General features: G+C 48.6%; 1 protein-coding gene across 2 annotated transcripts; it reads right to left on the bottom strand.

The window, feature by feature from the left end:
• Positions 1-7,177: 7,177 nt before the first annotated feature.
• KCNQ3 (potassium voltage-gated channel subfamily Q member 3) lies at positions 7,178-120,910 on the bottom strand. Of its 2 annotated transcripts, XM_077351473.1 has the most exons (16): positions 120,333-120,910; positions 33,280-33,370; positions 32,446-32,572; positions 31,169-31,341; positions 30,106-30,258; positions 29,386-29,496; positions 28,696-28,791; positions 26,116-26,214; positions 24,389-24,408; positions 21,595-21,651; positions 14,316-14,503; positions 13,460-13,562; positions 11,907-12,038; positions 11,401-11,502; positions 9,438-9,522; positions 7,178-7,913 (listed from the first exon to the last, which is right to left on the bottom strand). In XM_077351473.1, exons 1-16 carry the CDS (start codon positions 120,692-120,694, stop codon positions 7,185-7,187), a joined length of 2,628 nt encoding a protein of 875 aa, XP_077207588.1. In that variant the 5' UTR covers positions 120,695-120,910; the 3' UTR covers positions 7,178-7,184. The 2 variants fall into 2 exon arrangements, with proteins under 2 accessions (XP_077207588.1, XP_077207589.1); XM_077351474.1 differs by lacking the exon at positions 21,595-21,651 and having other exon boundaries at positions 120,333-120,909.
• Between the last annotated feature and the right edge of the window lie 1,553 nt (positions 120,911-122,463).

Below are 122,463 nucleotides of genomic sequence, written 5' to 3'. Positions count from 1 at the left end.
AAATTAGTAACTTTTAAGACTGGATGAGGAGGGCATGCCGTGGGCCGGCTGTAGCCCTTGCAGGTATGTCTAAAACCTCCATCCTCAACACATTCTTGCAAGATCGTGGCCCTGATATGAATGGGGTGGATCCTACCACTACTCTACCCCTTTACTGAGCCAAGTTGGATGCCTACCTCCTTTCGCCCACCTTGAGTGGTTGTTCCTCCAACGGAAGAGCCACTCAAGGGCATGCAAGGTTTCTTAGGCTTAAATAGGGGCTCTCCCTACATTGCTTTCCCCATAACCACCCGCTGCTTCTCAGGCCAGCAGAGATGGAGGGAGGGGACTCAACAACATACAAAGTCACTACTGGCCCAAACCTGGAAATGATGTCATCGTCTCTGGGAAATTTCGGACTAATGTTATAATATTGCCTGGATGAAATGACCTCACTTTTTAGCCCACTTCTTCCCACCTAGCTTTCCCTGGAAATTGGTCTTAGTGACCCCAAGCTTGAGGAAGTGTCGGAGGAAGCTTGGATCCACCCTGATCTTATGGAGCTGCCGATGCTGCTATTTCTGATCATGGTCAGCACAAGCCATTTGAGTGGTTGCTTTGGATAGGCACCAGATGGCAGTGGCACAGGAGTTGCCCTCTGGACCCGCACCAGTGTTGGCCATGTCCAAGAAGTGCTCTCTGCAGGGCTGTCATTACCATGGAGTTTCAACCAGTTCCCGACAACACAAGCCAATGCATTGGGCGTAACATACAAGCATTCCTCACCCCACCTACGGGTCTTACTGCCCACCATAGAGCTGCCAGAGATTCCTAGATTTACCCATTGTCACTTCTGGGTAGCTCTAGGAAACCTCAAGAACTCTATGGTCAGAATTTCCTGTAAGTAGACAAGCCCTTATTTTTCTTTTACATTTTCTTCCAAGAAAACCTCTCCTGCTGGTGGCAGGCAATATCGGGTAACCCTAGTCAAAGCCCTAATCCTGCCTGGGTCCAAAGTAAGCATTCGGGACGCTTGTCGTGGAGCCGGGCAACAGCAGATAAAAGTAGCAGCTTTCTTGGAGGGATAAAATACCCATAAGTAGCCATGGTCACAGTCTCAAAGTCTAACATATTTCTCCGGCTGCAGCCACACATTATGGAATAGGGCACCCTGTTGCACTATAGCCAAGCATTCACAACTGGATTATCCCGTGCAGACAAGAGAATCAAGCTCCGAATGGTTGCGATGTGTGTGTGCAGACCCAGAAAGGAGTTTTATTGCCATCGACGGGACTTAGTCCCCTAGTACATTAGCAGAGGCCTTACAGTCCTATCCTCTGTTTGCGCAGGTGGGTTGTCTTTAAGGTGTTCTTGTTAGAACATGGGCTTCATCAGAAGCAGGGGGTTACTGAATTTTGCCGAAAGTGAACCTGTGGGCTAATCTGGAGGGCAAGCGCAAACCACAGTTGGCAGATTTCGATGTGCCATTTAGCTGAAAACGAAGATGTCGTTCGCTGCGAGGGCAAAATAAGGAGCATGAACCAAACCAGTTTCTTTCCCGTAAAGGGAATGTCCGAATTCCCAAGTCAGCTTGGAAAACGCCTTGATGCAGTTCATTTAGACCAGGGGTAGTCAAACTGCGGCCCTCCAGATGTCCATGGACTACAATTACCAGGAGCCCCTGCCAGCGTTTGCTGGCAGGGGCTCCTGGGAATTGTTGTCCATGGACATCTGGAGGGCCGCAGTTTGACTACCCCTGATTTAGATGTTAACGTTGCCTCCTTTCATGTAAGGGATTCCTTCCCCACCCCCTTTGGGGAAAGCCCAAAGTGTTTGCATTAAAGGGGAATGCCCACGTGACATTCGGAGCCTGATCTGTGTTGTACCAGAAGCTTTCCCTTTTAATCAGGACGGAGCAGTCCAACCCAAGATCAGGCCCACCTCTGACCAGGCACAGAGTGGAGGTTGATGGGGGTTTGGCTGTGAGCTCCACATGGATAATAATTATCCGTGCACACTCCAACCCACATTATCCCCCAAACAGTCAAGGTAGTGGAGCAAAGGTCCAAATACTTTAGCAATGGAGCTGTGCTTGCTTTCCCACTGCAGATCAACCCCTTTGCAAAAGACCCTTGCCCCCTTTCGCAAAGGGGTGTGGGCCACTCATCATGAAACGCGCATCTTTTTCAGAAGACACATAAAAAAACGTTAGTGAAGTGCACCCTTTTGGCACTGGGCTAAGTCCTCACACGAATGTTTTGATCACAGCGAACCAGGAAACCCTCCGTTTATGTGGCGAGATTCCCATCCAGTTTCCGGACAACAGAAAGAGTTTAGTTTGGCTGTTTCCGCTCAAACAAGAACACCTTTCACGTCACGGCACGGAATTAATGCCGCTCTTGCAATTGTCCCTGGTTTCTAAAGTGGCAGTGCGGTTTAGCTGATGTGTCACTGTATTTACGACGCTTAGCCCAAGATAGATACTGTTTAAAAGCTCCCCTGGCGTTGGTTCGACTGTTCTTTCAGCAAAGCCAAACTTCATGCCGAGAGCATCAGGGAGGCCATTTTGTTCCGAGAATGGCATCCACAGACCGAGATTTCAAACAGACTCGGTGTGAAAGCCGCACCCGATAAGCCGGCTCTCAGTCAGCGTACGGAATAGTTTGTGTGGTTTTGGTTGTGGACAGAAAACAAACGGAATCACCCTCTTATTGCTGCCTCAAAAGAGAAAAACACCTTTCGTGGTTGGCGTGGGGAAAAGAGAACTGCCTCCTCCTTGTGCTGCCCAAATCTGTTCTTGCATGCGCTGCATGCATCTGCAATTAAAATATCAACCTAGAGCAGGAGGAGTCAAATGCTGGCAGGGGCTCATGGGAATTGTAGTCCATGGACATCTGGAGGACCACAGGTTGACTACCCCTGATCTAGAGCATCTTTTAAATCTGACAATGGTTCTTTTCTGCTTGTTGTTTCGGATGAACAACTAACGAATTCTACATAAAACGGGATTTGGGTGCCACTTGGTCCTTTTCCTATAATGTGTACAGATATTATATATATTCCCATGTACAAGGGAGATAAAGGAGGACATTTGCCCTCTTATCATAGTTACATCAATCCTTTTTTCCCTCTCATTTCTGGTTTTCTTCACAATAATATTATATTCACCCTCATCTGACAAGTTCTTACACTAGCAAAACAGTGTCCCCAAGATAAAAAGCTGAGATGTAACATTCTTTGTCAGCCAAAAAGGAGTCTACAGGCCAAGATCATGGAGCATAACGCCCACAACAGTTCACAGGAGAAACCATCTGATTCAATTTAAATGAGCCATATTTCTAAAAGGTTGGATCCAGTTGGCTTTTGCATGCAAAGCTCACCTAATTCCCCTCCATTCTGCAGCCCCCCTTCCATACGGCTTTGGTCTGTGTAGATCCCACAATCCCCAGCAAAACCTTAATGGGTTGTCCAAAGAGACCCTTTCTCTTTTTTCAGAAAAGCTGTCTGGATCCAACCCAGGATTTGGACTTAACACAGTGGTTTCTTACATCGTGTAACACGACACCCACAATCACAAGGTCAACCAATATCCTATACATACTATAGATATTTTCTTTCCATCTCTTTAATACATGAAACCATTTGCCAAATGCCCTTACGATGTCAGTCACGTCATTCCAGAGGACAGCATGTTGCCAAGAGGGCTAATTCCCAGAATTCTTTGCATGGCCAAACCAAGAACAAGAACAAGAACAAGAACAAGAAGAAGAGTTGGTTCTTATATGCCGCTTTTCCCTACCCGAAGGAGGCTCAAAGCGGCTTACAGTTGCCTTCCCTTTCCTCTCCCCACAACAGACACCCTGTGGGGTGGGTGAGGCTGAGAGAGCCCTGATATCACTGCTCGGTCAGAACAGCTTTATCAGTGCCATGGCGAGCCCAAGGTCACCCAGCTGGTTGCATGTGGGGGAGCGCAGAATCGAACCTGGCATGCCAGATTAGAAGTCCGCACACCTAACCACTACGCCAAACTGGCTCTCCATGATCCATCTCCATCATACAGAACAGGGGGTTGGATCCAACCAGCTTCACTGCGGGTGAAAAAAGAAGGTGGAGTGGTAATGACCAGTAAAATTATTGTGCTTGGGATACTGGGCATCATGGGAGCTGCAAGGACAGAAGCCATATGCGATGGGGGATGTATTAAGGAAGAGAATCGGTTAAGGTTGACCCCAAAAAAGTTGGATCCAATCCAGTGCTCTCCAAACAATCCTAGTGGTCCCAGTGGGAATTTAGGCAAGTCATCTTCAGACAGGTATAGATTCTCCTCTTCTATGCACAATGATTTACACATTCGTAACAGGTGGGCCTTACTCCTCTGCAAGCCTGCACATGACCCCCCAAGCACAGAATAAAGAAACACCAGTGTTATCCCCTCACAACAATCATGTCAAGTGGGTAGCCGTGTTGGTGTGAAGCAGCACAACAAAACAAAATCAGAGTCTAGTGGCGCCTTTAAGACCAACAACGATTTGTTCAAGGGGTGAGCTTTCGAGTGCAAGCACTCAGTTCATAGTCTGAGGAAGAGGGCTTGCACTCGAAAGCTCACCCCTTGAACAAATCTTTGTTGGTCTTAAAGGGGCGACTGGACTCTGATTATTTGTTTTGTTGAACAATCATGTGAGTAAGTCCCGAAAGGTACAGGCCATGGATCTAGAAGGAGGAAGGTTACATGCCTTTCCCTTGAGGATTTCAGAGTGCTTTACAGTCACAAACCCACATGGAGACTCAACGCAATCCTACACGGTGAGGTATAATCAGCCCCATTTTAAAGATGGGGAAACTGAGGCACGGGGAAATTAAGCCATTCATTTCTGCATATCATCCACAGAAAAACTGTCAAAACTGTTTCCTGGGAGATACCGGGGTGGTTAGTCCCTTTGTGCAACGCACAAGTTGAAATCCTGTCGTCCTGGGAACCAAGAACCGAACCACAGCCGTGTGAAGGCGGAACCCCTGCTGTGTTCAACGGCAGTTTAATTTTTAAAATTTTGTGTTTGCAGTAAAAGGAGTCGTCAAAAGTATGGCTCTATTGCAGTTGGCTACTGTTTTCCTGCCCATGCCCTATAATAGCAGGGATCCTCAACCTGTGGTCCTCCAGATGTTCATGGACTACAATTCCCACGAGCCCCTGCCTGCAAATGCTGGCAGGGGCTCCTGGGAACTGTAGTCCATGAACATCTGGAGGACCACAGGTTGAGGATCCCTGCCCTATAGAGATCCCATTGTAAGAACCGAATTGGAAGATGACTAGGCCCAATCCTCAAAATCCATAAACGAGGCTGTTTCGGGAGAATAGCCAAAAAGTTTTAAGAACTGCGGGGCACATAAAAAGGAAGAAATGCCGTAGACTTGGACAGAATGCCCCTCAATGCATGCTTAGTTTGGACAGCAAACAATTGTTCTTAACCACTGATCATGGATAACAGATCTGCCATTGGCCCATCCGTGGCCCTTGTTTCCTGCTGCAGCTGACTGAGCTTCCTGAAATCTTGCTCCTGAGGGCCAGAAGACCCTCAGGAGCGACATAAGGGATAACGTGGGGTCTGCGGGGGGATAGGGGAATCAGTGGAAATCGCCAACCACTTTTTCTGAAGACTGTGGCGGGGTGCATGCCACCATGTGCACGAGAATCCCATTGACATCCATGGACCGTAAGAGCCCAGTTATGTGCTCAAGTATCACAGAATTCCAGACATCCATGGCCAATTCCCATTTTGGGAGGCAGGACATTTCCCGTCACTGGAACAGGGGTTCCTTATTAATCACACGGGAAAGTTGAAGCAGAACACAAAAAATCCGAATGCATTGTAGGCACATGACTGGCGGTTAATCAGCCAGTGGCGGCTCACTGTTGGGAGACAATGATATGTCCCCTAGCACAGGGGTAGTCAACCTGTGGTCCTCCGGATGTCCATGGACTACCATTCCCATGAGCCCCTGCCAACGTTTGCTGGCAGGGGCTCATGGGAATGGTAGTCCATGGACATCTGGAGGACCACAGGTTGACTACCCCTGCCCTAGCATTTGAGGATTCCGGTCTCCGCATCATGCTCGACATAAATTCCCTACATAAAACATAGGCATAAATTGCGTCCAACATCCCTGTTCCCGTAAAGTCTGCATTGTGACTTCAGACGCACGACAGTAGAACTTTGCAATCCAGAGAAGGTTACGGGCACACACAAAAAAATTACTATGTAAATCAATGGAAATGAAATGAGGATCAAAATGCTTCAGACGCAATGAGGTCAGAATGATCCGAGCTCATCTGTGACGGAAGAATTGGCACAATCCAGAGAGTGTCGGGAATATATAAGCCCCATTGAAACACCTAAAAATGCTCAAGTCCTCTTGAATCCATTGGGATTTCAGCACACCCGCATTCTATGGCTTTACACATCTAAGTGACTTCAGGTATCAGAAGGGCACAAGGAACATCCACAATCATAAAACTAATGAAGGTTTAGGTGAAGAGCATTAAGACACATGATTAGAACAGCAAGGGTTGAATGGAGAACCAAGGTTTTAGATCAGGGGTGGGCAAACTGTGGCATTCGCTGGCAGGGGCTCATGGGACTTGTAGTCCATGGACATCTGGAGGGCCACAGTTTGCCCACCCCTGTTTTAGATTATGGGGACGATTTTGTAAACATACATATATATTCTGCAAAGGGCATCTGCTCTGGAAATAAGGTTTTTTTGATTTTTTGCTCTGCTTACAAAAACGTAGCATGTACCACTCATATGTCTTTGTCCGGCATTGACCCAACCGTCGCTTATGCCGAAGAATATCGCTTTAGCTATTGTCAAACCACCAAAGTAATTGTCTGTACCGTTTAATAGTGTAAAGTCATGCAAAACAGTGCTCAGAACTAAGCTGCTTAGTTTTGGCAGCATGAACAAAACCGCGTTTAATCAGCCATATGAAATGGTGCGGAATGACTACCACTAATACCAGCATGCAGTGCAGCCATTGGTGTGTGTGTGTGTGTATGTGTGTATGTGTGTGTTGTTTGATTTTTGAGCTAGGAAGCTTTGGGCATATAGTGAGATATACAAAGTTTATGTTTACATTATGAGAAGAAGCCAGCCAGTGACTCCCCACCCTACCCTACCCCACCCTACCCCACCCCACCCGGAGAATTTTAAACTGGCTTGTTCGAAGGGGTCCATACCGAATCAGAAATCCCATCCCCCGTTGAAGACAGAGGCATAGAGCCACTGGGCGTAAATGGGTCAGTATCGGTGTCCGTTTCTCCCTCTGCTAAATACCTCTTCTCTTTCATCCAACTTGACCCACCATTTGGCCCAAAAGGGAAATCTTCTTTGTCTTGGGAGATGCTAAATCCACTTGGTGAACGTTCAAGTTCCTCATGGTTGACGGAGAGAAGGGACAACGGAGTATCGCTGTCTCTCGTTAGGCTGTGTTTCTGCCTTGAGTAGATCCTCTCTGTGTGGGGACTCCGGAGGTCGCCTGGAGGTGACTGGTAGGAAACGTGACGGTCCATGAAGGTAAGGATAGGCAAAACGGTCGGCCTCTCCGGGTATGAAGTTGAGAAAGGCGTGGCTGGCAATCGGCCAGAGTTTTGACTGGGAAAGGGCAATGAAAGTGGACCACTCCCATGGGTCTGTGTGGAGAAGCCATAAGGAGGAACCTTGTTCACCGGAACTTGGTGGAAACTTGGAGGCAATTCATGAATGGAAGGCTCAGAGTATTTGTAAATGATGGATTTCAGTTCGGAATATCTGTTATCCTCAGCGAGGGATGCAAGATCCTTAGACGGGCACACCTCCGTGACCTGGACTTGGAGCTGCTCTACATGTTGCATGTGCATGTCGACTAAAAAATCCAGTTTCTTTCCCATGTCGTGAACCTGGAGGAGAACGAGCGTCAGAATAAAGAAGGATGAATATTCGGTTTTTCCACCAACGATTTTTCCACCAACGATTCAAAATGTGCTTCTCTGGTAGCATGGAAAAGGGGTAAGGGCTTCCTCTTTCGAATTTCACATTATTATTATTATTATTATTATTATTATTATTATTATTATTATTATTATTATTATTATTATTATTATTATTTCCTGCCACTCCCGAGAGTGGGCTACAAAGTGTTCAATAAACCCCCCAATAAAACCCCATTAAAAACAGGACAAAATCGTAGAACAAACCTGACACATACGTAGCGGAATTCCTCAATCATCCAACCCCCAACAAACCTCTAGTGATTAGTGGGGAAAGGAGCCAAGACGGTAATGGCCTAACTAATGCCTAACGCCAGGAGGAACTCCAAACCAATCTTCCTCACTGCCCTGGTCTCAACCATAGACCTGGCGGAAGAGCTCCATTTTGCAGGCCCTTCAGAAGGCCAAAAGCTCCCACAAGGCCCGCAGCTCTTCCGGGAGCTCCTTCCACCAGGTGGGGGCCAGGACCGAGAAGGCTTCGTCTCTGGTCGAGACCAGGTATGCTTCCCGTAGAGAAGATTCACAATGCAAGCTGGTTGTTTCACCCCTATTTGACCACCTTTTCTGTGGCAAATTTCCACTGCTATGGGCCACAAACTTCTAATAAACACTCAACATGCAACATGCCTTCCTATGGCATTCTTATATCAAGATATTTAAAGATACTTAGATATAAAATAGAAATTTGAATGAATAAGGGATGTCTTTTGAGATGGAGGACAGAAATCAAAATCTATCGCAAATGACTGTGATGAGGCCTGCTCTTTGTGCTTTTATTCTTTTCTTTCTTTTCTATCATACTGTTCTTTCGATTTCTGCCTTTTCTTCTTGGTTGCATTGAAATTATTGATACAAATTTATATCGTAAAAGAAAGTGCGTTATCCAACATGTGCAGATTGAGCCAAGGAGAGACTCGGAGTATCTAGTTGTAAAGGTAAAGGTATCCCCTGTGCAAGCACCGAGTCATGTCTGACCCTTGGGGTGACGCCCTCCAGTGTTTTCATGGCAGACTCAATACGAGGTGGTTTGCCATTCCCTTCCCCAGTCATTACCATTTACCCCCCAGCAAGCTGGGTACTCATTTTACCGACCTCAGAAGGATGGAAGGCTGAGTCAACCTTGAGCCGGCTGCTGGGATCGAACTCCAAGGTCGGTAAAATGAGTACCCAGCTTGCTGGGGGGTAAACGGTAATGACTGGGGAAGGCACTGGCAAACCACCCCGTATTGAGTCTGCCATGAAAACGCTGGAACGTGTCATCCCAAGGTTCAGACATGGCTCGGTGCTTGCACATGGGATACCTTTACCTCTGACTCTGTTTAGGATTGCACTGTAAGCAGCCAATCACAACTGGACCAGATTGTCACTACAAAAACAAAACAAAATTCCAAAGGGGAGGGGAAAAAATTAACACCAAAAGCCGAGGATTTGTACCTGTCTTTCGACTCTGACGAATTTTCCCATCATGCTTTGGTCTTCGGGGTCTACTGTGGATGCTTTGGCTACATACGGCTCATTCCTAAAAGGGAAGAATGGTCCAGTTTAAGTGCATGCAAAACCCTCCCTCTCACCTCACCGTTCACTGAAAGTTCTCTTTTAATGACTCCCCGGTCCCACAATTGGGAAGGCATCTTTCATCTTGACATATTTATGGCCTGACAAAGTTTCTTCGATCCAGAGATGAACCCACACAAAAGATGATGCTATGACCTTTGTTTGTTATTCCTGCCAGGACTGTGTATATGACAAACATCTTCATTGTGCTATTGTCATGCTTTCTCAACCAGGGGTTTCGTGAAACCCTGGGGTTTCTTGAAGGCCCTGGAAGGGTTTCCCAAATGGGTGGATGTTAATTAATTTTTAAATATATTTCAAAATACATATTGGGTGGTATGACCATATATGGTCATGTTGACCCACCCACCCCTCCCACAATGACCAGTGATAGGCTTGAAGGAAGTGGGAAAGAGAGGAGCCCCAGGTGGGCGTGTCCACAGCTCTGCTTCCCAACCATATTCTGCACGATTGCGCCATTTCTGGGGTTTCTCAAAGCCTGAAGAATGTTTCAGGGCTTTCTCAGCAGCAAAAAAAAGCTGAGAAAGGCTGTGCTATGTATTCATTCATGGCTGACCTTCTCCTTGTCTAGGTGGTCTGATTATTTTCATTTCATTATCTGATGAAGTGCGCTGTTCACATGAAAACTCACAACTTGAATAAAACTTTTTGGGCCTTAAAAGTTCCATTGGACTCAAAATTTGTTCTGCAGGTTTGAGATACCTTTTTGGCAAAAGAGCCATGTGATGCTGATATTTGTATGTCTGCCTGGTCCCCACGGTTATTGCCCTTCTGAACCCCCCAATTCAACATCTAAGGCTATTTCATGTCCAACTGAACTGCAAATAGGCCAGCGTCCATCAGTCAGGCCTACCTAATATCTTCCCTCTTTCAAACTGAAAGCCAGATTATTGAAATAAGCCAAAGAATCCTGTAAACCAAATGATTTGTTCAAATAGTAGATGACTCAGGCCTCTAGCTGTGAGGATAGAAAACGTCATCAAGTTAATTTAAGACAACCAGATTACGGTGTCTTTGTAGGGTTTTCAATGCAAGAGAAGCAGTTTGCCAGTCCCTGACTCCATGTACCAACCTTGGATTTCCTTGGTGGTCCCCCATCCATGTACTAACCAGGACTGATCCTGCTTAGCTTCTGAGGCCTGATGAGACTGCGATAACCTAAGCCATCCAGGTCAGGATGGCCAACTTGGACATGTCTCTTGTAATCCATAAGACTGAGCAGTTCAATTGCTCTTGAATACAGAGATGGCAAAGGGGCACGTTCCAACCAAGACCATATATGGAAAACAGGTAAGGGAAGGGCCAAACCATTCTCTCCTTCCCTACTGGAAAAGCAAAGCTTTTCATACGCAAGAGCCAAATCTGCTTCTAAAGCTCTGCACCAAAGAAGTCAGATTCAACCCAACCAAATCAGGGAGGCACTGAACTAGCTATCTGGCTTCCTTTCTGAGCGGTCCAAAGCTCATCAGGATTCTGCACTTAAACAACAGACTTCCTAGCTATTGTGCGTCCGTCTAATGTAACTACTACTCATCATAGTTCTCCATTCAATTGCTGACAGATTATTACCCATAATGCTTTTGAAGACCAAAGAGCATCCTTTTTAGGTGGGGTGTTGTCAGCTTACACGTCCGTTGCCATGCAAGGATTACCAAGTCTCCCAGAGCTGACCCAGCACTGATGTGTTTCCCCCCAGCTAGACAGCAGCAGAATCTCAGAGTCAGTACCTGTTGCCTTCACCTTGTTGGAACTGACTGGGTGAAATAAAAGAACAGAAACTTTGATGGGTGTTACCAATGAACTACAAGCAGGATAACTTCACCTTGGAGACTGTTGCTGCGAAGGGTAAGAGAATGTCCCTCCCTTTTGAGATTTCTTGTGTTTGGGAGTAGATGGTGGTCCAGGAGCAAAAATCATATCTATTCTGAAAGAGAAGAAAATGGACCAGATGAAAGAACCATCATTCATTAGTTCGTTAGTTCGTTAGTTAGCTAGCTAGTTAGCTAGCTAGCTAGCTAGCTAGCTAGTTAGTTCCTTCCTTCCTTCCTTCCTTCCATTCATTCATTCATTCATTCATTCATTCATTCATTCATTCATCACTTTGTTTGTTTGACGGTTCATTGGTTCCTTTGTGAGTTCATTGTTCCTTAGTCTGTTCATTCCATTTATTGCCTGCCCTCACCCCAAGGCCAAATGGATCCAGGAGAATGTTGTAAGTCACTTTGGGTCCCTATGTGGCTTACCAGTGGCCAGATCCAATGCAAGCTAACCTCGTCTGTTTAAAAGCTCAGTGCAATTTTAGTCCACGACATACAGCAAGCCTTTTACCTTGCTTGAAGGTATTTGATTCTGGTGAGCATGTCTAGATGTCCCGCTGAATACTGCTCTATCACATCCTTTACGTCGTAAGGCCTCAAGGTCTCCTTGAATCTCTTCTTGTAGAGGCGGAACTGTAGTATCCTGGGGAAAGAAAACCATGTAGATCATTAGGGATTCCTTGGATGTTCTCGTGAAGAAAAGGGGTTGGATCGGGACTAAATCTTCCAGTGGCAGAATGGAACTCTCCTGCTTCTCTCCCCCCAGTGGTCCCCATCAAAGGATGCTTCCTGGGAGAGAGCAGAACATAAGGAAAGACAATGAGGGCTCCCTGTAGAGGGAACTGTCAACATAGTGTGGACCTGGAGTTGGCAGACATGATCTGGATGGATCCAGACTGAAGACACGGCCGAATACCAAGCAGATATTGGGGGACAGAGTCATGGGGGAGAGCTGTTGACCAACATGGATTTTTCAAAGTTATTTTCCTCCTCTGGACAAAGGAGTGACAGCTTGGGTGACAGATTCCCTGCTGCAGGTGGTAAAATAGCAGCCCTACCTGTATCCAGCCTAATAGCTATAGTAGCCTTTCTCTATTTTTTAATCATTCAGAAACCCCTGAAACATTCCTCAGCCTTTGAGAAGCCACAGAAGCGGGGCAATTGTGCAGAATATGATGGGGAAGCACAGCTATGGACGCACCCATCCAGAACCTCTCCCCTTCTCAACCCCTCCAGGCCCATCATTGGCCAATTTGGGAGGATGGAGCAGGTCGACATGAATATATATGGTCAGACCACCCGATAAATGTTTAACACATTAAAAAATATATATAAAGAATTAACTCCCACCCATTCGAGAAACCTTCCAAGGTTTCCAAGAAAACCCAGGGTTTCACAAAACCCTGGTTGAGAAAGCCTGGTCTACAGTGAAGGGCCAGCAGCAGGTGACCCTCAAGATATTTCCACGCCCTCCTTCCCACCCCTGCTGGCAGCCAAATCCATGGAGGTGGGGAGAAAAAGAAAGATGTGAGGGACAACTTTCCAAGACCATTTAAATATTCAGTGGAAGCTCCTTGGGTGTCCTTGGGCTGGTCACACTTCTCAGGCTAGCTCATACACAGGTTTGTTGGGAGAAGAAACCGGGAAAAGCAAGCCCTCTGCTCTGAGCTCCAGGTCAAAGAGGCTTACAAAGTCTCCAAGCGGCTTACAATTGCCTACCCTTCCACTCCCCACAAAAGATACCCTGTGAGATAGGTGAGACTGAGAGAGTTCTGAGAGAACTGGGACTGGCCCAGGATCACCCAGAAGGCTACATTGCAATTGCCACTCTCCACAACAAACACCTTGTGAGGTAGGCAGGGCTGTGAGAGCTCTGAGAGAACTGTGACTGGTACAAGGTCATCCAGCTGGCTGCATGCGGGTGAACAGGGAATCAAACCCTGTCCTCCAGATTAGACGCTGCCACTCTTAACCACCACACCAAGCTGGCCCTCAGCCGACCTTCCTGAGGGTTGAAGCTCTTTGAAGAAGGCAAACAGAAAGGACGACGTACACAAAATTTACCTGACAGCTCGGATGACCACCTTCAGTGTGGGGATCATGTCTTCTGTGAGGAGTTCATTGCTGTACCCTCTGTCTTCTGCCAGAGGATCCCCAGTTCCAGCATCTAAAAGAGTGGGGGGCAAGCACCCCGAGGTAGAAGTGAACAGAACAAGGTCAATGTGTGCTGAATGCTCTTGATGTTAGATTCAGGAGAGTGTACAGTGAGCATATGGGGGAGATCACACCTACAGGCAGGATAGCTACTTGTCGGAAGTTCTCAAGGATGCCTAGAGGTCTAGGTGGACCCTGGGGGTATGACCCTGAGCCTCTCTTTGGGCCCTCATTGCACACCCCCGGTGCATGATCAAGACTTTATGGCTGATGAGAACTTTGTCACCCAAGCATTCTTCAGTATTGGGGTTCCTGGAGGCAGAGCCTGGAGACCGGAGGGAGGGGCACAGCCAGAAGACATACTTGACTAGACATACTTTCGTTGGCAGGGTGATGTCTCTGCTTTTTAGGATGCTGTCTAGATTTGCCATAGCTTTCCTCCCCAGGAACAAGCGTCTTTTAATTTCTTTGCTGCAGTCCCCATCTGCAGTGATCTTGGAGCCCTGGCTTCTTTACTGCCCCTCAAAGGCCATGAAAATCCTAACATTTAAAATCATAGAATCACAGAATCATAGAGTTGGATGGGGCCATACAGGCCATCTAGTCCAACCCCCTGCTCAACGCAGGTTCAGCCCTAAGCATCCTAAAGCAATCCCAAGCGAACGCATCAGAACTTTTGTTACAGTCAAAACCCATGCAATGCTTCATCTCAACTCTAATCAGTAGGGGGTTCAGGAAAGAGAAAGACAAGCGGGAGATCATTTACCTTCAGAAGTTTGCCAGAATGCGTACGCTTTCATTCGGAACGCCGTACGAAAACGCTCCCTATTATTCAAGGCAACAGTCTTAGATTCTTTAGAAGGGCTTTCTTCAATTGCATCTACATTCAGAGGGGTAAATAGCTTTCCTTTAGTATTGGTACCACGAACCCGATCCAAGAGACCCAGCTTTTGGCTAAAAAAATAAGGAAAAGGGATCATTTTTCCCCCCCTTGCTGAATGCCGACTTACGCCAAGCTGTATTTCAACAGTTCCCCCCCCCACACACACACACACTGATAAAATGATACATCAAGGAGAACACAATAGTCAGCAATATTCCTGAAGCTTCAGGTATCGAGTCCCCTATCCACAGATTGTGGGGAGCTTCAGATTGACCCCAATAAGACATGAAAAGCAAGCCAGGTAACACCAAGCTCAGCTACTGAGCATCCCAGTGATAGCATAGAACCATAGAGTTGGAAGGGGCCATACAGGCCATCTAGTCCAACCCCCTGCTCAGAATCAGAATCACAGAATCATAGAGTTGGAAAGGGCCATGCAGGCCATCTAGTCCAACCCCCTGCTCAGAATCAGAATCACAGAATCATAGAGTTGGAAAGGGCCATGCAGGCCATCTAGTCCAACCCCCTGCTCAACGCAGGATCAGCCCTAAGCATCCTAAAGCATCCAAGAAAAGTGTGTATCCAACCTTTGCTTGAAGACTGCCAGTGAGGGGGAGCTCACCACCTCCTTAGGCAGCCTATTCCACTGCTGAACTACTCTGACTGTGTACATCGTTGTACTTGTAGTTTAAACCCATTACTGCGTGTCCTCTCCTCTGCAGCCAATGGGAACAGCATCCTGTCCTCCTCCAAGTGACAACCGTTCAAATACTTTCAAATAGCAGCACTGATAGCATCAGTGGTGTGAAGGCAGGTCCACCCCATAGTAGGTTATGGTACAGAAGCAAGGTCAACATTCCGTCATGCAGTGGTCCCAAACCCTCCCCTTCTCAGGCTCCACCCTCAAACCTCCAGGAATTCCCCAACTCAGAGTTGGTAATCACAATGAAGAACTACTTTTGGATGACCTGACAGCTTTTGAGAGCAGGGAAAAGTGAAAACAGATAGTTAGGTTTCTTTGTTGACAAATTGGGGGTAGAGAAAGTGGGAAAGGGCCAGGCTTCTGCAACTAGGCTCCCCAAGTATCAAGTCTACAATACTGAGCAAGACGACTGGTCTATTTAGCGGAGTCCGTCCCATTCCGACTGGCTCTCCAGTGCCTTCTTTCCCACACAAGTTACTTGGGATCCTCACACTGGAGATGCCAGAACTGGACATGGGCTCTTCAGTTTGAAAAAGTGTACTCTACTATAGGGATGATGGTCCTCGGGTGGGACCTGAGGATCCCCTGGAAATATAGCTCATCTCCAGACTAAAGAGATCAGTTCCCCGAGAGAAAATGGCTGTTTCATAGAAACACAGAGTTGGAAGGGACCCTAGGAACTCCAGGGTCATCTAGCCCACCCCCCTGCAGAATGCAGGAACTCACAACTAGATGTCCACCCACAGTGCCCCCAATTTCATGCCCAAGTGATCCCACCATCAAAAATCTCCAGAATCCAGCCTGGCCCGGAGGGAATTCAACTACCATCTCACAGTGGCAATTAGCAATTCCCTGGGTATCCAAGGAAGGGCCACAAGATACAAGCACTGGCACATCCCTTCCTGCCCACCCACTCACCATCTGCCTAAGTTCATCAAATTTTGTTTTGGAGGGTAAACTCCTTAAGCATTATACTCCACTGAGGTCCCTCCGTGCCTTAAATCCTCCCCACTCTTGGCTCCGCCCCCAAAGTCTCCTGGTATTTCCCACCCCAGAGCTGGCAACCCTATCTCCTATTCATACTGTTCTCAATTTGTTGTATGTCCAAAAGTATTATGTGTTTCCAATTATTATATGTGCAAAAATGATGACATTGTACCACACCACAAGTTGCAATGTAAACCGCCCTGAGCTGCAGGGGAGGGCAGTATATAAATGTAATAAATAAATGAATAAAACATACATAGATGATGGATAGATCTCCTTTAAGGGGTGGCAAGAAGTGCAAGATTCAATGAAAGCTTCTGCTAGCTAAACCCCAAAACATCATTGGCTGGGCTCCTATTTTGTTAGGGCTTTGAACATGTCTGCTGTGTTGATACTTTTTGTCAGCAATTATGCCCTGGTGTGCAATATCCAACAGGCTTAATGAATCCACAGGTTGCAGCTCAGCCTTGGCTCTTTATAATGTAATTCCAAGCCTCTTCTATCCATTAATTTGGTGGCCCCACACCCTCTGCTGGTGGGAAGGAGGCACTTTCACTAAAATGCTAACTGCTTGTGAGAAATTCAGACCATTTCCGCACATAGAATCAGCCTCTGGACAGCCCCTGATTGCTGGTGGGTTTTAGAGCCCCCGCCACATGATGTCGCCTGCATCCTGTCCAGGGGCTGGCTCACGTTTTGCCCAGATTTGCCTTGGGATGAGGGAAATCACAAAAAATGGATTTGCCACTTTTTATCTCGCATCCCATCGGTGAGCAACCGGGGCAAGCCTGTATGGAGGGGGAAAGGTGTGATCGTCTCTGTAGCATTGTCTTGCCCTCACACCTGTCCTGCCCTCTCCATTTCCTCCTCCGAGTTATTATTTTTTTAATGGTGCAGTCTGTGTTGCAGTGCGATCACAAAACTACATTGTCAAAGGTAAAATAAAATCTTCTGCAAAGTGTCCACGATCTTTTTGGGATGTGGCAGGCAAAACATAGTCCCACATCTGTTTTCTGGAGGTGGGAAATCAACTGGGAAAGAGGGGCAGGTGGGAGATCAAGCAGCCTTCCCCTGATCATCCAGGCGTCCTGAGCACTTTGTTTTTAAACCAACCTTTTACAAAAAAAAAACAACTCTTTGGGCTCCAGTTACCATGTTCAACCTCTCATAATCCAGGCAGGCAAAACACAGTCCTGTTTCTGTTTTCTGGAATTGGGAATGAACTGGGAAAGGGGGGGGGGGGTAATCAAGCAGCCTTCTCCTGATCATCCAGGTGTCCTGAGCACTTTGTTTTTAAGCCAACGGTTTACACAAAATGACTCTTTGAGGCTCCAGTTACCATGTGCAGCATCTCACAAATCCACCCAGACAGAAATGGAGCCCAAAAAAACATGAATCCCAAAAGGGGGAAATACTCTATCATTCTGACATTTCTCCATAGCAATGCAGAAGCATTAATTTTTTAATTAAAAATGTGTCTGTGTTGTGGCATAACTGCATAGCGACACGTAAGTGCCTTTAAAAAATGAATATCGGGGTTTGGGGGAGAAGAAAATTTCAGTCCACGAGAGAACTGCTCCCGTGAGGAGGGCTGCAAACATGAGGTTTACCATCCTGCGCTTGCAAGCAGGAGGACACATGCGTTTTACCCTCCGTACGGAAACGGTCAAAGAAAAGGGGCCGACCGGGACAGAATCCCAAATTGCCATGGGAAAGATAATGAGCATGATGGATCCTTTTGAATGATGCCCCAACCAGACTCTGTACCAGGATTCTTCTAGGTGGGGTGCAAATATCACCCCCCAAATGCAATCAAGCCCACACTGCAGTATGAAGACTCCAAATGTATGGGGGTTCAGGTAGAATTAGCCCCAAAGGCTGTGTAAGAATAGAAACGTGGATTCCCAGAAAAACAGCAACAATTTTAAAAAGTGTGTTCCCCCTCCCCCAGCCCTTTCTCCAATTTAATGGGGGGGGAAATCAACTTTGGGGGGGGGGAACAGTTGGTTCTTTGGGGGGAGAACCAGACTATACAACATGTTCTCTTTGGGGACAAACTATGCAAGCCCATGATTTTGTTCAACAAGTGCCCCCGGAAGATTTTTACATGAAGCTATAGCATTTGGTTATGGTCACCCCGGTAGATACCACAGACGTACACGGGCTTTGCAACGGATATTGTTCCCATGGAACTAACTTTGTCTGCAGCGATTCAGGGTTTGCGTGAAGAAATACTATTGAATCGCTCTTTTACTCAGTAACCAAAAATGCTGCTGGTCCTACAATGCCTGTATTCAGAATTCGGATCATGACGCTGAGGCAGGCAATGGCAAATCACCTCCAAACGTCCCTTGCCTGGCTCCCCACAATTGTAGGATCTCCTGGCTACTCTATACACATGCCATGGGATACATAAATAGAAGAAAAAGAAGAGTTGGTTCTTAGATGCCGCTTTTCTCTACCCGAAGGAGGCTCAAAGCGGCTTACAATCGCCTTCCCTTTCCTCTCTCCACAACAGACACCCTGTGAAGTAGGTGAGGCTGAGAGAGCCCTGATATTACTGAAGAAGAAGAAGAAGAGTTGGTTCTTAGATGCTGCTTTTCTCTACTCAAAGGAGTCTCAAAGCGGCTTACAATCGTCTTTCCTTTCCTCTCCCCACAACAGACACCCTGTGAGGGAGGGGAGGCTGAGAGAGCCCTGATATTACTGCTTGGTCAGAACACTTTTATCAGTGCCATGGCGAGCCCAAGGTCACCCAGCTGGCTGCATATGGGGGAGCGCAGAATCGAACCCGGCATGCCAGATTAGAAGTCCACACTCCTAACCACTACACCAAACTGGCTTTTTAAAAAAAAATAACCATTTGTTGAATGTTTTGCTATGTGAAACCTCCCTGCAAGTACAAAAGCAGCCCAGTCTAAAGTGGGCCAAGACTTCTTTTTTGAAATAGGATACCTGGAGCGGAGCGACCAATGTGCACAAAAGGCCAGACACGGGACTGCCACTTTCAGCAGAAGTCTTGAGCTCAGTCTCTCTTTCTAGTCCCATTCTTAGCCAGGACGTTACCCGCCTATCTCATTTTCTAACACAGGGTCCTCAAGGGCCATTTCTCCACCACGTTTCTGAATATTGCTGAGTTAGCTCAGAGTAAGATACCAAGGGGGTTAGTGGAGATCTCACTTTTGCCCCGAGGGTTCGCACAATTGAGTTGGAAGAAGTTTTCTGAACCATTCATGCAACAGCCAAATGCAAGTCTGCCTCAGCATGCAATCCAGACATTTCCCTCTTTGTGATCTTTGATCCCCAAAATTCATAACCAAATCAGAGATGGGTGTGGGGGAGGGGAGATAAAATAAAACGGCAGCCTTAAGCCGAATGGCAGAGCACAGCATGCCTCCCTCCTGTTTCTAGGCCATCTTGCTTTCAGGGGGGGAGGGCAAGGGGAAGCAATAATCATTGAGCAAAAATATAGCGGCCATATTTGCAGAATTTTTTTTTGGAGGGGGGGGGTTGCAGCCTCCAAACTGGAAACACAAGACAACCATGCTTGCATCTGATTTTTACTACATTAGCGAAACAGATATTTCAACATGGAAGAGATCCGCTCCCAATGAGCTGCCCATTTTTTAAAATGAGGTTGGGATAATCAATATATTTTCTAGCCCTCTGTGGCCCTGGCGCCTGTCTGTTGGAATGAGTTGCTAGTCAAGATCCGGGCCCTTACGGAGCTGTCAAAATTCCACAGGGCCTGTAAAATGGCACTCTTCTGCCAGGCCTATGGTTGAGACTGGGACGATCCAGAAGAACTATGGGCCTCTCTCCTCTCCTCTCCTCTCCCTCTCCCTCTCCCTCTCCCTCTCCTCCCTTCCCTCTCCATGTTTTTCCCTCCCATACAAGGCTCCCTCTCCAGGGGATAGTCTCAGCACCATCAGAACTACTGAACTTGGCTACCGAATAAATTGTATTTTATCATTTTAAAATAGTTTTAAATGTACACTTTTGTAAGGAAACCGCCCTGAGCCCCTCATTGGTGGTCTATAAAATAAATTATAACTAAATAAATACGGATGTCGGACTAATGCAATACTGTATCTACTCTTACCTCATAGACCTAGACTAGCCTGATCATGTCGCATCTTGGGAGCTATGCAGTATCAGGCCTTGTTAGTATTTGGATGGGAGACCACCAAGAAAGCCCAGGGTCACTATGCACAGAAAGGCAATGGCCAACCTTCTCCAAATGTCGCTTGCCTTGAAAACCCTTCAGGGTCACCCTAAGTTGGCTATGACTTGGTCGCACTTTCAACACACACAATGCAATACTCGGGAAACCAGGGCAGTATCTACATCAATCTGTCCCGAAAAGCTCACAACTTGCAATGCAATCCCATATGGGTTTACTCCAGCGTGAGCCCACTGGGCTCAGACTGGCTTGCTCTACACAGGATTGAATGTTGATGTCGGTCTGCGAGTACCACTGCAGAGGGTGAGAAGAATGTTCCACCATTTCCCAAAATCTCTGCAATCAGAAAACAGCCACAGCAAAGCAAAAGGGGTGGGCAGCAGATCTTTCCTCTCCACGGTGCTCCTTTTCAAGGTGTGGGCAGGGGTTCTGTACTTAAAGAAACATATGAAGATAAAATCCTGTCGACTGAAGAGGCACGATCAATGCTCCTGCCTCCGGGTTTCCCACATAATTCCTGGCTTGGGTATCCCAGGGTTCAATTCCAATCAGAGGAAAGTTAGGCCAGGAAAAAGGGAATGGAAAAGAAGAACCAGGGAAAGGAGGGTGGTTGAGGGAGGAGGGTCTAAATGGAAGAGGGACAGCAAAGGTTGGAAGAACTGGGGACCAAGCTGTTGTCCTCTAGGCCAGGGGTAGTCAAACCTGTGGTCCTCCAGATGTTCATGGACTACAATTCCCATGAGCCCCTGCTAGCAAATGTACCAACATCATCACATCGTGCCTTCTGGGGTCTTATGCTCGGGTACAGAAAATAAGCCCACCTTGGTTGTTACACTCAGCACCTTCAAAATGTCCCCCTTCCCCAAACGCGGCAGCCATTCCCCAGTCCTTCAAGAAGGGGAGTGTCTAAAAGGCAATCTCAGGGCGTGCCAAGAAGTTTTGCTTGCAATGTCACCCTCTTGCACTGTCTCAGGGAGGGGTGATACGAGTTCTCCTGTGTCCTTCATAGGCCACCGTACATTATCGGCCCAACAGATCCAAAGCCACCCGATACTGTAGCTGACATCTTGCATTCCCATAGGGAAAAAGATGAATCAATTTCATAGTCAATTGCCCCATTTTATGCTAGACCATTTTTTTTTGCCTTAAGGTTCTTGGGATGTTGGAGGTAGTAGTGGACTACTGTAGTAAAAATTACCAAAATGAAAAAAAAAAGGGGGATAGCTTTGCAGGCAACGGACAGCATGCAGCGTAGAGGAAAGGCTCAGCTGTTACTCAGATGCATGTACCTAAGTTTTCGGGTGACGCTTGATCCAAAGAATGCTTCCCTACTAAACATGACATTACTGCAAATTGGAGAAAAGATGTCAGTGTGAGCGTTTAATGTTCATTTTCCTGGAACAATCCAAAATACCAAAACCGGTGGACAAATGCGCTCCCTTCATCCATTTTCCCGTTCCCCAGAAGAGAAGCAAATTAGACTAACGTTTTTACAGGTCTGCCGTTACTTACACGGCTAGTAACAATCAAGACGAGCAATGACAACTAGTTAAACAAAAGAATGATTCTAAGTATACACACATTAAACAATGTTTGGAAGAGATAGTACATTAGAGCAGCGGGTTCCAAATTGTTTTATTAGGGCTGGGTTAATGGCATCATGGGGCACCTGAAATCGTCAAGCAGTCCTGATGATAACGACAAACCGTTTGTGTCACCATTCATACAGAAGCCTCATCACAAAACAGGAAGAGGAAACAGCTGTCTGGGTCACATGACTGTTGCTAAATACGATGATGTCACTGAGTTGCCCTCAACATGCGGCGACTGGTCACATGACTATGTTGACAGCCCTTCCTGGGATAGTGGATCACGTTCCTGTTCGACCTCTTTTCTGAAATCTTCCCATGGTCTAGTTAGTTGGAAATTAGGATTCCAAAATGACGAGAATTTGAGAAACATGTATTGTGACACTCCTGAACCTTTGCCTGTCATTTCCCCAGAAAGCACTTTCAGGGGGGGGGGACTACTTGGGGGGGTCATAACTTGGACCCCATAAATCAGTTACTTCAGGTATTAGAATAAGTCATCCCCTGCCACAAATGGAAGCTCATCCCCTGCCACAAATTTTGTTAGTCTTTAAGCTGCTCCTGAGCTCTCGTCTAACATCCCCCAGGGTACAAGAGGTCGTGAGTCAAAGCTCTCCTTGTTAGATACCACATGACATCAAAGCACATGGATGAAATGTGCTTGGATTCATGAAAACGTATCCCCTGGAAAATGTTGGTTTTTAAGGTGCTGCCGGGGTCCAGTTTTGCCTTTCAAGAACCTGGTGTCAACCCCCCCCAGAAAAGGACCTCTTTCTCCTACAGTTTTGTAACTTTTCCCCCCTTTCCCCTTCTTCAGTTTAGTTCTTAGAAGGCTGTGGAGAACACAGGCCCAGACAGCTTCTTAAGGCAGCAAACAGGTACGTTTCTGTAACGAGGCTATCATGTCATCCTATTATGTTGAAAGAAGGCATCATATTAATTTGTACTGAATCCACCTCTGGGCAAGAAACACACTATGTACTCGAGTGCATTAATCATCTGGAAAAACCGCAAGGGGATGAGCACACAACAAGCGGACTGACGCTTTCGATTATCTTAAGCAAAGGAAAAAGACCGCCGCTGACAGGTCGTCTGTGGGTTACGTTTAGCATTGTACACATCAGAAGTTACAAAATGATTTACTCCTAGAATCCCTTCTTCTCAGGCTTGGAGACATTTCATGGGAAGAAATTGCCTGCTCTGTGATGAGTCCTCTTTGGAAACTGAAGGGCAAGCTCCACATTGTTAAAGAAAATCAAGAGTGGTGGATGAGAGGTGATTTGTGGAGCTGAAGGACCAAACCACCTTGTAACGGGTGGATTCATGTGCTTTGACAGGCTTGTCTATCGGTTCATGTCTATCATTAGTGCTGTAGCAAAAATGAATAAACTGGGACTTGTATGAAATAAGAATGAAAGAATAACTGAAGAGAGACGACTCTATATAAGTCCAATTTGGATATTTTATATTGCCATATTAGTTTCCCACTGCGTCCGTACTATTGTATATCATTAGTGCTGTGGCATAGAACTTCTTTAAGAAAAGCAGAATATTCGGAGGGAGCGAAACCCTGCACCCTCCTCTTCGTACAACATGGTTTTTCTGCTGCTTTAAGGATTTTCCTCCCAGAATGCCTCTGATACAGGAAGGGAGATTGTCGGGAGGGTGTGACAGAGCCGAGGAGATAAGCCAGGGGAGAGGGCAAGATTTACCGCCCCACATTTGCAGATTTCATTATTTTTAATAGAGCCCTTGACTTGATGTGGAAGGATAGATGGGTTGGCCCTGGTGAGTCCTTGAATGGGAGACCACCAAAAAAAAATCCACAGTTGCTACACAGGAGCCCACTGAACTAGAATGCCTTGGACCAGGGATAGTCAACCTGTGGTCCTCCAGATGTTCATGGACTACAATTCCCATGAGCCCCTGCCAGCAAACGCTGGCAGGGGCTCATGGGAATTGTAGTCCATGAACATCTGGAGGACCACAGGTTGACTACCCCTGCCTTGGACTTCCCAAGAAGAACATTATAGAGGCGACAGAACGTTGCGTGATCATTAAGGCTATTTAATTTCTCTCTGTGAACAATGCCAAAAATCAATTACATCTGTTTGTTTCTTTTTCCTTCCGGGGATGATCCATTTAGGTGTCCTTAGCGCCAGTTAATTCCCTCAAGCCCGCATAAAGAAGGGATGAAACCCTTTACGAATCTCGCAAGATCAGAGGCATCCGCTTGGACTTTGGCTAGCAATACATCATCGGGACACTTCTGGCAGCCAGCGAAATGTTAATCCGTGGTTATTCCATCGAGAGGGCCTCATTTTCCCTCGTTGTTAGAAGACGACACATTAGAAAGGCAGACAAAGACGGCGGCTGAAATAATTAGCCCGTAATTAGTCCACCAGCCAGAGTCTGCGGACTGTATTTGTGTGCCTCGGACTGAACGTGTAACGAATGGCATGACATGAAGCGGATGGGGGTGTTAATTACATACCTGGAACCGTCCACTTGCTCCTTCCTGCATTGGAAAACGGGAAGCGGGAAGAGAGAAAGAAAGCAAGGAGAAAGGGAACATGGGTTATATTCAGCCATTCAGGACAGGCAGTCGTAGAAGAAGAAGAAGAAGAAGAGTTGGTTCTTATATGCCACCTTTCTCTACCAGAAGGAATCTCAAAGCGGCTTCCATTCGCCTTTCCTTTCCTCTCCCCACAACAGACACCCTGTGAGGGAGGGGAGGCTGAGAGAGCCCTGATATTACTGAAGAAGAAGAAGAGTTGGTTCTTATATGCCACCTTTCTCTACCAGAAGGAATCTCAAAGCGGCTTCCATTCGCCTTCCCTTTCCTCTCCCCACAACAGACACCCTGTGGGGTGGGTGAGGCTGAGAGAGCCCTGATACTACTGCTTTTATCAGTGCTGTGGCAAGCCCAAGGTCACCCAGCTGGTTGCATGTGGAGGAGGAGCGGGGAATCAAACCGGGCTCGCCAGATTAGAGGTCCACACTCTAACCATCACACGAAGCTGGGCAACGTTCTTCGGCTGTTCATTTCCTAGCTAAGAAAAGGCCTCCTTTCCCCTTTTAAACCACAACAAAGCTGTCTGATTTGCAAGAGTGAGGTGGCCTCCTCGAGTGGCAAATGGAGGGGATCCAATTAAAGGAAGCCCTTTGTATATTACAAGAGAGAATTGGTACCTAATCGATTGGTGCATTTTTATTTTCCGTCGACAAATATCCGGGAGGAACAATTTGCTTTTCTGCCTGGTGCGTCAAAATGTTTGGGACCAACCTCAGCTGGCTAAAGCTATGCTCCGAATCCAAAGCAGTTTCTGGCAAATTTAACCCTTATGGATTTCTCTTCGGGAAACCAGCAGCAGCCGGATGGCGATGAGCATCCAGAAGAGGAAGAAGCACTTGGGACCTGGAGATCTGGGACAAGACTTGAACACAGTCCTGGAATTCCCTTAATGTCGATTCAAACGTATCATTTGGCCCTAAAGGCAACAACTAGAAAGTGTTTGAACCAAGAGGAAAGGCAGGAGTAGACAGATTAGATAGATAGATAGATAGATAGATAGATAGATAGATAGATAGATAGATAGATAGATAGATAGATAGATAGATAGATAGATAGATAGATAGATAGATAGATAGATAGATAGATAGATAGATAGATAGATAGATAGATAGATAGATAGATAGATAGATAGATAGATAGATAGATAGATAGATAGATAGATAGATAGATAGATAGATAGATAGATAGATAGATAGATAGATAGATACCATATGAATCAATATAGATGGATGGAAGAGTGGGTGGGTGGGTGAATAAAAGGATGCAGGGATGGATGGATGGATGGATGGATGGATGGATATATAGATAGATGATACGGGATTGCATGTATGGAGAAAGAGAGAAGGATGGGTGGGTGAATAAAAATTTGGATCAGGGTACTGGTGCTTCTCTATCTGCCATTGCCCCTATTGGAAATTCAGCTAATTTTAGCCCTAAGACTAATTTCAGTATTGTATATCATGCCTTCTGGCCCCCCCAAGACACACACACAAGATATGAAGCAGCTGTGGGAGGGGATTTGACTAATAGCCCACCCAGCTGCTCCATCCTTTTTTTGACAAAGCTGACTCCTGCTCCTCATGTTCTACTTGGATAAGAGGGAGTGATTGAGCTGTACAAAGTGGGGACTTCTCTGTGCTGGAGACTTGCCTGAAACATGGGAATGATATGATTGATTCATAAAACCTCCAAGTGGCCACGAGGTCCAGCCTGTTAGGATTCGTAGCATAGTACCTCCAGGCAGCCTAAGGAATGGAAGAGAAATGATATCATCAGCGACATTCGTTTGATTTTGCTAGTCTTCCCTAGAAAAGTTCAACAACACATCATGATGCGCAATGTGATTGGACACTGATTTGGGAGGGCCATATCATCAGATCTTGGAATCTAAGCAGGGTCGGTTTGGGTTAGACACTGGATGGGAGCCCACCAAGGAGGTCCATGTCACTTTGGAGAGGCAGGCAATGGCAAATCACCTCTGACTGTCTCTAGTCTTGAAAGCAATATGGTGTCCCCGCCTTGGCATGAATGGCCCAGGCTATCCTGATCTCAGCAGATCTTGAAAGCTAAGCAGGGTTGACCTTGGTTAGGACTTGGATGGGAGACCACTGAGGAAGTCAGAACGACAGATCCATTTATTATGGTCAGCAACCAATATTAAAAAAAACAACAATGCAATTTAAAATTCCAGAATATTTCATAAATTGAGGATGTCTTCGTTGCCACTCAGAAGGAAAGCAATGGCAAACCCCTTAGGATATTCAAGGAAATCAATATCCAAAGGTGGTTTGCCATTGCCTGCCTCTGTGCCATGATCCTGGTATTTGTTGGAGGTCTCCCATCCAAATACAAGCCAGGGCCTACTTAGCTTCCGAGGTAGCCTGATTTTTCTATATGCCTGAAGAAAAGGCTAGCACAATCTCCCGGGGGGGGGGGGGGAGGGAGGGACTGGTGCTAGCAAGGACTGAAAAATTTCTTCTTTTTGACAGGAGATGCTAATGCCAATTAATTAATAGGCCACTTTGCATGTTTCCAGGGATCAGCAGTCCCCAAAAAGAGAGTTGGCGGAGTCGTTTCGGAACATGGCCAGCGGCTGCGGCAATGAAACTCACACCGCTTATTAGAGCTGCAGCAGAAAAGTAGGATTCATATGATTTTCAGCTTAATGGTCTTCATTTGTACATTATTGAAATTTATATTCTGGCAGGGTGGCGAGGGCATCCAGCTAAGACATCAACAGCTAAATAACGTGCAATTTGCTTTCTACGAGGAGGGTTTGCAGGACGAAGGCCGTTTCAACAGATGGCAGGGCAGGAAAAGAGGTGCTGGGGGGGGCAGGCAGAGAGGACAGGGCCCCTGGGCAGGCCCCACCCAAACCTGGCATCAGCCGTGCTTGTGGCAAGACCTTAGACAGGACTGGAGGAGTTTGTAATGTATTATCATGATTCAAAAAGGCCTGGCTCAATCATGAGCTATCCATGGTGCTGACTTCTAGCATCACGAAACTTGTAGCCTGGCTCTGTCAGGAGCTATCCATGGTCCTATCATGATTAATCTTGAAGCCTGGCTCTGTCCATGGTCCTGACTCCTTGCTGACCACCATGGATGCCTACTGTGTTTTGTCTGCAAGCTCCTTCCCCTGGTGTTCCCCTGGTTCAATCCCTGGTATCTCTATTTAAAAGGCTCAGATAGGAGGTGATGGGAATGACCTCAGCCTGAGACCCTGGACAGCTGCTGCCAATCTGAGTAGACAATACTGACCTTGATGGACCAATGACCTGATTTGGTACAAGACAGCTTAATGTATGTTCAAGTGTCTGTGCAATGGGCCAATTGGAGATCTCCGCCTTATTTCTTTCTGGAGCCAATCCTGCACAAATCGTTCCATTGAAAGCAGCAGTGTCTTTAGACACTAAGCACAAGTCTTTAGAAAGAAGTGCTTTTGTCATTAATGCAGAGGGCCCATAGTAGACCTGGCCTCCAGAAGCTGCACTGGTTACCGGTGGATTTTCAGATCAGGTTGGCACTGACCTTTAAAGCCTTAAGAGGCCTGGACCCTGCATATCTGAGGAACCGCCTCTCCCGATATGCTCCCCAGAGAGCCCTGCCTTTGGCTAACACCAATTTGTTGGTCATGCCTGACCTCAAAGACATTTGCCTGGCCTTGCCCAAAGTCAGAGGAATGAGTTACCAGTTGAGATTAATGGTCTTCATTTGTACATTATTGAAATTTATATTCTAAGTTCCACAGGGCCTATAAAATAGCACTTTTCTGCCAGACATCTGGTTGAGGCCAGGCCTGTCTAAAACGATACAGGTCTCCCTCCTTCTCTTTCTCCTCGGCTCCTGCCCCAAGTATCAAGCCATCCATTTTAGACCAGCCTGCATAACTGGCGGTGGGTACTTCAGAGGGTGGGAGGAGGATCGGCTTTAACCATTTTTAAATTGTCTTTTATTGTAAATCGCCCTGAGCCTGCTTGCAGGGAGGGGCAGTATATGAAAGAAATAAACTAATACATTTCATTGCAAATCTGTCTCTTTAGATGCCTTTTATGGTCAACTTCCTTTAAAGGCGGAAGGGTTTTCAGTGTTCCGCTATAGCACTGAATGAACATAGGAACAGCTCCCTTTGGGTTGACCCACTGAGCGGTTCGCTCCCATGGATTTCAAAGCATCATGGATCAAGCGTCTTCCAAACACACCAGGAAGCAGCAGAGAGTCCGAACCTGTATGAGTTCCGCAGCCGGCTTCCGTCTCTTCTCAAAGTGCTTCTGCCGATGTTGTTCTTGCACTTTCAAAGCAAGGCCTGAACCCAAAATGCCCTGGAAGCAAGAAAGAAAAAAGACAAAGAACATCGGGAATATCAAAACAAGATCAAATGCCGGGTGATTTGCGGATAGGTTGCAATTTGAACCAAAGCAAAAGTACTTCCCATCCAGCAGAGATCAGCCTTGTGCCCGGGAGGGTCTAATGAAGTGTTGTTGGCCCTCCAGAAGAATTGGTTGGCCACTGTTTGAGGCAGGATGCTGGACTAGATGGACCCCTGGTCTGATCCAGCAGGGCTCTTCTGATGTTCTTAGGAAGGCCTCGGCCTCTCTGCCCTGTTGTTGGCCCTCCAGAAGAACTGGTTGGCCACTGTGTGAGGCAGGATGCTGGACTAGATGGACCCCTGGTCTGATCCAGCAGGGCTCTTCTGATGTTCTAATGAAGACCTTGGTCTCTATGTCCTGTTATTGGCCCTCTGGAGGAGTTGGTTGGCCACTGTGTGAGTCATCGATGCTGGACTAGATGGACCACTGGTCTGATCCAGCAGGGCTCTTCTGGTATTCTTATGTTCCCTACCCCAAAGCCTCACGTTCCCACTGCACCCCCCTACCACCACCACCAGCCCTCACCGGATCACCAACAGAACTTACGGCTGGGAGAGCAAAAAAGGAAACTCCAATGAGCGAGAAGGTTGCTGCGATCAGGCGTCCTTCCCACGTTTTGGGGGTCTTATCGCCATAGCCGATGGTCGCTAGCGTAATCTGTGGGGGAAACGTTTGGGACAGTCTGTAAAAAGGCAACCCAGATGGGAAATGAGAATGTCTTCTTCTACTGCTGTATTTCCATTCCCAGAGTGCTCATCCTAGTTAGTCAGGCAGCAGGTTGACACAAGGCTATAGGCGGTCACTCAGATGAATGTGATGAACGTAACTTCAAATTCAATACAATGAATGAACCAACTTCCGGTGAAGCTGGTTTCATTGACACATCATCAGCATAAAATATTTACGCTTCATGGGTACAAGTCCATTAAGACCACACACTCTCCCAAACATCCAGCTTTCCAGGCTCTAGCCTAACTGTGGCTCTACAGATGTCCTACAACTCCCACGAGCCCCTGCCAGTATGGCCATCTGGAGAGCCACAGTTTGGCCTCTGCTATTCTAGCCTACTATTCACCACGACTGTCAGAGATTTGGAAGACAAAGTCATAAATCATTCTCAAGGCCGGTATCGGGCTTGCCCGGCCTATCAAAGTCAGTGTAAAGTCTGGATAAGACATGGTGGGCACCGAGGACCAAGGCAAGGGGAGCTATACAGAGAACCATCACCATTTGGACCATCTAGACAAAAGGACTGCAGATACTGACCAATCCCCACCACAGTGCATCAGCATAGGTTTCAAACTCCTTCGTCTCCTTTCCCTCCGGATCTTTCTGAAGCACATCCTTCTCCACCAGGTACACCAGGAACGAGGAGAGGATCAGAGTCAGGAATCCAATGTACCAGGCCGTGATCAGTTCCTACGAAGGAAACAGTCCAGCATGAATGGAGGCAAAGAATCCGGATCGATCTTTAGCAAGGACTTCCAAAACACCAGTAGTCATAGAATCGTAGGATCATAGAATAATAGAGTTGGAAAGTACTTCCTGGGTCATCTAGTCCAACCCCCTGCACTATGCAGGACACTCACAACCCTCTCGCTCATCCACTGTCACCTGCCACTCTCTTGAACCTTCACAGAATCAGCCTCTCTGTCAGATGGCAATCCAGCCTCTGCTTAAAAATCTCCAAAGATTTTTAACCCACCACCTCCCGAGGAAGGCTGTTCCACTGAGAATCATAGAATCATAGAGTTGGAAGGGACCTCCTGGGTCATCTAGTCCAACCCCCTGCACTACGCAGGACACCCCAAAGATGGAGATCAAGAGAAAGTTGAGAGCCAGATCGGACGTTACAACCTGTGGTCCAACTTGAGGCCACCGATGCCATTTGAGAGACCTTTTTGGCCATTGAAAAGAACTCATTTCTTTAAAAAGAAAAAGAGACATCTAAGATTTTCAGGAAGAGCCGAATATCACTTACCTATATTTTTCTACACTGCAGGTAACTTCTACTGAACCCATAAAGTGGCCTGTTATGCAAGCAGACACACTGGGGTATCGAAATAGTTTCAGGTGGGCAATTGTTCTACTTTGCAGTGGAAGATGCCCTTACTGGGAGTCTTCAAGCAGTGGATGGATAAATATTTACCCTGGACGCTTGAGGCTGATCCTGCAGTGAGCAAAGGGTTGGACCGGATGGCCTGGATGGCCCCTTCCCACTCTATGGTTCTATGAATCTATAAATATTTTCCAACTGCAATTGTTGCTTTGTCAACCTTGGCATTTTCCCATAGCCATAGTCTTCCCTGGACACCCCGTTCCCACATACTTTGCTGTGCGCACAGATGGCTGAGCCCAAGAGCTTCCAGGTGCCGCCTCTCCTGTCCATGCGAAGCATCCGAAGAATCTGAAGGAAGCGGAGGCTTCTGAGGGAGGTCGCCAGGACATTGCCTTGGTTCCCGACGGCCACCACCGGCACCGAGGCGATCAGCACGAAGATATCTGTGAAGCACAGAGACGATCACAAAGGTCCTCTGAAAGCTGAATGGTAGTAAGCCCAGGAGGGAGAAGAGCTGGTAGTCCTTTGTGCAGAGCCTGTCCTTACTCGGTTGACCCTATTTCATGGTTTGTTGAAGGGGGAAGGGTCTAGAGCAGCGCCCCCCGGGGTTCTCATGCCTGAAGGTCCCTTTGGAATTCCGGCACAGCACGGCCACTGCAGGCACAAAATGGCAGCCACAAAATGGTTTCTGCAGAAGGAGGAGCCGGCCACAAAATGGTTGCCGCAGCTTACTCCAGTCGAGAAGAAGAGTAGGTTTCTATACCTCACTTTTCCCTATCCAAAGGAGTCTCAAAGCGGCTTACAATCACCTTCTCCCCACAACAGACACCCTGTGAGGGAGGTGAGGCTGAGAGAGCCCTGAGATTACTGCTCAGTCAGAGCAGCTTTATCAGTGCTGTGCAAGCCCAAGGTCACCCAGCTGGTTGCATGTGGGGAAGTGGGGAATCAAACTCAGCTCGCCAGATTAGATGCCATTGCTCTTAACCACGGCAGTGAAGATCCTTGTGCTGTGGGGACAACTGCAGCAAAAGCAACATTAAAAAAAAAATCTGTCCCACTAATTGGCAGGGAGGCAGCATGGTGTGGTGGTTTCAGAATGGCAGCCTCTAATCCAGAGTACCAAGTTTAATTCCCTGCTGTTCCAGCTGCAGCCAGCTGAATGACCTTGGGCCAGTCACAGTTCTCTTAGAGCCCTTCTCTCAGCTTCCTCACAGGATGTCTGCTGTAGGGAGAGGAAGGGTAGCTGATTGTCAGCCGCTTTGAGATGCCTTCGAGTGGAGAAAATCAGGGTATAAACACCAACTCTTCTTCAATCAAACGCCGTAATAGGCAAAAACCCTGCCTGGCCCCGCCCACTTTGAAAAAAACATTGGGTGGGCATCAGGAAAGGTGCTGACTGGTGCCATGGGGCCTGGCTTTATGTATGAAAGTGGTGATATTATGAAAAAGGAACGCAATGACTCCAATTATATCGTTTGTGTGTTCCCCCCATGTCCCCGCCCCCAGTCATGGCCTGGCAGCCCCGCTCTTCAAACGTTTGCGCTTACCCAACATACACAAAGGTTTCCTGGCGAACTTCAGCCTCCCTCTCCATCCTTTGTATCGACAGCAGCAGCCAGCAGCCCAGATCCTCAAGGCGAACTCCGCGCCAAAGATGAAAATGGCAAAGGTTTCCTACACAGGATGGGGAAGCAATTCCTGAAACAAGCGGCCAGCTCTGTACTGACCGTTATCACTTGTTGGCCTGAGATAGTCAGTATGCCTGGACGTTGGGGGAGGGGGTTTACTATATTACTCTTGAGTATGTATAGGTGTTGTGCCCTTGAATGGGATGCCTCTCTTTGCCTTAACCTGGGAGCTGCCCCCTGAACCCTCCTCTCACTTGGTCCTCCCCTTCTCTCCACATGGCCTTCCTCTCCCCCTCTCCTCCATGGCCTTCCATATATTACTCTTAGTTCTATATAGGTGTTGTCTCCTTGAATGGGATGCCTCTCTTTGTCTTAACCTGGGAGCTGCCCTCCGAACCCTCCTCTCACTTGGTCCTCCCCTTCTCTCCACATGGCCTTCCTCTCCCCCTCTCCTCCATGGCCTTCCATATATTACTCTTAGTTCTATATAGGTGTTGTCTCCTTGAATGGGATGCCTCTCTTTGCCTTAACCTGGGAGCTTCCCCCTGAACCTTCCTCTCACTTTGTCCTCCCCTTCACTCCACATGGCCTTCCTTTCCCCCTCGCTTTCCCTGGAGATGCATGTCTCTGCAGGTCGCTCCTGTAGAGTCAAAGCTCTCACCCTCCCATGCACATATGATGCTGGACCAGCTGGACATTACAAGGCAGCTTCACGTGTCCCATGGTTTGAAGAGCCAAGCCTTTTGTACTTACCAACAGTAACAACCAGTTCCCGGATACAGTTTCATAGTCCTTGAACGTTGTCAGGACAGCTAAAATCAAGCATCCCAGGACAATCAGGAACCTAGAATGAGAAGAGGAGGGAAACGGCATCTCAAGAGATGTTCAGGATTCTCCGGATCATTTACTGTAGAGAATGTTTTCAGGGAGCGTAATTGGCAATTAATTTATGATGATGATTAATTAATTAAAGCATTTATACTCTCCCCTTCCTCGCAGTTAAAGGAGGCTTCTAGTGAATATTTTTTTAAAAACATTTCCACACAAGATCAAAATGAACTAACAAACCCCAAATCTCTCCCTCTTCCCCCAGAGAAAACAATGGATCGCTCCCCAAAAGATGCTACAGACTGAAGCATCCCATTGGAACACTCTGTCCAGAAATCGCCTACGGTGAGAACGTATCGCTTCCAGGTGACCAAGCATTGTCGGCTCAGACCGGCAGCAGCTCTTCATTGTTTCAGGAAGAGGCCTTTCACATCCCCTTGCCCTTTCAACGGGAGACAATGGGGATTGAACCTCAGACCTCCAGATGTTCTCCCAGAGCTGTGGCTCTCCCAAGGAGCAGACTTATACAGAATCAGACCATGGGGGTCAACACTGTCTGCTCAGACTGGCAGATGCTCTCCAGGGTCTCAGGGTCTTTCACATCAACCTGTTCTTTTCTCACAAAGTGACCAACCAGTAAAGAGCCCAAAAAAACACAGTAGAAATAGTCATATTAAAATATAGATTATAGAATCATAGCATGGGAATGGGCCATCCAGGCCATCTAGTCCAACCCCCTGCTCAATGCAGGATCAGCCTCAAGCCTCCAGAAGGATCTGTCCAGCTGCTGCCTGAAGATGCCGGTGAGGAGGAGCTCCCCACCTCCCAAGCCAGCCAATTCCACTGCTGAACTACTCTGTGATTTTTTCTTTTTGCTGATATCTAGCCAGTATCATTCTACATGTAGTTTAAACCCATTACTGCGTGTCCTCTCCTCTGCAGCCTGAGAAAACAGCATCCTGCCCTCCTCCAAGTGACAACCTTTCAAATACTTAAAGAGGGCTATCATGTCCCCTCTCAACCTCCTTTTCTCCAGGCTGAACATTCCCAAGTCCCTCAACCTATCTTCATAGGGCTTGGTCCCCAGGCCCTGGACCATCCTCATCGCTCTCCTCTGAGCCCTCTCAATTTTGGCCAAGTCCTTTTTGAAGTGAGGCCTCCAGAACTACACCATTAACAATTGGTTAGGACACCATTCCTCTTCTCAATACATTCCATGGAAATGTTAACTTAACTTGGACACAAACGACCGTTCAAAATTACATCTCATACAGGAAGAATAAAATACCCAACCCCATATGTACAGGAACTCCACCGTAGTTATAAGAACATATCTAAAATGGCCAACACAACATAAATAGAAAAGCTAGATTGTAACTATAAGAGCTACACCCTTCTCTACGAAGGTTATTCAGAAGTAATTTTCGTTTGAAAGTCACTACGCAGCAATACTCTGATTCTGTGCATGAAACTATATTACAGCTATTGTCCAGTAAGTATTTCACCAGTAAGTCCTCTGCGAGTTTTAGGAAAAATTCTAGGGAATTAAAGTACATGAGCAGAGGTATAATTCACCATTTTTTCTCTTCCTCATGTAAAGCACAAGGGAGTGAAATATGGGAACAGAGGCTGTGTCCCAAATGCATAGGGATTTGAAGGAATCTGCCTTAAAGTACCGCGGAAGAGAGGGCATCAAATCTTGCAGAGCCGGGGATTGAACCGGGGACCTTCTGCATGCAAAGAAGAGGCTCTACCACTGAGCCAAGGCCCCTGGAGTCAGGACAGACACACATAATAGGATTTGGAATCCGGGTCAAGCAGCTTTCAAAGCCAGCCTGCCGTATCGCACCAGCAGTGGAATCTCTTCCTCCTCCCACCACCTGACCTGGATTTTTCTGGCTCTTAAGCACCTTACAGAGCCTCGGGATGCACACGCCAGGAGGGAAACAGCAGCATGCCAGCCAAGGCTAGGAAATTAGACAGCGATACGGCAGCCGTGGCAGAGGAAGCTGTCTGACCTGACCACAGGGAGGCAGCAAAACTCCAGTTTAGGGAAGAGAGAAGTAAATTTGGGACTCTGCTCCGAAGGAAGCAGAAATGCAGAAGGAGCAAGAATAGCCGAAATCTCGCAGAAGCGCAAAGGTTCTTCTCTTGTCTCATCCCACCAACTTGCAAAATATTAGATCGGAGGCATTAAAAAGGACTTTCCTTTTTTACAGTTCATTTGATTTTTCTTTTAAGTCAGAAGTTACCCCTGGCAAGCCGTGCGAGGTCTCTCTCAATACCACAGCATCCCTTTTGCATCTGCATTTTTCCACTGCCAAAAAAATCCTTGCTGCTTCTTGTTGATACCCACTGCCTTCCAGGAGAGAAACTGGTTGGCCCCTGTGTGAGACAGGAGGCTGGACTAGATCCAGCAGTGCTCTTATCAGAGAGATTTTGGCTTTTGGTCTCATAGCTGCTATGGGGCCTCTGGTACTGAATTCAATAGAGAGATAGAGCTGCAAGGGACCTTGAGGGTCATCTAGTCCAACCCCCTGCACAACATAGGAAATTCACAACTACCTCCATCCACTACCCAACTGATCCCTCCTGTATGCCCAGAGGAAAACCTTCAGGATCTTTGGACCAATTTCACCTGGAGGGGGGGAGGAATCCTTTCTCCAACTGGCATACGCTGGGCAAGTATGTTAATTATGAGAATCCTGAGCCACAGAAATAAAGAAGAGCTGGGGAAGGGGGTTGTTCCTCACTTTTAACTCTCTGAAGGAGACCCAGAATGGCTTATAACCACCTTCCCTTTTTCTCCCCACATCCTGTGAAGTAGATGGGACTGAGAGAGCTCTGAGAGAACTGTGACTGGCCCAAAGTCACCCAACGGGCTACACATGGAGGAGTGGGGAATCGAACCCAAACTCCAGATAAGAGACTGCTGCGCTGAACCACTACATCAAGCTGGATCCCAAGGCAAACTCTGGGTTCAGAACCCACTGGTCCTTCGCTTCATGGGAACTCTCCACGTTCCGCAGGGCCTGCAAGATGGAGCTCTTCAGCCAGGTCTATGGCTGAGGCTGGGGGCAGGGAGGAAGATCGATGCCCCCCCCCCTCTGGTGTTAAGCAACAACTCGAGTCATCTCAACCTCCTTCCTCCCCACACTAGAGGTAAGGCTGGGTAGGGTGATATTCTGCCAGGTTCTCTTTTCTATTGTGATTTTTATGTCTTCTAGTGTGATTTTGTGTCCTTTTAATGGGGGGGGTTTAATGGGTTTTTATTGGACATCTGTAACCCACCATTAGCCGGCACTGGGACTGGTGGGGAATAAATATTATCATTATCATTATCATTAATATTACTATTAATGTTATATTGATATTAACATATTAATATTAATATCAAAATATCAATATATTTATTGATATTGATATTGATATTGATATCTATATCGATATCAATATATTAATATTAATATCAATATCAAAATATCAAAATATCAAAATATCAAAATATCAAATAATAATAATAATAATAATAATAATAATAATAATAATAATAATAATAAGCTTTCAATTTATTGTCCCCCTCCCCCGAAGGCGGGTTACAACATTTGAATAAAAACTCCAAGCCCCTTAAAACCGACATAAAATCAACAATATAATAATAATAATAATAATAATAATAATAATAATAATAATAATAATAATAATAATAATAATAATAATAATAATAATACTTGGGCACCGGTGCACTGTGCCTTGTACCCATGGTTTTCAAAAATAAAAACCACTTCCGTTTCGTTTGCCGTAAGCCATTCATCAGCATCAGTCAAGAATTCCGGGCACCCGTTCGTAAACAAGCGCTATTTCAGAGGAAGTCAGATGCCGAAGCCTTTGTAGGAGGATATCGGACGTTTCCATGGCTGTTTTGATTATGCCTCTAAAAAGATTTCTCCTCCAATGATTTCCAGCATGACAAACGACCCTTCCCTTCAACTGAAAGGGCCTGTGCGGATATCTCAGACTGTGCCGTCCCTGCTCAGACTTGACATTTTCCAACACGGACAGTTTTATCAAACTTCCAACAGAGAGTTTGATTACAGCACGGCAGGCCGGCTGCTTTATTATGGGGCTGCCCTACGCAGAGACACGCCCTTCGAAGCCCAACGACTTTGATGGACGCAGAAAGGGGTGAACTCTGCTCAGGATGCCATAGTCCATTATGCAGTTTTTCATTTGCATTAGATCAGGTTGGCCGGCTTCAACGGGTGTGGAGAGACACAGAAGGGGTCTCGGGAGGTGGTGGGTTCTCCATCTTTGGAGATTTTTAAGCAGAGGCTGGAGAGCCATCTGACGGAGAGGCTGATTCTGTGGAGGCTCAAGGGGGCTGGCAGGTGACAGTGGATGAGTGATGAATGCCTTGCATAGTGCAGGGGGTTGGACTAGATGACCCAGGAGGTCCCTTCCAACTCTATGATTCTAAGCAGGAATAAAGATAATTGCTTCCCCACAAGTAAAGGAACGTAGCGTCGTTTTCTGGATCCGTTCAGACGTAGCACGAAACAACGGCTTGGTCTTTAAGGTGGTCTGTGACATCACACCCTTCTGACGTCCTGCCCTTCCTCAAGCCCCGCCCTGCTTGGGCTCCGCCTCCATATCCCCAGGAATTGCAACTGGCCATGACTTGCCAGACTGTAGGCAGAAGTACTGCTACTGGAGAGGAGGCTTCAACTGGTGATTCCTGCCAGCAAAACACTGACCTCCTTCTTGCTTGTTTCCACCTGCGTTGCCAACCTCCAGGTAGTAGCTGAAGATCTCCAGGGATTATAACTGACCTCCAGGTAATAAGGATCAGTTGACCCGGAGAAAATGAAAGGTGGACTTTATGGCATTACACCCCATGGAAGTCCCTACTCTCCCCAAATCCCGCCTTCAGGCTTAGCCCCCTCCCATACACACCGGAGCTCCAGGCACAGCCCACCCCTGAGCTGGCAACCCTCATTTCCACAGTTCTATACAATCTGAGAGGATGGGATGAACGCAAATAAAAGAGTTGTTTTTTATACCCCGCTTTTCTCTACCCAAAGGAGTCTCAAAGCAGCTTATAACCGCCTTCCCTTCCTCTCCCCACAACAGACACCTTTTGAGGTAGGTGGGGCTGAGAGAGCTCTGAGGGAACTGCTCTGTGAGAACAGCTCGGAAAGGACCATGACTAGCCCAAGGCCACTCAGCTGGCTGCATGCAGAGGAGTGTGGAATCAAACCCAGTGGTCCATCCAGTCCAACATCATGTCTCATGCAATGGCCAACTGCTTACTCTGGAAGGCCCAGCAATCAGAGCAGGGAGGCCAAGGTGCTGCCGCCTGGCACTGGGACTCAGAGGTTTACTGCTCCTGAATGTGGAGGCTCCCTTGACTCGCTATGGTCACTACCCGCAGATGGACCTCCTCTTCACAAAGGGTTCCTTCCTCATTTTGCTTGTTGAGAAGGTGTGGATTACCGCATTGCTCAGGGCTTCCATATCCAAGATGCTCGGGGAGCATTTGCATTTCTCTATCCTTAAGTTTTTCAAACATCGCATTGGAGAAGCCTTCCAAGCTGGAACATTGAGGTGAGCAATGCACTCTGAATCATCGCCCATCAGGAGGATACAGCTCATGTCCTGTCCTCTTGCCACGCTGTAGAGGGAATGACAATCGCCAGATGGGGTTTGGCTAACCCCCCCCAAAAAATGCTATGGGGGTCTTGAATGCCGCCAAGTTGCAAAGCCCAGAAGGATATCCTCCCCCTGCGAAATGCAAACTATTAGACACGCTCCACAGATATCCTTATTGCTGCTCCTGGTGTTGGGGAAGCCCTTATGAGAATGCGGGTCCTCAGGACAATGGAGAAAAGTGGGGGAGCATTCTCTGCCTTTGCTAAAAGTCTGGACAAGGAAAACGAAGACGACGATGAGAAGGTTTTTGTACCCCCGTTGTCCCCTACCTTAAAGGTATCCCCTGTGCAAGCACCGAGTCATGTCTGACCCTTGGGGTGACGCCCTCTAGCGTTTTCATGGCAGACTCAATGCGGGGTGGTTTGCCAGTGCCTTCCCCAGTCATCACCGTTGGGTAAACAGCAAGCTGGGTATACATTTTACCGACCTCAGAAGGATGGAAGGCTGAGTCAACCCTGAGCCGGCTGCTGGGATCAAACTCCCAGCCTCATGGGCAAAGCTTTCAGACAGCTGCCTTACCACTCTGTACCACAAGAGGCTCTTGTCCCCTACCTTAAGGAGTCTCAAAGTTGTTGACCATTGCCTTTCCCTTTCTCTCCCCGCAACAGGCAACTTGTGAGGCGGGTGGGTCTGAGAAAGGTTGGAGAGAACCATGACTGGCTCCAGGTCACCCAGCAGGTTTCACTGGGTGGAAGACTGACTATGCCCACACCCTGAAGACCGCTCCACTCCACCGATGCGAACAGGCTGGTGATCCCTGGTCCTAAAGAGGTGTGTTTGGCTTAACCAGGGCCTTCTCGGTCATGGCCCCGACCTGGTGGAATGAGCTCCCAGAAGAGCTGAGGGCCCTGGAGGAAATGTTATGGTACTACAGGGTCTGAAAGATGGAGCTCTTCCACCAGGCATTTGGTTGTGGCCGATGCATCTACCAAACATCATTAATAGGGACCCCCCTCTGTACTCTCCAGGGTCTCAGGCAGAGAAAGGTCTTTCACATCACCAGTTTCCTGATCCTTTAACTGGAGGTGACAAAGACTGAATCCAGGATGTGTATGCTAAGGAGACGCTACCACTGAACCAAGGCCCTTCCTCAGAGTCCTGCCCACCCTTGAGTGGGAGAAGCAGGACCTCATGTTGTGGTCTTCCACACCACATCCCACCTGGCCTTTTTAATTGCACAGGCCAGGGATTTAATCTAAGACCTCTGGTGCGCAATGCAGATGCTCTGCCACTGAGTCACAGCCCCACCACAAACCATGGCCCCTTCCTCTTTAGCTTTGACCCTGAAGAATATATCTGAAAGGGGACCCCCGTAAGAACAGGAAGACCAGAGTTTGGAAGGATCCAAATCCCCCTCGGCTAAATGTGCCATGCTGAGTTTCCACAGTGGAGGAGCTTCTGTTTAAATAGTGTCTCAGAAATAGGAAGTTCAAACCGCCGGGCGAGATCTCCCTCCGGAATCTGCTCTTGGCAAAGAAAATGTAAACCGGTAATTACGAGAGCACTTTATCTGTCTTTACCGTCCCCCGAGAGAATCGCTGCGGAGGAAAAATCACGAAGGATGCAATAGCCCCCAGACCAGGGGTGGGTAAACTGTGGCCCTCCAGATGTCCATGCACTACAATTCCCATGAGCCCCTGCCAGCATTGCCCACTCCTGCCCTTGACGTTCCAGGAACCCCCTAGGCCAACCGAGCCCTGTGGGAGTTGAAGCTTTTGGCGGCCTTGGCGTGTTAGAGACCCGCTCAAGGCGAGATCTTCGGGAGAGCCTGTCGACTCTTGAGGAAGGAACAGGATGTTCTGCCGTTGAGACATGACTGTGGGTGTATCTCGGCAGCTCGGTTTTAGCCCAATCTGTCAGGACTGTTTTTTGTTTTGTTTTTTAACTGTAGTTCCTTCCACAGAGAACTTGCTCCTTGGGAGAAAGGAAAATAAACGGTTCCTTTTAAAAACAATCTCTCTGTCTCTGTCTCTCTCTCTCTCTCTCAAGCACATTTTTATCTGAGCCTCCTTTCAAGGTGGTCAGGGCTGCGTACACAATCGTTTTCCTCACAACATCCGTGTGATGTAGTGGCCTGCAGCAGTAATTGGGTGGGAAACCAGCAAGGAAGGCCAGAGTCTGTAGGCAGAGGAAGGCAATGGTAGACCACCTCCACAACTAGTCTTAGAATCATAGAACCATAGAGTGGGAAGGGGCCACAGAGGCCATCTAGTCCCACCCCCTGCTCAATACAGGATCAGCCCAAAGCATCCAGGAGAAGGATCTGTCCAGCTGCTGCTTGAAGAAGGCCAGTGAGGGGGAGCTCCCCACCTACTTAGGAAGCCCATTCCCCTGCTGAACTAGACTCCTAGAATCCTAGAGTGGGAAGGGGCCACACAGGCCATCTAGTCCCACCCTCTGCTCAATGCAGGATCAGCCTAAAGCATCCAGGAGAAGGATCTGTCCAGCTGCTGCTTGAAGACTGCCAGGGAGGGGGAGCTCCCTCCACTGCTTAACTACTCTGACTGTGACAAATTTTAAATATAGTTTTGTGTGATGCGCAATCCAAAAAACCCTGGCTCATTCCCCAGTACTAGCCAGCACTGCCCACCCCAGTTCCAAACAAAGGTGATGCAACCAGCATTCATCGAAGACCATCAAGATCTGAATGCTCACTGTCATTTGAATCACGCGGCCACAAAGTAACTAGAACTTACCACAAACCATGGTTTTGCATAACCTTTGACACTAGTCAATGCCAAGTCTGTGGGTCCGTCATGCTTAGAGCAACATGTTGCTTTTCAGACACATCGGGGGCTTGCGGGAAAGCTTTTGCACCAGTATATCTTAAAGAATTGGTCCTCAGAGTCCCTTGAACGAAGCGCATAGAGACGTCCTTGTGGCATGAACAAACGTCTCATCTGTCTTTTCTGTGAGGTCTCCAGCCCCTGTGCATAAAACAATCGCACTTTCTCCCCCCCCCCCCTCGAGCCAGGGCAAAACACAAAATCCAGCCCTGTGATTCATACCGATTACTCATCCCCATTTCTCCAGGCCAGCGGCTGTGTTGTGATGTCATCCTTTAGAGGGCAGGGAATATGAAATCAGCTTTCTCTTGGCATGACGCGATGGAGGTAGGGGTGTGCAGTCCCCTCCCTCCACCCCGGGTATACCGAACGGAAAAAAATTCGAGTTTCCCAAAAATTCCCCGCGTGATATTGCAGCATTCGGGTCTGGGATTTGAAGAAAATCCCAGACTAGCTCAGGTCCGATAGACCTGAGAAAAAGAGGAAACGGTGGGGGGGTTGTACACCAAAACTATGCTAACTGTTTCCCCTGGGCACAGCTAATCCTGGGCTGACTTATCATGCAGCCCGGTTTTTACCAGGCTGCAAGAGAAGCCAATGTCAAGCAGAGAAAGAGAGGAGCTCTCAGGCACCCTGGCCGATCCTTGGTTGACTTTGCTTGCAGCTCAGTTTAAACCAAGCTTCAAGAGGAGTGAGCCCCAGCTGAGGTGGCACAGAGCGCTCAGTTCCCACTGACCTGACTGACCTGGGGCTGATTCTTCTTGCAGCTCAGTTTAAATCAGGCTTCAGGAGAAGACCGCCTGGTGGGGCCTGTCTTCTGCAGCCTCTTTAAGGTTTAAAGGGACTGCGTAAGCCTGATAAATAGGATGCCAAAATATACCAGTAAAATGCCAACAAAGTCTTCTGCAGCCTCTTTAAAGTTTAAAGGGACTGTAGAAGCCTGATAAATAGGATGCCAAAATATACCGGAAAAATACCAACAAAGTCTTCTGCAGCCCCTTTAAAGTTTAAAGAGACTGTGGAAGCCTGATAAATAGGACGCCAAAATATACCGGAAAAATGTATTTGTGGCTCAGGTAGAACTAAATGCGCACCACAAGGTGAATGGTAATCTTGTAAATGCCCCCTGAGACAAGAAAATCCCAGCCTGAGGAAAGTGCACCTTTTCAGTCCTGACCCTGACCCGGTGGAATGAGCTCCCCGGAAAGAGAAGGGCCCTGACAGAACTTCCTCAGTTCTGCAAGCCTGCAAGACGGAACTCTTCCGCCAGGTCTTAGGCTGAGGCCAGGGCAATTAAGATCTGTGCCCCTCCTTGAGCAAGCCAGGTCATTGGACTACCCCTTGTTGTGTTCCCTGAGGTACTGCTATGAAGCCTGAAGGGTGGGGGACAGTATTAGCTATCGCCGCCAAGAGTGGGATTTTACTGGGCTTTATTATTTTTACAGGGATTTTATTGTAGACCACTCTGTTACTCACCACGGGCCACTGTGTGGGAGTGGCCGGATTCAAGTAAAAATGTAAATATATTAAATAAATAAAATAATAAAATCTGATTTGGATTTAACGGGCTCCTGCTCCATTACCAGAACCATGTTAAGCCCAGTAATCAAGTTCATCATAGAAATGCTTGAACCAGTTGGGCTTCCGCCGGCTGACAAATTGGCAAAAGAAAGTAGATGCTGCTAGTGAGAGGTCCACAGTGGAAGGACTTGCATATGGCTGTGTCCCATTTAGCCCCGATCCTGCATTTTAAGAGCCTCTTGTGGCGCAGAGTGGTAAGGCAGCAGACATGCACTCTGAAAGCTCTGCCCATGAGGCTGGGAGTTCAATCCCAGCAGCCAGCTCAAGCCTTCCATCCTTCCGAGGTCGGTAAAATGAGGACCCAGCTTGCTGGGGGTAAATAGTAATGACTGGGGAAGGCACTGGCAAACCACCCCGTATTGAGTCTGCCAAGAAAACGCTAGAGGGCATCACCCCAAGGGTCAGACATGACTTGGTGCTTGCACAGGGGATACCTTTACTTTTACCTTTTACCTCCATTTTTAAAAAAATCACCAAAAGAGGACTCCACTTTTCAATTCCCCTAAAACTTGACATGAAACTTCCTTGTGCCTTTGAAAAGTCCGTTCAGCCCCAATGTAATGGGATCTGAGTCAATTTTTTTTTTTTAAGGATTGCATTTTCAATTTTGCGAAGGCTCTTTTTCTTTTCTGATGGCTCTTTTTCCATCACAGGCAGGCCTGTCTGAGAACTTTCTGTTTCCTGACCCAAGTGCACTGAATACTAAAGAGATTTCCAAGCTCCCCCACACGCCGTTCTCTCTCTTTTAAATCATTTATTTCGGCTATTTTTCAAGCTGCGCCTTCAAACAAAAGCCAGGTACATGGAGGCCAAAGTTCCAGGTTGGCTCATCTGAAGTTCCAAAGTAGGTCAGCTCCATTTGGATTCGGAGAGAGTGATGTTTATTTTAGAACTTTCCGGAGAGACAGAGAGAGTCAGGGTCTGAGAAGCTCTGGCCTTTTTCAACTTTCCGTTACAGCACAGGATCGATCCCCGGCCGGCTCAAAACAGCCTGCTTTTCTGCGCCTGTATATTTCATTTCCTGTAAAAACCAGAAAGGCTTGCTTGATCAAGACCCGATAAACAACTGCTGCCAATGGTGATTCAGGAATTCAAATCCTGCCGTCAGAACTTTCTTCCCACAGTTTATCTTAGCATTTTGATTTCCAACATGGCTGCCAGGCTGGGCCAGGCCGCCAGCAGGAGACTGGGGAGGACATCAATGATGATGTAATATCACTTCCTGGGAAACCCAGAAACACCACCATACCTGTCTAGGAATTGCTGATCGGTGGTTAGCATTTTGAAACACAAGGGCTATGCCCTTTTTAAAAGGCACCTTTCCCCCTTTTAAAAGGAAGATCTGTATGACCCCGCTTTCAGGATAGAGCTATGCGTATGGCGGCCATGGGCTCCACCTGCCCCCTCTTCCCTCCTCCCTCTATGAGATTGTTATTGGGGGGGAATGGGATTGATTGTTATAGAATTGGGTTGTTGTTTTTTCTGTCCGACATATCTTATCTTTTTTGATTTGTGATTATGGGTTTCCGTGTTTTATGTCTGGGGTTTTAAGGAGAGTTTTTTGAGGGGATTTCGTCCAGACTGTTGTAACCTGCCACAAGCCACTTGGGAGTGGTGGGTAATAAATTGAAGTAATAATAATAATAATAATAATAATAATAATAATAATAATAATAATAATAATAATAATAATAATAGACTAATAACAAATCAAGGAGCTCTGTATTTTGCATTTCGGGGAGGGCAGGAAGTGTGTGATTTCCCCCCCTCACCTGCTCAAGTCCACTGAAAATGTGAAACAGCTTCCAGAAAGTTTTAAAAGAAAACCTCTTAATCTCTTATGAAATAGAAGCAAAGGGGGTCTTTGAGAGTTAAAATGTTGAAGGCAAGCAAACAGCCATCCGATAAGGGCTGCTTGTCTTCTGCAGTCTCCTATAGGAAATGCCAGGCGGCCCCCATGAAGGATTTGGGGATGACAGGTGCGCCAGGATCATGCCAGCATGTGACGACCCTTCCACTGGCAATGTAGGAGTGACTCCATGACACTGGGGGGGGTGACACTCTAGGAGTCTCCAAAACTCTATGGTTAAATGACAGACGTTGGCAAGCCCTAGAGTGTCACTCCCAAAGTCATGTCCGTAGAACAAAAATTAGTCAGTTAGACTGTTAGGACTCTCTCCTTCCTTCCTTCCTTCCTTCCTTCCTTCCTTCCTTCCTTCCTTCCTTCCTTCCTTCCTTCCTTCCTTCCTCCCTCCCTCCCTCCCTCCCTCCCTCCCTCCCTTCCTTCCTTCCTTCCTTCCTTACTTCCTTCCCCAAGTTGTTTCAATTTTCAATGAAGCTATTCGTTCTTTAAGCAGCCTGGTGCACATTTAAGCCCTGCCAACGCTTTTTTTAAATGCCTTCTGAGCATTCTGATTTGACTGCTCCAGTCTGTTTCCACCCTGGTGTTTCAGTGCCAACCAATGGATTAGTTCTCGAGTCTTTGACAAATTGCTCCTGAGCTGCTTCTCCAGGGCAGGTCATGAGATCTGTCTTTTGTTGGCAGCACTGCACCCCAGGCATGCTGTGAGCCATGATTCCTCGTGTTCCAAAGACCCAAACAATCACCAGCTTGTCTGGGCAGGAAGAAACTTCGTTAATTAGTGGGTGGGAATTGCTCAGAGAGAGACCTCAGCCACAAGGTGTCGAAAGCGAATTATGAATCTGCAGGCGAAAAAGCTGCCATCATGTCCCACATGGGACTACAGACAGCCTCGTGTCAGAGTTAATTGCCTCTGTTAATTACAGACAGAATGTTTATGATGCTGGAATGTCCTTCCGGCTTGGCCCCTGCAATATTGACAAATCACCCCTGCGATGCGGGACGGGAAGCAGAGACTTTCCCTTTGGGCCAATCACTGCATCGCCTTGCTAGAAATCTCCTCCATGGCGCGAATCGATTTTCAGCTGTCAGGGGCACTCCCCACTCTCACGTAATTCCAACTGGCTTTAGAAATTTCCCAGGCAATTCTACGGTTCAGACTACGAGGGGAAAAGGTCTCGGGGTCACAGTGGACAGCTCGAGGATAGCGTCAGCTGACTGTGTTGCAGCGGTGAAAAGGGCAAAGTCTGTGTCAGGGATTCTTGGGAAAGGGATTGAAAATAAAGCAGCTGATATCATAATGCCTTTGTTTAGATTTATGGTGCAGCCGCCCTTGGATTACTGTGTACAGTTCTGGCCTCGGTCTAATCAGCTTGGTGTAGTGGCTAAGAGCAGCGACTTCTAATCTGGTGAGCTGGGTTTGATTCCCTGCTCCTCCACATGCAGCCAGCTGGGTGACCTTGGGCTTGTCACAGTCCTAATAGAGCTGCTCTCACACAGCAGTTTTACTCAGAGCTTTCTCTGCCCCACCTACCTCACAGGGTGTCTGTTGTGGGGAGAGGAAGGGAAGGCGATTGTAAGCCCCTTTGAGACTCCCTTGGGCAGTGAAAAGCGGCATATAAGAACCAACTCTTCTTGTTTTGCTTCTTCTTCTTCAGTAATATCAGGGCTCTCTCAGCCTCACCTCCCTCACAGGGTGTCTGTTGTGGGGAGAGGAAAGGGAAGGCGATTGTAAGCCCCTTTGAGACTCCCTTGGGCAGTGAAAAGCAGAGTATCAAATCCAACTCTTCTTCTTCAAAAAAAAAAAGATATTGCAGAGTTTGAGAAAATACAGAGGCGAACAACCAAGATGATTAGGGAGCTGAAGCACCTAGGTGCTGTCTAATTAGCCAGGATGAACTGAGTGCTATCTTAATGTTATATAAAATTTAGTATGAGCAAAAGTGAAGAGGCTTCAAGCATCTTGGGGCTCTCGAAAGTTGGAAGGTTGTCACACGGAGCTCGGAAGGTCAAGTGGCCCAGAGATTGAGGGCCGAATGAGACATGGGAAGAATCACGAATCTGTTCAAATCTAAAGGTCTGTTTGCACAGACTGGGCTTCTGCTGGCAGGCAAAATGGCTTTTGGCACTTAGACCTTGCAGACAAGAAAGGGAGGTGACGGGAAGGAAGGAGACACATCTGAAATGTACTTAGAGGGGAGAGTTCTGTGGCTGCTGTAGACTGCCGAAAATCAGTGGTGTCTCAAGCAAATGAACCCTGGCCTCTCCCTAGAAACCGATATAACATAACCTCCAGCACAACCCCCTGCGCAGTGCAGGGCCAGCGTAAAGCAGGGGTAGTCAACCTGTGGTCCTCCAGATGTCCATGGACTACAATTCCCATGAGCCCCTGCCAGCATTTGCTGGCAGGGGCTCGTGGGAATTGTAGTCCATGGACATCTGGAGGACCACAGGTTGACTACCCCTGGCGTAAAGCATCCAGGATAAGTATCCTTTCCCCAAAGGTCCAACGCAGAATCTCCAGGAGATTTCTCAGCCCAGAGCTGGCACCACTAGGTCTTGTGAGCTGCAAGGGAGGTGAAACATCCCCGTACATCAGTCAGGCCTGAAACGTAACTACAACTGCAGTCCCATGCTGGCAGGAGCTCATGTTAACGGTAGTCCATGGACCTCTGGAGAGCCAGTTTGGCCAGCCCTGCCTTAGTCTGACAAACCATATTCACTCACTGCCTGCCTCAGTGGCTTGGGTCCAATTGATCTGGAAAGAATAAATAAGGGAAGGACCGACAGATGTTTGCTCATACAAATAGATACCGTATTGAATGCTGGATTGACTGGGTTGGCGGAAGCCGTTTACCAGAAAAGAACAATGAAGACTCCAAAACCCATTCACGGACACACCCATGAACAGGACTGAACAGCAATTTCAATTCCCGCTCTTTCAGTAGCGTACTGATGAACTGCCAATTAGAACTGCTCCTAAAATTCCACGCAAAAGTGATCAATAATGCAAGGCAGGGCTCACCTTCTCCACCTCTCTCTCTCTCTCTCTCTCTCTCTCTCTCTCTCTCTCTCTCTCTCTCTCTCTCTCTCTCTCTCTCTCTGTGTGTGTGTGTGTGTGTGTGTGTCAATGTAACATGTATTTCGTGAAGCCCCTCATTGTTTTCGGATGTCCTCATTTCTTTTCCCTTTCCCCCCTGTAAGTGCCATGGCAAGAACACACTTTTCTTCCATCGGCCTCTTCAGAAAAGACAACAGATGACTCTAAGAGTTAAGTAGAGTCCTGCTGGTCCATCTAGCCTCCTATCTCATACAGTGGCCAACCAATTCATCTGGAAGGCCAACAGAGTAGAAAGGCTAAGGCCTTCATCAGAACATCAGAAGAGCCCTGCTGGATCAGACCAGTGGTCCGTCTAGTCCAACATCCTGCTTCACATAGCAGCCAACTAGTTCCTCTGGAGAGCCAACTACAGGGCAGAGAACCCGAGACCTTCATAAGTACATCAGAAGAGCACTGCTGGATTAGACCAGTGATCCATCTAGTATACCATCCCATCTCACACAGTGGCCAACCATTTCCTCTGAAGGGCCAACAACACAGAAGAGGCCAAGATCTTTCCCTGATGTTGCCTCCTGGCTCAAGGATTCAGAGGCAGCCAGGTTCCCCTCATTCACTGTGGCCAGTAGCCACTGATTAGAGTTACTTTCCATTAACTGGTCTAATCTCCTTTTTGAGCTGTTTATTCCTGTGGCCATCACTACATCCTCTGGCATACATACCAGACCAAATCCAGACCAAATCCTTGACCTCTCAAAAACATGTCAGATACGGTGGCTTTATCCATTTCAGTACTTCTGCCCTGCTCTTCTCCTCAACTCAAAGATTTGACTTATTAGATTTATAGAACTGCCCCTCTTGGCAAAGCCGTCTCGGGTCAGCGTACAACCATTTCGAGCCAATAATACAAAAAGAATGATAAATCCAAATGACTTAAAATCCATCAAAGTGCAGTAGTCGCTGTCCTTTTGTTCCCAGGCTCAGTGCCGGGAGATCTTCTGAAATTATAGCTGATTTCCAGACAAATGAAATCAATTTCTCTGGAGATAACAGTAAATTTGCAAGAGTGGACTCTATGACATTACATTGCTGAAGACCTTCCCTTTGCCAAATCCCACTTTCTCCAGGACACACCTTTCAAATATTACTCACACAGATCATTTCCACATTATTATTATTATTATTATTATTATTATTATTATTATTATTATTATTATTATTATTAGATTTATTTCCAGCCACTCCCGAAATGGGCTTGTGGCGGGTTACAATGTCCAATAAAACCCACTAAAAACCCCACTAAAAGACATAAAATCATAGAACATGGCGGAAACCACCCCCCCCCCATCCCTACTACCGGAGGGGCAAGGAAGGAGGTCGAGATGGTTCAGTTTTCTACTCATACCCAGGTGGGGGGGGGGGCGTATCGATCTTCCTGGCCGGCCCCAGCCTCCACCATAGACCTGGTAGAAGAGCGCCATTTTGCAGGCCCTGCGGAACGCCGAAAGTTAGGAGATACACCTTGTTTTAGCCTTGCTTTGGATTTCCTTTGGATGCTGTGAGTCATAGAATCATAGAGTTGGAAGGGACCTCATGGGCCATCTAATCCAACCCCCTGCACTCTGCAGGACACTCACATCCCAATCGCTCATCCACTGTCACCTGCCACCCCCTTGAGCCTTCACAGAATCAGCCTCTCTGTCAGATGGTTATCCAGCCTCTGTTTAAAAATTCCCAAAGATGGAGAACCCACCACCTCCCGAGGAAACCTGTTCCACTGAGGAACCGCTCTAAGTGTCAGGAACTTCTTCCGGATGTTGAGACGGAATTTCTTTTGAATTAATTTTGTCCCATTGGTTCTGGTCTGTCCCTCCGGGGCAAGAGAGAACAATAATTCTGCTCCATCCTCCATATGGCACTAGTCGAGGCTAGTCTTTCCACATTTGGGCTTTCCTCCCCTCATTTCCCAGGCTGAAATTCATGATATCCTGTCTGCACTGAGGGAGGCAAGTGAGGGGGCAATTCGGGTCTGTGTCTGAAAAGGCAGATTCTGGTCTGGAAAGGGACCAAAAAGTCGACCCTTTAAGCATGCAAATCCCAACGACATCCCTAGTGCAGAAACAGTCAGGGTTGCTGTGAGGACAAACCTGGAGGAGGAGAAACCGTGTACTGAGGGCCTTGGAGGAACATCAAGATAAATACAGTATATTCAATATTCACAGAGCATTTAACATTCACAGAATTTGTTAGGTGCTTTTCTATAGGAATCATGCTCATAGCAACACAGTGATTCTCCATTCAGCACTACTTTTGACAGATACATGGAGGAGATGTCATGTGGATGACTAAAGGGAACTTCCATATCAAGAGGCAGTGAATCTGAAGAACCAAGCTAGACTGCATCAGCCTTGGCCTCTCTGCCTTGTTTGCTAGCCCTCCAGGGCAATAACTTCACCACTGTGTGAATGGGAATTACAACTGATCTCCAGGCAGAAAAGAACAGGTCCACCAGACAAAATGGCTACTCTGGAGGGTGAACTCTGTGGTCCTTCTCCTCCTCAAACTCTGCCCTCCCCAGGCTCCATTCCTTGAATCTCCAGGAATATGTTAGCTCAAAGTTGGCAACCCTATCCTTGACAAGATGGTCTACTTGTCTGTGATCCAGAAGGACTTTTCTTATATCTTCTCTCCAGATACATAATGGCGACTGAGGGGAAATGGCCCCATACCCAGAGCTAGGGGTGGCTGGCAAGGTTTGAATCAAGACTTTCCTAACCCCTGGGCACTAACCAGAAACATGTGGTATGGGTTCATTCATGGTTTGTGGCTACACTGAATGAGGAGGTTCATTCAAGAACCATACTGGTTCATGGCCCCACAAGCCCCATAGAGAGAAACCCCATTGAAAGGGACTGCGGTCCCTTTTAAGGGTGTTTGCAGAAAGCCCAAAAGAAGGGTGAATGGCAGAAAGCAGGCTGATCCCCACTGCTCAGCTGTTTTGCAGCTTTTGAAGGAACAGAAAGCAGGATCTTTGAGGAACTCAGTCCCGTGAAATCTCTGCTTTTTGCTCGATTCACAAACCACCACAAATCACAATAAGCTGCTTTCCAGTTTGTGGAAGCTCATAACAGTAGAGCTACCACAAACTTTGGTTCGAGAACCACAAACAGGGCAAAATCCGTGACAATTTCCATTTAGTGGTTCGGTGTGTGCCTGCCCCTACCCGAAATGTTATCATCCAGAAAAATGTAGCTGGCTTCTCTGCTAAATGGTGTGCTGTCTTCTGCTAGTTTTTGTGGTCAATGGTAAATAAATAATCCAGTCCCTTCACAAGGCTCCACGGTACAGTCATAGCTGTACACTGCATTTTACCTCGGATGGATATTTCACGAGTCCGGTAGGCCTGAGGCCTTCAAATTATCTTCATTAAAACATGGGTAAAGAAAAGATAATGCTCTAAGAAAACACAGACGCGTCTTTAAAACCTTGTTTTCCACTTGACCTGAACAAGTTCCGACTTGCTATTTCTCTCAGACTATCCAGTAGAGGGAAAAACCACGGAGGTAATTCATTCAATCTGATTTGTGGGACACCAAGAGCCAAAGAAGAAAAAGAAATCAGGATTTGTGAAGAGGGTCAGGTTTGGGAGAGAAAAGGGAGTCCATTTTATTGATCCTTCAATGAGGGGGTGTCATTCACAGAAGGTCTTCAAAGAAAAGCTGGACTAACTAGAGATGCTCCAGTTTTGGATTTTTATCCATTGTTCAGTAAGTTAAACTAGATGGGCTACTAGTAAAGCTGTCAACCTCCAGGTGGTACAAAGGAAACAAAGACCTGTCGATCCTTGGAGCTGGTAACCTCATCCATAAGGCATCTTCTGACTCAGTAATTTTCCTTTCATGACCAAGACATATGAAGAAAGGTTGGGGAAGCTTGGTCTGTTTAGCCTGGAGAGGAGGTGACTGAGAGGGGATCTGATAACCATCTTCAAGTATTCAAAAGGCTGCCATATGGAGGATGGAGCAGAGTTGTTCTCTCTTGCCCCAGAGGGACGGACCAGAATCAATGGGATTAAATTAATTGAAAAGAAATTCCGTCTAAACATCCAGAAGAAGTTCCTGAAAGTTAGAGCTGTTTCTCAGTGGAACAGGCTTCCTCAGGAGGTGGTAGGTTCTCCATCTCTGTCAATTTGTAAGCAGAGCCTGGGTAGCCATCTGACGGAGAGGCTGATTCTGTAAAGATTCAAGGGGGTGGCAGGTTACAGTGGATGAGCGAGAGAGTTGTGAGTGTCCTGCACAGTGCAGGGGGTTGGACTAGATGACCCAGGAGGACCCTTCCAACTCTATGGTTCTATGATTCTATGATTCTACGATATTCCCCATCCCCTTATGCTGCTTGAAAGGGGAGAGATGTTTTTATAAATTGCAACATGTCAGATTCCGTCTGGCTCTAGAAATCCGCAAAAGAATCTGGCTATGTAATGCTAGGCTACAATAATGTTTGCAGCTATGATTATCCCATTTTTGCCACATTTATAAATTGGCATTCTCTTGTTCCAAGGGCTCCGAGGCACAGCATTTCCAGCAGATATAGACACATCAGCTATAGCTGTGCGCTGAACTTCAGGGAGAGATGCAGCGTCAGCTGCGCAGAAAACCAATTTTTTATCATTTAGGAGGGAAACATCTGCTGTCCCTCTTGCAAAAATAAATTAAGCAATCTGGGATTAAATAATGGCTCGCCGCCAACACAGCTAACTTGCCTCACAGCACAATAAGTAACTCACAAGTAGCCTCATTGGCTTGGGTAGGGTTTGGAAATACAGGGCCATCGACTCAGGCAACCAACCCCAACTAAGTGATACCCTAACAGAACCCCTTTTCAATATTTTAACCCTGCAGGAGCCCCTGAAATAATTTTCCAGGCTTTGACGAGCCCCGGAAGTGATGTCATCTGGCCACGCCTCCCTGCCCTACGCCCCCAGGAAGTGACATCACACCCATGTTGACAGGCAGCCTGACAGATGATTGAGACAAGAGATGGTTTAAGGCCGGAGTAAGCATGCAAGTTCTGCCCTCTTCTGGGCGCACAAGCCATGAGAAAACTCCCTCATGCTTGAGAGGGGGAGCAATGGAAGAGGCATGTGGCTGAATTCATGAAGGCAGGAGGAGGAAGGCCACGGGCTCCCTCCAGGCCCCTGGTTGGGAATCCCTGCCTAACACAGGGAAAGGTGAGGACATTTACCTATTTGTTTCGGTCACTTCCATCCTACCTTGCTCCCCAATGGGGATGCAGAGTGGCTCACATCGTCCCCCTTTCCTCCTTTTTTTATCTGCACAACTAGGGTTGCCATACTCCGGGTGGGGCCTTGGGATCTCCCAAAATTACAACTGATATCCAGACTACAGGGATCAGCTCTTCTGGAGAAGATGGCTGCTTTGGAGGGGGGACAGTATCAGATTACGGTATGATCAGTGGTATAGCATCGATTGGCCCCCTCCCATAAGACTCCGGAAGAGCCCCCCTGGAATAAATAAATAAAATCTGAATGACTGCAACACTGATTATGCCGAGAATTGAAATCCTAGGCTTTTTTTTTGTAATTTTAATTAAAAATATTAATTGCTCGTGGGGAATGGTAGAGGACAGGAAGGCCTGGAGGATCATTGTCCATTGGGTCGCGATGGGTCGGACACGACTTCACACCTAACAACAACAAGCGCTCGTGGTTTTATTGGTTATGATTAAGTTTTGATGCTTTTATTATGTTGTAATCTGCCACGACCTGTTGTCTGGGAGGGGCAGTTCTATAAATCTAAATCTAAATCAATAAAATAAACATTAGGGTTGCCAGCTCTGGGTTGGGAGACACCTGGAGACTTTGGGGGTGGAGCCTACAGACGGTGAGTCTAGGGGAGGGGAGGGGCTTCAATGGGTTACAGTGCCATGTGGTCTGCCCTCCCAAGCAGCCCTTTTCTCCAGGGGAATTTATCTTTGTTGCCTGCAGATGAGCTGTAATTCCAGGGGATCTCCAGGACCCACCTGGAGGCTGGCATCCCTACCTAGTGAGGTCTCTCCTCTCCCCAGGCTCTATCCCACCCCCACCCCCTCCGTGCCCAGATTTCCTAAAACTGATCGCTGCATTCAAAGAGAGCTGGCTCAAAGAGAGCCAGTTTGGTGTAGTGGTTAGGAGTGCAGACTTCTAATCTGGCATGCCGGGTTCGATTCCGCGCTCCCCCACATGCAACCAGCTGGTCTGTTGTGGGGAGAGGAATGGGAAGGCGACTGTAAGCTGCTTTGAGCCTCCTTCGGGTAGGGAAAAGCGGCATATAAGAACCAACTCTTCTTCTTCTTCTTCTTCAAAGCAAAAAAGGAAAAACCCAATCCAAACAAGTTGGGGACAGGAGGAGAGTGGAAATTTACTGGAGAAACTGTGTGCCGTGATCTAAGGAAGGCCTGGATCCCAGTGGGGAGGGAGGAAGGTGTGTAAAACGAAAGATGGGCTCCGTACGGAAGGTAAGCTCAGCCAGCCAGCCTCTGCAATAGCTGAGGAAGGAATTTGCTCGGGAACCTGAAACCTTCCCTGCCAGCAGGGGATTTTATGACTTGCTATGGCACATTAAGTGTTGCCTTGACTCCCTTCCAATTTGGAAAGGATCCTCGAAGAACAAACCCGGTGGGGAATTGAGGCAAGAGATCAGGAGCCATTAGGAGAGGCTCAAATTTGGGGAAGGCGGCTGTGGGGGAGGGGACTTTGGCTTCTTAAAAAGACAAATGTGATTCCTGTCTAGGCCGGTGGAGAAGAATTCTTCAGGTAGAGTAGCCAGCTCTGGGTCGAGCAACACCTGGATACTTTGGGGGTGGAGTCTGGGGGAGGCAAGGTGTGGGGAGGGAAGAGGCCTCAGCAGGGTGTGGGCATGCCAGCCTCCAGGTGGGGCCTGGGGATCCCCTCGAATTAGCAGCTCATTTTCAGGCAACAGAGATCAGTCCCCCTGGGAAAAATGGGGGCTTAGATGGTGGATTGTGTGGCATTAGAATCCGCTGAAGTCCCCCTCTTCAAACCTTCAGCGGTTTCTCCCAAGCCGGAGCCGGCAGCATAAGCAGAGTGTAGTGGAGAGCCAGTTTGGTGTAGTGGTTAGGAGTGCGGACTTCTAATCTGGCAAGCCAGGTTCGATTCTGCGCTCCCCCACACGCAACCAGCTGGGTGACCTTGGGCTCACCACGGCACTGATAAAAGCTGTTCTGACCGAGCAGGAATATCAGGGCTCTCTCAGCCTCACCCACCCCACAGGGTGTCTGTTGTGGGGAGAGGAAAGGGAAGGCGACTGTAAACCGCTTTGAGCCTCCTTCGGGTAGGGAAAAGCGGCATATAAGAACCAACTCTTCTTCTTCTTCTTCTAGTGCTGTAGAATCCAGCGTCCAAAGCAGCAGTTTCTCCAGGGGAACTTACCTTTGTCGTCTGGAGAGTCAACTGTAACAGCGGGGGGGATCTCCAGGTGCCTCCTGGAGGTTGGCAATCCTGCTCTAGGGGCCTGGAGCTGTGAAGGATAGCATGACCCTTCCAGGTTCATCCCTGTGGCAGCACTGGGTGGGGTGGGCTGGGTGGGAGTGGCTCTCTTCCTACTGAAGTGCTAAACTGGGCCATCAAGTTGCAACCGGCTCCTGGTGAGCCCATTAAGTCCCTGTGTTCAAGGCCAAAGGTGAGCACAGGTGCCTCTGCCTTCCTCTGGGCTGGAGCTTTAATCTTTCTTGGCAGGCTCCTATCCCTGTGTCAGCCCTACTTCTGAGCTCATCTGGCTAACGGGGGGGGGGGGGGGGGGGCTGCAACAGGGTGATGTGTCAGTAAAGAAAAAGCCAAATGCAGTCACGGGGCTGTACCATCGGAGGCATCACTTCGAAATCACAAGATGACATAATCCTGCTGTGTACCGCAATGGTCAGGTGCCAGCTGGAGTCCTGGGTGCAGTTCTGGAGGCCCCACTTCAAGAAAGACGTGGGCAAAATGGGGAGGGTTCAGAGGAGAGCGATGAGGATGATTCAGGGCCTGGGGGCTAAGCCCTGGGAGGAAAGGCTGAGGGATTTGTGAATGTTCAGCCTGGAAAAGAGGAGGTTGAGAGGGGACAGGATGGCTCTCTTGAAGTATTTGAAAGGTTGAGAGGCTCTGACAGTTTTATTCCTGATATGTCTTTGTGAACTACAACTGGGTTCGAGGGGTCTGATTGGCTGGTCTCATGTGGCTGTGTGTGGATGCTCTGACACAGTCTACTAATGTAACAGGATTAACTTTTGCTTATATATTCATAGAATCATAGAATCATAGAGTTGGAAGGGGCCATAAAGGCCATCTAGTCCAACCCCCTGCTCAACACAGGATCAGCCCTAAGCATCCTAAAGCATCCAAGAAAAGTGTGCATCCAACCTTTGCTTGAAGACTGCCATATTCCCACTGTCATGATGGTCAGTTCTTAGTCTGATGAAGGGTGCTTGCACTCGAACGCTCCCACCTTGATTAAATCTCTGTTGGTCTTAAAGGTGCTACTGGACTCTGATTTTATTGTGCTACTTCAGACCAACATGGCTACTCATTTGAATCTATTTGAAAGGTTGTCACTTGGAGGAGGAGGACAGGGAATGGTTCCTGTTGGCAGCAGAGGAGAGGACTTAGAATAATGGGTTTAAGCTATGGGTAGAACGGTACCAGCTTGATATCAGGAAAAAAGAATTCCACAATTCAGCAGTAGAATTGGCTTCCTAAGGAGGTGGGGAGCTCCCCCTCACTGGTGTTCTTTAAGCAGTGGCTGGACAGCTACTGATCATGGATGCTTGAGGCTGGTCCTGCATTGAGCAGGGGGTTGGACTAGATGGCTTGTATAGCCCCTTCCCGCTCTAGGATTCTATAAAAGACAAGAGAGGTGGGACTTCCAGTCCTCCGGCTATGGCAAGACACCTCTGACAGCAGCTCTCATTGCCTGCTGCTGTTAATTTTTTGACACCCAAAAAAATCAGTATTATGTACACTGATAGCTCCCAGAAGTGACATATGGTAGCTCTAGGAATGCCAGAAGCTCTATGTTTTTTACCAAAGAGTTCCTGGGTGTTCCCTGGAAGTGACATCACAGTGCATATCACAATGTATCTCCCTCCTGGTTCCACCCCTAGAGCTTCTTCTCCCTAATGGAAGGAAAGCTTGGAGCGCAGGTCTGAGCTCCTTGGAGAAAGGGGGGGGGGACAAATAAATGACAAGCAAACACAGCATCAAAGCTTTCCCTATGCGTAGTTTCTGCCAGTTGTCATCTCTTACTTCCAGGCTGGCTGTCACGATTTCCTTCCTCTGGGCTTGTTCACTATCGACTTGGCAGCTGCGTGCTGGATGTGTGGATTTTAACTCCCCTGGAAAGCAGGGGGAACACGGGGAATGCGAAAATCCCTCTGCTATGGCCCGTTTGGACATCAGCTGTTGCCAGATAAGCATGAACATGGGGACATCCTTCCCAACCCCATTCCTCGGCCTCCTGCCAAGAAAAGAGAATAAAATATGCCAAGCCCCCAAACAGGAAGCAATAGCATTGTCTTCTTTTCCTTTATCGTCCTGATGCAAATCCAGATTCTGATCATTTTTTTTTCCAGCTCTGACAGCCGAGAGATAACAGCGGGGGCTGGAAAACTAATGGGCACAGTCATAAGGCAAGGTGACAACACTCGTTAAACGTCGAGGGTTCTCTCCCAGCCCTTTGAAATTAAAAAAAGTCTGATCTCTGTACAAGAATGCCATTAACCCCCTGCAGACGTCTCCAGCAGAGACACAAGGCAAAGATCTGAAATGCAAAAACAAAAGTCGTTTTACCTAAAATAAGGAATGGGGAATCTTTGGGACAACACAGGAGTCCGCGGATGCTGAAGAACTCTGCACTACTCTGAAGTTTGCCCATCCCGAAGATATGAATTCTTTTTGCCAGCACTGCAGCTTTGATTTTCAGAGCCGTCAAGTGGAAACTGAACAACACAATTTACCGTACCATTGACAGTCTCCTAATGATTGAGCGATAGGGATGAGCAATAGGGATCTGAGTGTCCTGCATAGTGCAGGGGGTTGGACTAGATGACCCAGGAGATCCCTTTCAACTCTATGATTCTATGATTGGTTAACGGCCTGTGCAACCCTATGCCAGGTCCTTCGCATGAGTTTCCCTCCAGCTCCAGACCTCAAGAGAGCAAAGCATCAAGAATGAAAAAGTGATCTTCGCTTTTCATCATCAGTAGTGATACAAATTCTATCAGTGTAGCGCTATTCCAGGGGTGGACAAAGTGTGGCTCTCCAGATGGCCCTGGACTACAATTACCATGAGCCCCTGCCTGCTGGCAGGGGCTCATGGTAATTGTAGTCCAGGGCCATCTGGAGAGCCAAAGCTTGGCCACCCCTGCTCTCTCCATCCCATACATTGATTTATAAACCTCCATCGCGTCCCCCTATAGTCAGTTATTTTCAGAACTGAAAAATCCCAGATTCTTCAGCGTTCCCCTGTAGGGAAGGTGCTCCAACCCCCTCATCATCTAGGTAGCACCCCCAGTACTGTTTCGAGCTCTGCAAAGTCTGCTCTGAGATTCAGGAGCCACAACTATGTACAGGATAAGGCCATACTGCAGTTCTATACAGGGCCAACTTGGTGTAGTGGTTAGGAGTGCAGAGTTCTAATCTGGCATGCCAGGTTCGATTCTGCACTCCCCCACATGCAGCCAGCTGAGTGACCTTGGGCTCACCGCAGCACTGATAAAACTGTTCTGACCGAGCAGGAATATCAGGGCTCTCTCAGCCTCACCCACCCCACAGGGTGTCTGTTGTGGGGAGAGGAATGGGAAGGCGACTGTAAGCTGCTTTGAGCCTCCTTCGGGTAGGGAAAAGCAGCATACAAGAACCAACTCTTCTTCTTCTTCTTCTTCTTTCTTCTTCTTTCTTCTTCTTTCTTCTTCTTCTTCTTCTTCTTCTTCTTCTTCTTCTTCTTCCGGGGCATTATAATATCGGCTGTTTGTTTTCAACTCCCTTCACAGTCATTCTACCTCCTGCCTCTAGAAGACGTCCTGGATGGTTCTAAATTGTTTGCCCTAAAATGCAAATGTAGGGAACAAAACAACAAAAAAAGCGAGGATAAAATGTATCTTTGATGAAGTCTGAGCAGGTGGGGGAAAGCTTTGTTCGGCTGCCCTTCGGGAACGGCGGCCTGCTGAGGCCTCTCTTCAAAGATCCGTAACACAAAGTTGGCGCGGTGTTTGAGGAGGAGGAGACAGATGTTGTGTGCTTGCGAAGGTGTCCAGCGGCATAACTCCATCCCAAAAAGAGCTGCAAAGCAATGCGAGCAGACGGCCGGGAGAAGCCACCTGTCGGGCCTGGAGAAGATTTAATGAGGCAGACATGCCCACAATAATTTAGCAATTGCATCTGGCTTTCCAGAATGATTTCAGCCAGGGGGGAGTCATCTTCTAGGAACATTAGAGTCTTGCTAGAGGAGACCACAGAGCCCCTTGTGGCGCAGAGTGGTAAGGCAGCCGCCTGAAAACTTTGCCCATGAGGCTGGGAGTTCAATCCCAGCAGCCGGCTCAAGGTTGACTCAGCCTTCGATCCTTCCGAGGTCGGTAAAATGAGTACCCAGCTTGCTGGGGGGTAAGCGGTAATGACTGGGGAAGGCACTGGCAAACCACCCCGTATTGAGTCTGCCATGAAAACGCTAGAGGGCGTCACCCCAAGGGTCAGACATGACTCGGTGCTTGCACAGGGGATACCTTTACCTTTAGAGGAGACCACATGCCCATTCAGTTCTGTTGACAGACAAGTTTGGACAAACGGCAGATGTCCTGGGTAGATCCAGTGGAGCCGTTTCATTCATTGTCACGCTGTATCCTGGCACCAGGACAACTCCCCTCGCACAATGGAGAAAATGCTTCCATTAACATCTATGCCTGTGGCCATCACAATAACCCCCTGTGTAGCGAACACCCCAGAAGATCGAGAGAGAGTTCAACAAGATCTGAACATGCTGGAGAGAACGAGATGCCATTCTGCTTTAGGATGCTTAGGGCTGATCCTGCGTTGAGCAGGGGGTTGGACTAGATGGCCTGTATGGCCCCTTCCAACTCTAGGATTCTATGATTTGCTAAGGAGAAGTCCAGAGTTCTACATCTGGGGCACAAAAATGAGAAGCATGCCTGCAGGATGGGAGAGACATTTTGGGGAGCAGTGTGTGCAAACGAGATCTTGGGGTACTTTTGGACTTTAAGCTAGATAGGAGCAGACAGTCGGATGCAGTGGCAAAAATAGGCATCATATGACAACTGCAAGATATCCACGTCCTGCTGTACACTGCACTGGTCAGACCCCACCTGGAGTCCTTTGTGCAATTCTGCAGGCCTCACTTCCAAAAGGATGTGGAGAAAATAGAGCGGGGGCAGAAGAGAGCGACGAGGATTATCCGGGGCCAAGGGACCAAGCCCTAGGAGGAAAGGCTGAGGGACTGGGGAATGTTCAGCCTGGAGAAAAAGAGGCTGAGAGGGGACATGATAGCCCTCTTTAAGTATTTGAAAGGTTGTCACTTGGAGGAGGACAGGGAAGGGTTGCTATTGGCAGCAGAGGACAGGACCCACACTAATGGATTTAACTACATTGAGAATGATATCGAGTAGATATCAGGGGGGGGGGAATTTCACAGTCTGAATCAGCTGCTTAAGGAGGTGGGGAGCTCCCCCTCACTGGCGGTCTTCAAGCAATGGCTGGACAGATCCTTATCCTGGATGCTTTAGCATGATCCTGCATTGAGCAGGGGGTTGGGCTAGATGGCCTGGATGGCCCCTTCCATGATCGTATGATATGATTCTATGAGACTGAGGATAGAATGGTATTGTATAGCATTACATAAGTGGAAAACAACATAATATGTCCAGCAGAACTGGTGTTGCAGGAGTCGTAGTATTGCATCAGTCATGTATAGAAATGTACAGTAGAAATGGCATTCCAACAGGAGAAAACAGGGTAATGTGCAAGGCCAACACATATGTCCCATATGATGTGGTACAATCCGATTCCCCTGGAGAAAATGACTGCTTTGGTGAAATGTGCCAGTTCCACGTCGTGGTTAAGAGCGGCAGCTTCTAATCTGGAGAGCCCGGGTTTGATCTCCTCCACATGCAGCCAGCTGGGTGACCTTGTGCCAGTCACAGCTCTCTCCGAGCTGTTCTCATGGAGCAGTTCTCTCAGAGCTCTCTCATCCCCACCTCCCTCCCGGGGTGTCTGTTGTGGGGAGAGGAAGGAAAGGGGATTGGAAGCCACTCTGAGACTCAACCTTTCTGGTGTTGAGGAGGGCAGAGGTGGCAACCTTATACCCAAGCACCAACGCCAGTGCAGAGGCTGCAGAGAATAGAAACCATCGCATCCCTTCGGAGGAGAAGAGCACTCAGTCCAAGCCACGTCACTGGTGGGTGCAGCCGGCCCACGCAGCCATAATCAGGAGGAATTAAGGAAATTGCAAGCTGCAGTCTCAGGAAGACATCTTGACGGAGGGGAGGGACGGGTGGCGGATGGTCTTTCTCAACAAGATGCTCTGACAATTGAGTTAGGGCTGGTCCCCCAGAAGCCTGGAGCAGGAAGAAAGCATCCAGTGGAGATGAGAAGGGGCAATTAGGAGCCCGGCCTTTCTGAAGAGCGCCTGCATCTCTTCTCCCCCATCGCTATGGCAACAATGTCCCTCTCCTGAAATCTTTACACAGGCTCCTCTTTACACACGCTAGCTGGATTGATTCCTCTCCTTCGTCCCACCCAGTCCATCCTTTTCTCCTCCCCCCCTTTTTGTGCTGTGCTCTTGAGCGCTTGAATTAGTTGCGTTCAACTGCTGTGGTCGGAGGCAAACTCAGAATCATAAACACACGGAGCTCAGAGAGACCATCAGGGGTCATCCAGTCCAGCCCGCCGCCTTCTCAGGGACTTAAAACACCCACTCTGGTTCCTGACAGGTGCCCATCCAGTTTCCTCCTTAAAACGTCCAACCAAGGAGACTCCAGCACCTCTTAGGCAGCACGTTCTATCTACAAACCGTCCTCACTGTCAAGTGTGTAAGTGGGACCTCCTTTCCCATCATTTGAAGAAGAAAAGTTGGTTTTTATACCCTGCTTTTCACTCCCCAAAGGAGTCTCAAAGGCGCCTTGCAACTGCCTTCCTATCCTCTCCCCACAACTGGCGCCTTGTGAGGGAGGTGAGGCTGAGAGAGCCCTGACATTACTGAAGAAGAAGAAGAAGAAGAAGAAGAAGAAGAAGAAGAAGAAGAAGAAGAAGAAGAAGAAGAAGAAGAAGAAGAAGAAGAAGAAGAAGAAGAAGAAGAAGAAAAGTTGGTTCTTTTCTCTACCTGAAGGAGTATCAAAGGGGCTTACATTCGTCTTCCCTTTCCTCTCCCCACAACAGACACCCTGTGAGGGATGTGAGGCAGAGAAAGCTCTGAGAGAACTGTTCAGTGAGAACAGCTTTATCAGTGCTGTGACGAGCCCAAGGTCACCCAGCTGGCCGCATGTGGAGGAATCACGCCCAGGTCGCCAGATTAGCTGCCGCTGCTCTTAACCACGTTTCTGGTCCTTGTCTCTAAAGCTGCAGTAAACAAATTGACGTCCTCTTCAACATGGCTACCTCTTACGTAAACAGAGCTACCCTATCATCCCTTGCCTACCTGTTCTCCCAGCTCTCTCAACCTCTGTCAGGGATGGATTCCAAACCCTCAGCCATCCTTGTTGGCCTTCTCTGACACTTTGCTTCTACTCAGTTTAGTTTGCATATTTGGATCTTTTCAATTGAACCCCAAAATAACCATTTCCCCATCATAAGAAGAGCTGCTTTGCACTACCCAAAAGAGTCTCAAAGCGGCTTACAATTGTCTTTCCTTCCTTCCCCCACAACAGACAGCCTGTGAGGTAGGCGGGACTGGGAGAGCTCTCAGAGAACTGTGAGTAGCCCAGGGTCACCCAGTTGGCTGCATGTTGAGGAGGAGTGGGGAAGCAAACCCGGTTCTTCAAATTACAGGCTGCCACTCTAAACCACTAAACCAGTCTGACACTCTACTTAGGACTATATGGCCATGGGTGACTTTGGGTCATTCACAGTTCTCACAGAGCTCTCTTAGCCTCACCTATCTCAGAGTGTGTCTGTTGTGGGGTGAGGAAAGGCAGGCAATTGTAAGCTGCTTTGAGACTCCCTTGGGTAGCAAAAAGTGGGGAATAAGAAACCAGCTCTTCTTTATTATAACAACAGCTTTATTTTTGTAGCCTGCCCTTCCTGGGTAGATCAGAGCAGATCTATCCATTTTAGCAGTGAGGTCAGCACTTCTTGGATGGTCTTTTTCAGCCCCAACTATAGGCCTGGTGGAACAACTCTTACAGGTCTTACAGGCCCTGCGAGGATGTTCTACCCGCTGGGGCCAAGGCCAAAAAGGCCCAGACCCTGATAGCTAAGCTAAGAGAAAGATGATGTCCTTTGGGTCAGGGGTAGTCAACCTGTGGTCCTCCAGATGTTCATGGACTACAATTCCCATGAACCCCTGCCAGCGTTTGCCATTGCCATTATGCTAAGTCACCAGAAAAAGATTACAAAAGGCAATTTTCCACACTTTCTCAATCCTCTGGTAACATAAACAATTGTCTCTGGCCTTGAGAATAGAACATATCAGAGGAGTCAAGAACAAGTTTTGGGGCCTTTTGTTACAAAACAGTCTGGTACACCAAAGCTTCTCTTTACCGAACAATAATTAAGAAAATATTATTTCACCCCCTTATCCATCAATCCGGGTTGAGACCAGTGTGACTTCTTTAAATAAAACAGCCGAGCAGACATGGCCTGATGTTATGCCTTTACGGTCAGCAGCATATTTTCCTGATAACAACTGGAGTAAGTGACTGAACAATTTGTCCCCCGAGTTCATGGGCAGCAATGGAGGGATGGCGTTCCAAGACACACAAAGAGACCTCAGTAGTAAGTCTCAATTCCAGAACCTCAAATAGATTCCCTCCCCCCTATTTTAGGAGACTTTATGCAATCAGAAGATACGGTGACAGGTAAGTGACAGCTATCAGACTGCAGCATGAACAGACACATTGGAATTTGTTTGGGTAAAGAACAGCTACTCAAAGCTTCTGAAAAATTTGCAGAAGTTGTGCTTTGGAAGTAATACAAATTTGTTCCTTCAAATTCTTGGAATTAGCTGTCACTCCAAGGCAAAACAATGGGCTATTTTATCATCTACCCTTGACACATCTGATACCTGACTATCAACAACCGACAATACAAGATGACACACCGTGTCATGCCATTTCATATTGGATAGTTCAGGGAGTCTATACGCTGTCAAGTTTCCAGGCATTCTACTGGTTTTCAGTGGTACTCTGATTCTACACATTATTCTGCACAGATTCTGCACATAATTCTTCATTTCCCCTGCCAATCTACATTTAGCTCCCCGCTCTCCAGTTTTCCCTCCCTTCCACACGTTCTTCTTTCCCTTCTCCTACCAACTTCCCCGGCTTCCTCCTCTCCTTTCCACCCACCTTTTATCTGCCTCCTTTTGACTTCCTGCTTTATGAGCACACTTCCTTTCTGCTTGCCTCCAGAACAGCGGTTAAACAACAGTCTGACAACACTTAGTTATCCTCTTTCCATGCACAGTGGTTTCTCTTCTGAATAAAATCTACGCTCTTGTTTTGCACAGCCTGGTGCTTTGCCCTCTTTGAGCATCTAAACTCTGGCAACGCTCAGACAAGGGCAGACATCCCGGTATCTCCGTGTCTGCTTCGAAGATAATCATCCAATAGAACAAGGAGAGAATCGACTCCTTTGAGGGAGAACGTTACCAAAAAAACACTCTGCTTCATACCTTGGAAAATCCAGCAACAGCACAACACGAGGCTATCGTGTGCAGAGCTGGCCGGCTACCAGGAGAAGGTTAGGTAATCGGCCTGCTCAATATTTCATTAGCTGTAAATTTCTAGCGTTCCCCCTTGGTGTATTGAAATGTGCTGGGAATTGCAGTTTGGGGTATTAAAAAAATATGTCGACCTGTTAAATAAGCCATTTAGAGTGTTTTATTACAAATCCCATAAAACGAGTTGGCGGAGGGTGGGGAGGGGGGAGATGTCAGCGGAAGAAAGACTCCGGGGGACGCTAGATCACGAAAGTAGAGACATCCTTGCAAGGCGTCCCCTTTGAGGGACACAGAGATGAAAAGGTTTTCTGTGCAGGCTGGATTCAATTCATGTGCTCCAAATTTTGTTTCTAACTAATAGGGGGCCCGCATGAAGTGGATGTGACAATATCGGGAATCTGAGACTTTCTGAGAATCTTGGAGAAATGCTCCTTTAGCCAGAGAGTGATTACACTGTGGAATCTGCTGCCAGAGGATGTGGTGATGGCCATGGGAGTAGACCATTCAAAAGGGCATTAGACAGATTCATGGAAGCTAAGTCTATCAGTAAATAAAACTTTGTTGGTCTTAAAGGTGCTGCTGGACTCTAAATTTGTTCTGCTCCTTCAGGACAACACAGCTACCCACCTGATTCTATCAATCCTATGAGCCACGGTGAGGCACCAAGACTCTAAACTTCAGAGACCACATCAAGGGAAGGCCATGGGCTCTGTGCCCTGTTGTTGGCCTTCCAGAGGAACTGGTTGGCCATCCTTTGTGACAGGATGCTGGGCTAGATGAAAAACTGGTCTGATCCAGCAGGGCTCCTCTTATGTTCTCATGAAGGCCTTGGACTCCATACCCTGTTGCTAGTGTCAGGAGAAACTAGTTGGCCACTGTGTGAGACGGGAGGCTGGACGAGGTGGATCACTGGACTGATCCAGAAGGGCTCTTCTGGTGTTCTTATGAAGACCTTGACCTCTATGCTCTGTTGTTGGCTCTCCAGAGGAACCGGCATTTCACTGTGTGAGACCGGAGGCTGGACTAGATGGACCCCTGGTCTGATTCAACAGGGCTCTTCTCAGGAAGGCATTGGCCTCTATGTCCTGTTGTTGGCCCTCCAGTCTGGGCACAATTCAAAGCTTTCAAGTCCTATATAGTTGAGGTTCAACCTACCTGAAGGACCATTGAAACCCTTGCAAACCTGCCCAACCATTGAGGTCATCTTTGGAGGCCCTGCTTCAGATGTCCCCGCCTTCTGACACTGGGCCAGGCCTGTGCACATTTGGAAGGTCATCTCTGCCTGCATCATGATGCTCATCCATTGTGATTGGCAAAGTAGAAGTTCTTCTCTAACCAGAGTTGGCTGGTCACCTGCCCACCTGGGGCGGGTAAACCCTGGGTCCCAATCCCCTGCCTTCTAGAAATTGAGGAAGAAAGAAACGGCTAGAAAATGACCTCCGCAGAGACACTCTAGGGATTTCCCCAAGTCTCTGTGGTCTTTACCACAGAGATGAGGGAGAACCCCTAGTTTGATGACTTGAAGTGACATCACATCCTCCCCAAACTCCGCCCTGCCCAGGCACTGTCTTCAAAGTCTCCCAGCACTTGCCCAGGTATTGCTGGCAACCCCAACTCTGAGGAACTTCGCATTCAACATGACCGAATGGATCAGGACCACTGTCTTTTTGGTGTCATTTACAGTTTGTGCTTCTTGGATACAGATCCCGGAAAAGTCTCTTCTGTAATGAAACAAATTTCCTTTGCAGGAGTTGCTAAAAACCTCTCCCCTTTGTTCCCGAGCCAAGACACTCTGCCTCTGACAAGGCGTCTAGCGCCTGGAACAGCCTGTTTGTGCTGCTGAATGCATTACCCGTCCGGTGGAGACAGATCCTTGTGAGCACAAAGCGGGCTGCCAGAACAGCCTTTTGCCAATGCCCAGGTGAGAAACAGCCATCCCTCTGACCCTGCATGTGCCCGACTCACAGGCTAGTCTGGGCAGCACCGGGGGCATCTGGAACTTGCCTGATTCTGAGATATCCCTGTGCAAGTGCAAGGCTTAGGATCTTGGTCATCTCGGCTTCATCTCTTTGAAAGGAAAGGAAGGGAAAAAAGCAGGGAGGGAGGGAGAGAAAGAAAGAGAGAGAGAGACAGAGGGAGGGAGGGAGGGAGAGAGGGAGAGAGGGAGGAAGGGAAGGGAAGGGAAGGGAAGGGAAGGGAAGGGAAGGGAAGGGAAGGGAAGGGAAGGGAAGGGAAGGAAGGAAGGAAGGAAGGAAGGAAGGAAGGAAGGAAGGAAGGAAGGAAGGAAGGAAGGAAGGAAGGAAGGAAGGAAGGAAGGAAGGAAGGAAGGAAGGAAGGAAGGAAGGAAGGAGAGACAAGGGAAGGAAGGAAGGAAGGAAGGAAGGAAGGAAGGAAGGAAGGAAGGAAGGAAGGAAGGAAGGAAGGAAGGAAGGAAGGAAGGAAGGAAGGAAGGAAGGAAGGAAGGAAGGAAGGAAGGAAGGAAGGAAGGAAGGCCCTGATTTATGCTTGGATGGGAGACCACCAAGGAAGTCAAGGGTTGATATGCAGAGGAAGACAATGGCAAAATATCATGTGTCTTGCCTTGAAAACCCTTCAGATTAGCCATAAATCAACTGCGACTTGACAGAACTTGACAGACACACTTTGCCTGTCTCTCCCAGAACCACCTCTTCTGACTGGCAGCTATTTTCTACTGTTTTCCCCCCTTATTGGCCCCTGATTACTGAACCTGGACTCCTCTACATAAAAAGACTCCCCTACATTAAAAGGACCTATCCTACAAGAAGAGCTGGGGTTTTTACACCCTGCTTTCCACTACCCAAAGTGGCTTACAAGCACCTTTCCATTCCTCTCTCCACAACAGACTCCCTGTGAGGTAGGTTCTACCGAGAGAGCTCTAAGAGAACTGCTCTGTGAGAACAGCTCTGAGAGAATTGTGACTGGTCACCCAGCTGGCTGCCTGTGGAGGAGCGGGAAATCAAATCTGGTTCTCCTGATGAAAGGCCACCACTCTTTGACCACTAAATCACGCTGTCTCTCTTCCACACATTGATCTACATCCTCTAAAAAATTAGAGCAGTTCTGTTCAGCCCCAACTCTTATTTTCTTGAAGTTGTTCCAAGAAACTATGGAAACCTTTTAAAGCCTATTTCCTGTGCCCCCAACAGGACAACAGATTTTGCATTTGCAGGGGTGGTCAGGGAGATACGGTTGAGCTAAAAAGGCGACAATGAAAACAGAGTAAAGGCATTATTCTAATTGAGGGCAAGAAGTCAAAATCTATAATGGCCCAAAGTTTGTTTAGCTCAGATTTCTTGGCATGATTTAAGTATAATGTTCGGGGAACCATCTTCGACATTGATAACATTTTCCCTCCCTTGTCAGCTACCTTTTAGCCTTCATTAAAAGCCAAGCATATTTTCTCACCTAAATGGCTCTCACTGTCCTTACCCTCACTTGCCCTCCATTACCTTTAGGGAAGACATATGTAGCTAAAATCATACCCACCAAGCCAACTACTGTTCACAATCACATTTTTGTTGCATCAACTCATTCACTGTGCGTTGTCTGATTGTTTGGAAACATTTATCTGTATTTATTCATGTGTACCTCACGGTTCTCCCCCATGGGGACTCAAAGGGTTTTAGACATCCCCCTTGAGTCTCACCACAATCGTGTGAGGCAGGTTAAGCTGAGAGTCTGGCTGGCCCTAGGTCACCCATTAAGCTTTTTGTGGCCGAGTAGAGATTTGAACTTGGGTTTCCCTGTTCCTACCCTGGCACTCCGACACCGTGCTGGCTCTCGCTGATGGACAATGCAATCCACAAGAACCCTATACGCTTCTAAGTCCATCAAGTCAAGAGACTCGGAAGGGTGTAACTCTACTGACAAGTTGGAACATGATTAGCCAAGGGCGACAGGGATGGTTGAGGGGCTGACATCCGTGCCTTATGAGGGCAGGTTGAGAGAGTTGGGTAGGTGTCACTTGGAGGAGGGCAAAGTTGTGACCAACTATGGAAGTGGTAGACATGTCGAAGGAGGGGGCCAACTTGTTTACTGAAGCTTTAGAGACAAGGATTAGGAGCAATGAGTTCAAAGGACAGGAAAGGAGCTTCCACTTCAATATTAGAAAGCATCTTCCAACGGCGAGGGCTGTTTGTAGATGGAATATGTTGCCTCGGAGGATGATGGAGGAGACTGGATGAGCACCTGTCAGGATTGGATGTGGGCTGGACTAGATGGCCTTTGGTGGTCTCTTCCAGCTCTGTGTGATTGTAATTGTGATTCACCTGCAAAGTGCTCTGAAAGTTAATTGGAAGTACATCATTTAGTGTGTCTTTTTAGGATTCCGCTTTTCTCTACCCGAAGGAGGCTCAAAGCGGATTACAGTCGCCTTCTCTTTCCTCTCCCCACAACAGACACCCTGTGAGGGAGAGGTACCCAAGAGGGCTCTGACAGTACTGCTCTGTGAGAACAGAACTACCAGGACTGTGACTGGCCCAAAGTCACCCAGCTGGGAGAGTCCAGAATCGAACCCGGCATGCCAGATTAGAAGTCCGCACTCCTAAGCACTACGCCAAACTGGCTCTCAAGAATGAGGAACCATCGTATGGCCAGGAAATTGGGAGTCACTGTGGGTTCATGGGTAGTTGTGAGTTTCCTGCATTGGGCAGGGGATTGGATTAGACGACTCTTGAGGTCCCTTCGTACGCCATGATTCTATGATTCTAAGAGGTAAATATTTGGTCCAATTAAGCTTTGGTGTGGTTCTATTCCAGGATTTCTTAACCAGGGTTTCATGAGACCCTGGGGTTTCTTGACAGCCCTGGAAGGGTTTCCTGAAAGGGTGGGAGTTAATTCATTTTTAATATATTTCTAAATTTGTTATACATTTATTGGGTGATATGGCCATATATGGTCATATCCCTCCTCCCAAAATAGCCAATGATGGGCCTGGAGGGGGGGGAAGGGGCAGGACCCTGGGTGGGCTCTGCTTCCCAACCATATTCTGCACAATCGTGCCACTTCTGGGGTTTCTCAAAGCCTAAAGAATATTTCAGGGGTTTCTCAATGGTAAAAAAGTTGAGAAAGGCTGTTCTATTCTAACCACACCACTAATTTTAACTTGAAGAGTAGACTTGGTGAATATTCAGCCCGGCCGTATATATTGATCCAGTTTTGAGCTGCATAGAAGCCTGCGGTGCTTTGAGAGTTGGGGAGTGAATTAACTTAGCTATTAAACGGCAGGCATTTAATCAACTTGCCAGGGGCATAGCTAGTTTTACTGGTGCCTACTTATGTCCAGAGAGCATGCTTGGCAGACTAAGCAGGCCCTATGCATCATGTGGGAGTCATAAAGATGAGCATTGTCCAACGCAGACATGCTGGAACACAGGGAGGGCAGGAGGGGCGGGGTGCAGAGGTTTGGGCTGTTGAGAGGGACTGGTAGAAGCAGGCATTGGAGCCAGCCCTGATGCCAGCTCCTGAGTTTAGTGGTTCTCCACCTATGGGATCTAACGTCCCACCAACCACTTTGTCAAACCCGGTTCCACCATGATCACCTCATCCCTGAAGAAGAGGAGAGCTGGGTTTTCGTATCTCGCTTTTTACTCCCCGAAGGAGACTCAAAGTGGCTTGCAAGCTGCTCCCGTATTTCTGGGCCACAATATATATTTAGGAATGCCCTTACAATACCTTCCGTGGCTAACTGCAATACAGATTCCTTCACACGGTGTGCGTGAGATATCAAACTGGGACCACTGAAGAAGATCTTTTTTGCCAGGCCCCCTCCCCTGGTGGAGGTGGGAGTCCTCTGCCACTGGGTCCCGCTGCCAGACTACCGATCATCTGGCCCGAGAGCGGGACAACGATGATGATGACTTATCCTGGAAAGAGGAAGGCCCAGCAGATGTCCAGTGACACGTCTACAAACCCAAACCCAAAAGAGATCTGTAGGCTAAACACATTTTCTAAAGTATTTATTCATTTAATCAACAAAACTCCCAAGAGTTCTATTTTTGTATTTTCCATTTCTTAAATATGATCAACAATCCAAACGGCATCCCAGGTATCCTGCCCTATTTCCTGCACCTTTGTCAGTGATTGTTAATCTTAATACCCAATTTTATTGGGAATCACATAGGTTTCCGCTCACAAATTCCTGCCTGTAAGCCTTGGGGTCATACCATAAACTGGCCATAAACTGATTTATTATATGTAGTGCGCTCTGCACACTGTGCGACACTGTGTTTTTAAGTGCACTGTATTATTAAAGATACATTTGGGTTACTTTGGTTTAATTTTTTATATCGGGATGCTTGTAACCCCAACTTTTTGGGCACCTGCTTCAACCAATGAATCCGCCCGTCTGGATCCCATGAGGAACACAAGAAAAAAAACATGCTTTTAGCTGTCCCTTAGTCAAAAGAGCAAAGGGGCAAAAATTCCTTCTGCAGTCCAGTGAAGAGACTTTTCCTGCCGAACCAGACGATGCTTCCTCGGGTCCTCCTGAGAGGCAACAGAAGCAGGAGCCAAAGAGAACCTTCATTCTGAGAGAGCCGCTCTGGAACAAGGGCTCTTCCTGTCACTCCAATTTATGCAAGAGAAAGCTCTAAAACGCTAGTCATGTTCTCATAAAATCTTTACTGCCAACAAGTTTTCCCACTTCCGCGCCATTCTTTAGGTTAACAGGTTCTTTAGAGTCCGTGCCATTCTTTAGAGAGCCAGTTTGGTGTAGTGGTTAGGAGTGCGGACTTCTAATCTGGCATGCCAGGTTCGATTCTGCACTCCCCCACATGCAGCCAGCTGGGTGACCTTGGGCTCGCCACGGCACTGATAAAACTGTTCAGACCGGGCAGTGATATCAGCGCTCTCTCAGCCTCACCCACCCCACAGGGTGTCTGTTGTGGGGAGAGGAATGGGAAGGCGACTGTAAGCCGCTTTGAGCCTCCTTCGGGTAGGGAAAAGCGGCATATAAGAACCAACTCTTCTTCTTCTTCTTCTTCTTCTTCTTCTTCTTCTTCTTCTTCAGGTTGATGATCCGGAACAAATACGGGACAAATGTTGACTTTGAATGCTTTTGGGGAAAGAGTTTCCCTGGGTTGGGATGGAGGTGAACAGCCGCACACGGGAGGTTCTAATTCCACAAGCTCAGCAAAAGGCATCGTTACGGCCAGATCTGACCTATTTCAGTCAATAAACCGTTAATGTACAGGAGAAACCGCAAGGAGCGTATGGCTCTCTATCAGACGTGACTTTATTGCTCTCCCCCCCGCTCACTGCCATGGGATTATTAGGTTTCTTGGGAAGGCAAAACAAAACCAGTTGAGGATAGTGGTTACCACCAGCTAGGACTGCTCAAAGGTCACGAGGACTGGAGAGGAATGGAACTAGGACTCATGAAATGATTCTGTTTTAAGATCTGAAAATAAAAAGAGATGAATCTGCACTGTTTCTTGTCTGAATTCTTTCGGAAGAAGAAGAGGGGTTTTTTGCACTCCGCTTTTCACAAAGGTATCTCAAGGCGGCTTACAGTCACCTTCCCTTCCTCTCCCCACAAGGGAGAGTCCCCTTCCACCTCCCACACCCTGTGAGGGAGATGAGGCTGAGAGAGCCCTGATATTACTGAAGAAGAAGAAGAGTTGGTTCTTATATGCCGCTTTTCTCTACCTGAAGGAGTCTCAAAGCGGCTTCCAATTGCCTTCCCTTTTCTCTCCCCACAACAGACACCCTGTGAGCTGGGTGAGGCTGAGAGAGCCCTGATATTCCTGCTCAGTCAAAACAGCTTTATCAGTGCTGTGGTGAGCCCAAGGTCACCCAGCTGGCTGCATGTAGGGGAGGGGGGGAATCAAACCGGGCTCACCAGATCAGAAGTCCATGCTCCTAACCACTATACCAACAAGCGGACAGAGTTTCATGACCCATGGAATGCATAGGGATGAAGATAGCCGCTTTAGAGGTCTTCACCACCTTCTTCGAATTTTGCTAGCCCAACGCACCCATTCCACTCTTGGCTTCCTCACCCATTTACATACAACTCCAGATTATTTATGAACTAAGCAACCCAGGTTCTCCCCAGATAATTAACTCGCTTGCTGACTTAACAGAACTCAACTGACAGACGGTGCCAGACGTTCAGCTATTTGGGATTGTTCATACCACGTGACTAGAGTCACGTGGTCCCCCATTTCACACCAAGCAACAATCACTGCAGCCTGCCTGGAGGAAAGTGTTTTGATGGAATTGTGCTCTACTACAAGACTGTCCATCTGTCACTCCTCTGTTCATTCAGACCTTCCGGCTGGTTTGGACCGTGTAATTTATCCTCATGGAAACAAGCGTAGGAGTTCAGACCACTTTAGGTATTGCAAATGTTCAAGTCCAGTGGGGGAAGAGATGATTGGACCTTCCATCCCTCAGAAGTAACACCATCTCCTCCCCAAATTCCACTGTCCCAACATACTGTCTCCCAAATCTAATGCCATTTGCTTAAGTAGCACTGGGAACCCAAAACTCCATCAGCATAGAATGGAGCAAAAATAATCCAACTTTAGGTATATGCTGATGGAAGCTTAACCAGTGGTCCGTGAGAACAAAAATGTCCTTGGAGTTGTAAAAGATGTAACTCAAGGACATTGGAAAACCCCATATTGTGTCCGCAGTGAAAAAGACCAACTCCACGCTTAGAAACGGTAGGAAACGGACTGAAGATTTTATTTATGTTTCGATTTATGCTTCCATTTACATGATAAAATGACCAATGCCATTGTGACCTTGCAGACCTGCAGTGTGGCGGCATTTGGAATACCGTGTGTAGCTGTGGTCATCCAATCTCAAAAGAGATATTACATACAGAGATGAAGAATGATCCGAAGAAGGGGAGAGCTGGGTTTGGGGAGGGGACAGAATTTGGCGTCGCACACAGGCATATAACTTGCTTTCTAAAGTACCTATTTCCTCCAGGAGAACTAAGCTCTATAGTTTAGAAATTAGTTATAATAGGTTATGAATTTAGTTATAACCGGTTGGTAATCCCTTTTGAGTGAGCAGCCATTGCTAGTAAAAGCAGGCAGCTGCCTTAATCTGAGCCAGACCATTGGTCTTCCACATTCTTATTTCCGACTTGAGTGTCACTTTGTTGTTGTTTTCCACATGTGGCTCCCTCTACTGGTCAATTCTTTATTACATCACTGTATGCCTGGCTTATCTCCCGGCAGATTTGAACTGCAGGGGGTTTTAATGCCGCACATACCACAATGTAATATCAAATTGACCAGAAAAACCTATGTAAAAAAGGAGGGGGGAAACCATAAATACGGACAGCCAAGTGAGGGAAATGAAAGCGTAGAGCCCCTGTTGCTTTTCTGCAAGCTGAGGAAGCAAAGAAAAAACAACACATAGAATCATGGGATTGGAAGGGCTATAGAGGCCACCTAGTCCATCCCCCTGCTCAGTTCAGAATCATCCTAAGGCATCCATGAGAAGGTATCTGTCCAGCCACTGCTTGAAGACTGCTATTGAGAGGGAGCTCACTGCCTCCTTAGGCTGTCCAATCAACTGCTGAACTACTCTGTGGGGTCTGACCAATGCAGTATACAGCAGGTCTAGTGACAACTTGTGATTTTGATGTGGTGCCTCTGTTGATACAGCCCAAGACTGCATTTGCCTTCTTTACCACCACATCACACTGTCGGCTCATATTTAGCTTACAGTCCACAAACACCCCAAGATTTCATTTGCATACACTGCTACCCAGAAGGGTCTCTCCCATCCAGTAGGCCTGCTTCTCATTTTTGGCACCCAGATCTAGAACTCTGCACTTCTCCTTATTGAATTGTTTCTTGTTCTCATTTTCGCCACTTTTCCAGCATGTTCAGATCTCGTTGAGCTCTATTGATCTTCTGGGGTGTTCACTATAACTCATACACACACACACACACACACACACGCACATGCACAGCAAGCAAAGACAATTGTGGGGCAAGAATGCACCCATCAGGCTGCAGCGCCTCTTATCACCTTTGTAGAAAAACAGAAATCTGTGGCCCATCTTTCACCTCTCAGTTTCAGCTAAGAACAGGGACGGTCCATGTGAACATAAATAAACTGCAACCTCTATCTGTTCTTCCAGGGAAAGGACAGAACACATTAAAATGAAGAATGACTGTGCATAAAGATGTACCAAGGCAAAAAAATGGTACGCTGTCAAATAACTTCTTCATTCTGTGAAACTCTCTTGCATTATAATAGGTGTGTGTGTTTTTAAGAGTGGTGTTTGGAATTTTTAATTTACCTTTGGCTGCTTCACTACGGATTGCCAGTTGTGGGTCACGGAACAGGCAGGATCAAAGAACGGGTCTCCACTGAATAAAGCTCAGAGAACAGATCACATTGCTGAATTATTACATAAGTGCTCAAATGCATTTGTCCAATCTTCTTAATGAGAAATGAGTCATACCTTACTTCCTAGGCCCCTCCCAGAACTCTTCACTCTGTGAATTCTAACAGGTTGGTGGTCCCTGGCCTGCAGGAAGCTCGCCTGGCCTTGAGCAGGGCCAGGGCCTTTTTGGCCCTGACCCCTACCTGGTGGAATGAGCTCCCAACAGAGCTGAGGGCCTTGACAGAACTAGCACGGTTCCACAGGGTCTGCAAGATGGAACTGTTCAACCAGGCTTTTCGTTGAGGCTGGGTTGGGAGGAAGAACTTGAACCCCTCCTCTTCCATTACCTGGAAACATTTGGTGGATGTAGGGGAGGGATTTTATGACAATTTTATTATCGTTCTATGTTTCCAACATTGCATTATTTCTGTGTTGTTAGCTGCCGTGGGCTGGCTGGTCCAGGAGTGGTGGCCTATAAATCTAATAAATAAATAAACGTCCCAGGTATGCAAAATGAGCTAGAAGGGGATGACAGGCAATTGGAGGGGGTGATACTGAGTTTCACAATAACGATAAATGTTTAAAAGCTGGGTTTTGGTGAAGAATTTCTCCTTTCCCCGACACTGACATTACCAGCATGGGCCGTTATCCGCAAAAGCGGTTGTCCCTTTTTTTTCTTTTATAGAAAGTCAAATTGTTATCGTGTTTTGCATGCACATTATACTCAGCATCAGTGTGTTTTGCATGCACATCAGACACAGCCTGGCTGCGATGCTCCCCATGCAGAAACAACAAACAGTTGTGCAAATGCGAAGAGTTATCCATCACAGATGACATATGTCACTATGGTGGACACAAGGACTTTGTGACAAGCAAATTGTCCCTCGGAGCTGGAAAGTGCTGCCAAGTTGCTGCAAACTTATGATGACAGAGATGGATAGTGCTGTTTGACGTCCCTGGTGGCCTCCCATCCAAGTCCTAAGAAGGGCCAAGCCCCTGCTTAGCTTTCCGATCTGATGAAATCGAGCTAACCTGGCCAGGAACCCAAAAATTGAGCAACCAAAATATCAAAGCTAATGCAACTATTTATGACTCCATTTTAGGATTGAAAGCATCATCCAAAGGCACCATTTTAAAAAAAGTTACACGTCCAATTCCAGGAAATCACAATAATGGTTACTGATATAAAATAACCAAAGGATCCGACACATTTTGACTAGGGATGCCAGCTTCCAGGTGGGACCTGGGGATCCTCTGGAATTATAGCCCATCTCCAGGCAACAGAGATCAGTTATCCTGCTGAGAAGGAGGACTGAATGGTATTATGACCCACTGAAGTCCATCCCCTCCTCAAACCCCACCCACTGCAGGCTCCACCCCCAAAGTCTCCAGATTTTTCCCAACCAGGAGCTGGCAACCCAAGTTTTGATCCTGAGGTCTTTCTTCAGTGGTCAAGATTGTATGAACACACACATAAATTATAACTATATTGGCATAAAATATCTTTTTTAAGGCCCAGAGAGTTGCATCTAATAATGATTAAAAATCAATTCTGGATAAACTAAGGAACCCACATCCATCAAGTTATGGATTCTAAGAACCACCATTCTGTCCTGGCCTGTAGTTAAAATTCCCAGGGTGTGCTTGGTGCAAACCAAAAATCAAGGTGGGCAAACCCAGGACATAATCAATTGGCCCTTAATGTCTTCAAAAAGCAGTGAGTTCACATTTCTAGTCTATCAATGGTCATGAGTCAAAATGGCTACAGGGATCCTCAGAGGCAGCCTATCAATAGCAGAAGTGGGTGGCAACATTCAGTCCTTGCTTGTGACCTTTCCTAGCAGCATCTAACTGAGAACAGGATGCAGGAATAGATGGACCACTTGCCTGAACTGTTACCACGACAACAGGCCTGCCCGGAGCTAGGCTGTGGAGGGTATCAGAATCACCCAGAGCTGGAAGAGATCACTAAAGGCCATCCAGTCCAGTCTTATCGGGGACTTAAAAATCATACACTCCTCCTGAAAGATGCTCATCCAAACTCCTCCAAAAAAACTTCCAAGGAAGGAGTCTCCACCGCCCTCTGACTCAGCAGATTCCATCTAAGAATAGCTCTCCCCATCGGAAAATGCTTTCCAATATTTAAGTAGGACTTTCCCATAATTCGAACCCATTGCTCCTAGTACTTGTCTCCAAAGCTGCATTAAGCAAACTGGCTTCAGCATGGTTACCTTTGACGTAGTGAAACACAGCTATCGTATCTTCAAGAAGAGGAAGAAGAAGAGTTGGTTCTTATATGCCACTTTTCTCTACCCAAAGGAGGCTCAAAGCAGCTTACATTCGCCTTCCCTTTCCTCTCCCCACAACAGACACCCTATAAGGTGGGTGATGCTGAGAGAGTCCTGATATTCCTACTTGGTCAGTACAGCTTTATCAGGGCCATGGTGAGCCCAAGGTCACCCAGCTGGTTGCACGTGGGGGATCAGGGAATCAAACCCGGCTTGCCAGATTAGAAGTCCGCACTCCTTATCACTACACCAAACTGTCTCTCTTCCCTTCCCTTCCTCAAACAACATAAACCCTACAGGAGTCACCTCCGCTGCAGAAAACAGACCCCTTGGAAGGAGGAATATTGCACTTCAATGAGGGCCCTGTCCTCCCAGGCTCTACCCCCAAATCTCCAGGAGGTCCCCGACCTGGAGCTGGCAACCCAATCCTCACCACCAACGGTCACGCAGAATTTACCCACCCACGTTTGCTGGAATGCTCCCCTCTGCCTAGTGATTTAATATAGGGGTAGTCCACCTGTGGTCCTCCAGATGTCCGTGGACTACAATTCCCATGAGCCCCTGCCAGCATTGCTGGCAGGGGCTCATGGGAATTGTAGTCCACGGACATCTGGAGGACCACAGGTGGACTAACCCTGATTTAATATGCATCCATTTCCCTTCGTTTGAACCGAAAAAATGAATAGCAGAGGCTGCGATGGGGCTTAGGGGATATCGGCAGCAAGATAAGCGTCCGGTTCCTTTCCCCCCAGGGTTGACTTCCTGGATTTATTAATGCATGACGAGGAGCCTGGGGATAGCACTGAATATAGAACACGGACTCCCAATCCTTGTTTCAGGACATCCGTCATTTCTCCCTTTCTAACAGCCATTTCTAACCTAGGCTGGAATGAAACTGTCTATAGAGGCTAGGCAATGAGGATTAATGATTTCAATTCATCGTTCCCTGTCTCTTCCCCGTGCGTCAAACGTGTTTGGGACAGCGCGATCCAGCCAACTTCCCCGGAGGGACGGACTAGAATGAATGGGATGAAATTAATGCAAAAGAAATTCCGTCTAAACACCCGGAAGAAGTGCCTGACAGTCAGAGCAGTTCCTCAGTGGAACAGGCTTCCTCGGGAGGTGGTGGGTTCTCCGTCTTTGGAGATTTTTAAACAGAGGCTGGAGAGCCATCTGACGGAGAGGCTGATTCTGTGAAGGCTCAAGGGGGTGGCAGGTGACAGTGGATGAGTGATAGGGATGTGAGCATCCTGCATAGTGCAGGGGGTTGATGACCCATGAGGTTCCTTCCAACTCTATGATTCTATGATCCTCCCCCCATATTTCCCAGTTGCCCTCCTTTCCACCTAGGGCTGCCAGCCTCCAGGAAGTAGGGAGTGCAGAAGCCAGAAGTAAAACACAATGTAGACACATCGGGGATGTAGGTGGCAATGTTCTGGTGGAATTAGCATTTTACCATACAGTTTTGCAGGGTTTAAAGCTGTAAATCAAATTAATAAATGGCTCCAAGTATCTTCCTAGCTATGGGGAACATGGACTCAGCTGCCCAGGAAAGACGATCGTATTGTAGACTGCAGGGCAGGGGAGAAATCTATTCCCACGGACTCCCTGGAGCTAGCGGCAAATTCCCATCTATGTCCAACTAGCTCGGTCGCCGACTTTAAAAATTAATGTTTCCAAATGTTGGTCCTAGTCGTTCGCGGTGGAGAATTAGGTTTTGACATTGTGCTCGGAGCTGATCCGTTGTTATGGAAGGGCACGCGGCCTTCTGGGGATCCGGCCCGGCATTCTTAACGCTTCGAGATTAAAGGCGCACGCTGTTTGTTGATACAGCTTAATACCGGCTCTGGCTTGGATCAAAATGCAAAGCTGGAATGTCTTGCCGTTTCCGACGGGAAACCGTTGAAATGACATAATTCGTGTGGGTACTGCAAAGTATTGAATTGGCTAATAGCGTTGCCCGTAGAGCATTGTGCTTCTATTTGATAACCATACATATACTTTCGAGACGGACTGATCCTCATCAGTGGTTTTCAAAGTTTTTGCCTTAAAATAATTCTTTGAACGTCCCCTACTCTGCCTGCATATCAGTCATTGAGCTCCTCTGTGGTGCTGCACAGGATGCCGGGTAATTAGGGCAGGGGTAGTCAACCTGTAATCCTCCAGGTGTCCATGGACTACAAACGCTGGCAGGGGCTCATGGGAATTGTAGTCCATGGGCATCTGGAGGACCACAGGTTAACTTCCCCTGCTCTAGGGAAGCTCCTAAAAAAACATAGACCTGGGGACCAAATTAAGCTGGGGGGCAAATTAACAAGCAAGTTTAGTCCAGGGGTGGCCAGACTGTGGCTCTCCAGATGTCCACGGACTACAATTCCCATGAGACCCTGCCAGCACATACTGGCAGGGGCTCATGGAAATTGTAGTCCATGGACACCAGGAGAGCCACAGTTTGGCCACTTCTGGTTTAGTTGTTTAGTAATTAACTTCACCAGAGTTGTGAGGGTGGGATAAGGGGAGAGGGTATTTGGGGAGGCCTGAGTCTCCAGTGGTCAATGCAGCCAGACAAATCGTGTAACTTGCTTTCAGGTCATGTTTAGGGTGGTCCACCATCAATCAGAGAAGCAGTAGAATTTTAAAAAATAGCAACAATGTCTACACTACAACATCACTTCTTGGGGCAGGGAATAGAAGTGGCATTTGGTAGCTCAAGGAATAGACATCAAGGAATGTCTATGGAAAACCACAGAGTCTCCCATGATTCCTAGAGCGACCATATTCCCAGGTTTTCAAACAATGTTACAAACAACATTCCCACTGACTCCAACTCTTCCACTGCCAGATGACGTTGCAAGAAGAAAGCTTGGAAGTAGGGTATCTCTAGGAATCACTGGAAACTCTATGGTTTTCAGTGTCGGGGGGGACAGAAAAACATTATGGGGATCCTATGCTGGATGTCAACAGCACTGGTTCTCAACATTCACGGATGGTAAAGGTAGGGGGGCCGTTTTTCAAATGCAAGGAAACACATCCATGAGGGAGGCACATTCCAGCTTCACCTTATCTCCACACGACTATGACCACTCACGTTCTCATCCCTCACTTACATCTCGGATCGTGCTAAGAGCAGACTTCATACCACGAGAAAGGTAAGGCTGGATAGAGATCAGCTCCCCTCGCAACTTTCTGTGGAAAAGCTGGAGCCCGCCCACCCCTTGTGGTAGACTTGTGGACAAACCAGCTCGGTGTAGTAGCTCAGAGCAGCAGCCTCTAATATGGAAACCTGGGTTTGATTCCCCACTCCTCCACGTGCAGCCAGCTGGGTGACCTTGGGCTAGTGACAGCCCTGTTAGAGCGATTCTCACGGAGCAGTTCTTCCAGAGCAAGGGGGAAAGGAACATGAGAGTACGGATATGAGAAAGTAAATGAGTAGCAAATTAGTAAACAGCATCACAACATTACCATACTGCATATTTAGGATATTCCACTGTCTGAGGAAGTGTGGATGCCCATGAAAGCTCAAACTCATGCCTTCGTTGGCCTTAGAGGTCCCTTTGGAATCAAATTCTGTTGTGCTACTTCAGACCCACACGGCGACCCACTTGAATCTATTGCCTATATGGGGTGTGACCTTGCTAGAAAGCAATGCAGCAGAGGAAGAACACAACCTTTACACAACGGGGCAGCCTACAGTTCTTCCATTCCTGTACAAAACAACCATATTGCCAACATTGGTTTCTCTACCCTTGGAGAAAACCCCCAACAACCGGGAGTCTTCTGCAAGTCAGCAGATACTGAGACACTGCTTTAATTGCCGTTTCTGCTCTTTTTCTTGCCGGTTCTAAAAATATCCTTTCTTTACCGTCAGATGTCAAAGATTAATTGCATTTGCAGAAATGGAGAAACCTCGAAACCTCTTCAAAGGCTGACGGAGGGAAACACATTTCAGAGATTCCCTCCTGTGCATGTCATCCGTCACGCCAGTCATTTGCAATTCCCTGAAGCTGGGCCAATTAAAGGATTTTTAAAAAATACCTTTGCGAATGAGATCGACTAGGCAGTAAAAGAAAATCCCTCATCAGAGCTGTTGAAATTTGGGTGTGGTGCTAAAAAAAAGGGGGGGAGGGGGAAGTATAATGGACAGAAAACGGAAGGGAAGTCCACTGGGTTTTCTAAGCATCCAAAAATTTCACTCTGTCCTCAGCCAGCTCTGAGTGTAGCTTCAAGGTTAAGATCAAGAAGAAGAGTTAGTACTTATACCCCACTTTTTACTAGGCAAAGGAGTCTCAGGTGGCTTACAATCGCCTTCCCTTCCTCTCCCCGCAACAGGCACCCTGTGAGGCAGGTGGGGATGAGAGAGCTCTAAGAGAACTGTTCTGTGAACAAAGCCCTAAGAGAACTGTGGTTGGCCCAAGATCACTCAGCGACTGCACGCAGAGGAGTGGGGATTCAAACCTGACTCTCCAGATTAAAGTCTGCCAGTCTTCACCACCACTACCACGCTGGTGCTCTCATCGAAGCCCTCAGCCACTTAGGAGCTCACAGTCCTCTGTAATTCAGGGGTAGTCAACCTGTGGTCCTCCAGATGTGCATGGACTACAATTCCCATGAGCCCCTGCCAGCTGGCAGGGCCCATGGGAATTGTAGTCCATGAACATCTGGAGGGCCACAGGTTGACTGCCCCTGCATATATGACAGAGAGATGGCTGTCAAGTTGGAAAATAAGAGTAAGGGTGATATGAAGGGGGCGCTGAATTCGGATTACACATTCAAGTAGGTGAATGGCTCCTGAGAGCGAGCAGGAAGGTGGATTATCCTGCGGCTGATTTATAGGCCCGGCCAGACCCTTCCTTCTGAAGTTTATTTCTGCTGACTGTTTTTGCTGCTGCAGACGTGAGCTATATATAGTTCCTTACGCTCAGGGATACCCCGGCTATTATGGCTGGATTTACGATCACCTATGAAAAGTTAATTAATCTTCAACTTTGCTTGTAGAGCCGGGGAAGGCACCTCCTGAATAATTCATCTGGATACGCTCCTCTCCGACTCCCAGAGGGCCGGATAACCCAGGAAGAGCATCAGGCCAGGGAAGCGCAGGAGGGCAGGCTGGGAGCCTTAGGTTGTTTCAAGGTCATAGGATGTCCTTCTGTCAGTTCTTGTCATTGATGGATTTCGTCGAGTGACCTTTGTGCCCCGGAGGGACGGACCAGAACCAATGGGAGGAAATTAATTCAAAAGAAATTCTGTCTAAACACCCAGAAGAAGTTCCTGAGAATTAGAGCGGTTCCTCTAAGGATATCCGTCATTTCTCCCTTGCTAACAGCCATTTCTAACCTAGGCTGGAATGAAACTGTCTTTAGAGGCTAGGCAATGAGGATTAATGATTTCAATTCATCGTTCCCTGTCTCTTCCCCGTGCGTCAAACGTGTTTGGGACAGCGCGATCCAGCCAACTTCCCCGGAGGGACGGACTAGAATGAATGGGATGAAATTAATGCAAAAGAAATTCTGTCTAAACATCCGGATGACGTTCCTGACAGTTAGAGAGGTTTCTCAGTGGAACAGGCTTCCTCGGGAGGAACAGGCTTCCTCTTTGGAGATTGTTAAACAGAGGCTGGAGAGCCATCTGACGGAGAGGCTGATTCTGTGAAGGCTCAAGGGGGTGGCAGGTTACAGTGGATGAGCAATTGGGATGTGAGTATCCTGCATAGTGTGGGGGGTTGGACTGGATGACCCAGGAGGTCCCTTCCAACTCTATGATTCTATGATTCTAACTTCCAAAAGAAACACAAAAAGACCGTTCCTCTTCCCAGACACGCTAGATGGGATTAATCCAAAGAGCGCTGAAATTATCCCCAAAGCACATTATGCTGTGGCAGGAGTGATTTATGAGACAAGGGATTCTTGCTCAATGTTGCTGAGCATGGGAATGTTTCATAACAGTACTGAATGCATGGGATACGCAGCGACGATGCTATTACTGCCATAATTGAGTTACCGGGCTTGCTGTTTTGATTTTGCGCACCACAGCTCCCAGCTCCGCAGGCCGCCATGGGTCCCAGTGTGGCTGTTAGAGCAATCTTTCATTTGTCCCTCAGCTCAAAGGCCACAGGGTAAGCAGTCAGGGACTTGTGCTATGATAAGGGAGGTTCATTTTTGGTCGTTCAAGAAGCCTATGCAGCTCAACCGCTTCTGAATATCTTCCCTAGTTCACAGGAACCTCAGGTTTTGCTAGTAATCAAATGGGCTGCACAGGGTGAGGACAGTGGGTTGCCAGCCCGCAGGTCAGGGCTGGAGATCTCCTGGACTTACAACTCATCTCCAGGCGACACGGATCAGTTCTCCTGGAGAACACGGACGCTTGGTTTGATGTTTTCTCTTTTTTTTCCCCCTGACCCTAGTTTTGTATTTTTAAACAGCAGCTTAATGTTTTTAAGAAATATAAATCGTCCAGGATTTTTTGTTGTTGACGCTATTGTTTCTGATTGCTGCCTCGAAATATTGATCTATTTTATGTGGGACTAGAAAATAAGCCCGCTGTAATCCAAATACAGCGGGCTCTAGGGAGGCTGTGGAGGTAGAGGTGCCAGCGGGGCCAGAGCACCGAGGCCAGGTGTTGGCCATCTGGGGAGGCGGCAGCGAGTAATCCTGGCCCTCCCCCCGGCCCGTGGCTTACCGGAGTGCGTGTGCAAGGCAGGAAGTGGAGGCAGCCGGGCTGGAGGGCAGGAGAGAGCTGGTTGCTGGAGTCTGGAGCCGCTCAGGGAAGCCCGTTGTTGGTGGCGCCCGCGCCCGCGCATCGAGCCGCACCCGGCTCGGATCGGGCCGCGCCCGGAAGGCACGCCCGCGGATCGGGCTACGCCCGGAAGCCACGGCCGCGGAAGCCACAGGCGCAGGCCGGCCCTGATTCCCTCTCCCCGCCCTCCCGCAGTAAGAAGCTTCCTGGGCCGCAAGCTTGCGGCCTGGGAAGTTTTTTTACTGCGGGGGGGGGCGGGGAGAGGGAGCTGCGGCCCAGCACCATGGCCTTCGCGACCCGGCGCCGGGCCGCGGCCCGCAGGTTGCGGACCACAGACGGCGAGCCAGGTAATGTTGCTTTTCGGGATTTTTTTTTTTTTTTATGTCGGTGTCTCCCCGGAGGTTACCATTGCGGCCATGCGGGCTGGGAGCCCCCAGGCCGGCAGCTTAATGCGAGGCGCGCTAAGGAATGGGGCTTTTCGTCTGTTGTTTTTTTTTTTTTTATGTTGGTGTTTACCCGGAGGTTTCTGTTGTGGCCATGCGGGCTGGCCTCTCAGGGCGTCAGGCCGGCGGCAAAGAAGCAATTGCTCAGGGCTGGGAATCGGAGGGACCAATCGGCAGGCACAAAGCGCCTGCCAATTGGTCCCTCCGATTGTCTGTCCGGAGGAAGGGTCCAATCCGGACCCTTCCTCATCCCGGACACATCCCGCCTCAGAACGCCTTACCGTTTTATTTAGTCCGTGGCGCCCGTGGCGCCACGGGCGGTGTTAAGATAATACTGGTTTTTGTTGCGTTTTAGATTCTGTAAACCACCGCGAGATAGTAGGCCCAAGAGGGGCGGTGTATAAATCAATCAATCAATCAATCAATGTTCTGTAATATGCAATGCAGTACTTTCATATAAAATTTAATTATTTTATTGGGGGGGGGGAAGGTTTATATTTTGTGCCCTTGGAACTAGACAAACATATGTCAAAAATTCGAGCAGGACTGTTGTTTTGATTAGTTTCCCCAAGTCGCTCTGTGGCAGAGGTAGTCAAACTGTGGCCCTCCAGATGTCCATGGACTACAATTCCCATGAGCCCCTCCCAGCATTTGCTGGCAGGGGCTCATGGGAATTGTAGTCCATGGACATCTGGAGGGCCGCAGTTTGACTACCCCTGCTCTGGGGCATACAGGGGCTCTCATTTGAAAACAGCCACAGGAAACACCAGCCAGGCCTGACCCCGCTCACCATCTGTGGTCTGCCAAGATCAGGCCAGCTTGGCCTATCCAGATCAGCTTACGAAGCTCCCAACCCTTGGCTTTGTCCTGCATGGCCCTGATGCAGAGCAGAGAACTTTCACGGATTAATGTTCTCAGGAAGAGTACGTTCTTCGCTGGTGCAGTTTTATGAGTGGACTAGAGGCAAAACCTAGGTGCTACCATAAAGACGCAAGCCTGCCGGCAGAAATGGAAGCCCCGCATCTCATTCTTCCAGAAGAATCAAACGGTGCCACTCGATGTGACATGGTAGCGCGAATTTTCCTCTCGCTAACAACTATGTAGACGGGACGCAGAAATCTGGAGATAGCGAATCCCGGAGGATGAACGTGCATTCAGAGATTTAAGGGCACTGTTTTCATCTCCCTATCTTCTGCACTGCCTGAAGGATAAGAAACCTGAGTGACACGTAAAGGAAAGCGATGGAAGCGTTCATTTGCCGAGTTCCCCAGATAACTGTCTGACGAGATGACAGCAAAGAGATGAGATAAGGTGGCTTGCGATTAATTAGTCTTTTGGGCTGGAAACTTGGGGCAAATGTACTTGACAGGCGAGGAGGAGGAGATCTTGGGTGCTTAACAGATGTCTGGGCTATTTCCGTACCCACGGTGGCAGTGGGCTTCCAGCTGATGTTTATCTCTCCCATTAAAATCAAACCTCAGTTTATGCTGCATTGAATTATAGACTGAAGGGAGAAGCGAATCTCCTGATCTAGGACTGCAATAGATGAGAAATACAGGCTGTCTTCCTCTTCGTTGGCCTTCTTATTCTCCACCAAGAGTGAGATTTAAAAAAAACAAACACCTCTGATAGCATTTGCCACTCGCGTAACAGGTGATATCTGCTTGTTGATACATGAGAACATAAGAAGAGCCCTGCTGGATCAGACTAGTGGTCCGTCTCGTCCAGCATCCTGTCTCACTCAGTGGCCAACCAGTTCCCCTGGAAGGCCAACAACAAGGCAGAGTGTTTGAGGCCTTCCTTTGATAATGATGACCTAAGAAGAACCCTGTTGGATCAGACCAGTAGTCTCTCAGCCTCACTTCCCCCACAGGGGTCTGTTGTGGGGAGAGGAAAGGGAAGGCGAATGTAAGCCCCTTTGAGACTTCTTTGGGTAGAGAAAAGAGGCATATAAGAACCAACTCTTCTTCTTCTTCAGTAATATCAGGGCTCTCTCAGCCTCACCTCCCTCACAGGGTGTCTGTTGTGGGGAGAGGAAAGGGAAGGCGAATGTAAGCCTTTGAGACTCCTTTGGGTAGAGAAAAGCGGCATCTAAGAACCAACTCTTCTTCTTCTTCAGTAATATCAGGGCTTTCTCAGCCTCACTTCCCCCACAGAGTGTCTGTTGTGGGGAGAGGAAAGGGAAGGCAAATGTAAGTCGCTTTGAGAGTCCTTCAAGTAGAAAAAAGTGGCAAATAAGAACTCCTCCTCCTCCTCCTCCTACACATAGTTTAACGCCATTGCTGCAGGCCCTCTCCTATGCAGTCAACAGGAACTGCTCCCTGCCCTCCTCCAAGTGACAACCTTTCAAATATTTCAAGAGAGCCATTCTGTCCCCCCTCAACTTCCTTTTCTCCAGGCTGAAAAATCCTACATCCCTCAGCCTTTCCTCACAAGGCTTGGTCTCCTCCTGCATCCTGACTGGCCCAATGGAGACTTCCTACTCCTTTGATCACACTTCCTCCCTGCTTGCCTCCTCAACAAACACAACCAACAGACTGACTGAATGCAGAACTGGCCAGTCAGTCAGGACTCTCTCCTCTCCTCTCCTCTCCTCTCCTCTCCTCTCCTCTCCTCTCCTCTCCTCTCCTCTCCTCTCCTCTCCTCTCCTCTCCTCTCCTCTCCTCTCCTCTCCTCTCCACATACAAAGTTTGTATCTCTTCCTACTAACACTATTTTGGTCTTTTAAGCCCTTCCTTGCGAATTTAAACTCTCCCAACACGGGCTCAGCACTTTGAGTTGATTTCTGCAGAGAAAACCGCTCCATCAGTTCTTTTTTTATGATGACCCATGTGAGGAAAGATGGCAGCTGCCAAATTGGTCTCTAAATCAAGGGTTGCCAGGACCGTCATTAATCACACACAACGTAATTGAGTGTCCCCAAGCTGCCAGTCTGCATGCTCCCCATGCTTGTTCCTGAGGGCCCACACGTGGTTGTAATTGACTGCAGCCCTGGCACCTGAGGAAACAGGGTGGGGAACAGAACGTTCAACATCAAAATGCTCAGGTAATTGGATCAGAAGCGTTGGAAGGCAGCAGTAGAGATAAATGGTCTCGAATCTCTGGCAAGTGGCACGCAGAGCCCTGATTTAGGCAGCTGGTGAAACGGATGGTTAAATTAGAATTTATAAGAAGAGATGGATGTTGTTCCTTACATGAAGGATCCCAACCAAGGGCAGTGGGATCCCAGGCCTGAAAGTTGCCAGGTCACCCCTGGTCTCCGGTAGGGGATAGTGGGGTAGGGTGGCCAGATTTTTTGGGAAACTCCTAGAGATGCAAAAGAAATTCCGTCTCAACATCCGGAAGAAGTTCCTGACAGTTAGAGCGGTTCCTCAGTGGAACAGGCTTCCTCGAGAGGTGGTGGGTTCTCCATCTTTGGAGAGCCTTTGGGACTGGGGCGCATGGGTGCAGAGGGACCTGAAACCTCCAGCACAAAGAGCTAAGCTGGCTCCAGACTCAGATCTGGGAGCCCGTCGTCCACGAAATGGCTGCTGCAGAAGGCAGCACTAGTCACAATATCTCTTAAAATTATTATTATTATTATTATTATTATTATTATTATTATTATTATTATTATTATTATTATTAATAATAATAATATATTTGCATACTGACACTCCCCATATAGGTTTGGGGCAGTTCTCAACTGAAAGATCCTTGTACTGAGGTAGCAGCTGTTGCCAAAACAACATTTTTAAAAAAATACAAACAGCCTATCCCATCCCTAATAGCCAATCAGAAGCCTTGCTGAGTGAAAACGCCACAAAGACCCACCCGCTATTTTTAAACGTTTGCTGGGCCTCAGGAAAGGTGTCACCAATGGATCCCAGTTGTACAGCTTCCGAATGCACAAACGAGAACCCAGAGAAACCCAGTGGTCCCCGTCCATGTCACGGAAGAAGAAGAAGAAGAAGAGTTGGTTCTTATATGCCGCTTTTCCCTACCTGAAGGAGGCTCAAAGCGGCTTACAGTCGCCTTCCCATTCCTCTCCCCACAACAGACACCCTGTGGGGTGGGTGAGGCTGAGAGAGCCCTGATATCACTGCCCGGTCAGAACAGATTTCTCAGTGCCGTGGCGAGCCCAAGGTCACCCAGCTGGTTGCATGTGGGGGAGCGCAGAATCAAACCCGGCATGCCAGATTAGAAGTCCGCACTCCTAACCACTACACCAAACTGGCTCTCAAACTGGAAGCCAGGTGGTCACCATGTCAGTCAGAAGCAGCAGAATAAATTTTGAGCACATATATGAAGTCAGGTTATTCAGCGTGCGGCTTTCCGGAATGTGTGAGCGTAGTATCTAAAATGTCCTCGTCCTTACCCAGGAAATGACTTAGAGGCCAGTCCAAAACTTTCTATCACTTAGGAAGTGCGGCGCAGGAAACGGCCCTATGGGAACAGATTCCAACTCAGGCAACTTCCAAAGGATTTCATCCGAGCCTTCCGGAAACAGCGCAGGCGGGAATCTGCTCTGGCAGCAAAGGAAGTCAGGCGGGCCTGCTAGAATATTGCAGCTCTCAATTAGCCTCATCGCCGTTCGTATGCATAGCCCACCGGGGTTGTTGACAGATCAATCTAATCGCACATTTACCTTCTGGCTAGGGCCAGCGGTCCCGACAGCCACGTTGGAGAACCAGGCAATCGCTCAACGCAAGGCTGCCGCTTCTGCTCGGCGTGACAGTCCAGGACTAGATTTCATCTCCTGCCAACCCCCATGCGCCATGCGTCGCTTTAGGCCCCGTGGACTTACAAGGGATGGATTCAGCGGACCATGAGGGAATAGATGTAGCAACTGTGACACGAGCCCTTCTCACTAGTTACAGTGCGCACTTGTGCAATGTGCACGCAAGGTGCGCCTGAGCCCTGTTCACAAATGACAATGAATGTACATGCAATCCATGTAGAAGAAGAAGATGGTTCTTATATACAGCTTTTCTCTACTCAAAGGAGTCTCAAAGCGGCTTACAGTCGCCCTCCCTTTCCTCTCCCCACAACAGACACCCTGTGAGGGAGGGGAGGCTGAGAGAGCCCTGAGATTAATGAAGAAGAAGAAGAAGAAGAAGAAGAAGAAGAAGAAGAAGAAGAAGAAGAAGAAGAAGAAGAAGAAGAAGAAGAAGAGTTGGTTCTTCTATGCCGCTTTTCTCTACCTGAAGGAGTCTCAAAGTGGCTTAAAGTCGCCCTCCCTTTCCTCTCCCCACAACAGTCACCCTGTGAGGGAGGTGAGGCTGAGAGAGCCCTGATATTACTGAAGAAGAGTTGGTTCTAATATGCTGCTTTTCTCTCCCATAAGGAGTCTCAAAGCTGCTTAGATTCGCCTACCCTTCCTCTCCCCAGAGACTACTGGTCTGATCCAACAGGCTCTCCTTATGGCATTGTTATCAAAGGAAGGCCTGGAGTTGGCAACCTTATGCTTTATGCATGTGATGAACTAGAGCTGGGGAAATATCCCCATGTAAAATACAAGGGGATTGTAAGCCGCTTTGAGACTCCTGGCAGAGAAAAGTGGCATATAAAACCAATTCTTCATCTTTTTCTTCTGCAGTGCCCTAGCGTCCACCTCCTGAAGTAGCCATTTTCTCCAGGTGAACTGATCTCTGCAACCTGGAGTTCAGCTGAAATGGCAGAACTCCAGCCACCGCCTCGAAATTGGCAACCCTAATAAGGCATCACCTTTCCCCACCCCTCCATTGGCATGTTATCTCTATTACTCTTGCCCAAGTACCAAAATATATATACACGGGAGAAGGGGGCTCAAAGTCCATCAATTACAGCAGTGCGTCACATTTTCCGTAGAATAAAATCCTAACCGTGGCAGAGGCCCATCCTGTCTGATTAGCCCTTCTGGGCTCACTGCTCTACCCCCAGCCAGTTAGAAGCCCGTCGTTCCCATTACATCCAAGCCAAATCCAATTGCAGAGAAATCCCAAGGCAGCAGTTTCGTGCCGGAGCTGCCTTTGGAAGTCTTTTTTTCCCCTCCGACTTCGGTGACTTGGAGGCCAGCCGCAGCTGAGGCTGGTAGACGGAAAGGGTCTCCCGCTGGTATTGGAGGAAAAGGAAATAAATTATGGGGAAGGAGCACCGTCCGGACGGATCTCTTGGCCGCAGGGACTCAAGAAGTGTCCGTGGGCTTTCCTCGGTGCTGAATTTGGACTGCCTTTGAGAGAGCTTGTCCTTTGCGGGAGGGCCAAGAAGGTTATGATGCTGCAGAAGGCCGTCGGATCGGCTATGGGTCTATTGATTTATTTGAGAGCCAGCGTGGTGTGGCAGTTAGAGAGCGGTGGACTCTTATCTGGAGAAATAGGGTTGATTTCCCACTTCTCCACATGCAGCCAGCTGGCTAACTTCGGGCCAGTCCCTGTTCTCTTAGAGCTGTTCTCGCACAGCAGTTCTGTCAGAGCTCTCTCAGCCCCAACGACCTCACAGGGTGACTGTTGTGGGGAGAGGAAGGGAAAGCGAGGTTGAAAAAAACAGCTTGTCATCTTCTCTTATACTTTATTTATATACTGCCTTCTTCTGGAATGTGGACCCAAAGCAGCTTACCTTGTTCTCCTCGCTTTGTTTCTAGCCTCACAACGAGCCTGCGAGGTAGGTTAGGCTGAGAACGTGTGGTGGGTCCAAGTTCACTCATGGGGGATTTGAACCTGGATACCCCAGATCCCACCCTGGCTCTTTAAAGGGTTAGATCCATCCAGCTTTTCACTCTGACTTCTCTAGTTTCCTACTTTATGACTGCCAACTTTGGGTTGAGAAATTCCTGGATATCCATGGTCCTTGCGAAAGAACCCCGGCCTCTACTACGGTGGCAGGCATCCAGGCTCCGCCCCCTTGGCCCAGGTGCAGGGACCACGCAAGAACGCCACCCCCAGTTCAACAAAACCGCCAGCTCCCTGCTTTCATGGCAATGCCCAGAACAGTTTGCAGGCAAGTCCGTGCAGGCAGGGCACAAGGAAAGGCTGGGGGGGGGGGACCTAGGGGGGTTGTCACGGAGCCCCAGGGTTGCAGGGAGCCCTGGCTGAGAATCCCTGGCTCAGAAAATTGGAACAAAATCGGCTGCATGCACCGGTGAAGCGCCTTCCACCTTGACGGCAGCTCATCTTCTTCTGACCTAGCGTGAAAAGTGGTTTTTAAAAACTCCATCCTCAAATGACGGAGAAAAAAAAAATTAAATGTCAGTGATACAATTTGCTTCTTTTGCCAGAAGGGCTACTATTCCATTTCTCCTCTCGGGAAGCCAAAATTACCACTTAAAACATCCAGAAGGGTGAAAACTAGTTAAGTGTCTGTGCTTTTTTAAAGTGGGGAGGGGAGGGGGGGAATGGCCCAATCTGTTCTCAGTTAAAAGCTCTTTAGCGTCTGCAAACATTCTATTAATATTCCCGGCAGGCCAATAACGGGCAATTCTTTCCCATGATTACGAATTATTGGAAGAATACCCTTCGGACAAAGCTCCTACGACTTGGAGGCTTGTGGGAACGCCATAAGCACCCAGACGGTTGGTGGGAAGATCTAGGATTTCCAGTTCTTTCCAAACTCGCTCCCAGGGAACCCTGGAAGGCCATGGCAGCTTTCCAGAGAGTTGAGTCGCAGTAGAAAAGAATCACTCAACCAGTTTTCCCAGTATTGCTTTTCCACTACAGCCACAATTAGGGATGCCGGGTCTGTTGTGGGGTGGGGAGAATTTGCCAGAAGAAGCCAGAAGCAAACTCGATGCCGCTCCGTCACTTGGAACTAACATAGGCATGCTGATGCCGTCAAGAGGGTGACGCTCTGGTTTGGGGGCAAAACTCTATGATAGAATTAGCTTCTTACCATAGAGCTTTGCCCCCAAACCAGACTGTCACCCCCTGGTGGCACCGACAGGCTTATGTCAGTTCCAGGTGATGTAGAAACTGTGTTTCTTGCCTGTGATGGGTAGGGGGAGTCTTCTGCCCCCAACTGGGGACTGGCAAACCTAGCCACAATAGGACTGCCTGGTGGTGACTGACAACTGGTGGGAGGGGTGTTGCGGTGAGGCCGTCCCAGGAGAAAAATTTAAAAGAAAAAGAAAGCCCCATCGACTTACTGGAACTCCGGACCATTGACGTCCTGCAGATGCCTAGAGCTATCCAGAATGGATAAGGGTAGCTCTAGCCTTCAGGGGAAAAAAAACAAAGCTCAGTTTTATTAGTGGGAAATTTGCACCGCCATCCGGAGGCTGGAAACCTGGATCCCAGGCCAGCAGCCGGGAATAGACAAATCATTTTCCTGCAGGTTCCAATGTAGAGTTCTCCTGGCAGTCTCAGGAGAGGTGGGCATGATCCTGCATTGAGCAGGGGGTTGGAATAGATGACCTGCATGGCCCCTTCTAGGATTCTCCTGGGGAGAAAACATGTAAAAAGAAAAAAATGAGGCCTCATCTGCTTGCTGGAAATCCTGACCATGGAATACCGGGCAATTCCTAGAGTGACCAAGAAGTGATAAGGGTACCTCTAGCAATCAAAAGAAAATGAAAGACCACAACAGAACAACAGAGAAAATGACTGTGTAGGATTTGAACCCAGGACTTCCCATGCCTAGCGTCAGAGCTGAACCGTGGAGCGGACTAGTTTCAGGAATATGGATCCAAGATCTGTGGCAGAAACAGGCTATTGGATTCTATGATTCTATGATTCTAGGCCTTGGGGCTTGCAATGGCACCTATATGCTGCTTCGTGTTTTTGTAGCCCACGAAACCAAGTGTGTGTAACTCAACGCAGCTCCCTTGTCACTGTTTACCCAGGTGCTGAGTTGTGTCTGCCTGCGAGGCTATCTCAGCTTTCAATCTGTTCTTTATTAGGCACAAACCTTCTTTTCCCCACATTGGCTGTAATCAGCCCAGCTCCTGAAACGTGATACGGGAGGTCATGAAAGGAGACAGAATTCGAGTGATCTTACCCGAAAACAAATGACTGTTGGCTTAAGGTGGTCAAATGAACAGCCACTCATTATATAAGGGGCGGCCAGACTGTAGCTCTCCAGTTGTTCATGGACTACAAGTCCCATGAGCCCTTGCCACCATGCTAGCAAGGCCTCATGGGAACTGTAGTCCATTGACATACGGAGAGCCAACCCTGCGTTATAGTAACAGATAAAGGGGGTAGCAGATTAAATGCAAAGGGAAAGTAGCTTACACCATTCTTCGTTCCTCCCTTTTATCTTCACAACAACTCTGCAAGAGAGGTCAGGCTCCCCAAGGTCACCAAAGAAGCTTCCATGGTAGAGAGGGGATTTGAGGCTGTATCGCTTAGAAACTAGTCCAAGGAGTCCCCAGATTTTTCGAGCCTGGGAGCACCTTTGAAATTCTGACACAGGAACTGCCACACATATCATGACCTCTAGTGCTCCTTAGAGGAACTACCACCCTAATCACGACCCCTGGTGTTCCTTGAAGGAACTACCACACAAATCATGACCCCTAGTGTTCCTTCAAGGAACTACCACCCAAATCATGACCCCTAGTGTTTCTTCCAGAAACTACCACCCAAATCATGACCCCTAGTGTTCCTTCGAGGAACTGCCACCCAAATCGTGACCCCTAGTGTTCCTTCAAGGAACTAACACCCAAATCATGACCTCTAGTGCTCCTTAGAGGAACTACCACCCTAATCACGACCCCTGGTGTTCCTTGAAGGAACTGCCACACAAATCATGACCCCTAGTGTTCCTTCAAGGAACTACCACACAAATCATGACCCCTAGTGTTCCTTCAAGGAACTACCACCCAAATCATGACCCCTAGTGTTTCTTCCAGAAACTACCATCCAAATCATGACCCCTAGTGTTCCTTCGAGGAACTGCCACCCAAATCGTGACCCCTAGTGTTCCTTCAAGGAACTACCACCCAAATCGTAACCCCTAGTGTTCCTTCGAGGAACTACTACCCAAATCCTTGGAGATCTTCCATGCAAATACTAGCCAGGGTCAGCCCTGCTTAGCTTCCAAGATATAATGGGATCAGGCTTGCCTGGGCTATTCAGGCCAGGGCTCTCACCTGGAGAAAACATCTATTTTGGAAAGTTATGGCATTCTACCCCATTGGCATCCCTCCCCTTCCTGGACTCTGCCCTCCTCAGGCTCCACCCCCAAAACGCCCACGTATTTTCTAGCCTAGAGCTGCAACCCTACACCCAGAATTCCACAAAACCAAAGAGCAGCGTCTATCTGCAGATCATTTTCTGACCTACATAGTCCAGCAGATCCCTGTCTCCTCTGATCCCACTTTATCCTTGGGAGGGAGGTGACCGAGTTGCTACACAGACCCAGAGAATGGCCAACCGCCCCTGAACGTCTCTCGAAAACCACACAGGGCCACCATCACTCAGCTGCAACTTCATGAGAAAAAGAAATAATCGCTTTTTTCACCCTGCTCCTTCTTCCAAGGAACACGGAATGGTATACTTCACCATCTTCTCCTCCATTTCCCCCCTCAAAACAACCCTGAAAGGCAGGACAAGCTGAGAGTGGCCCAAGGCCAGCCATAAAGCTTCAGGGAGAAGTAGCTTCCAGGACCTAGTCAGAAATGCTGACCTGTTGCCAACCTCCAGATGGCAGCTGTAGTTCGCCAAGGGTTATAACTGATCTCCAGGTAACAGAGACCAGTTCCCCTGGAGAAAATGGCCACTGTGGAACGGGAAGTCCCTCCTCTCCCCAAGCCCCACCCCCAAGCTCTCCAGGCATTTCTCCATCCACGGCTAGCAACCCAAGGGCTCCCTGAGCCCCACCTCCTTCCTCTGATTAAGGACCACGATCATGCTATAACGCAGGGGTAGTCAACCTGTGGTCCTCCAGATGTTCATGGACTACAGTTCCCATGAGCCCCTGCCAGCAAATGCAATGGCTCATGGGAATTGTAGTCCATGGACATCTGGAGGACCACAGGTTGACTACCTAATGTATTGCAAAAGGCCTCTTCCCAGCTTCCGGGGTACACAGGCAGGCGCCTGAAGCAGCAACGGTTCACGTCTGAGCAGAATCTTTTATGTTGGGAGATGCAGGAGAGAGAAAACCTGTCAATAAATAAAATGACGCACGTCGCGAAGCCATTTCCTTTCCCAAGGAGTGTTTAATAGGCTGTTTAAGTCTCACAGCGGTTCTGGTTATAATTACTATAGAACGGCTCCGGCGCAAATACATTCAGCAATAATGACATCCCGGGGAGGCGGTTATGACGGCAGGAGAAGAATGGGAAGAAAACAACCGGGACTCAGCCGCCCAGTCCCCCGCCGAAGGGCCCGAAGTACGGATGCCGGTGGGGGCACTGCTGGAGCCGGGGACGTTCCCATCGGCTCCTTCAGACGCCCACCAATTCCAGTTGGCATGCCTTCTGCACCCTTTCCTGGACAGAAATGTATTTGTTTCATTTAGACTCCAATTTCCTCCCCACCCAAAAAATGGGGGGCCCAGGGTGTCTCAGCATTTTCTCTGCCTCCACTGCATTCGCACAACAATATGGCGAGGTAGGTGAGCCAGAGGTGTGGGACCCAGCAAGCTTCTGTGGCACAGCGGCAATGCGAATCTGGGTCTCCCAGCACCTAGTCCAGCACCCTAAGCCTGATGGTGAAATGACTGGGCCATGGTCTTTTACACCCTGGTCACCTCTAGACTGCATTACTGTCACACTCTGTACATGGGGTGGCCCTTGTAGACTTTGCAGAAACTGCAACTGGTCCAAAGAGTGGCATCTAGAGTGCTGACAGGCATTTCTTGCAATGCAGGCAGTGCATTCATCTTTTAAAAAACCAGCATTGGCTCCCACTTCCCTTTCCCCCTCCCAGTTCAAGATGCTCCCTTTAACATTTAAAGCTCCAAACTGGTTGGGGCTGAGTTATATGACTGACCATCTCTTCTCATCTAGACCTGCTTGCATGGACATATAGTTGCTCAAAGACCTGCTCAGGTGTTCTTACCTGCATAATGGAGGCAGGTGGCTACTCAAGGAAAGGTCTTTTCATTGGTAGCTCCACAGTGACCAAGGGCTGTCCCCTGAGACATTTGCCTGATACAGTTTGTGTTAGCATTATAGCTTCATATAAAATACACTGGGTTTTGGGGGGGATATTGCAACTGCACACCAGAAGGTCTGGCAGCTAACAGAACTCTCTCTCTCTCTCCATCCTATTTCTTCTTCTTGTCTCTCTCTCTCTCTCTCTCTCTCTCTCTCTCTCTCTCTCACCTGGGCTTGGATCTGTAGCAAGTTTTGACATTAATCTATTCACAATACGTTAAATATTCCTATATCGATATATCAAGTTAGAAGGACGTCTATTTTTTGTAAGTAAAATTTCTTTCTCTTGATACCATTGGAATCAAATCACCTTTGTACTTTGTTCAACAGCATTGGCCCCTTAGCATCCAAGACAAATAATATTTATTTTTTACATTTAACCCAATAATTTTTTTTAGGGAGGCAGTCCTTAATTTGAAGGACTTGCAAGCACTTGGATTTTGTTTTGTGTTTTCCCTTGCTGTACTGTTATGTACTATTTTGTATTTTTTACAAAAAAACAAACCCTGAATTACTGTAGTTTCAGCATTTAACATTTATTCTTTTGCGGACGGCAATGCTGGTTATTTTGATCGTTCTCCCGCTTGCTGCTGCCAGTTCTTTGGACTCTGCTGCTGTTATTTTGATGTGTTTTGATTGTTCGAAGACTAGGTTTTTATTGTATCTTATTGTACTCCATTCGAAAGATTGTAATGTGTCTTAAACATCTTTCAGAATGGTGTGATGAGAGACTTAGAACTGAAAACGAAAACTAGCATTGTGGGAAAAGCCATCCACAAAAGCTCACCAAGAGGACAAATAGGGAGGGAGAGGGGCCAGAAAGCCCTGACCTCGGTAGCCAGGGCTAGTGTGATCTCGGAACCTAAGCAGGGTCAGTACTGATTGGCTAGTATCTGGATGGGAGGCCTCCAAGGAATACTAGGGTCATGAGGCAGAGGCAGGCAATGGGAAACCTCTTCTAGAGGTCTCTTGCCGTGAAAATTAATAAAATTTGTACTCCACATTTCTCCCCAATGTGGACCCCAAAGTGGTTTACCAAATTCTCCTTTTATTTAGTTATTCGTCATTTAGAAGATTTATAGGTCACCCCTCTTGAATCCGTCATCTTGGCATTTCTCCCTTTATCTTCACAACAATCCTGTGAAGGAGGTTAGGCAGAGAGAGCAACTGACCCCAGGTCTCCCAGCAAGTGTTTGTGCAAGAGCAGGGATTCATGACTGGAGCTAGCCCGACACTCTTAACCCGGGGTAGTCAAACTGCAGCCCTCCAGATGTCCATGGACTACAATTCCCATGAGCTCATGGGAATTGTAGTCCATGGACATCTGGAGGGCCGCAGTTTGACTACTCCTGCTCTTAACCATTATACCGTGCTGAATCCCAAGGACCTCTATAGCCCAGCTGGGACCCAAATCTACGGGGACGCCTCTTCCTATATGTTCCCCCCAAAGAACTTAAAATCTAGAAAGCAAAATCTGCTCAAGATTCATGGCCCCAAAGATAAGCAACAGGCCTGAACCAGGGTCAAAGCCCTTTCAGCCCCGGCCTGGTGGATCGCTGTTCGTGGTGAGATCAGAACCCTGCAGGACCAAGGACAGTTCCACAGGGCCTGCAAGACAGCTCTTCTGCCAGGCCCATCGTTAAGACTGAAAACAGCACTGAAATCCTGGCCAACATCAACCCTCCTGCGCTATAAGGAGGTAGTTCGGAATTAATTAAGGGCTCTATTGTGGATTTTAAAATTGCATGAGATTATTTCATGATGTAAATGTGCCACAGTGCCTTGAGAGGCTGGGTTATATTATTACTACTGCTGCTGCTGCCGCCGCCGCTACTACTACTACTACTAGTAGTAGTAGTAGTAGTAGTAATTGCTGCTGCTACTAGTAGTAGTAGTAGTAATTGCTACTACTAGTAGTAGTAGTAATTGCTACTAGTAGTAGTGGTATTTACTACTGGTGGTGGTGGTGGTGGTGGTGGTGGTGGTGGTAGTAGTAGTAGTAGTAGTAGTAGTAGTAGTAGTAGTAGTACCACCATCATTATCATCCTCATTATCATAGAGAGGGAGGAATCCATGAAGGCCATCTAGTCCAACCTTCTGCTCAATGCAGGATCAGCCTAAAGCATCCCCGGATAAATAGCTGTCCAGATGCTGCTTAAAGACTGCCAGTAATAATATTATTAGTAGTAGTATGAGTACTCTCTGTATCTCTGCCACAGCTGTTTGGGTTCAAGGCAAGAGGCTGGAGGCCGTGTCTATACCTACCATGAGACGCACTCCTCCTCCTCCAAGCCCTTGCCAGAAATATTAAGTGGAACAGAGTGCAATCTGGTAGGATGATTATGTATAACTAAGTTGTTTTATCGGGTTCATGGATCTGTCATGTGATACTCTGTACATGCTCCGTATATCCGTTCTCTGTATTTAAATATTTTGAATGCGTTTCAGTGAAGAATTTGGACAGTTGAGCTTCTTGGTAGATTTCCGGCTTGGTTTGATCTAGGGCCATTTATTTGTCTTTTGGGCAGTCCGTGAGATTCGTGCCACTCCCCCCCCCCCATGCCACATTTAAAAGGGATCAACTTCCCTCTTGCCAGCTTTCTGCACTGCCCAGCCCTCCCGCCCAGACATAGCCATGGAGGCTATTATGGTATAGAAGAGAGAAGGGTAAAGCCACAAATGGCATCCTTGGGGAAAGATGGAATGCAAAAATATGACAGACAGATGTCCATGAATTATTATTCTGTGCTGCTAATCTGCTGGAGCCGTTTCAGAAACTGGGGGTGTAATTGAATAAGCATAACCGGTTTCCATGGGAATGGGAAATGAAGTCCAATACTGATCAGGTTAGATTTGGGTGGGCAGCTGGGTTGGTCCAAAGCAGCAGGACAAAGTGGAAGTCCAGGGGCAGCGTTCAGAGCAACACAATTTCATTCAAGGAATAAGTTTTTTGTGTGCATGCACCCGAATTAGACACCCGAATATACACATGAAAGCTTATGCCCTGAATAAAATTCTGTCGGTCTTAAAGGGGTCCATAGACTCAAACTTCGAGCTGGTCACCAATGTAGCGTAGTGGTTCAGAGTGGCGGCTTCTAATCTGGCGAGCTGGGTTTGATTCCCTGCTTCTCCATATGCAGCCAGCTGGGAGACCTCGGGCTAGTCACAGTCCTGATAGTGCTGTTCTCACAGGGGAGTAATATCTTGGCTCTCTCAGGCCCACTGACCTCACGGGGGTCTACTATGGGGAAAGGAAGGGAAGGCAATTGGAAGCTGCCTTGAGACTCCTTCTGGAAGAGAAAAGCAGGTTATAAAAACCTTCTTCTTTATGTTTGATTGCAAGGTTCCAATGTATCTTCGAGAAGAAGGCAAGATTTCTAGTCTACTCATAGTGCTGCCCTGGGGGTGGGTGGGGGGAGAAGCTGATCTTTATTTTGTTGTCGGCTAATTTTGACTTGAGAAGGTACATCTTGAACAGCATGTTGCTTAACGTGCAAGGACAATCAATCAATCCATATCTCTGTCCAGCTTAATTCTGTCTGATGTACTGCAGAACGGGCAGAGAGCGTGCATTAAGAGAAAGTGCAAGGAGAGGAATGGCTTTTGTACTGCACATAACCTCGCTGGCCAGAGTAATTTATACTTAAAGTTGCCAAATCTGGGTGGCAAAATTCCTGGAGATTTGACAGGCAGAACCTGGAGAGGACAGAGTTTGGAGAGGAAAGAGTTTGGTCGGGATGGGATGCCACGGAGTCCACCCTCCAACGCAGTCATTTTCTCCAAGAAAAGTTGGCCAGATCTAGGTTGGGATGGAGATTTTGTGGGTGGAGCTGGAAGTGGGCGGGATTTGGGGAGGAGAGGGTCTTCTGCAGGGTCTAATGCCATAAACCCCACTTTCTCCCAATGGCACCTTTAAGGCCAACAAAGATCTATTCAAAGGGTGAGATTTCAGGTGCATGCACACAAAAGCTCACACTGGAGCGAGCTGCGAATTCCCTGCATTGTGCACGGGGGCTGGACTAGATGACCTTTGGGTTTAATTTCATGTTTCCATGTCTTGCATGTCTTGTAGCCTTCTAGCTGGTTCTTTTCTCATGATTAAAATATGGGATTCAGGATGCACAGACATTGTATAATTTCAGCAGTGCACAGTCCTTGTTAGCTGCTTTGGGAGGTAGACCCTATGCCTGTGGCCTAATAGACCAGGGGTCACATCAGGGGCTCCTGCTCTACGGCACTATACCCTACAGAGGTCTATAGCCTACCGAGAGTTGGCAACCCGATCTGCTGTGGTCAGAAGGCTGGACATGATCGATATTGCTTCAATGTTGTTTTTATAGTCTCATAGCAGGGTCCCTACCCTCTGAGTGGCACCTGGAGATTTCCCACTCTTACCATCGATCTCCAGACTAGACAGATCAATTCCCCTGGAGACAAGGGCTGCTTTAAGACCTCGTAAGCAAAGCTTCCTCAGGATCCCTGGCCCCAAGAAGATTAACCTGCCCTCAACCAGCTGGTGGAAAGCTCTACCAGAGGAGATCAGAGCCCTGCAGGACCTTCAACGGTTCGCAGGGCTTACAAGACGGAGCTGTTCCACCAGGTCTGAGATAGTATCTGGTACCGCTGGCCTCCCTGCCAGAAATCCACCAAAATTATCCTCCCAGCTAAAGGGTTTTATGTGACCCACCCCCTATCTTTTCCCATATGACAGAGAGAAGGGGCCAATCTAGTATTTAAACTTCTGGTTTTAATGACTTATTAATTTCATTCCGAGTTTAGTATTTGATTGCTACTGATGTAATTTCCTGTTGTAATCCGCCCCGAGTCCATAGATGCTCAGGGAAGACTCTAAATCATAGAATCATAGAGTTGGAAGGGACCTCTTGGGTCATCTAGTCCAACCCCCTGCACTATGCAGGACACTCACAACCCTATCGCTCATCCACTGTCACCTGCCACCCCCTGGAGCCTTCACAGAATCAGCCTCACAGAATTTAGAATCATAGAATAATAGAGTTGGAAGGGACCTTCTGGGTCATCTAGTCCAAACCCTGCACTATGCAGGACACTCACAACCCTATCGCTCATCCACTGTCACCTGCCACCCCCTGGAGCCTTCACAGAATCAGCCTCACAGAATTTAGAATCATAGAATAATAGAGTTGGAAGGGACCTCTTGGGTCATCTAGTCCAACCCCCTGCACTATGCAGGACACTCACACCCCTATCACACATCCACTGCCACCTCCACCCCCTTGAACCTTCCTGTTAGATGGAAATACCAAGGACTGAACCTGGGACCTTCTGCATGCAAAGCAGAGGTTCTTCCACCGAGCTACGGCCCCTCCTCTTCTCAGCTGTGAGTCATCAGTGGTCTGGGCCAATGATGTGCAAGGGGCCTTTTTCTCCTACATCAATGTGATCAGGAAGTGACCTAGCACATAGGGGATGTCAGGGCGACACTCTGGCGTGGGGGCTAAAACTCTATGGTAGCTACGTTTTTGCCCCAGAACCAGAGCATCTCCTCCAACTTGCTTGCCTCACTTCCAGATCAAGCTGGCACGTCACTGAAAAGTGCAATGAAACTCCCAACTCCCGATTTCTACTGTGGGGAGAGGAAAGGAGGGTGATATCAGGCTGCTTTGAGACTCCTTCGGTAGTAAAAAGCAGGCTACAAAAAAACAGCTCTTCATCATCCTGCTCCTTTAAAGAGCTGTCTCACTTGCAATTTCTAAATACGATTTTCAGCCGACCAGACGGAAGGCCTCAATGCCCTGTTCTTTGCCCTTCTCCAGGAAGAGCTGTGCATTTTTTTTTTAATTCTAAAGTGAAACAGTTCAGATTTGCAGCGGGGGACGAATGTATTGTGACATTTCCAAATCACTTTCTGCCTCAACCTGGGTCCATCCGGCACAAGTTAGATCAGGGGTAGTCAAACTGCGGCCCTCCAGATGTCCATGCTGGCAGGGGCTCATGGGAATTGTAGTCCATAGACATCTGGAGGGCCGCAGTTTGACTATCCCTAAGTTAGCTAATGCATTTTCAAGGCAATTTGGAAGTAGATCTTGTTTTGTGGCTAGCCTGATTTCATCAGATCGCAGAAGCTATGCCGGGTCACCCTTGGTTAGTACGCGGATGGGAAGCCACCGAGGAAGACCAAGGCAGAGGCAGGCAATGGCAACCACCTCTAAATGTGTCTTGCCTTAGATGCCCTATAGGGGTCTCCATATCTCAGCTATGACAAGAGGACACTTGCCACCACCACCATCAAAGCAGCGCCCCCTGCAGGTTAAAGGTAAAGGTATCCCCTGTGCAAGCACCGAGTCATGTTTGACCCTTGGGGTGTTGCCCTCTAGCGTTTTCATGGCAGACTCAATACAGGGTGGTTTGCCAGGGCCTTTCCCAGTCATTAACGTTGACCCCCCAGCAAGCTGGGTATTCATTTTACCGACCTCGGAAGGATGGAAGGCTGAGTCAACCTTGAGCCGGCTGCTGGGATCAAACTCCCAGCCTCATGGGCAGAGCTTTCAGACTGCATGTCTGCTGCCTTACCACTCTGCACCACAAGAGGCTCTATAAATTTGTTTATTTACTTATAACCCTGCAGGTTATAGGACCCAATTTCCCAGTCACAAAATTAAGGCAGCCCTTCCAGATTTGACACTCAAACTCTGGTCTGTGTAGACAGCATGTTCAGTGGCGACACCTCCCCTTTGGGATGCCCTCCCCGCCTTGAGGCTTGTCATTGGCCCCACCAACCACCAGTGGAGGATGGGAAGGGTAGGGTGGCCAAATTGAGGTTGGGGAACTCCTGGGGATTTGGGGGTGCAGCCGGGGGGAGGACGGGAACCTCAGTGGGCTGCAATGTCATGCAGTCCACTCTGCAAAGCATCCCATTTTCTCCAGGGGAACAGATCTCTGAGATCCAAGGGATCTCACCTGGAGGTTGGCAACCGTATTGATAGAATGTTGCTGTTGGCCCTACCAAGGGATACTAGTACCAAAGTGGGATTTGGGGGTCCCCTGAAATGGCAGGTCACCTCCAGACTAAAGAGATCAGTTCCCCTGGAGAAAAGGGCTGCTTTGGTGGGTGGAATCCATAACATTACACAGCACTAAGGTCCCTCCCAGTCCTTCCTGGCTCCACCTCCAAAGTCTTCAGGTATTTTCCAACCCAAACCTGGCAACCTTAGCCCCCACCCTCCCCACGGCAACTATTTTGTTGGGAGGCCCACGGCCCACTCTCGACTTTTCAGATTTGTTTATTTACTTATCAAATCTCTATTCCGCCGCTCCTGGCACAGCGGTCTCGTGGCAGCTCACAACCATAAAAACCATAAAACAAGGCCAATAAAGAGATTAATTTACAGTGACAAGAAAACACTGGTTGCTTAACTAATAAAGTATGTCAAACTCTAAAGCATTGCCATGATTTTTGTAATGGGGAGGGTGCTGTTATCTGGAGGAGGGGCCATGAAATGGTAAACGCACCCTGGCCTCAACCGAATGCCCAGTGGAAGAGCTCCTTCTTGCAGGCCCTGCGGAACTGAGCCCTTAGCTCTTCCAGGAGCTCATTCCACCAGGTAGGGGCCAGGACCAAGAAGGCCCTGGGCCTAGTTGAGGCCAGGCAGGCTCCTCTCAGGCCAAGGACCACCAAGCTGTTGGTACTTGTCAAGCAAAGAGCTCTCTGGTCCAGCAAATTGCCCTGGAGGTTCCAGCCATTAGCCAAGGGACCCATGCCACAGCAGAGTAACTCAGAAGAAACTTCCCCATTCTACAGGTTTAAAAATTCAGTGGCATGCTGCTGCATCATGGGTAAACTAGTACAGATGGTACAGCCTACGCTGGTCTTGTTCCTACCAATTACGGAGTGAGGGACAAGTTGCGGCCGGCAGGAACTCAGCTTCCTGCCAGAAGACAATTTATCCTCACGACGGGCACACGGCGGACGCCCCTTTGAGCTCCTCGGAAAGCCTCCTTCCAAAGCACAGACTGATCCCTCGCGCACAGATGGCTTCGAAAGGAGAGAGGGGGCCACGCACATTGAACGGTTCTTTGCACGTTTTCTATTTAAAGAGGCGCATGATTTCGGATCTTCTTGGGAAGGTTCTCCCTTGCCAGAAGGAATCTGGAGGCGCAGTGCCCGTCTCCTTCTGGGACACCTACAATGTGAAGTAAAGGCATGTAAGCATTGTCTTGCCGGGTCAAAGAAACAATCCATTGGGTTTCTAGCTCTGCACCACTTGCAAGGTAGTTGTGCAAGGTAGTTCTGAACCACTTGCAAGTGTACCGCGATGGCCGTCACTGTAGAGCAGCCGTTCTCGACTTTTTTTTTTCTGCTGAGAACCTACTGAAACATTCTTCAGGCTTCGAGAAACCCCAGAAGTGGCATATTGGTGCAGAATATGGTTAGGAAGCACAGCTGTGTATGCACCTACCTGGCGTCCCTCCTCCCACCCCTTCCAGGCCCCTCATTGGCCATTTTGAGAGGAGGGGGCAGGTCAAAATAACCATATATGGTCATATCACCCAATAAATGGTTAATAAATTTTAAAAACATATAAAACCCTAGTTGAGAAAGCCTGCTGTAAGGTCTTCCACTGGCATGACCATCCCCATGCCCTTTCTACCGGTTTCCAAATTACGGAAGCTGCAGTGCTTCCAACCAATTGTAACTGCTATTTTCGGAATGGGATTCTGGTGCCTTAAAAGCAGTTTCTGCAAACACTGTGGCTGTCTTCGACTGCCTTTTCTGCTTCCCTGAACATTGTGTGGGAATATGCAAAATCTGCAATATGCATAAATTAACAGAATACGTCCTGCAGGAGACATCAGAGATGTATATTTAGCATACACAGCACAGGAACTTTGTGATGATTTTCAAATAATCTCCTCCGGTATCCTGATTGGCTCAACAAGAGACTCCTTGCTTTTTGAGCCCACTCCCTCCCTGCTTGCCTCCAGAACAGTTGTTGAACCACAATGACTGCAAACAAGTTAGATAAGACCGTTAGCTGTCTGTCTCTCTCAATACATAGTTGCTCCTCTCCATGAGTATAACTATTTATTATTTATTTAATAAATTATTAAACGTATATCTTATTCCTAAAGTGACCCAGTGCTCCGCTCTCCCTGCATAATCAAACTCTGCCAACACCTTGTTTGTGATAAACTAGGAGGTCTGTGCATTTGCATGCTCCCGAAGGAAGAAACGCTTGAAGAAGTAAACAGTGACTCACAATAGCTCATGCCTCTGCCACAAATGTTGTTAGCCATGAAGGTGCTCCTGGATTCTTGCTCCTTTCTACTGCTTCAGACAGACACTACCCATCTCGGTCTACCCTAAAGGAAAATGGCTGACCTGCTAGAGGAGCCAAAGCGCCTTACATCATTCTCCACTGTGTCCTCACAACAACCCTGCAAGGAAGGGTTAGGTGGCGGGTGTGGCACCGGCCCAAGGTCGCTCAAACCGTTCAACTCCTAGCTTTCGGGGAAATCATTCAATCACATACCTCACCTGAAACGAATCACATTCTCTCACCACCACGGTGGTGGTTTGTTTAACTGACTGATTTCCCTTGAAGTTCTACTATGCAAATACACATCAATGTGTTTTTTTCTTCTTCCCCTCCTGCCCATTCAGAACTTCTTGTTCCCGCAAAAGTTCATTCAGATCTCGATGCAGGGATGGATGCAGCGCCCGTTGCCATAGCAAGGGAATTCTGGGTGCCATGTTGCAAGCTGCCAGCTCTGGAAGGAAGCAGCAGTGCTCTGAGACTAGGAAAGTAGATTAGAGCAGGGGTAGTCAACCTGTGGTCCTCCAGATGTCCATGGACTACTATTCCCATGAGCCCCTGCCAGCGTGCTGGCAGGGGCTCATGGGAATTGTAGTCCATGGACATCTGGAGGACCACAGGTTGACTACCCCTGGATTAGAGCAAAGCCTGGCCATCGAAATGAATGCTGGCCACTGGAAAGGACTTCCAGGACTTCAGCATTGGAGGAAGAGGAGGAGAAGTAGAAGAGGAAGAAGAAAGGAGGAGGAGGAGGAGGAGGAGGAAGAAGGAGAAGAAAAGGAGGAGGAAGCAGAAGAAGAAGAGCTGGGTTCTCTTAGAGAACAGCCCTAAGAGAACTGTGACTAGCCAAAGGTCACCAGTTGGCTGCATGGGGAAGAGCAGGGAAAGTGCCCTCACCTGCCAAAGCGTGCAATCTTCTGCTGCCACCTCTGGCCCCCGCTTCTGCTACGCTGGGGGAGAAATGGAGGGGGGAGCCATCAGGTATGTGTCAACGTCGTTTCTGGCGACAATCAGGCAGAGAGGTCACTGAGGCTGTCGGATGTTGCTGATTCCTAGAGTGCCAGCAAGGCCACTTCCTGGTTTTGCTCGGGAGTGGCCCTGACATGTACGCAATGTCAATTTTCCTCCATGTCCTGGTCCCTGGTCTCCCAAGGGTTGCAGGCATGCACCCTCTAGAGAAGCGTAGTGTCCAAGTCATGAGAATAAGGACATAAGAAGAGTCCTGCTGGTTCGGACCAATGATCCATCCAGCCCAGCTTCCTGTCTCTCTAGGCCAGGGGTAGTCAAACTGCGGCCCTCCAGATGTCCATGGACTACAATTCCCCGGAGCCCCTGCCAGCATTCGCTGGCAGGGGTTCCTGGGAATTGTAGTCCATGGACATTTGGAGGGCCGCAGTCTGACTACCCCTGCTCTAGGCAGCCATCTCTGTTGTGGGTGTCTGTTGTGGGGAGAGGAAAGGGAAGGCAAATGTAAGCCGCTTTGAGATTCCTTCTGGTAGAGAAAAGCGGCATATAAGAACCACTCTTCTTCTTCTTCTTCAGTAATCTCAGGGCTCTCTCAGCCTCACCTTCCTCACAGGGTGTGGGTTGTGGGGAGAGGGAAGGGAAGGTGATTGGAAGCCGCTTTGGGTGGTCCATCCCAAGTAGGGGGGTGGGGCTGTACCCCATCAATGCGTGCTCAACTGAGTGATGGAAGACAGGCTAGACAAAAATTGTCAGTGCGGAGGGAACCATGTATATCACCATAAACAACTTCAAGGGAGACTAGAATATAAATCCGATCAGCACAACAGATATAGGGTGAGTCACGGTGATATTAAATTACAGGACCCGTGTGAGTGGTAGACAAAAAAAAAAAACCCAATCAAAAGAGATGTTTAATTGTATTTCTCTGGGTGCACTTGTAAAGGACACGGCTTGGAACATAACATTGTAAACTTATCTCGAATCCTGGAATCTTGGGAGAGGACAGGAGAGGAGGGGGGGAGTGATAGACAGCCCGCCTGATAAATGGGCCAATTTGGGTTGACAAAGACAGCTAGAGAGACACCAGACATGTTCTGGGCTCCCTCGTTGTTTATATTGGTCCGTGGGTCCGAATTAAGTTTGCAGAAATTGGGATCTCGAGAGGGACGGGGCCAGATGGTTTCTTTTAGCAATAAGAATGCGCTAAATCGCATTAGATCGCGCTCTGGACCTTCCCTTTCAGGAAACCCGGTTTCTTTAGATCAGGGGTAGTCAACCTGTGGTCCTCCAGATGTTCATGGACTACAATTCCCATGAGCCCCTGCCAGCAAACGCTGGCAGGGGCTCCTGGGAATTGTAGTCCATGGACATCTGGGGGATCACAGGTTGACTACCCCTGCTTTAGATCACTCACTGGACATACAGATCAGCCAGAGATGTGAAAGCACAGGGGGGCAGAGGGAACCCGGAAAAATGAGGAGGGGCAGATCGCTCTAACCCAAACACCACCTTCCCTCTTTTTATCGTATGGAACAACCTGAACCTGGGGGAGGGGGGGAGGAAACCTTCTCCAGAACTATTTTCTCTTTAAGAACAATGTAAAAACATTAATTAAAGAAGGGTATAGAAGCATTGCTTTAGCAGCCCTGTGTCACCAAAGGGCTTTCTGATAACTAAGTAAGACGATCAGCACTACTGAGGCATTACAATTCACAGACAGCATCTGTGTGTGTTTTAAATGCTGCCAAGTTCTCTTCGACTTTTGGCGACCCTATGAATGCATGCCTTCCAAAAGGTCTTCTCGTTAATGGCCAGCCTCAGGTTTTGCAAACTGAGGATTGTGGCTTCCTTACTTCCTCCCTTCACCCTGAGTCCTCCCTCCCTCCCTCCCTCCCTCCCTCCCTCCTTTATCCCTCTTCCTTCCTTCCTTCCTTCCTTCCTTCCTCCCTCCCTCCTTCCCTCCCTCCCTTCCTCCCTCCCCCCTCCCTCCTTTATCCCTCTTCCTTCCTTCCTTCCTTCCTTCAAATATATAAATTGTTACTAAAATATGAGACAGAGATGGAACGGGTCAAACTGTGTATGATTAAATGGATGCAAAATATTGAGACGAGTGTGACAATAGAACAATGGGAATATTTATGGGTTAGAGAATTCCTAAACTTAAAGGTAAAGGTCTCCCCTGTGCAAGCACTGAGTCATGTCTGACCCTAGTGTGACGCCCTCTAGTGTTTTCATGGCGGACTCAATACAGCCAACAGCCAAATTCTCAGAGAAAACTGATATAAAGTGTTTTATAGATGGTATGTAACACCAAAAGTGATTGCTAAAAAGCAAAAAGTTGTGATAATATATGTTGGAAATGTGTAGACAAAATTGGATCTTTCTATCATATGTGGTTGAAAAAACCTGACTTAGAAGACTCTGTTATTTAGCTCCTCAAGAGAGTTCAAGGCTTGATTCGAACTCAAACCCACTTAGTTGTCCACATTATTCTTTTTCCTCAAGCCAAATGCTTCCCAATTAATACTTTTGTTCCAATTTGAGTTCAGGACCCACCTTAAAGGCCCACAAAGTTTTCCAAGGTCTAACCTTTGGTGATTCAAAGTTTGCTCCCTGCCCAAGTTCGATTTGACTCTCCAAACCTCAAACTCACGAAAATTTTGGCTTAGTTTAAGGTGCTCTTGAGTTGAGCTTGAATTGCGTTCTACCATTAGATTACGCCCCAAAGCCCATTTTTCAGTCTTATTTTCGTATCCGCTGCGCAGTGCAGAAAGTGTGACGGAAACGAGGGAATCGTCGGCAGCATGAAAATGCGCAGAACCAAAACCTCTGACAGTGACGACGCAGAAGGAGACAGAGGTGGCCGTGTTGACTCATTCCTCATTGTCTTCATATAAATATCACTCCTGGGCCGACGTATCTGCATGGGTGGGATGGTGAAGGTCAACTGTCCTGGCATTGAGAATCTCAGGAATGATTGAAAGGGACCACGGCAGGCTCTTTTGCTCATCAGGATCCCTGACTGAACACGCTCCAGCTGTGCACCACGTCAGAGCATCAAGGGCACATCTGGACTGGCATCCGAGGCTGATTTCCCTGGCAAGAACAGCGGCGAAATCTGGACTGCATCTGGCAATCTGACACAGGTCAAACTCCCACTTGCATCTCCATTTCGCGTCTGGCTGAAGAGGAACCAGGGTTTTTGCACAGCTGGTCTGAACTCTGACATTCTTCTCCATGGGCACCGTCCTACCTTTTCTTGTTCACTATCAAAGTTTGTTTCTTTCTCCATCCCTTTCCTCTGCCCTCCCTCCATCCTTCCCTCTTGTCTTTCTTTCTCTCTATCTCTCCTTTTTCCTCTCTACTGTCAATGAGGGCATCAACACAATAAGGCTTGTTTTCTTGCTTTGTTTTATATATTCCTTGGGAAAGCATTCTGTGATACCAAGAAGAAGAAGAAGAAGAAGAAGAAGAAGAAGAAGAAGAAGAAGAAGAAGAAGAAGAAGAAGAAGAAGAAGAAGAAGAAGAAGAAGAAGAAGACGACGACGACGACGACGACGACGAAGACGAAGACGAAGAAGAAGAAGAAGAAGAAGAAGAAGAAGAAGAAGAAGAAGAAGAAGAAGAAGAAGAAGAAGAAGAAGAAGAAGAAGAAGAAGAAGAAGAAGAAGAAGAAGAAGAAGAAGAAGAAGAAGAGTTGGTTCTTATATGCTGCTTTTCTTTACCTGAAGTGACTTACAACAGATACCTTGTGAGATAGATGAGACTGAGAGAGAGAGCTCTTGGAGAGCTGTGACTAGCCCAAGGTCACCCAACCGGCCTCATGGGTCTCAAAATCACTTACCACTACCTACCCTTCCTCTTCTCACTCTGTGACATAGCTGGGGCTGAATGAGCTCTGACAGACTGGCCCAAGCCCACCCACAGTCAGCTGCATGTAGAGGAGGAACGGGGAACCACACCCAGTTCTCCAGATTTGAGGCCACTGCTCTTAGCCACCACACCAAGCCAGCTCTCAAATAAACCATTCGAAATCCAATCCCATTGACCCAGCAACACAGCACAGGACTCTGCACCCTGCCCTCCTTAGGCTCCACCCCACAATGTCTAGGGATTCTGCAGGGGGGTGGACTAGATGACCCCAGAGGGTCCTTCCAACTTCCAATGATTCTATGATTTCCTAAACCGGAGGACAATCCTATTTGAAACCTCTTTCTGCCATTTTAAGGGCTAGTAAGTTGCTCATCTTAAAAAACAAAACAAAAAAAAACCGAAACGGTATTTTCCGCACACTGAATTTTGCATCCGATTCCACCCCTGCATGCCAGGATTGCAGAATGGAGAATGACAGGAGGCCTGATGCCTGGCTCTTCCTTTCTAGAAGGGAGAGAGACAGAAAACCCGCCCTTCCCTTCCATTGTCTGTTCCACGGATGAGTCACCTTCACTGTTCAAAAACCATCTCTCGTTTTTATTCGCTCTCCTTTCAACTTCCTGTCCCTGTTTTCTTTTTCTTCCCCCCTTCAGTTGCACAAAACAAAAACAAATAAAAAACCCAGAGGTCTTTATGGCGTCTGACACTTTCACCATGAGCTCCTACCGGTTTTTCAAAGGCTGCTGAGAAAGATGGGCAGGTGGGGGACCCATCTGGGACACCAATTAATACTCAGCTACACAGCTGCTAGTAACACTCCTTGGATTAACCGACCACGGCTTTGTTGTGTCGGCGGGCCACAATCAGGAGCCACGCCACTCTTAGAGAGAAATTTGAAAAGGGCCTTCTTAGCCGTAGTCCAGTTTTTCCAGTCCACTCAAAGAGCGGTTTCTATTTCTTGACTTAAAACCTTTTAAAGCCCCCTTTCCACCCAAGCACTGCACATGAAAACAGCTGAACAATTAAAAACATGAAAAATCATGAAATAATTCGATATAAAAAACGCAAAAATGATACGAGAACCAAAGAGGAGGGCCCATAGCCGTTATTGGGGGCAAACCACAGAAAACAAGCAAGTCTCCCCCTGCTGGCAAAGGACACCAATAGCGGGAGATAGGTAGGTCTCCCCGGGAAGGGAGTTCCAAAGTTTTGGTCCCACCACCAAGAAGGCCCTTTCTAGCCTCTGATGGCAGGGGCAACTGAAGTAGACGAGCAGAATAGGCAGAAAGATGTTCTGCCTTCCAAGCTCGGCTACTCCTAAAGCAGGTGGTGTCATCTGTACTTCCCCTGACCTAGCGGAGTCTGTCTACACTCCTGCCTGTCAAATGCAAGCTCCGCCCATCTCCCACCAGGCTCCACCCTGGATTGGTTAGGCATTGCTTCTTAACTCCAAGGTTCCATTTCCTGTACCCCAATTCTGAGAAGGTCTAGAAATCCCTAGTGGCTGTTGTGCAGATGGTTTTCTTGATATGGATGCTTAGATCATCCAAAGTCCCTTCCTCCAGATTAAGGGATTTGACTAATAAGGAGCTCAAATCACTGCCATTGCCCATGCCCACCCCAAATCCATGGATTTAACAGTGGGGTCCGCCTGGGTTTCCAGCTCATCTCTAGGCTAGAGATCAGTTCCCCTGGAGGATATGGTTGCTTTGGAGGGTGGGCAGTGTGCCAGCAAACCCCACTGAGGTCCCCATCCTCAGGCTCCACTTCCCAAATCTCAAGGACTTCCCCAGTCTGGAGCTGGCAACCCTCCCCCTCACCAGTGGCTTGAGCGGAACCTGGCAACCTTACAAAAGAGTAACAACAAAGCCAACAGTTTTCAAGCCAGAACTGATGCGCTCAGCCATTTTATGGGCTATAAAACCCCCTGGCACGAATGCATTTGGATGGCCTCATCAAGAGCCCCTGACCTTATTTATTTTTTAATTAGTGCCCTGTTGTTCAGCGTAAAACCCTTTAAATAACCCATGTCCAAGTAGGGAATACCACCTCCCTTAATTATTCCTCCCCCACCCATTTGAATCCAATTTCCTCTCTCCATAAGTAACCAGGAGCACCCCCATGCTGCCGAAATAATGCAAGAATGGGACTGGAGCCAGGGCTCTGATCGCTTACGCACATGCCCCAAAAACCGCAATTAAGCTGGAAACGCCATACAGTAATTTCCCTATTAACTTGGGAGCCAGAGGGACAGATAAGTCTGCACATCCTTGCATGGCCGTACAATGAAAGGTGGGTATGCACATGCTCCAAAGGGACCATTCCCCCATGCTCAAGCACTTCAGTTGCCGATCAAGGAAACAAGTGAGAGGAAGGAAGGAAGGAAGGAAGGAAGGAAGGAAGGAAGGAAGGAAGGAAGGAAGGAAGGAAGGAAGGAAGGAAGGAAGGAAGGAAGGAAGGAAGGAAGGAAGGAAGGAAGGAAGGAAGGAAGGAAGGGGGATAAAGGAGGGAGGGAGGGAGGGAGGGAGGGAGGGAGGAAGGAAGGAAGGAAGGAAGGAAGGAAGGAAGGAAGGAAGGAAGGAAGGAAGGAAGGAAGGAAGGAAGGAAGGAAGGAAGGAAGGAAGGAAGGAGGGGGGATAAAGGAGGGAGGGAGGGAGGGAGGGAGGGAGGAAGGAAGGAAGGAAGGAAGGAAGGAAGGAAGGAAGGAGGGGGGATAAAGGAGGGAGGGAGGGAGGGAGGGAGGGAGGGAGGGAGGGAGGGAGGGAGGGAGGAAGGAAGGAAGGAAGGAAGGAGGGGGGATAAAGGAGGGAGGGAGGGAGGGAGGGAGGGAGGGAGGGAGGGAGGGAGGAAGGAAGGAAGGAAGGGGGATAAAGGAGGGAGGGTGGGAGGGAGGGAGGGAGGGAGGGAGGGAGGAAGGAAGGAAGGAAGGAAGGAAGGAAGGAAGGAAGGAAGGAAGGAAGGAAGGAAGGAAGGAAGGAAGGAAGGAAGGAAGGAAGGAAGGAAGGAAGGAGGGGGGATAAAGGAGGGAGGGAGGGAGGGAGGGAGGGAGGGAGGGAGGGAGGGAGGGAGGGAGGAAGGAAGGAAGGAAGGAAGGAAGGAAGGAAGGAAGGAAGGAAGGAAGGAAGGAAGGAAGGAAGGAAGGGTCTCTTAAAAACAATTTACTCCATTGGTGAAGGTAGTATAGATCAAAGAGAAAGGCAGGACTGTGGCCTTCATAACCCCTCTGTGACTGCCCCCTCCTCCAAAGCATCTTCCCAGCGGCTGATGGAGACAGTCTGCGGGCTCCATGAATCTTCAGCCTGCTTCAGTGAAGCATGCCTAATGTTTTAATGCACTCATTTAACTCTTTGGTCTGTTCCTTTCTCTCCCCCCAATGCTTTCCAAGGCCGCCCCGGGGTGCTCAGGGATCCAACTGCTGCCATGCCAAACTTGCCACACGACTGTGACATGAAAATATTGCTTATAAAATAATCAGCAGATTTCTGAATGATAACAGAAAGGGCCATTAAAGGCAGTTCAAAAGGCATTCCACTTAAGCAACGCTTGCTTATCTCCAGCCGTGAAATGCTCCCCCGAAAGGCAGCGGCTTGCGTAGATGCTGGAGGACGCGGTGCCAAAACAGATTTATTTCAGCCACGGCTGGCCTCCTCGCTCAGTCCTATTTCAGCCCTGTTTGAATTGTCCCAAGCCCAACCAGGGATGGGTGATTCGGCTGAGATATGCCCGAAAATACATAAATGCTTATTAGAGAACTTTTCGGGATTATCCAAGCTGAATCAAACATTCCAAGATTGAGGAAGCATGCGCTTGTGGGGGGGGGGGGTGCACAGCAGAGGGATTACAAGTCCACCCCCCATCGGGACGGAGGGAAGAGAGTGTCCCCAACAGCTGGTTCTAAGGGTCAGCTGTCTGGCACGCCCTTTAAATGCCTCCCCTGATCCTTCCCAAGGTGAGCCATCTTGGTCCTTTTAAATGCCTCCCAAGCCGCCAAACAGTCAATCCTCAGGGAAGCTTCTCTCCACAGCTGTCCGGCAGCTGATTTGGTCAAATCGGCACAAGTTATCAGAATCTGTTATCAGAGTCTTACTGTGTTCAAGGAGGCTTTCACGGGAGAGAAAATCTCAGATGGGGGCACAGATAACAGAGATCAACGTACGATGCTAACATTCCAAGAGTTATTTGAACGGGGGAAACGTGGCCGACCGACTGAACTGGATCGACAATACTGTTATTGCCAAATCAGGGCGTAATTGCCATGAACGCTTCTCTGTCTTTTCTTCCCTGCCGTGTAGCTTCATGCAACAGGTGGTTACAACGTGAGAAGCAGAAGTAGAATGCATTGCATCAAGAATATGGGGGGGGGGATATCATTTTACATACTATTGTTTTCTGTGGCCCCAGAAGGACAGATCAGAACCAGCTGGTAAAAAAAAGAAATCAAGAGTTTTTGGCTAAGCAATAGGAAGAAGTTTGTGACAGAGCGGTTCCTCAGTGGAACAGGTTTAGAATCACAGAATCATGGTTGGAAGGGCCCTCCAGGGTCATCTAGTCCAACCCCTGCAGAATGCAGGAAATTCACAATTACCTGCCTACCACGGTGACCCTAATTCAATGCCCAGGTGTTGCCCCCCCCCCCAAAAAAAAACCCCAAAATCCCTGGCCAGTCTGGCCTGGAGGAAATTAGCCTCCTGGCCCCAAAGTAGCAATTGGCATTTCTCTGGGGAGGATGTGCATTCTCCTTCTTTGGAGGTTTTGAAGCAGAGGCTAGATGCCCATCTGACAGCCATGCTGATTCTGAGAATTTGGGCCAATCGGGAGAGAGGGCGGGCAGGAAGGGGTGATTGCTCCTTCGAAGGCCAGATCCTGAAGATGAAACTCAAATCCTTTGGCCACCTCATGAGAAGGAAGGACTCCCTGGAGAAGAGCCCAATGCTGGGAGCGGTTGAGGGCCAAAGAAGAAGGGGACGGCAAAGACTGCGGTGGCTGGATGGAGTCCCTGAAGCAGTCGGTGTGAGCTCAAATGGACTCTGGGGAATGGTAGAGGACCGGAAGGCCTGGAGGATCATTGTCCATGGGGTCGCGATGGGTCGGACACGACTTCGCAACTAACAACAACAACAACAAACTGTCTTCCAGTATAACATCAGGAATGAAGGTTCAAGTGGACCTCCCTCCCTAGTTCCCCACTTCCAGGTACCATAGATTTAGTTTAAATTTTGCACCCAAAAAAATGCAACTTCCCACCATTACAGGCTGTTCCATCTGCCCCCCACTCCCTAGGCACTCTATCTCTTCTGTGGCACCAGTATTTAGGGTTTGGAAGGTCCAGGTTCGAATGCCCACCTCCGCCACGGAAGCCTGCTGGATGACCCTGGGTCCATCACTCCCTCTCAATCTAACCTCCCTCTCAGAGTTGTGGTTGTGAAAATAACCTGGAGGAGAGGAGTGCGACATTGTAAGCCACTCTGGAACCCTACTGCGGAGAAAAGTGGGGTATAAATAAATAAATAAACAAATAACAACAAATGTGAAAGATGCCAATCCAGCTAAGATATTACAATATATCCCTAGGAATATTAGATATTAGGAGATATGCCTGCCCAGGGCAAGTAAGTGGGTGGGGCTTGGTGACGCAGGGACTGGGGGGGGGGCATCTGAAAAAAAGAGTCCACCTGTGAACTGGCCCCCTTTCCCGGCACCCAAGGTCCCACCACCAAGGGCGGCAGCAGAGGGGCCAGCCGCTGCGGGCCATGTATCCCTTAGAATCATAGAATCCTAGAGTTGGAAGGGGCCATACAGGCCATCTAGTCCAGCCCCCTGCTCAACGCAGGATCAGCCCTAAGCATCCTAAAGCATCCAAGAAAAGTGTGTATCCAACCTTTGCTCACCCCTGCCATTGGGAGGGCAGGACGGGGGACTGGTGGGCAATGCCCACACCAACCCCCATGCCAGAGGGAAGGCCACGGAGGTTAGAGCTGGGCAGCTGTCAGGGGTCGTACCGTTGTGAGCAGCCACTACATCCTGCCTCAGGTGCCACTGGGTGGGGGGCCAGTTGGTAATCCTGAGTGAGCCCTGATAAACAAGGACTACTCACTTGCAGGTCCCGGGTCGTTCTGCTTCGCCTTCGAAGCCTGAGCAAAATAACCCTTCTGAAAATGTTTCTGGTCATGCTCTATGCCAGTGGTTCTCAACCTTCCTAATGCTGCGACCCTTTAATCCAGTTCCTCAGGTTGTGGTGACCCCCAGCCATAAAATTAGGCAAGGGTTCTTTTGCAGGAATTAAACCGAAACTGACTAATGGCGTGAAGATCCATTGGTCATGATGGTATATAAATTGGGGTTTCTCAGTTCAGTTCTGCCTCTTGTCCCACCATGCCGATCTCGCTCTTTTCCGCTGCTCCAGACAGACGAACGCTCTATCTCGATTTACCCCCCAAGGCTGTTGTGTGGGTGCCCCCCCCCTCTGCCAAGCTGCTTGCCCTGCCGCAACCCCTGTGAAAGGGTCATTCGACCCCCAGATTAAGAACCACTGCTCTACATGGAAGGCCTTGCTTAGAGGTCCTTACTGCCTCACCTTCTTCGATCAACCCATACGGAGTTTCCAGTACTAGCATTAAAAGGGGGGTGGGCACAACTCCTGAGCTATTATTGTGCAGCTCCTATTCATGCCGACAGGTTGAGTGTAGGATAGCACCCAGGAGATGATGCCCGTCAAAACTGGGAGACAACCAACAGTCTTTGTCTCATTCTTTTGGCTCTTCGACCAAGGGCAATCTGATCCTAAACGAGGCATAAATTCCTGTTTATTCCTGGGATTACAACCTCTGTCTCCTTCTTGTGCCATCCCAAAGGTGCCCTTAATGCCTTAGCGGCGATGGACGAGCACAATTAAAATTTCTTTTGATAAGATCTATTCTTTTCCAGCCAATTCCTATTCAAATCCTCAAGACGACGTCTGAGTTACAAGCAGGGCTCAGGAATTCTCAGCTCTTTCCAAATCAGCATGGTTGCTTGGTGTGGTGGTTAAGAGCGGCAGCCTCTAATCTGGAGAACTGGACTGGAGTCCCCACTCCCCCTCCACATGCAGACACCCAAGAGGACCTTGGGCCAACACAGTTCTCTCAGAGCTCTCTCCGCCCCACCTCCCTCAGAAGGTGCCTGTTGCAGGAAGAGGAAGGGGACTGTAAGCTGCTCTGAGACATATGCAGTCAGCTGGGTGACCCTAAGCCAGTCCCAGTTCTCTCAGAGCTCTCCGCCTCACCTACCGTACAGGGTGTCTGTTGTAGGGAGAGGAAGGGTAGGCGATCGGACGTCGCTTTGAGACTTTCGGGTAGAAAAAAGGAGAGTACATAAAAACCAGCTCTTCTTGCTTTTAAATGAAGCTGCACGGGGACAAAACCTTAGCAATGATACTTTCGTAGAACCTCCTTAGACTGAGGCAGTGAACCTCTGAATGCCAGACTCATCGCCGGACGAGACAAACCCTAGTACAATCTGTCCAAGCGGATTCTTCCATTTTGTCACCTCTCCCCCAGAAAGCTTCATCTGCCCCTTTAAACACAGACGTGAATTTCAGCGGCTTGTTCTGCTCCAAATGCTTTTAAAAACAAAGGGATCACAATGTTGTGGCCGCACCCACAAAGCCAGGGCTGGATCGCCTTCATTATGTGCACGCCTCTTATAAAGACCCCAAAGAACTATGTGGGGGGGGGGAGAATTCTATTTGTTTTCCAAGCAAGACCAGTGTTGTCAGTCAGGCCGGTCGCTCCCTAGAGAAACCCCCTAAGCGCATTTCTTTTTTTGGGTGACAACTTGCGAGAAGCTCCCGTCTCGGCCAGAACGAGAAAGCCGCTCGCCGGATCGCCACCCCCCCCCCCCCGCGCGCACGCCACTGTTTCTATGGCAAAATCCCCACAACACCTTGAGCGCTTCAGACTTTCAGGAAAACATGTTCGCCTCCATGTGACTGAGATAACATGACGTTATCATATTTCCCCCCATCTTCTGCCTGCACATTTCTCCGAGGGCTCGGCGTTCGGGCAGAAAGCCCAGGTGGCTACTGCAAACGACACTCCTCCGACAGGAAAAGAAGGGGGTCATCCCCACCGTCTCCCCCCCCCCCCTACACAGCTGCAGCAGGCCACTGGGGAACATCAACCCTTCCTGGCTTCCCCCTACTGTTTTCAGGCGCCTTTCCCCAAGCCTTGGCCACAGCTCAGTGGCGGAGCATCAGCTGGGCATGCAGAAGGTCCCAGGCGCAATCCCCAGCATCGCCAGTTAAAAGGATCGGGAAGGAGGCGATGTGCACCTCCTCTTGAGACCCGGCAAAAAAGCCGCTGCCAGTCTGACTTGGATGGGCAGAGGGTCCAAATCAGCATCAGGCCGTTCCACGCCACGGAGGGAGATCAACCCCAGTTCCCCACCCAGCAAGGATCCAGACATGTGTTCCAGCAGCCACAGCCACCACAAGCACCCTGAGCCCTCTCAAAGGCTCCCGGCACCTGCCTTGGCCAAAAAACGAGTCAAGTCTTCCCAAGGGGGCTGATTCACCCCTTCCACATTCAGGGGTGCCCACCTGTTTGGAGGTGAACCTCTGCAAGGGAGTGACAAGCAACGGTGGGGAGCAAAGGCGAGGAGGTTCCAGGGAAGGTGCAAAGCTGCTCAGCACCAGCCTCGCCCCCTGTGCCCACCCGCCCGCTTGGAAAGCACTCCTACTGCTCTTCGCCTGGCACCCATGCCCCACTGGTACCAACCTCCAGGAAGCCCCCTCCCGGGTCCCCTATCTGCCCTTCGCCTGGCACCCATGCCCCGCTGGTGCCAACCTCCAGGAAGCCCCCTCCCGGGTCCCCTGTCTGCCCTTCGCCTGGCACCCATGCCCCTCTGGTGCCAACCTCCAGGAAGCCCCCTCCCGGGTCCCCTGTCTGCCCTTCGCCTGGCACCCATGTCCCGCCGGTGCCAACCTCCCGGAGGCGCCCTCCCGGCTCCCCCGCCGCCGCCCGCGGGACTCACACGAAGGCGTGATAGAGGAGCGCCCAGCCGCGCGGCCTCTCCAGGGCGTCGTAGATGGCCGTCTGGACGCGGCGGCACTTGGCGTTGTTGCGCTTGACGGGCCGGCTGAGCGGGGTCTTGGCCAGCAGCCCCAGGCCCTGCCGGTTGCGCCGCCCGCCGCCGCCGCCGCCCTCCTCGCGGCCCGCCCCGTCCAGCAGCAGCGCCCCGTCGCGGTCCCCGCCGGAGCCCAGCGCCGACGCGCCCGGCTCCACGTCCCCCGACGAAGCCGCCGCCGCCGCCCGCCGCGCCGCCCCAGCGCCCACGAAGCCGTCACCGGAGCCCGGAGCAGCCGCCGCCGCCGCCTTCCGCGCTTTGAGTCCCATGGCGGGCTGCTGGGGCTGCCGCTGCCGCTGCTGCTGCTTCTAGGCGGGCGCGGGCCGGCAGCCGCGGGGAGCCCAAGGCCATGGTCCGCGCTCGCTCGCCAGCCCCGCCGATCACAGCCTCCGCCCCGCCCGGCGCCCGCCCAGCCCGGCCGACGACGCCGCCGTCGCCGCCATCCCGCCGACGCAGGCCGCGGCTTCTCCCGCTCCGCTCCAACCGAGCGACCGACGGCTGCCGACCCCGCCGCTCGCGCCTCCCGCCCGGCCCCGCCCCGCCCCGCACGAGACGCCCCGGAGGGCGTGGCCCGCGGGACGGACGCCCAGGCGGCCAATGGGCAGCGGCGCCCGCGCGCGGCTCCTCCTCCCCGGCTCGCCACGCGCCGGGCGGCGCGCGGCGGCTCCGGCGCGATCGCGCGCGCCCAGCCTGCGGGGGAGGCGGAGGAGGAGGGGAGGGGGCTGGGGGGATTCCGCGGCTTTGCGTGGCGACGAGGGGAGGGGGGTTCCTCGGCTTGGCATTGCGCATGGGAAGGGGGTCTTCTGTTTTCGTAGCGATCGGGAAGGGGGGGCAGGTCCGTGGCTTTGCATTGCGACGGGGGGGGGGGGGTTCCTTGGCTTTGCATTGTGACTGGGGGAGGGGGTCCCTTGGCTTTGCCTTGAAAATAGGAGGGGGGTCCTCTGGTGTCATAGGGATGGGGGGGTCCCTTGGCTTTGCATTGCGAAGGGAGGGAGGGGGGGTCCTTTGGCTTTACCTTGTAAATGGGAGGGGGGACCTCTGGCTTCATAGGGATGGGGGGAGGTCCTCGGCATTGCATTGCAACGGGGGAAGGGAGTCCCTTGGTTTTACCTTGCAAATAGGAGAGGGGGGGGTCCTCTGGTTTCATAGCGAGTGGGGGGTCGTTGGCTTTGCATTGCGACGGAGGAGGGGCTTCCTTGGCTTTACCTTGCAAATGGGAGGGGGGTCCTCTGGTTGCATACTGATGGGGGGGTCCGGCATTGCATTGCAACGGGGGAAGGGAGTCCCTTGGCTTTACCTTGCAAATAGGAGAGGGGGGGTCCTCTGGTTTCATACTGATGGGGGGGGGTCCTCGGCATTGCATTGCAACGGGGGAAGGGAGTCCCTTGGCTTTACCTTGCAAATGGGAGGGGGGTCCTCTGGTTTCATACTGATGGGGGGGGGGTCCTCGGCATTGCATTGCGACGGGGGAAGGGAGTCCCTTGGCTTTACCTTGCAAATGGGAGGGGGGTCCTCTGGTTTCATACTGATGGGGGGGGGTCCTCGGCATTGCATTGCAACGGGGGAAGGGAGTCCCTCGGCTTTACCCTGCAAATGGGAGGGGGGTCCTCTGTTCTCAAAGCGATCGGGGGGAGGGGGGTCCATGGCTTTGCGTTGCGACGGTGGGAGGGGAGTTTTGCATTGCGATCGGGGGGGCTTAGCTTGGCATTGCGATCGGAAGGGGGGTCCTCGGGTCTAAATAGCGATTGGGAGGGGGGGTTTCCTTGGCTTAGCATTGCTATTGAGGGCGGGGGGGTCTTAGCTTTGCATGGCGTTTGGGAGGGGGCTCCTCGCCTTGGCGTTGCGGTCGCAGGAGGGAGGCTCCTTTTCTTGGCATTGGCCTCGCGTTGCAATTGGCAAACGGTGCAAAGGGGGGGGGAGGCAGGGATTCCCCCGGCGACCGAGCGGGGCTCTCCCCGCCGTCCCTCCCACCCAGCCCGGGGATTTCCTCCCTGCAGCGGCCGGGCGGGAGGGGGGGGGGGGACGGACCCGGCTCTTC

The sequence above is a fragment of the Paroedura picta genome, chromosome 9, assembly GCF_049243985.1.
Source record: "Paroedura picta isolate Pp20150507F chromosome 9, Ppicta_v3.0, whole genome shotgun sequence".
In the NCBI taxonomy this organism is placed as follows: Eukaryota; Metazoa; Chordata; class Lepidosauria; order Squamata; family Gekkonidae; genus Paroedura; species Paroedura picta.
The sequence above is the reverse complement of the archived record's forward strand: the minus strand, read 5'-3'. Positions and strand labels throughout refer to the sequence as shown.

Bases quoted from the DNA above. Each gene is read 5' to 3' on its own strand.
- KCNQ3 (XM_077351473.1), bottom strand. From the start codon at position 120,694: ATGGGACTCAAAGCGCGGAAGGCGGCGGCGGCGGCTGCTCCGGGCTCC. The intron at 13,563-14,315 runs GTAAATGATCTC...CCACTCTTTTAG, and splicing joins ATTCTGGCAAACTTCTGAAG to ATGCTGGAACTGGGGATCCT. The intron at 11,503-11,906 runs GTAAAAGGCTTG...CTTCTCTTTCAG, and splicing joins ATCAAATACCTTCAAGCAAG to AATAGATATGATTTTTGCTC.